At 65.9% G+C, this 121,896-nt stretch overlaps 9 protein-coding genes across 16 annotated transcripts; 3 read left to right on the top strand and 6 right to left on the bottom strand.

Moving 5' to 3' along the window:
* Positions 1-259: 259 nt before the first annotated feature.
* Positions 260-5,726, bottom strand: SNAI3 (snail family transcriptional repressor 3). Its single transcript, XM_069456551.1, has 4 exons — positions 5,651-5,726; positions 2,333-2,950; positions 470-672; positions 260-314 (listed from the first exon to the last, which is right to left on the bottom strand). Exons 1-3 carry the CDS (start codon positions 5,724-5,726, stop codon positions 491-493), a joined length of 876 nt encoding a protein of 291 aa, XP_069312652.1. The 3' UTR covers positions 260-314; positions 470-490.
* Positions 5,727-13,261: 7,535 nt separating this feature from the next.
* RNF166 (ring finger protein 166) lies at positions 13,262-22,568 on the bottom strand. Of its 2 annotated transcripts, XM_069497966.1 has the most exons (6): positions 22,355-22,568; positions 17,756-17,912; positions 15,951-16,063; positions 15,647-15,761; positions 15,227-15,334; positions 13,262-14,363 (listed from the first exon to the last, which is right to left on the bottom strand). In XM_069497966.1, the coding sequence occupies exons 1-6, from the start codon at positions 22,507-22,509 to the stop codon at positions 14,298-14,300; spliced, it is 714 nt and encodes a 237-aa protein (XP_069354067.1). In that variant the 5' UTR covers positions 22,510-22,568; the 3' UTR covers positions 13,262-14,297. The 2 variants fall into 2 exon arrangements, with proteins under 2 accessions (XP_069354067.1, XP_069354068.1); XM_069497967.1 differs by lacking the exon at positions 17,756-17,912 and having other exon boundaries at positions 15,951-16,018; positions 22,396-22,568.
* Positions 22,569-22,657: 89 nt separating this feature from the next.
* Positions 22,658-30,055, top strand: CTU2 (cytosolic thiouridylase subunit 2). Of its 4 annotated transcripts, none has more exons than XM_069497919.1 (15): positions 22,658-22,805; positions 23,351-23,425; positions 25,803-25,881; positions 26,087-26,146; positions 27,062-27,122; positions 27,637-27,746; positions 27,882-28,186; positions 28,291-28,426; positions 28,554-28,685; positions 29,025-29,116; positions 29,210-29,304; positions 29,401-29,518; positions 29,650-29,716; positions 29,792-29,850; positions 29,929-30,055. In XM_069497919.1, the coding sequence occupies exons 1-15, from the start codon at positions 22,738-22,740 to the stop codon at positions 29,996-29,998; spliced, it is 1,527 nt and encodes a 508-aa protein (XP_069354020.1). In that variant the 5' UTR covers positions 22,658-22,737; the 3' UTR covers positions 29,999-30,055. The 4 variants fall into 4 exon arrangements, with proteins under 4 accessions (XP_069354020.1, XP_069354019.1, XP_069354018.1 ...); XM_069497918.1 differs by having other exon boundaries at positions 29,632-29,716; XM_069497917.1 differs by having other exon boundaries at positions 29,611-29,716.
* Positions 30,056-30,093: 38 nt separating this feature from the next.
* Positions 30,094-76,135, bottom strand: PIEZO1 (piezo type mechanosensitive ion channel component 1 (Er blood group)). Its single transcript, XM_069456610.1, has 51 exons — positions 75,848-76,135; positions 54,702-54,797; positions 50,846-50,968; positions 50,098-50,140; positions 49,809-49,941; positions 46,906-47,065; positions 46,593-46,806; positions 46,321-46,492; positions 46,170-46,241; positions 46,004-46,097; positions 45,139-45,239; positions 44,376-44,636; positions 43,604-43,715; positions 43,326-43,504; positions 43,070-43,218; positions 42,805-42,987; positions 42,446-42,555; positions 42,157-42,317; positions 41,887-42,063; positions 41,273-41,398; positions 40,984-41,184; positions 40,416-40,620; positions 39,800-39,904; positions 39,191-39,344; positions 38,866-39,109; positions 38,678-38,774; positions 38,419-38,590; positions 37,838-37,927; positions 37,693-37,769; positions 37,298-37,369; positions 36,552-36,652; positions 36,244-36,355; positions 36,112-36,168; positions 35,858-36,030; positions 35,549-35,655; positions 35,136-35,333; positions 34,758-35,016; positions 34,497-34,685; positions 34,143-34,419; positions 33,681-33,810; positions 33,461-33,608; positions 33,160-33,374; positions 32,871-33,029; positions 32,623-32,770; positions 31,795-31,983; positions 31,563-31,655; positions 31,290-31,462; positions 31,089-31,211; positions 30,935-31,014; positions 30,659-30,848; positions 30,094-30,569 (listed from the first exon to the last, which is right to left on the bottom strand). Exons 1-51 carry the CDS (start codon positions 75,909-75,911, stop codon positions 30,320-30,322), a joined length of 7,518 nt encoding a protein of 2,505 aa, XP_069312711.1. The 5' UTR covers positions 75,912-76,135; the 3' UTR covers positions 30,094-30,319.
* A 7,981-nt stretch (positions 76,136-84,116) lies between these two features.
* CDT1 (chromatin licensing and DNA replication factor 1) lies at positions 84,117-88,412 on the top strand. Its single transcript, XM_069456716.1, has 10 exons — positions 84,117-84,308; positions 84,918-85,079; positions 85,168-85,307; positions 85,718-85,915; positions 86,001-86,146; positions 86,300-86,400; positions 86,790-86,978; positions 87,279-87,416; positions 87,498-87,699; positions 88,252-88,412. The coding sequence occupies exons 1-10, from the start codon at positions 84,117-84,119 to the stop codon at positions 88,410-88,412; spliced, it is 1,629 nt and encodes a 542-aa protein (XP_069312817.1).
* Positions 88,413-89,245: 833 nt separating this feature from the next.
* Positions 89,246-91,073, bottom strand: APRT (adenine phosphoribosyltransferase). The gene is made up of 5 exons (XM_069456361.1): positions 90,956-91,073; positions 90,766-90,872; positions 90,516-90,649; positions 90,089-90,167; positions 89,246-89,910 (listed from the first exon to the last, which is right to left on the bottom strand). The coding sequence occupies exons 1-5, from the start codon at positions 91,042-91,044 to the stop codon at positions 89,768-89,770; spliced, it is 552 nt and encodes a 183-aa protein (XP_069312462.1). The 5' UTR covers positions 91,045-91,073; the 3' UTR covers positions 89,246-89,767.
* Positions 91,074-91,909: 836 nt separating this feature from the next.
* On the bottom strand, positions 91,910-109,527 carry GALNS (galactosamine (N-acetyl)-6-sulfatase). The gene is made up of 14 exons (XM_069456341.1): positions 109,356-109,527; positions 103,596-103,719; positions 102,972-103,046; positions 102,193-102,295; positions 101,627-101,770; positions 100,965-101,031; positions 100,748-100,875; positions 100,260-100,399; positions 99,260-99,363; positions 97,986-98,122; positions 97,128-97,230; positions 95,792-95,913; positions 93,671-93,788; positions 91,910-92,127 (listed from the first exon to the last, which is right to left on the bottom strand). Exons 1-14 carry the CDS (start codon positions 109,473-109,475, stop codon positions 92,041-92,043), a joined length of 1,572 nt encoding a protein of 523 aa, XP_069312442.1. The 5' UTR covers positions 109,476-109,527; the 3' UTR covers positions 91,910-92,040.
* Positions 109,528-109,857: 330 nt separating this feature from the next.
* On the top strand, positions 109,858-114,458 carry TRAPPC2L (trafficking protein particle complex subunit 2L). Of its 3 annotated transcripts, none has more exons than XM_069456758.1 (5): positions 109,858-109,925; positions 111,208-111,380; positions 112,209-112,296; positions 112,439-112,518; positions 113,417-114,458. In XM_069456758.1, exons 1-5 carry the CDS (start codon positions 109,893-109,895, stop codon positions 113,460-113,462), a joined length of 420 nt encoding a protein of 139 aa, XP_069312859.1. In that variant the 5' UTR covers positions 109,858-109,892; the 3' UTR covers positions 113,463-114,458. The 3 variants fall into 3 exon arrangements, with proteins under 3 accessions (XP_069312859.1, XP_069312858.1, XP_069312860.1); XM_069456757.1 differs by having other exon boundaries at positions 112,439-112,527; positions 113,405-114,458; XM_069456759.1 differs by lacking the exon at positions 109,858-109,925 and adding an exon at positions 112,105-112,142 and having other exon boundaries at positions 111,216-111,378; positions 112,175-112,296.
* A 3,249-nt stretch (positions 114,459-117,707) lies between these two features.
* Positions 117,708-120,578, bottom strand: PABPN1L (PABPN1 like, cytoplasmic). 2 transcript variants are annotated; one of them, XM_069456388.1, is made up of 7 exons: positions 120,333-120,578; positions 119,928-120,060; positions 119,670-119,737; positions 119,103-119,209; positions 118,935-119,022; positions 118,295-118,437; positions 117,708-117,816 (listed from the first exon to the last, which is right to left on the bottom strand). In XM_069456388.1, exons 1-7 carry the CDS (start codon positions 120,576-120,578, stop codon positions 117,765-117,767), a joined length of 837 nt encoding a protein of 278 aa, XP_069312489.1. In that variant the 3' UTR covers positions 117,708-117,764. The 2 variants fall into 2 exon arrangements, with proteins under 2 accessions (XP_069312489.1, XP_069312488.1); XM_069456387.1 differs by lacking the exons at positions 117,708-117,816; positions 118,935-119,022 and having other exon boundaries at positions 117,830-118,437.
* Positions 120,579-121,896: the final 1,318 nt, after the last annotated feature.

The raw sequence follows: 121,896 nt of genomic DNA, 5'->3' as shown, positions 1-121,896 counted from the left end.
AGGTAGTCGTGCCTCTGAGGACAGAGCACACGGACCTGCTCACCACACGTCACGATGTCCATCTCGAGGTGCGAAGGGGCAGGTGGCCCAGCGTCGGCTCAGGGGCAGGGAATGTCCTGCGCCGGTGACCATCTCGCCACAGTCTTCAACTCTCGGGAGAAGAGAACCAGGCACCAGACCAAGTCGAAATGGGACCCTGTTCTCGTTTTGAGGAAAGTCTTCCCCGAGCAGAGTCTCCCCCGAAACGGGGCTCAGCAGGTGGGAGTCTGCATGCGAGTCCTCCGTCCTGATGGCCCCGAGGGACTTCTTGGGTACTGAAGGACACAGTGGGTGGGGGGGAAGCACCAAGCGTGAGGCTGGGCCGCTCCCTCCCGAGCCACCGGCTCCTCTGGGCGCACCAGGCCACACAGGGCTGCCAGCAGGACGGACCCCAGGCTCTGGCTCCCGGGGAAGGTCCCCTCCGTCCTACCTGCACCAGCCACGGTGCCTCTCAGGGGCCGGGGCAGCAGCTGGACTCCTCGTGCCGCACCAAGAGGGACATGCGGGAGAAGGTCCTGGCGCAGCCCTGGCACTGGTACTTCTTGGTGTCCGAGTGTGTCTGCAGGTGGGCCCGCAGGTTGGAGCGGTCGGCGAAGGCCCTGCTGCAGTGGGGGCAGGCGTAGGGCTTCTCACCTGCGGGAGGCACACGGAGGGCCAGCCCAGTGACCAGTGGGGGTCGGACAGGCCCGAGCAAGACCCCGGAAGGCAGCCCGAAGGTCAAGGTGCCCTGTATGTCCATAAGTAACCCCTTCCTCCCCCTCCCAGTGCTCACTCACAGCCCAAGTGCCCAAAGTCAAGCTGCCTGGGGACCGGTGGCGTGCCACCCCTGGGCGAGACGGTGCCATCAGGAGCCTTTCCCAAGAGCAAAGACGGCCACCGTGCTGGATCCGTCACTGACTCTGCTAGAGCCCCCCGGGCCTGGGCTGCTGGGATCTGGATGGGGGAGGCACGGGGGCTCTGGCGGCTGCTCCCGGCCACTGGCAGGCGAGGGTGAGGGCCGGGCCAGCACAGGCCAGGTAGAGGGCAGAGCCGAAGCCCTCGAGGACGTGGCATTTAGGAGCCACCTTGTCAGGGCGATGGCGGTCTGGGCAAAGTCCTTCTGTTGGGACCGTGGCCCCAGGACCCTGACGTGTGTAAAGGGATGGGTGACAAGTGCCCCAGGGGCCCAGAGCGCCTGCGTCCCTGCTGGCTGGACACTGGGCACGCTCCGGCCAGGCCGGCCTCCTGCCGCTCCCCTCACTCCCGGGCTTCGAGGACCAAGCCTGATGGGTCGGGCCAGGGTATGGGCCCAGGGCCCTCTGGAGACAGAAAGTGGGGTTCCCAGGGCATCCTCAACAAAGCATCGAGGAAAACCAGACTAGATGTCCTGGGGCCTGGAAAACGCCTCCTCTCCGCCCCCAGCTTCCCCAGGCCTGACCCAGAAGATCCAGTCTAAGCCGTGACTGGGGTGGGGGGGGCCGCAGTTACCAAAGTGCCTCAACCGCTGGGCCTGAGACGGAGGCCGGGTCTACACCGGGGCGCAGGCCCCTCCCGGGTCTCCACTTTTTGCACCTGGGATGGCGAGGCTGCCTGGGAGGGGGGCCTTCCTCATGGCCAGCCCCTCCATGCCCCGTTTCCTCTGTCCTCCTTGTCTCCCTCTGCAGCGTCCCCTGCCTCCCTTGCTCTGCCAGCCCCTCTCCCACAGCAGGGGCCCCCATTTCCCCAAATCTTTAGCCAGGCCATGGGGCCCACTGTGCTCCTCCCCACCCCCCACCCCCGGCTGCTCTGGGGTTCTGGAGGCCGTGGAATGTGACAGACAGTCCTCACCGGGGCCCGGCACGTCCTGTGCTTTGCCCAGTCCCCCCCAGAGACATGTCCATGCCCGAACCCGGTACCTGCGACGATGGCCTTATTTGGAAATAGGGTCTTTGCAACTATGATCAAGTTAAGATGAGGCCATTAGGGTGGTCCTAATTCAGTCTGGCTCACATTGGTGTCCTTATAACCAGAAGGGGGTTTGGACACAGACACGGGGGTGGGATGGCCACGGGAGGGCGTCGGCGGAGAAAAGAGCTAGCAGAAGCAGGAAGGATCCTCCCTAGAGCGCTCAGAGGTGCCAGGGCCTGCCGGCACCTGCGTTTCGGATCCTGGCCACAGAGAGGACAGACTGCTGGGGTTTGGACCCCCCAGTCTGTGGGACTTTGTACGGCAGCCCCGGGGACAGGCGTGCCAGGAAGCGGAGGTTGTGTGTGGACGTCGTCCTGTGCTCGTCAGTCAAGTCACCTCTCCTCCCGCCCCCAGACCCGTGGCCCACCTGTGTGGGTCCGGATGTGGCCCTGCAGCAGCCAGGGCCTGGAGAAGGCCTTGCCGCAGACCTTGCACACGCAGGGCAGCGTGTGGGTGCGGATGTGCATCTTGAGGGCGCCTAGGCTGGTGTACTCCTTGTCACAGTGCTTGCAGGTGAAGACGCGCCCGGCCTGCAGGTGGCAATGCAGCTGCCGGTGCCTGGCCAGCCCGGCCGGCGTGTGGTACGGCTTGTGGCAGTCGGAGCACTCGAAGCCGCCCGGGGCTTGGGGTGTCCGCTCAGCCCCGAGCAGTTTTTCGGGAGCTGGGTCCCCATCCGGGCCCAGGAGCGGGGGCCACCGTGTGGGCAGCGCCAGCAGCGGGGGCAGGTTGAGGTGGTTCAGGCTGTCTTTGAGGGGTACACTGGGGGCCCGGCCAGCCCGAGGGTCCGCCCAGCTGATTTCCAGGGGGTCTGGCCCAGAGGCCCCCAGAGTACTCTCGTGCCACGGCAGGAGGGGCAGGGAGATGCGGGCGATGGTGCCGGTGCGGTCCCAGGGCCGGGGAAGGTCGCAGGGTGCGGGAGGGGCCTCCTTGTCCGGGGGGAGGGGCACCACCCTCCCCCCGCAGGCAGAGCAGGCGCCGCTGACCTCTGGAAGGGCAGAGGAGAGAGAAAGTGTGAGGTGAGATGGGGTCCCCGCGCTTTGTGTTCTCAAACTCCCGCTTAGCTCACGGTCTGTCCCAGCCGGCAGCAGCGTGCAGGCAGGCGCCGCGAGGCAGCCACGTTCAGACCCGCCTCACAGGGGAGACAGAGGTGCCGGCGGGGAAGTGACAGCGGATGCCAGGAGTCGAGTAACACAGCTAGAACAAGACCCCGTGGTCTACAGAGTGAATCTCGGCTACTCTCCAAAAGCAAAGAAAGCACTATCTCACGGGACCCCTCGTGTCCAGTAGCATAACACAGGCCTCGCGGGGCAGACCCTGCCCTCGCGCCCTGCTCCAGGCCCTCTGACGCGCCTGCCCCACCTGCCCGGGCCAGCACCCTCCAGGCTCCCACGCAGCAGCGTCAGGACAGACGCTGGGCGGCAGGCGCTGCCCTGCGTGGAGCCAGCCCCCTGCCCTGGGAACTAACTAGCTTCCGGTCACCTGACAGTCACCCCTCAGCGTCTCCTTCATGGATAACGACATGGCTCACAAGCCTCTAGGCCACTGGGCAGCACAGCCAGCTGTGGGGTTTGGGGTTCCCTGCCCATCGCTCTCTTAGGTGGCGTCAGGCTTAGCCCTGGGCCTGGCTTGCCCTTGGGGCTGTGCTCCTGCGTTTCTGGGCTAGCACACCACGTTTGCTCTGGATAATGGCGTAGCCCCCGAATAAACAGGTTAGTCTGCAGGTGGAAGTTCAATTCTGCATCTCCCCAAAGCCCAAATCTCCAAACAGCTTTTAATCCATTTCTCATTCCATATGAGTTGAAACCACTCTCTGGTCCTGTTTCTACCTCCATGCCAAGGCTTTGGATAGAGAAAGATGGCCCAGGGAATGGGAAAAAATATTTGCAAATCAGATATCTGATCAGGAACTAGTATCCAGAATTCATAAAGAAGTTTGCAAGTCAGCAATAAGAAACAAACACCACGATTAAAAAGGTGGGCGAGGGATTCAAACAGATAGAAGATAAACAAATGGCCAATCAGGGCACGAAGAGAGGCTCAGCACCGTGAGCCGTCAGGGAACGCAAATCAGAGCGTAATGAGATATCGCTTCAGACCCACTGGGATGGCTGGAATTGCAAACAGAAAAGCAAAAACCCAGACAATAGCAAGTGCTGGCGCGAATGTGGAGCAATAAGAGAACCAGGGGAGGCCCCTCCCTCCCCGCTCTCCTGGCCTCGACTTCTCCCACCTGGTTTTCTAATTATAGAATCGGCACATCAGCTTTCTGTCCACCTCTGGGGCAGAGGGAGTGGCAGTGACAGGTTAAGAGACAAAATCCAAGAAAGTTCTGGAGAGACAGCCCTGGGGGCGCCCAGGGCACCCAGCCCCACCCCGCCCAGCTTTACTGGGGCCTCGCTATGGGAGACAGTCACCTTCTAAGACTCGGCCCCTCCCTGGCCCCTGGCTTTGCCACGGAGCCCTCTCTGCGGTGTGGCAGGGGAGAGAGCCACGCCAGGGGCCACTGACCACGTGTCCCTGCAGTGTTGTAAATGCCTCCCTGCCCTCCGTGGTGTGCTTGCTTTTTATTCATTCTGCAGCCCAAATCCCCAGGAAAGGAGACTTTTAAGCACCTTTCTGTCTTCCAGGGTTCCCTGGGGAGCCATCAGGAGGCAGTGGGGGCCCAACCCCCAGCACCACAGGTCCATCCTGGGGTAACACCCTGGCAGGAAGAGGGTCACCAGGGCCGTCTGGCTCTCAGAAAGCCAGGCAGCCGGGGCCACAGCGAGGACAGTGGCAAGGCTGCCCTCTGACAGCCGCCAGATGTGTACATGATGACTGGACCCTAAACAATGGTTTTTAAACGTAAAACTGTGGCCCATGTGAATTCAGTTTCCCGTATGTACACATCTCCATCTACGTAACAGCGGCAGAAGTGCGCTCTGCTGTGAGCGCCGCACTCTGATAGTTTCCGGTGGTGTTTACATTGGTTTCAAAACGCACGTTTGGAAATCACGGTCCTAGACAGCACGGCCCGGTGGCAGCCTGGGCCCCGGTATTGGTCCAGGTGGGATCCCACCCCCCCCCAGGTGTTGAGCAGGGATGGGTAAAGGTCTCCCAGTGAGTCTTGTCCCAGGAAGCTGCTGAGCTAGGCGGGGACTGCCCCAGCCACCGTGGGCAGGCTGTCTTCTGTGGGCAGTGGGAACCAGCAGCCCTTAGCCCGTCTGCCTGGGCAAGCCCACTGGGGTGGGCAGGAGAGTTTCTGGGGGGAGGGGAGGGACGGAGGCGTTGGAGCTTCAGCTGAGGCAGGTAGAGAACGCCCAGGGGTCAGCCTCTCGGCTCCTGTGCTCACCAGCCCTGCCGGATGCTCTGGGCAGCCCCAGGTGGCCACCCCTCCCAGACCCCTTGCTGCGGGAAGCCAACTCCGATCCCTTGCGGGGGCTGCAGTGGGGAGGACGGCAGCAGTTCCTCAGGGTGAGCTCCAGGGACACTGGGCCTGGGAAACTTCTCTAAGTGGGGACAGAGTCCCGCCCTCTGTCAGAGGCGGGCTGAGTTCCCTGTAGAGGCGGCGGCGCTGGTGGTCCCAGGGCCTCGGCCCGCAGGGGCGCCCCGGCCCCAGCTGTGCGGGCCGAGCTGGCTCCTTCTCAATCCACCTGGGACAGGTGTCCTCCCGCCCCGGGGGGCTCGGGAGCCGGGCAGCCCCTACCTCTCTGCGTCTCCAGCTGCCCGTAGTCGGGGGCCCTGTGGCTGGGGTGCGTCTTCACCAGGAAGGAGCGCGGCATGGTCCCCTCCGGGCGAGCGGGTCGCGGCTGCGGCGCCCGCGGGCGGCGCCGGGGGCAGGTGCGGGCAGGGGCCGGTCATTAGCATAGCGCGCCGCCTCCTCCAATCAGCGCGCGGCGCGGGTGGGGCGGGGCCTCGGGCGGGCGGGGCCGCGGGCGCCACGCCCAGGACAGGTGCGCGGGCGGGGCGCGGAGCGCATGGCCGTGTGTCCTCCCCACGGGACTGCTTGGCGCGCGCGTCCGAGTCACACACTGACCCTCTGGGCCTGGCCACCCACTCGTGGACGAAAGGGCAGAGTTCAGGCCGGTGGCTAATGAGCTGGGCACCAGGCCGCACGCGTGGGCGAGTTCGCTGGGCCGTCCTGGGAGAGCCCACGTAGGATTGACCAGCACAAGCCCCGAAAGTCCAAAGCTGTCCCACCTGGCCGGCCACAGTGGTGACCGCGGGGTCAGTGCCCTGGGACAGGCCAGCGGCTGGGAGAGTGTCCTTGCTAGGCAGGCTGAGTTCCCCGGGGCTCCCTCCCTGGAGACGATGCTCTAGGAGTTTGCCCCAGTCCTCCAGAAAGCTCATTTGGTTGGGACCAAGGACACAGCCTGGAATTCTGGATTTCGCAGGGGTGGAGACGTGTGGTCTGATAAAGGGGAGAGTCGAGAGCATTCTGCAGCCCCTGGGCAGACCGCGTCCCTCAGGTCTTGTGTTTGGGATCCTGCAGGGCAAAGAGCTGGGCGCGGCCGTGTCTGGTGTCCAGGTCCCCTTGATGTGGACATTTCACAACCCAGGGGGTCTGGTGTGGCCGCCCCGACGCCACAACCACCGGGCGCGTCTGTGGCTGGCAGTGGTTTCACCTGAGAGCCTGGTGCTCGCCACCGGAGGGCTGCTGGGCAAGGGGGAGACGGTGGGGTCTGTGCAGAGACAGAGAGGCTGTGTCTGTCACACCAGTGCTCCTTACGGGCATGAGTGGCTGGGGTAGTGTCATCCTCATTTTACAGATGAGAAAACCAAGGCTCTGAGACAGCAGGAAGCCGTGGGATGGGGACCCAACCCACATTTCCAGCCGGTCAGACGTGTCATGTGTGCGCCTGCCTGTTGCTTGGTGAGAGGGCACGGAAGGACTGGTGGGGGCACGCGTGGAAGAAGGCACATGTCTCTCCCGCGGTCATGGCCTGGCACCGCCCTGCCGAGAGTGTGGACGTCAGAGGACACAGGCCTGCCTTCTGCTCATTCACCTGTTCCTGGCCTGGCGAGGTTTCTATTTATAGCCTCTCTGCCTTCTCCCCCTCCCAGGCATGGCCAGCGCTGCCCTCCACCCACCTACCGAGCCTGGCAGGTGCATGTCCTAATCCCAGCGGGAGGCTCGGGTTATCCTCACTCCGGATGTGCCAGCACCTCTGTGGAGACCTGCCCAGCGCCCCCTGCGAGCTCCCCTGGGGTGGGGTCAGGGTGTTCAGGGTGCCTGGCCGGTGTAGCCCTGTCACAAACCACTACCCGGAAGGGAGACCTGAGATCCCGCCAACCTCGCAGATTCGTCCTCTGTGGGCTGCGTCCAAGCAGGACCCACAGAGCTGTTCCCCATGGGTGCAGCCCCCGGGAGGGAGGGTGACAGTCTCCATCTGCCCCGTGTCCTCTGTCCTCAATCAACTGCTCTGCTCTGGGATTAAACCCGCATGACCCTGCGGTGGGAAACACGCTTCCCAGGTCTCCTGGAACCACCCCCCTCTGAGCCGGAGCGGGACCTGCAGGTGACCAAGATCCTTGCTTTCTGTCCTTGATGCTAGGACCTTGGGGGTGACAACGTGCTGTGACCAGGTCCCGGCCTGTCCCATCTGTGTCGCCAGATGCCCAAAGAGTGGTTTTCAAGTGGGGCGCTGCCCCAGGAGCTGCAGGTGGGGTCACGGATCTGGGAAGAAACTGTTACAATTCTGTTTTTGTTGATATCTTTGTCCTCCTTAAGTGTATGTTTCTGGACTTTTTGGGTATTTTTTACAAGGAATGGTATGTTGGACAGTAGTGCTTGGAAGTGTCTCCACATGTATGTATTGTAGACACACGGACAGCTATGTCACCACTGACTGCTCAGTTTTTTACTGACAGGGTGTCATGACCCAAACCTGGAAACCCTCCCTCCCCATCAGACTGCAGCCCCGAGAGCTGGGCCGGGTGGGAACCTCCCTTGTTCTCTGCAGCACCCCCACCTGTGGTCAGGCCCACCGTGGGGTCCACGGAGCTTGCCGAACTCGATAGAAAAGTTTCTGTCCCCCAGCAGTGTGGCCTTCCATGCCGTGGGGCACGTGGAGCCCATCTGTGCTCCCGAGTGGAGACAGGTGGGTGACGGTGCAGGGCCGCGTAGGTGAGCCTGGCAGCTGGGTCCTGGCTGTCCGAGGACACGGGCAGACGGCCCCTCACACCAGGGCAGAGGCCGGCCGTTCATCGGGGGAAGGCAGGTGTGGTTGGGACGTAGCGACCTGGGGCGGGCCCACGGCCGTCAAGGTCATGGGCCGTGGAAACTGAAACGCGATGCTGGAAATCCCAGCATCCAGCCAGGCTTGGTCACTCGGTCACCCCAGGGAAGGGAGCTCACCCCTGCCGTGGCTGTCCTCGCCATTCGGGGTCCTGATGTCAGAGGTGACAGTGGTTCTGAAGCTGGGGCTCAGTGGACACTTCCTGTGTGGTGTGGGGGTCCTGGGAGGTGGACATGGCAGCCTGGGGAGCTGCGGCTATGCTGGGGTCCGGCGCAGAGCGTCTGGCGGCCTCCCCAGCGGGCCGTGGAGGGAGCGGACCCGGGTTCACAGAGCGCCTTTCACGGGGCTCTTTCCAACCGGGGAGGGGCGGCCTAAAGCCCCGTTGACCCATGACCAGGGTCCCTCACACGGGAACCTTGCTTATTCCGGCAGACGCCCTCGTGGCTCTTGTCTGGCCCGTGTCCAGGGGATGCCTGCCCGACCACCGCCCTGGCTCTGGGAGCCGGACCTGTGTCCCCCAGCGTCCCCAGGGAAACGCAGCCTGGACGGCCCCCAGTCCTTCAGACGAAGGCGCAAGTTTAATGCACCACTGCAGCAGGAAGCAAGCTCAGAGATTTGTCACTCGCAGGCCCTGAGCGGGGGGCCGGGTCGGGAGGCATCCTCCGCCCAGGCCACGCGAGGAGAAGTGAAGAGTCCAGAGAGAGAGAGAGAGGAGACGCCGCCAAGTTCTCAGCTCTGGGCTCGGGCCGGGAGGGTGTGGCGCTCTCCTTCCAGCGCCCGGCGGCTGCCTCTGCTGCGTCCCTCCTGTCACGGTGGTCCCGTCACATGGGACATGAGACACACGAGACAGGCAAGAGCAGATGCCCCCGGACACGCCAGAGAAAGCAATGGTGGATGCTGAGGAGGGGTCTCGGGCTGGGGCAGGGCCTGAGCGGCAAGGCCCCCTGTGCACGTGTTTGCAAGTGCACACACGCGTGTAGGTGGATGCATGTGTCCATGTGCACACATCTGTGTGCGTGTGTGCATGCGTGCATGCGTGTGCTTGTGGGAAGCTGCAGAGGCGGTTCCAACGTGACAGGGAGGTTGTGCACTGGTGGGAGAGCCCTGGGCTGCCGGGGGAGGAGTCCGCTGGGTCCACGGCACCTTCCGGCAGGGGGTGGGCCGCTGGCGCCGGGGGCCAGCTCTGCCCCCCACTCTCCGCAGCGGTGCTTGGAGCTTGTCTGTCCCACAAGGGAGCTGACGCCTAACTCCCGGCAGGTTGCTGGAGAGACCAAGGGGCCACACCGTGCAGTCACAGGGAGGGACGTCCCCACCAAAACCACGTGTGGCTCTCTGAGTGCACTGTGCTTCTCTCGTCCTGCCACGGGGGCACAAAGGGCAGCCCCTGGGGAGCTGGCAGGAGGGAGGCGTGTCCCCTGTGGCTTTGCCCCAGGGAGCCCGAGACCTGCCTGGGACACACCCAGGACCCAGCACGGGCACCCTGGTCCTGGGCTCTTTACTGTGAGGCTGGGCCGGGGCAGGCACCTATGGACACAGCCAGCAGCTGCCCCACAGTGCTAGAGCCCGCTGGGTCACCACGTTCAGCAGGACACCTCTGTCCCTGGGCCGGGTCAGGGCAGTGGGCCAAACTCACTGGTGGTCGTAGCAGCTCCGGTGCCAGGCGGTGGCTCCAGCGCCCTCCAGAAGCACCACCAGGCAGGCCACAGAGGCAGTGAGACCGCCGGCACCTGCCCCCAGTCCAGGAGCCCTGCTGGCATGGCCAGGTGGCACCCACTGCGGCTCCCACCCAGCTTGCTTGCGTGGTGGTGTGGAGTGCATCGCAAAGAGCTGACGGGAAGTGTCACCACTCCAGAGCTGTTGGGAGTCGCAACCCCATACCTGCGTGTGGCACCCTATTTGGAAACAGGTCTTTGCAGATGACCAAATCAAGATGAGGTCATTAGGGTGGGCCCAGTCCGATGACCAGTGTCCTTATAAAAAGGGAAACATGGGCTGGGCGTGGTGGCTCACGCCTGTAATCCTAGCACTCTGGGAGGTCGAGGTGGGAGGATCATTTGAGCTCAGGAGTTTGAGACCAGACTGAGCAAAAGCGAGACCCCCCCCATTTCTACTAAAAATAGAAAGAAATTATAAGGACAACTAAAATATATATAGAAAAAATTATCCGGGCATGGTGGCACATGCCTGTAGTCCCAGCTACTCGGGAGGCTGAGGTGGGAGTCCTTAGCCTGTTTTTGTTCAAGAGCCTCTGGACTTTGTGAGGCCTGTGAGTGAATTTAAGCCTGTTGCTCCTGGAGGTTTGGGGAGGGCAGAGAGGGCAGGCCCTGGCGACCTAGGAAGTTACAGAAGAAGGTGCGGCGGTGCCAACACCCGGGGGGCTCAGACAATGGGAAGGGCGGCCTTGCTCAAATAACAGGAAAACGTCTAAACCCCCGTCCCGGGGCGTCTGACTGGGGCCGGCTCTCCCCAGGTGTTTCGTGCCTCAGATCCTGGGGCAGAGGCGTCTGGGTCCCCGTGATGTCTCCGGGGTTTTCCAGGTGCTGCCGAGTGGGAGCACCAGCTGGGCCTGCGGCGGCTCTCGTACTGTTCTCGTGCTAGCGGGGATGGGGCAGGTGCTCCGAATCTCCATCCCTGGAAGGGGCGGTGCCTTCCACCTGGTTCCCTGGGCCTCTTGCGCCGAACACGAGGTGGTCCTGCCTCAGGTGAAAGCTAAGACGCCACCCAAACGCCCCCAAGGGGTCCCCGTAGGGGAGCGTAGCGGCTGGCACCCTGGGCCGGCTGTGGCTGGGAGGCCCCATGGTGGAGGTGGGCGCCCAGCGCACACCTGCAGCTCCAGACCACACCCTGCTGACGCCGGGGCGCCCCGAGCTCTGCTCCCTGCTCCTGAGGGGTAAGAATCATGGCAGTTTCTTAGGGGTGGGGTCCGTTCCCAGGGCGTCTGCCCGGACGCAGGCTGGCCTGGAGGTGCCGTCTAGGACGCGGGGTTCAGGCTCCCCATGCGGTGGCGTAAGGCGAGAGCATGTTCCCGCCTCTGACTGGACCTGGACCCGCGGGGCACAGGAGCCCGGCTCCTCCGGGATGAGGCCGCCTGGCTTTGAACTGCGCTGTCCAAGCGTCACGTACCGGGCAGGGGGGGTGCGGGGGAGACACAGGCTTCCGGGACTCCCAGCCCAGAGCGGTGGGTCGGCGTCCCGGCCACCCACAGCGCCAGCCCTTCTGGCCCCAGCCACTGTGCTGACTCGGGAGAGGCCTGGGTGGCTCGAGTGCCCTCCGTGTGGGTGACACCTGGCAGGGAGGACGGCCACAGGAGGGCTCCCGCCGCCGGTTCTCTGGGACAACTCCAGGGGAACATGGGTTTCCACCGTCGGCGTCACCCAGGGCTTCCTTGAAAACACGGGGGGCACGTGGGCCGCGTGTTCGAGCCCGAGGCTTCCTCACCCCACACGCGGGGCCTGCGGAGCTCTGGTTCACTTCTGGTTTGTTGGGGTTCACTCTGGTGTCCCCCCGGGGCAGATGCCCACAGATGCCACGTCACTGAGCGACACCGGGCCGCAGGGAAGGAGGGACGCTGTGTGGTGGCTCTCAGCTCCTCCCTTCCTCGGCCCCTGGGAGGGGCAGCAGGAGGGGGCCTGGGCCCAGACAGGGCGGAGGGGGCCGTGTTCAGCTTCATGGCCGGGGCAAATGAGGAGGGGTTTGGGGGCCGTGTGAGCCAGGCGGGCCCCTCCTCCAACACTCCTGCCTCCTCCCCTTTCACTCCACGCCGCCCCCCGCCAGTGTAGTAGTGTGATCAGGGGCCACGTCGCCGAGGACAGCGACCACCAGGTGGACCCTTCTCTCCCTCCTGCCCCCTGAGTCAGCTCCTGTCAACAGCAGGAGCGTCAGCGGGCCATGTGGGTTACAGCGCAGCCCCGAGGTGGTGGTCCCAGACCCACGTGAGCTGGGGCCTCCGCTGCAGCCGCCTTCCGATTCCCCCCAGGGGCTCTGGCTGGATGGGCAGGCGCAGGGGGCAGGGCCGATGGCCTGGGCCAGTCCCAGCCACAACCGTGCCCTTGGCCGGCGCAGACCACTGGTGCCCCCCCTCCCTTGGGGCGTGGCGGCTCTGGGCCCCCAGGGCCCTTCGGTGACTGACGGGGAAACCCAGGCGCCGTCTCCCGAGGTGCTGCTGAGGTCAGGGCGTGCCGAGGCAGGGCTTCCTGGGCACCGAGGGTCATGCCCTGTGATGGCTCCCTGTGTCACCGGCGGGCAGGCGAGGGGCAGGCCTGGGCCTGGAGTGCAGCACCCGTCTCTGTGCCACTGGGCAGCCCTGGGCCGCCCACGGGTGTCACGCGGCTTGGCTGGTGCCAGGCGTTGCGCACTGAGGCTGGGACCAGCCCCGCTGAGAGGGCTGCCGGCTGGACGGGCACCAGGTGCAGGCCCAGGCGGCACGGCTCCCCCGGGGCATGCTGAGCCGTCAGCCTCCTTCTGGAAGGCCATGGGGGTGGGGGGCAGCGCTGCTGTTCCCCAGAACCCGGCACTGCCCGCGAGGGCCTCCCAGACGTGGCACCGCATCGGCAAGGGTCAGTCCTCAGGGGAGGTGGGGACCCAGTGGCCCTCCACCAGGGCACGTGAAGGCAACTCTGTTTCTAAGGCAGGTGATTGTTGCCCAGATAACCAGTTTCCCCTCGAGGTGCAGCTTGTGGGCGTCCTGCCTGGCCCGAGCTCCGGCCTCAAAGCTCAGGAGACTCGGCCCCTGGAGGGAGTTAGGACAGACGCCTGGTACTGGAGGGCGGGGAGGCAGCAACGGTGCCCTGCCTGCGATGACAGCCACCCTGGGAGAGGCCCTTGGTGACTGTGGAGCAATGGGGACCCCACGGCCCTGACGGTGGCCCTCAGAGAGCCACTTGCAGCTGGTGTGACGGCCACGATGCCCAGAAACCAACCCGGGAGCCTGAGCCCCAGACCGGGAGGTGCAGGAGGGAGGCCGAGGCCAAGGGCGCACTCCGGCCGCAGACGCCTGCAGGCTGTGGCCGTGTGGGACCTCCTGGTGCCTCCACACTGGCGCAGAGTAAGACCCGCTGGCCGGGCTGGAGGTGCTCCAAAATGTTTTATTTAAACTGTTTTTAAAAGACAGCAATAATTAATGCCACAAACAGAACGAGAGTGCTGACGAGTGCTCCCCGGCCCACTCACCGCCAAGCAGGCCCCTGCCTGGGCTCTGCCGCTGCAGGGGGACGGGGCGCCTGCGGCAGGACGAGGTCAGCTTTGGCAGGTGACAGCGCTAGCCAAGGCCCGTGCCCTGGGCGGGAGGAGGCCCCTGCCCAGCCCCCCTGTGTCGGCCAGGAGTGGCCACAAGCAGCCGAGGTGTTGGGGTTTCTTCCTGGTTGTCGTCACAGAGAAACCAGCCACCCGCGGGAGCCCGGACGCACAGGGCCGCCCCCCACGCCCTGGCAGGATGCCGTGGCCCCCTGGCCCCCAGGGCCGCCCCGTCCCTCCTCCCCTCCTCGCGCTGATCCCACATTTATTTTTGATTGTTTTTTTAAAAAATATAATTTTGTAAATGTTCCATAAAAATACTATTATCCCTAGTCAAACACAGATATTGCAATATGAAGAGTAACTGCTTTGTCTTTGCCCTATAAAACTTGAAAAGATTATCACACCGGATAATATAGAAAAAGTGCCAGGATCTCCAAGTATCACAAAAGCCAGTACCGAGTGCGCACGGGGAAGCGTGGCCGGGCCGGGCGGGGCGTGGCCTGCACGGGGCAGCTCGGGGCGCCAGCCAGTCCCTTCTCCCCATGAGGAGGACGTCATGGCTGGGGAGAGACGGCCGGCTGCTCTACGTCCCAGGGACCGGCGCTGCCCCACGAGGCCGGCTGCTTGGCCCAAAGCACCGAATAGCCCAGCGACGCCGGCCAGGGCCGTGGTGGCCCCGCTCTGCCGGCAAAGGGACAGCTGGCCAGCCTCTGTCCCTCCAGGCCAGGGGCTCGCGGGCGGGCTCTCCGCGGGCAGGAGCGGAGCCTCCCGTGGTCCGGCGAGGCATGTTCCAGTGCAGTGTGGGAGCCGGGCGCGGCCCGGTCCCTGAAGGGCAGCGTCCTGGACCCCGGGTGCGGGCAGGAGGCTGCGCTGCCGCCTTCAGTTCTCCGAGAGAGACAGGGCCAGCGCGGCCTGGAAGGCGGCCTCCTCGTCAATGCTGTAGTCCTGCAAGACAGCAGCTGCGGTCGGGGGACGCAAGGGCCCCAGCAGCCAGGCCACCCCTCCGCTGTCCCCACACAGACATGGCCACCCCTTCCGGCCTCCCTCCGGCAGGGCAGCACCTGGCCCTGTGTCCCACAGGACAGGTCCTCTGGGGGAGTCAAAGCACCATTCGCACGTGTGACTGTCACCTGGCTCTGCCTGAGCTCCCTGAGGGCCCAGTGTCTGCAGACACGGTGCCCAGCGACTGTGCGCCAGGTGTGGGGTGGACGTGGGGCAGGGGAGAGCTGAGCTTCCAGCTCGGGCTCAGGGACCGGGGACTTGGGGTGAGGCCAGCCAGGGCTCCGTGACCCACCACAGTCTGGACCTGGGGCAGATGGGAGTGTGAGCCGGGTGGCTGGCACACGGGGTGGGGACGAAGCCGTCACCAAGGCTGTCAGACAGGCCCAGGAGTCCCCACAGCCAGGCGTGGTCTGCAGGCCTGGGGGCCCGGCACCTTCTGACCCGCCATGGGTGGGACGCCATGGGTGGGACGGGAGAATAGAGGTGGAATGTTCGGAGGGGGTGAAAGTGCCCCTGGATCTCTCTAGCAAGAAGCCTGGCTCATCCGAGGGGGGTCTGTGGGGTGGGCAGCCGGGAAGCCAAGGAAGAAACCAGCGGGCGGGACCTGCCCTGTGCGGAGCCCGTGCCCTCGGGGCCTGGTGCCCTGCCTGTCACACCCCCTATGGCACCCAGATGAGGGTGCAGCCCTCATGGCCAGCTTTTGTGTTTCCGGCTCTCCCTGAACACCAGGACCCCGAGGCTGGCAGGAGGGTGGGGAGGGGATGGGATGGGGGAGGCAGCCCCCTGCCGGAGGACAGGACACCCACCACGAAGGTGTCGTAGGAGAACTTGTGCCGGTGGAGCAGGTGCTGCAAGAAGTTGGCGCTCTTGTAGCTGGGGTCACCCCAGGGCATCGCCGAGCAGATGGGGCAGACCTGGAACGGGGCGCCGGGGACATGCTGAGCTGGGGGAAGGGCACAGGGCGGGGCAGCCCCACCCAGCGGGATGGGGGCGCTCCCAGGGTCCCTGCGCCCCGGTCAGCGCCGCCCAGCGTGGGAGGGTGTGCTGGACCGCGGTGCGGGCAGCTCGGCCTGGACTCTGCCGTGCGCCTGTCACCGCGACCCCACCTCACCCTGAGGACGCAACCGCTCACGGGCTCCCGCAGGTGATGCTGGGGCAGGGGGGGAGGAGGAGGAGGGCACCCCTGGGCTTGTGGGGAGCAGGTGCCCCGGCCGGCGCCCACTCACCACGCGGTTGGGGTCGCTGCGGTGGCTCTCCACGCAGTGCTTCAGCAGCTCCTGCTGGTCCAGGTTGCGGGCGCCGCAGTACGGGCAGGCGAAGGTGGACCTGTTGGGGATGTTGCTGGCGCCGCAGCAGGCGGGGTGAGTGGCGGCAGCGGCCCGGCCTGCACCCTCCTCCTGGCCCCCAGCACCCCCGGTGTCCCCAGCCCCAGGGCATGGCTTCCGCAGGCCCCTCCTGCAGTCTGGCAGGACCCCCGTGGGGACCTGGCCAGCCGAGGGCCCCGGCCTCCCCTCCCCCAGCGGCTCCTACCTGGGGATAGGCTGGGACGTGGGCACCACAGGGGCGAACTTGGGGCAGTTGGCCATCTGCTCCTGGACCTTCAGGCAGGAGGACACGTGCACTCTCATCTTGGCCAGGGTCACCTGGGGCAGGCAGGGGGGCAGGGCGGTCCTGAGGGCCCGGAAGGACAGTCCTGGGGAGGCTGAGCCTCAGGCGTCCAGGACAGACAAAAGCAAGCATTGGTGTCACCTGCAGTGAGGGGACCCCGTCCCTTCTCCTAAAACAAAGGCCCCGAGGAGCACCCTGCAAACGGGGCTTCCGGGAGAGACCTTGTGAGGGGCCAGGTGGGGAGCAGATGCTGAGGGGAGGAGCCAGAGACCCGCCGCTGAGCAGCGTGGTCACCGCCCTTGAGCTGGGCTGCTCAGACCACTGCCCGCGGAAGCGTCACGCAGGAAGGGGCGTTTTTTTAGGGAAAAACATACCTCCTAATGGGAGGAGCCACCAGGAAAAACTCTCTTGATGAAACTCCTAACCAGGTGTAACAAACACGACACGATAAACTACCCCCAGGCCAACCATGAGTCCTGGCAGCACGACCTGGCCAAGGGCAGAACCCGGCCCAGGGGACGTGGAAGGGGGCAAAGATGCTCTGGTGCCTGGCCACAGGTAACTCAGCACAGTTTAGATAAACGACGAAGAGGCCGTGGCCAGCCCTCCCTGGGGGGTGGAGGCCGCCAAGTCCTGCCACTTGGCGAAAGCCACGGCTCGGGAAAACCATCTCGCAGAGCGGAGGGGAAAGTGAGGGACACCTGCTTCCGTGAGCGCAGTGCACGTCCTCAGCAGACAGCACCCCTCGGGTGTCCGGGGAACAGGTCCTCCTGGGGTCACTGCCGAGGGCCCCTCTGGACGCCAGCCCGGCACCGAGCTCCACCCGGGGCTGCCGGACACTGAGAGGCCTGGCACAGGCCTGGTTGGAGAACGGAAACGCCACGGTGCAGGCAGGCTCCCGGGTGACACGGAGGATCCCGATCTCTGTCTCCCAGGGGACAGGAGCTTGGCCAGGGCGCAGCCTGGGAGGCGCCAGGACCTGGCTCAGCCTCACCACCGCCCGGGCCCAGGGCAGCCCCGGACACCTCGACCTTGGGACAGAGCACCAGGGGCCGCCCCCCGCTGGGATAGCACCGCGGATCTCATCGACCCGAGACACGGCAGAGGCGGGAGACGTAAATTCAACGCGAACCCCTGGCTGCTCAGTGCACGGGAGCCGCTGAGACAAGGGGACACTGGCCAGGGCCTCCCCCCAGAGGTGAGCAGCATGTGCGTCAGGCAGGGCGGTGGGTGCAGGTGGGCTCAGGGGCGGCAGCGCCCCATCAACTGGGCTTGGCGCTCCTGGGGCTGGAGGGTGCTCGGTGCCGGTGACACCTTCGACTCTGCCTGTGGCTCTGCCTCTGCCTCAGAGACCCCAAGAGCTGTCCCCACCCACCCCCCGCCTGTCACAGCCTGCAGTGGCGGCTGGCAGGGGAAGCACCGAGTGCTGAGGCTGCACCTGCGGGTTCAGCTCGGCCCTGGGCTCCCTGCATTGGCTGCGGTGCAGGTGCGCAGGGCCCACCGCGGGGCCCCCCCGGCTCGAGGCTGTCACAACGGGAAGCAAGAGATGGTGGTGGGGGACGGGGCCTGGGTGGGCCGCCTCGTGCAGGGCCAGAGCAGCTCCTTGCTCAACAGGAAAGGGAGGCGGCCGGCATCCCCGTCCCCTGCTGGAAAGCGGAACCTGTGGCCAGAGCTGCCCCATTCAAAGCCCCCTCCCTGGCCCCAGGGAGGCCTGAGTCGGCGGCTACCTTCTTGCTGCAGCCCCGGCAGGGCGCCTTGTAGGACGAGAGCTGCTTTTCCACGTGGGCAGCCTTGTCCACCTTCTTGGGGTCGAAGGGCAGGCGGCAGAGTGGGCACAGGGGCGAGGGCACCTGCAGGCAGGGCTGGAGGCACTCCCCGCAGAACCTGCAGGGGACACGGGCGTGAGGGCCAGCCGCTGGCTCGGGCCTCCCGAACCGCACCCCGTGCCTTGCTCAGGCCCCCCTCTGCCCTCGCACGCTCGGGACACGAGGGGACGGGTCCTCCACTGTTGTCAGTAACTCCTGTGCCCGAGGCCCGCCACCTGGACAGGCCCCTTGGGCTACGAGCTGACGTGGCTGCTGCCCAGCAGCAGGACGCTGCTGTTCTCTGGCACAGGCAGAGTCGTAGCTCTGGCCCCCAGCACGGCATCAGCCCAGGAAGAGCTCCCCTGGGCTGGGGCCTGGGCTCTGCCTCCCCAGACTCTCGGGGTGTGGGGACAGCCCAGGGGGACCCCGGGGACTCTACGAGTGCTGTGCTCTGAGGAGTGAAATCGCCGGTAGTCAGGGGAAAGGAAGCTGCCGGGCCCAGGGACAAGGCAGGGTCAGAGCCGGCCAGGAGGCAGCGCACCCTCAGGTCTGGGGACAGTCACCAGCCCTGGGACAGCTTCCAGGCAGGAGGGGCTCCGCCTCCGTCTGGGCAGAGGCTCAGCGGACGCAGCGCCCGCGGCGCAGGCCTGGCACACGCTTGGGTGCCCGAGGCTCTGCGGGCCCCGAGCTCCTGGCCCTGTGCCCTGGAGACACCGGCGCCGTGAGAACAGCGCCCTGTGTGCGCTTGGCTCCGGCAGCAGGAGTCTCCTGGCCGCGCAGGTCACGCTGTCCCACCAGCACTCACAGCGCCTCCCACTCCGCGACGCAGGCGCGGGAGGAAACCAGGCAGCAGGGACGCGGCACGAGGCCCCCTGGCGCAAAGAGGGGAAGGAGTTTGCGCAGGGCGGCCCGGTGCAGCCTGAGGAGTGGCGCCATGGGACACGCACACGGAGGCGGAGCCCCACAGCCCCCAGGCTGCATTGCAAACATTGATAAATTATGTTTCAAAATGAAAGGACTAGGAAGTTGGAGTGGGGCGGGCGAGGGGCACTGTCCCAGAACCCACAGAAAGACGCCACTTTGCAGACGGCTTCACTTCCCCCCGTACCCCGTGGGCAGGCTGGCCTGCGGGTGGGATGCAAGAATGTGCTGGACTCCCAGATGCTCCTCTGGACTCAGGGGCCACCAAGAAGTCTGCACACCCTCCTGAGGACAAGGCCACGCTGGCGAGGGGGAAGGGTGCGGGGGGAGCCCCTCTGCCCTCTCTCCCCAGAGCTGGCTTCCAGGGGAGCCACCGCCTGGCTGGCCACTCCTGCACCTGAGTGAAGGCAAGATTCACACTAAGACCTGAGCCCTGTCAGCGAAAGTTCCTGACACGCCTTTTCCCGCAGAGTACAGAGGCCTCACTCGTCACTTACCTCACCCGAGCGTGGCGAGGTGTCACCAGGCAGGTTTCCAAGGGAGACACCAGCCCCCCAGTGTCCCAGTGAGTGTTTCTAGAACTGTCCCTGTCCCTGTCCCTGCCTGACAGCTGGGCGGCCTCTCACCTCAGCCCAGCACTGAGCAAGGTGCTGGCGAGATGGTCCCCATGGGGGCAGGGAGACCTGCCCACAGGTGTTCTCAGCCCAGGTGTCCGTCAGCGCACGGACAGGTGAACCACTGTGCTGTTACAACCACAGCAGGTCACTCAGCCACGAAAAGGAGTGACGAGGCTCTGACACCACAACAGGCGGGGAGGCCGTGAGAACCGGATGTGGAGTAAACGCCGAACACGAAAGACGGGACCGTGTGGGGTCCCCCTCTACGAGATGCCCAGCATTCGTCCAGCAAGGACAAACCCAGAGACAGCGGGTCAGTGGCTGCTGGGGCTGTGGGGGGGCGGGATGGGCCCTGGTGTGTCTGGGGTGGTGGCTGTGAACACACGAGAAGCCACTGGGCAGTAGGTACGCTGTAAATGAGCGAGGTGTAGAGCATGTGGCTTCTATCTCCAGAAAGCTGTTAGGGCCAAGCGGAGGATGGGGCCACACAAGGTGGCCGGCTGACCACAGCCACCTGCTCAGCACAAAGCCTGGGAAGGGCGACCCTGGGAAGACACCCAGGAGCTTGGTTGGGGGACCAGCGCCCTCGTCCTCCCCCAGCAGGACACAGAGACACTCAAGAGGGAACACAGCCCCGCCTGCAGGGCAGCCCAGCTGGCCCCATGTCCCGGCCCTGAGGAGCAGGAGGCAGAACCAAGCATCCCCCATCCTGCGGCTGGTGGCCTAGTTTCCAGTGACTGCCACCCCGGTGTGCTGAGAGCCAGCAGCCGCGAGCAGCGCCCACTTCTCCCACAGGAAGTTCCTACCAGCGTCTGCCCAGGGGCTGGTGCTGAGCAGCTTCTCAGCCGGATGAATTGGCTGAGGCCAGTGGGTGTGGGGTGTCAACAGCCTCGCGGAGGCGACTGGGACTGGGACTGCGAGCGTGGACACAGGTCCACAGTTGCTCCTCTGATGTGTCGCTCCTGCCTGGGCCTCCTGCACACACCAGGAACCAGGACAAGCCAATGTCTCAGAGATGTACAAGGCCAGCAGGCCAGGCCCCCACCAAGACCTGTCATTGCCTGACCAGGTGGGGACTGCCTTACAAAGGCCTTCCAGGCAGTCTTGTGACCTGCAGATGTGGCTCACTGCTTGGGCTGTCCCCCAAGTGTGACAGCCAGCAGGTCCTGCTGGGCTCCAAAAAATTGCTGCGAGCTCCTCTGCACAGCTGCGCCAAGGGGCCTCCTGCCCTCCCTACAGCCCTTCTCCTGTCTGCGTGCTGGAGCAGGGTGCCTGCCGCCCACCGGGACACTGTCACCACAAGAAAACCTACTCTGGGGAAGGAAACTGCTTGTGGTCAGGGAGCTCTCGGAGGAAATCAGCCCATCAGCAAACTTTTTAAAGGAAATACGTGAGCCTTTATGCCTTCTGTGCCCATCTGCACACGCGCCATGGCGACACCTGACCAGAAATCGGGAGAGTTAGAGGCAGCAAGAGAAGACCCAGACAGCAAAGCTGGCAGGAGAGCCAGCAGGAACCTGAAGGCACAGGCTGCGTGGAGGGCTCCTGCAGCACCACGCGGCCGGAACTGTCAGCCCTGCCTCTACAGTTCTGTGTAGCCCTGTATTCTGAGAACTACGGCTCAAGAAAAGATACTTGGGGGGAAAGAGCAAACGCTGATCTGTGCAGATGAGGAAACCAGAATGCTGTGGTCCCTGTCAGGGTGAAGGGACCGAAGCCCATGAAAAACGCTTTCTAAAGTGAGACCAAGCCAAGCCTGACAGCTCTCAGCAACGGCCTCGAGACGCAGAGCAGAAGCACACACCCACCAGTACGTGCTCACAAGCAGTAAGTCCCGCTGGGAGGCTGCCCCACCAAACTGTCACAGCGGAGTGTGACTGAGCAGGAGCAGCACCCTTGGCGCCCTTACAAGAGAAGTCGGCAGAGCTCTGCTGGTGTGGGCAGGCGCCTGTGCCGCCTGACACTGGGGGCCGGGAAAGCAAGGCAGCTCTGGATCCTGGCTGTCCCTGCCGCCTCCCTGGGTGACTAGCACACACACCCCCGGCAATTCCAGCTCCCTCTTTGGATCAGGAGACTCTGAAGTCAGCTGCCTTTTTTTGCAAAATGTTCTGGGGCCTCCTACCTGCCTGGGTGCACTGGCCCAACCCCACCTCCTCAGCAGCCTGGTCTGCGGGGAAGCCCTCCTGTCCTCCAGCTCCACGCGCCAATTTTGCTCAAGAGCTGTATGCAGCACTTAGGGGAGAGGTCTTGGAGCAGCCACTGAGCCCCGCTCCTGCCCGACCCGAATGGCAGCTCCAGAAGACTTGAGCACAGGTCCCTGCATGAGGAGAGGCACGTCGTTCAAGTTTCTGTTCCTGAAACACCCAGGGGGCACTGGTGCAGCTGGGAACCCTTGCAAAGTGCTTGGTGTCTGGGCCCCTGCGGGCCAGCCTGGGACTCAGTGATCAGTGTGACTCGAGTTCTTCAAAACATAACAACACACCACCAGATTCCAAACCAGCCTGTCTCCTAACTTTAGGGAACTCCTGTAGTCAACACAAGCAGACAGTAGGTCTGAAAAAGAGTTGACAGCAAAAGCCACAAGTCATTTATTTACAACTATCCGCCCCACTCCACCAGACCGAACGGACAGCGACTGGCGCAGCGGTCGTGTCTGCGGCCATCTGAGTGTCCGGGCGGCCCGCTGTGGCCGTCAGCAGCCCCTGGGGGCCCCCGCGCCTGGGTAGCGCTGCAGGTAGTCCCCGTGTGCCCGCGGGGTGGTCGGATCGAGCGCCTGGAGCCGGCGGGCAGGAGCCTGGGCTGAGGACGCTCCCGCAGAGGGCAGGGACCGCGCCGCGCAGGGGAGCCCAGATCCCCGACGCGCCCCAAGTCCTCGCGCCCCCGAGTGTCCCCGCCGGGGCCGCACCCAGACGGCCGCCGGCCTCGGGACCCCTCCCGGAGCGGGTCACAGATCCCCGCCGCCCCCCGGGCCGGGCGCGCTCACGTGTGACCGCAGCTGCCGATGGCCACGGGCCGGTGGTAGACCTCCAGGCAGATGGGGCAGCTGTACTGCGCCTCCAGGCCGCTGTCGCCGCCCGCGGGCCCGGCCGGCGGCTGCCGCTGCTGAGCCGAAGCCACCAGGCTGCGGAACATCGCCATCCCGGGGCCAGGCCCGCGCCGCCGCCCGCCCCCTGTCCTGGCCCGGCCCGGTCCGGCCAGGCCCGCGCGTCACGGCCGCGACGGCGCCGCGCTGACGTCATCGGAGCGCGCGCGCCCCGCCCGGCGCGCGCCATAGCCGTGACGGCGCTGCGGTGGCGTCATCTGGGCGCGACCTGCGCCGGTGCCGCTGCCGCGAACGCCGCCGTCTGGGACCGGACTCCGGCGGCCATGTGCCAGGTGGGCGAGGACTACGGGGAGCCGGCGACCGAGGAGCCACCGCCGGCGCCGCGGCCTGGGTAAGCTGGCGGCCGTGAGCCCTGCCTGCGCTTCTGGGCGCCGCGCTCCGTGACCCTAGGGGGCTGTCGGTCCTCGCGCGTCAGCACCCGCGGGGTGGCCGTCAGGCCGGGGACGAACGCCCGGGGAGGGGGCTCGCCCTACTGGCTCGCACCTCTAATTCTAGCAGCCACTGGGACGGCCCTGCCGCTGACAATGCCATGGAGGCGAGGTCGGCTCGCCCTGCCGCTGCGACCCGCTGGTTCCATTTCTCCCCCAGGGCCACACAGAACGAGTTCTGTGTCTTCCCTCGGTGCCAGCCCCTGAGAGATTGAGAGGCGGTCTTTCTGGGCTAAACGTTCCCCTCAGAGCTTTTGTCTTTTGTCGGTAGTTTGGACAAAACCCGAGCCATGGTGTGTGTGTGTACCTGGGTGTCTTTACCTGACTCAGCTCAGGGTGAGAAACAGGAGCTGAGCCCCCAAAGCCTACTGGGAGTGGGGGGCACGTAATCTGTGTTCGTGTTCTCTCATGTTCTCCGTGTTTTCTCCTCCCCCTCACACCTCCAAAGCCGGGAGCAGAAGTGTGTGAAGTGCAAGGAAGGCCGGCCGGTGGTGGTGATCCGGGCAGGAGATGCCTTCTGCAGGTGAGGCCTGGAGATGGGCAAGAGACCGTGACAAGCGTGGTCTCGTTCAGCAGCCAGGATAGCCCCAGTTTCCGAGGCTTTATTTCTTCCTTTTAAAAGCATTTCGTTACTTTATTCCTACTTCTAATGTTGAATCCAATTACTCTGGTGTTGAAAAGGTGAGAGTGTTGATTTCCTGTTTGGGTAGCAATCTCCCGTGATCCAGCCACAGGTGGGGGCAGGAAAGGCTCTGATGGAGAGTTGAAAGTGGGGGGGGGCCTAGATTGGAGTAAAGTGTAGGAGGGACGGGGATTAGGGGGCAGCTGGGATACATCTAGGGGCAGATCAGAGCATCCTGGGAACCCTGGCAGGTGCTCTGGATGAAAGTTGTTTACTTCACAAGATGCCTTTTTTTTTTTTTTTCTTTTTTTTTGTGGGGGGGAGAGTGGGGGAGACAGGGGCTTGGAAGGAGAGCTCCAGGCTTCCCCAGGTCTGGGGGAAGCCTTTGGGCCAGAGCAGAGGCAAATTCCCAGAGAGGCCGGGGCATGAGGATATTCCATTTTATCCATAATTCTTCTGTGGTCTTGTCACTTCTTCCTTGGGGTCTGTTTTAATGTTTGATTGTTTCCATTAGATTCACAGCTCTCCAAGGGCAAGGCCCAGTTTCTCATCCTAGTCCTCTCAAGGACTAAGTTGTGTACTTTTTTTGCTTATCATGTGTCTGTTGAATGAGTGAGGACCTCACATTTTAAAATTGGTCCCCAAGAATCTTGGGCTCTGTTTTCTAAAATGTTCCAAAACTGGGGGGGAGGGTACTGAGTAGAGTGTTTTCCACAAACTTTCTCGTTCGTGACTGTCTTTTGGCAGCCTGGTGGGTTGGGAGATGAGGCGTGTGCCACCTGGGAATGCACGTTGGGCAAGGCGGGTCCTGCTCTAAACACCCAGGAGCGTCTGAAAACGATGACCGCTCAGTCTGCTGGAGACGTCACTGAGGAGAGGAGCTACGGTGGCTCCAGGCGAGGCTTTTGTGGCCACTGGGGCCCCTTCTCAGGCCCAGAGGTTTCCCCACCACGCCTGTGCGGGCCTGAGGATGGTTGGGAAGCCAACCCTCCAAGTGGAGGTTTTGGAATTCTAGGTTTTGAGCGAGGTTCCCCAGCAATTGTTAAGAACAGGCGTATGTAGGGAAACCCTGGCCTTGACTGACCCAGAGCGGGACAGTGTGGTTTCAGGAGTCCAGACACGATGTGTCCATGTGAACCACGCTTGGATCCCAGCTAGTGGTACAGAGAGCGGCAGGTGTTCCTCACCCACAATGGGCAGGTGAAGTGCAGCACCCATGTCCCCTCTCGGTGAGACTCGCTACACCCTGAGCTACTTCCTGGGGAGTCACCTCCGTTTCCCGTCGGCACTTGCTGGCCACCGGGAGTCCCTGGACCCGGTGTTTTGCTATTACACACGGAGTTGCCCATGGGGTGTTTGGTTGGCTTTGTGTTGGGGGCCCACTGGCAGGGATCGCTGTATCTGGCAGGGAGGAAGAGAGGACCTGGGCACGGCCCCGGGCGCAGTGTGGCCTCCTCGGCGACATTGCTCCCCTCTGTGCCAGGCGCTGCTCTCTGCTCTGACTGCCTACCAGGTTTGCAGGGGAGCGTTAATGCCGGTTCCTGGGTCCCGCCCCTAAATTCTGACTCAGTTGGCCTGGGTGATTCTGGCGTGCAGCCAAAGCTGAGAACCTCTGACCTGGTGACGAGAGTCAGCTGGAAAGTTTATTAAGAACACAACTTCCCAGGCCCTGTCTGGAGTTGTGATTCTGTGGGTTTGGGGGACGAGCCCAGGCCTGTGCATGTGTGTGAGCCTCCTGGCCACTTCCGGGCCAGGTGGGCCCAGCACACTGGAGAGCCAGCTAGCCGTGGAGCCCCAGGGCGCTGGGTCCTTGCTGCAGCCTCTCAGCGTCTCCCCACTTCACCCCAGGGAGGTGTTGCTTGAGAGCAGGTCAATGACTCATTTTCTTATGGGGGTCGGGAGTAGCCTTGCCCTGCATGTGGCTGAGTCTGTCCACTCTGCCAGCTGGGTCCTTCCTGAGCACCAGTGGGTGCAGGTGGTGCCTGGGCTCTGGCCCCCTTGGGCGTTAGATGCAGCCCCCACACCCCATGCAGCTCACATACGGTGGGGATTGTTGGGGGGACCCCAGTGAGCCTTGCACTTGCCCTGGGGAACCACAGCTGGGAGGACCCCTCAACCCCAGTCCCCTTTGCAGCTCTCTGGGCAGAGCCTCAATGTGACAAAGTTGCTTTTAGAGGTGAAAATTGCTAAGGGAAGGAAAATGTAACCGGGCAGGGCCCCGAGGTACTGCCGGCGGTGCGGGTGTAGAGCTGCCCCTCAACCCGGCGTCTGGTTGCAGGGACTGTTTCAAGACCTTCTACGTCCACAAGTTCAGGGCCATGCTGGGGAAGAACCGGCTCATCTTTCCGGGCGAGAAGGTAATGTCTGAGTCCCGGGGTCTGACTGAGCAGCCTGGCCCTGAGGCTCGAGGCTTCTGCTGTCCCTCCCACAGGTGGCCCGGATGCCACAGCCCTCCAGCCCCTCCCTGGGCTTTGGGGGTGGACTTGTCGTCTGGGGCTGTCCACGAGGTGGGGCAGACACGCGTGTGCTGGAGACGTGGGGTTCAGTGCTGTTCTCCCCCAGGTGCTCTTGGCGTGGTCCGGGGGGCCTTCGTCCAGTTCCATGGTCTGGCAGGTCCTTGAGGTAGGTCCGCACCACCCTCCGGGCCCAGGCTGCCGGGTGGAGCTTCAGGGTGAGGGGACTCCTGGGGCTCTCAGCAGTGCCCCAGTCGAGCACTGTCCATTTGCTTGACCTGCACAGCAGCGTAGTTGCCGGAAAACACTGGTCGCAGCTCAGCAGAGTATGAGCTGAGGGGGGAACGGAAGGGGGGTTGCAGGGTGGAACGGGGAGCAGCAGTGTAGGCTGAGGGTACGGCGCGTGGCAGGGGGAGGGGGACTCAAGCTGCACATGGGCGGGCGTGGCTGAGGGTGGTGGGGCTGTGCCCTGGGGCCAGCTCCGATGTCCAAGGCCAGTCTCTCCACACTGTCCGTGGTGGGTGCCTACTGGAGGAGGCTGTGGCCGTGGGAGGGCAGGCAGGATGAGAAGGCAGGGGTCGGTGGCCCAGGATGGCACCCTGTGTGGCACTTCTGTGGCTGGTTTTCTGCTCTCACCTTAAGGGCCCCTGCACCTGCCTGGGTGGTGTGTGAGGTCGGCCCCTGCCCCCACCACCTGTCCAGCGCCTGGCGCTGTTCTGTGCCCAGCCACACACTGCTCTCTGCAGCTTGTTACTCTCCTGAGTCCCAGGATGCTCTGAGTGGTCAGAGGTGCCTGGGCAGGTGGCACGCTGGCCCCTGCGGACCCAGTTTCCTCTCTGGGGCATCGCTGGGACCAGACGTCAGGGACAGGCTGGTGAGGAGGGGAGTGAAGACCCCGTCCGTCAGACTGTGCAACCTTGCCTTCGGGGCCTGCTTGGCACCAGGTCCCAACGGCCTGGTCTGCTAAGTGGGGGTCACTTTACCTTCTAGGAGGGCACGAAATCCCGATGAGAAACGTTCTCAGCCAGGAAAATGTCCCATGACTTGTGGCTGGGGACCATGTCTCTGACACTTCTCCCCCCAGGGCCTGAGTCAAGATTCTGCCAAAAGACTGCGTTTTGTACCGGGGGTCATCTACGTTGACGGTACGTGTGACTGTCACTCCCCCCAGAACCCAATTGCCTGGGGTGGGCCCTGCAGCCCGTCTGTCTGGTAGGACTTGTCGCTAACTGCCGGTGCCATCCCCACATTGAGGCCCTGGTGGGGACGTTTCTCTGACGGGGGCAATGGATGTGTCCACCATTGGACGAATCACTGTTCCTGGGTCTCAGCCCATCGTCAAGAGGTCTGGGGGGGAATGGCAGGCAGTCCCCGCCACGGGGCCTGGGGACTGAGCAGGCGCGTCTTGGTGACGAGGGCGGGGTGTGCAGGGCCCGCGCTGCCTCCCTAGCCCTGGTTGCGGCGGCACAGCCACAGGGGAGAGCCCCGTCCGCTCTGAGAACACACCCCTGGGAAACAGCATCCTGCAGTTTTTACAGAAACTGCCACACAGCGCCCAGCCTCAGAGGACGTGTCCCTGTGGTGGTGGCCCTTGGTCCCCCCACCTGGGCTCTTCTGCCGTAAGCCAGGTTATGCCACCTCATCCTGCCGGTTTTTCAGAGGGAGCAGCCTGTGGCCAGAGCGCAGAGGACAGAGCCAAGACGCTGGCTGAGGTGCAGCTGGTCCTGCAGACCTTCGGACTCCCATGGCACTTGGTCACCTTAGAGGAGGTGAGTTGGCCTGTCCCTGGAGGCGACCTCTGGGTGTGCACATGCCTGCTCACTGGGCCAGCCCTCCGTGTCCTCGTGTATCTGTGAGGGTAGGCGTGGGCCTTGGCCTCACCGCCCTCTCCCGCGTCCCGGAAGGTGTTTGGCCTGCCGCCGGCGGTGCTGTGCTGCTCTGTTGCGGAGCCGGCGGGGGCCGAGGGGGCCTACAAGGCGGCTGTGGACAGTTTCCTCCGGCAGCAGCATGTGCCTCAGGCTGAGGGCGCCCAGGACGGCTCCAGCCCGCCCCAGGTGCAGGGGCCACTGTGCCAGCCCCACATGCAGAAACCCCTGGGCCCTCCGAGCCCAGCAGGGTCGCCTGCAGCTGCCCAGACTGAGGCTCTGTCCAGACTGTTCCACTCGGTGAAGACGCTGACGGCCAAGGAGGAGCTTCTGCAGACCCTGCGGTGAGCACCGTCCCCTCCCTGTCCTGGCACCCCCCCCCATGGTCTCTAAGGACCCCACCTTGGGGTCCTGGCCCCCCAGGCCTCTGAGGCAGTCTACACTGCAGGAGCCACCTGATCCTGCACGTGGCCCGAGCCCACGGCTACTCCAAGGTGATGACCGGGGAGAGCTGCACCCGCCTGGCCGTCAAGCTCATGACCAACCTGGCGCTGGGGAGAGGGGCCTTCCTGGCCTGGGACACGGTAAGCAGGTGCCCGGGGGCCCAGAAGGCCTCCCCGCCCTCCTCCTCCAGTCCTGGGGTCTTCCGCACAGAGGTGGGGGGTGGGGAACACACTGGGACCTCAGCCACACCGGCCCCGCCTCCCCCAGGGCTTTTCGGACGAGCGGCACGGGGACGTGGTGGTGGTGCGGCCCATGCGGGACCACACCCTGAAGGAGGTGGCCTTCTACAACCGCCTGTTTGTCGTTCCCTCTGTCTTCACGCCGGCCATCGACACCAAGGTGAGCGGCATGGCCCAGGTGGGAGTGGTCTCCGCTCCACAGGGTCAGGGGTCACCAGTGCACCTCCAGGGACCAGAGCTACGTCCTCTGTCAGTGCCAGTAGGAGCGTTCCCCGGGGTGGGCTATGAGCCCACTCTGTGCCTTGGAGGGGCAACAGGCAGCCGGCCACTGGTGCTCCGTCCCTGAGAAGGATGAGGGGCTGTCATGATGCCCCTGTAGGCACACTGTGTGTGGGGGGGTCATCCGATTGTCCCTCCGGCCCTGATAAGGGCAGACGCGGGGCCCGGCTGCGTGGAGCCCCTCGCCTGGTGCCACACAGCCCCTTCTCGTCGTTCCTAGGCCCCCGAGAAGGCCAGCATCCACCGGCTGATGGAAGCCTTCCTGCTGCGGCTGCAGACCCAGTTCCCCTCCACTGTCAGCACTGTGTACAGGTGAGGGGTGGGGGCCGAGCCGCCACCTGCACTTGGGCCTGGGATGGAGCGAGGCTCTCCTGAGTGTGTGCCCTGCTCCCCTGCCCCCCACAGGACGAGCGAGAAGCTGGCCAAGGCACCCAGGGACAGCCGTGCTGCCGGCCCCCGCTGCCTCCTCTGCAAGTGCATGCTGGACGTCGACGATGCTGGTCTGTGCCGAGTCTTTGGGGTGACGTGGGGGGGCCAGGGAGCAGGTGTTGGGGTTCAGCAGCACCAGGGTCCCCTCGGCCTCTCTCTGCTTACAGATAGTGCCACAGCCTTTGGGGCTCAGACTGTGTCACACCTCTCCCAGATGCAGCCACCCACTGCCCTGGCTGAGGCTGGGACCCCCCCAGCACCCTGCTGCGGGGGCATCTGTGGGAGGTGAGTCCCTGTCCTACTCCAAGGCCAGCCCCGGGCAGCTGTACCAAAGGGCGGGGGAGGGGCTGCCCTCCCCTCACTGTGCCCGCACTGAGCAGCTGGGGTGGGGCACACAGCCAGCTCTGCTTCTGCAGGGAGAGCCCCCGCGTCTGCGTCATCGAGCAGCTGTGCTACGGCTGCCGTGTGAACATGAGGGACCTGGTGAGTGGGGCCCCAGAGCGGGCAGGGGCAGGTTCCATGGCCGCACGGCCCCTCACCACATTGGCTCTTCTGCAGCCCTCCCTGGACCCCTTGCCCTCCTACATCCTGGCCGAGGCCCAGCTCCGCAGCCAGAGGTACCAGTGCCCCTCCTGGGAGCCCCTTCGGGGTGGGAGCTCCGGGGGCTGGTTCCCACTGTGTGGCGTCCCCCGCAGAGCCCCGGTCCTGCAGGAGGTCCAGGAGTATCTGATCCTGGACAGCGACGGGGAGGCCGCTGAGAGCTGAGCCTCGAGGACTCGAGTGCAGGGACAGCGGGCACCTGCCCCAAGGAAGGCAAGGCGTGGGGGCTCCTGTGACTGTATAAATAAAAATGTTTTTAATTAGAAAACTCTACAGTACGTAAAGGGAGGGCCACCTGGGTGAGGGGACAGGGTGGCAGCACCACACGGCGGTGGGGACACAGTGTCCTTCTGGCAGCAGCAGCAGCAGCAGCAGGGCTCAGGTGGGCCGGGAGGAGAGGTCACAGCTGCTCCCCGGCCCTGGGAGTGCTGCGTGCCGTGTGGCCCCTGCCCCGTGGGCCGCCCCTTCGTCCTCAGGGCGCCTGCTCTACTCCTTCTCTCGGGTCCACTTGATCATGGTCTCCGGCGAGCGGTACAGGAAGATGAGCTTGGCGTACAGCTCCTCCTCCAGCTCCAGCTCGCGGGTCTCCCGCACCAGGAAGATGTCCTGGCACAGCTTGAGGATGCGGTCCACGCACGGCAGCTCCTCAAACATGATGGAGTGTGAGATCTCGCTGAAGAAGCCGCGCACAAACTTGCCGATGACCAGCACGATCGACACGTACAGCCCCATGATCCTGCCAGCAGGACGGGGGTGAGTCCTGGGGCTGCCGGGAGCCACCCGCCCCCTGCCAAGCCACAGGACGGCCCCGTGCTGCACACTCACCCGTAGCCGGCCAGGAAGCCGAGGCTGGGCGGGCTGACCTTGTCACTGAAGATGACCATGGGCAGCAGGTTGCAGGCAGCCTGGCAATCCTCCAGCTCAATGACCCACCACTCGAGGAAGCCGGCGGCCCCTGTGCCCACGCGCTCCCTCCGCAGCTGGAGACGCACGCCCAGGTAGTCGGCCTCCTCCTCTGTGTCAGAGCCAGGAAGCGGTTGGGGCCAGGGCTTCCCCTCCGGCCAGGGCCCAGGTTGCGTCCTGCCCCCACCCCACACTCACCGGGCTGCAGCTGCTTCACCGGGTTGGCTTCGGGCCCGTTGGGGGCACGGATGTACTTGGGGAAGAGGTTGGGGATGACCCTGTGGGGAAGAGCCCGCAGGTCAGGCCCAGCCGGCCCTCCTGCCCACGTGCTGCCCTGGCCCAGCCCACTCACACGGACTGGTCCGAGGTGCCCTCCAGCAGGCTGGCCAGCTGCAGCCTCGCGGTGCTGTTGGGGGCCAGGTCCAGGGTGTGCTTCTCGTTGGTGTACTCCACGGTGCCGCCCTTGGCCAGGTCCCTGCAGGGGGCACAGCGTGAGCCACTGGGGCCAGGGCCTGGCATACGCCCTGGGCCCCACCCCGAGTACGGGACCCACCTCTGGAAGTTCCAGGTGAAGCGCAAGGTGATGTCAGCAGTGCCGTTGTGCAGCTCCCGCTTCATCTGCGCCCGGCTCGGGGGGCTGATGCGCCACAGCGCCCCGGAGCTGCCCTCGATCTGCGCGGTGACGATGTCCTCGGGGCTGTACTGGCTGATGAACTGCATGGCCAGCTGGGTGCAGAGGGCCCTCGTCAGTGGGTGCCGCCGGCCACCTCCTCCCCCAACAAGCTGTCCCCTGCCCCCAGGCAGTGGCAGGGTGGAGGCCACTCACCGGGTCGAGGTCGAACTGCCCGGACAGCTCCTCATAGGTCTGGGCCGTGAAGGGGATGATGGACGGCTGCTGCGCGCTCATGGTGAACAGCGGCTGGGGCGGGGGACAGGGTGACTCGGGCTGGGAGCCTGCCAGGACCCGTGCAGGGCCCACCCGGGGCCCGCGAGGACAGGGGAGGGTGGTGCTGCGATGTTGGAGCCCCCAGTGGAGGGGGCTCAGCCCAGGTGCTCACCTCGTAGCCACCCAGCTTGAGGGTGACGGTGACATCGATGGGCTGGTTGACGACGCCGACCACGGAGCGCACCAGCGACATGAAGAGCAGGGGGAACCAGATGATGGCGATGAGGAAGAGGATGATGAGGCCACCCATGCCGTACTTGACGACCTTCTTCTTCTTCTGCCCCTTGGGCTGCGGGTATTTCTAAGGGGGTGACACAGGATGAGACAGGTCACCTGCTCAGCTCTGGCCTGGCTCGCCCGGCAGCCCACAGTCCAACCTCGACGCAGACTGCAAAGCCACCGTAGTCAGGACGGACGTGGGTCCAGAAATTAACCCTCACGTTAGGGTCAAGTGGCTTCAGACAAGGGTGTGGGTGGTCTTCCCCACACAGTGCCAGGGAGCCCTGGCCCCACACGTAACTGAGAGTGAAAACTACACCTCCTAGAAGGAAAAGGCGAGTATTCAAGACCTTGGATTTGGCAAAGGACTCTGCCCTAACAAAACGCAGCCAAGGAAAACGCGACATCATCAGCCGACACCACGAAGAGGCCAGGAGACGGCCCACGGCGTGCGAGTGACGTGTGATGGTTAGGGTATGTGACGAACGCTGGCAGTTAAGAAAAGTGTACACGGGTGTGAAGGTAGGGAGCTACCTCCCTCAGCTGTTGAGTTACAGATTGAACTTGGAGAGCTCTCTCAAGCAGGAACCGGGACCCAGGTCCGTCCCTGCTGCTCCGCGGACGGCCTGCCCCTGGCAGTGCCGAGTGCCCCCTGGCAGAGATGCCACAGGCCTGGCTCTTGCGCGGCAGCGCACTCGGCCCCCACCCTGGGCCCAGGTACCTTTTCTGTCTCGCGGCTGCACTTGATGATGAAGATGTTGGCGTAGATGTCCTCCACGCACATCCAGCTGGACAGTGACAGCGTGGTGTCTGTCCACACCCAGTCCATCACTGCCCGCAGCTCCACCAGGAACGGCACCAGCCGGAACCTGCCCACAGCCGGGGTTCCGTCAGGGCGTGTCCCACGCAGGCCTGGCCTCGGGCTGCGCCTCACTCCCCCAGACTCCCCCAGGCCAGACCCACACGCACCCCTGGAAGAGGAAGAGGTTGAGGTGATTGTACTTCTTGGTGAGGAAGTTGCCGAGGATGCGGGTGGGGTAGCCACAGCGGATCTGGTAGGCGGACAGCGCGAAGTAGATGCACTTGACGAAGTACCACAGCTGGGCCACTGCGTTCTGGTTGAACATCCTGGGTGGAGCGGGCAGGTGAAGGCTGGCTGGAACCAGGCTCCTGGAGGCCAGAGCCCCCACATCCCCAGCCCTGCCTGCACAGCAGGGGGCAGGGACCCCCGAGCACCCGCCCGGGACGCGGCACCCACCTCTCGGTGACGGCGGGCAGGATGAAGAACATCCAGAGGTGGATGGCCAGCACCAGGACCACCTGGAAGGCCAGCTTGCCCAGCACGGTCTTGCGCAGGTAGAGGGCGCGGTCGACGACCATGGTGCTGAACTGGATGAGCAGCATGACCAGGAAGGCCTCAGGCACCTGGTCATCTGACAGGGAGGACGTGATGTCTGTGGCCGCCGAGTGCTTCTGTGGCCAGGAGAGCACAGGTCAGTGGCGCCGCAGCCCGGGCCTGCCGGACTCCACCTTCTTGGGGGGGTCCCGACCCGGCTCACCCCAAAGGCCCAGAAGCCAAAGATGATGATGATGAAGTCAACGACGTCTGCCAAAAACATGAGGGCGTAAACATCGGTGGCCGCACGGTACTTGGTATGCAGAATGTCGTGGAAGAAACACCGCAGGGGCTGGTACACGCTCTGGGCCCTGTGGGCAGGTGGACTCAGCTGGGTGCTGCCCCCCACCCCACCCCCGCCACCCCCAGGCCAGGAGACTCACAGGGCCAGGCAGAAGCTCTGCAGCCGGAGCCCAGCTGCCCTCACTCTTTCCCGGGAGCGGCTGGGCTGCTTCTGTCTCACCGAGGCAGCCTCTGTCTCCGCCATCTCCTCCTCCTCCCCATCCTTAGCTTCTGTGGGGGAGAAGCCACCCCTTCCTGAGCCCACTGGGAACTGGGCCAGCCTAGGGCTCCTGCCCATCCCAGGAGGCCAGCAGGAACCACCCAGTGTTGGCAGCAGCAGGCAGCTGGGGCTGTGTCCCCTGTGGGGCCAGCCCCGTCAACAGACCCCACCCTGTGCCTGGGGGGCAGCCAGGGCCATCCTGGGAGCCGGGCAGGCCGTGCAGGGGGCCTGGTGGCCTCATCTGAAGGAGAGGCCCTCCCTACCCACCTCCCCAGAAGTGTGGGGGGCGGTGGCTCCCCGTGGACCACTTGGGGCCGGGGGGCTGTGATCTGAGCTACGGTACCGATGGCGGCTGGTCCTTCGGGCCCGGGGCTCTCTTTCTTCTTCCTCCTCAAACGCAGACTGATGTGCCTCGTGCTGCGGCGCTTCGGCTCCGTTTGGGGCTCTGGGGCCCCATCCTCGGCTCCGCCCCTCACTTCCACCTGCATGTGGTCCTTGGTGGTGGCCTCAGGGACCCCTGGATCCTCTTGGGGCCCCTTCTCAGCCCCCTGCTCCTTCCTGCTAGTCCTGTCGCGCTCCTTGGACAGCGGGTCATCCTCGTGGTCCCAGAGGCCGTAGCACTGCGGGAGAGGGCAGTGAGGAGGCTGGTGGGCGCTGGGTGAGCGAGCGCTGCCCACCTGGCAGGGCCGAGGCTCACCAGCAGCTGGGAGCGGTGGAAGAAGAGCGCCATGAGCTGCACCAGGTCGCACTGGACGTAGCCGTCCGTCTTCTCCAGCCCCAGGATGCGCGGCGGGAAGTAGGGCTTGTTCTCGTAGCGCCGCCGCACGGCCTGGCTGTTCCAGGGGAAGAAGCCGAACTGGAACAAGTACTTGGTGACGACTGTGACCTGTGGGGAGGGGGCTCAGCACGGGGAGGGGTGGGGGGTGGCTGCCCCACGCCCACCCGCCGGCCCACCCACCTCGGTGAAGATGATGGCGGTCATCCAGAAGCGCTTGCTGGGCCGTGGGATGGACAGCATGGCCCACAGGAAGACCAGCACGGGCAGCACCAGGGAGTTGGCCGAGGCCGTGACCATGTGGTTGAGGATGATGACGAAGTAGCAGAGCAGCTCCGAGTGGGCGGCCACGCACTGGTACGCGGCCCGCAGCAGCCGCAGCACCCGGCCCTGGCCCTCCGCGAACTGCTCCGCCTCCTCCAGCTCCGGGATGCGCAGGCACCTGCGGGAGACCACCGAGCTGGGGCCTGGCCGGCCGCCATGGGGATGGTGGGCTCCTGGCTCCAGGGTGGCTCCCCCAGATTCCCCCCACAGGGCCCGGCGAGGGCAGCGTGGCCACACCTGTCCAGCAGCAGCTCGCTGGCCGTGCGTGTGCGGATGTGAGCGCCGGCCGGAAGTTCCTGGGAGCCGCGCAGGGAAGCCTTGGCCTCCCCGGGTTCGGTGACGACCTCCTCACTACCGCTGCGCGTGTGGTAGCCGGTGCTCAGGGGGCTGCTGGCATCAGTCATGCTGCTCAGCTGCTCCTCGGCCCCCAGCCCACTGCGGGAGGGAAGCAGGTCAGAGCCGGCCCTGGGCTCTGGGCAGGGGAGAGAGGAGCCCATGGTGCTCTGGTGGACAAGGGGAAGTGAGATGGGTGGCTGGGCAGGGCCGTGCCCTTCAGTGGCCACAGCTCAGGCCTGGGCACTCGGTGCCAGCCTTGCTTGGGGCCACAGGGAAGATTCTGGCTCCCGAGCAGCCCCAGGGCCGGCACCCACCTGGATGCTGTGCTCGGTGCGTGGTGGGCCTCCAAGGGTCCTGGCAGCACAGCCCCGGCCTCGCTCGTGTACAGCTGGTCCAAGACGCCCAGGCTCACCTCTCCGTCCTGCAGGGCAGCGGGGGTCCCCAAATGTGGTGCAGCCCGGGGCAGGGCCTGCCAGGGGTGGGGGCACAGGAGGAGCAGGACAGGGGGTGTGGGGCCCTGGTGGGCATGACGTGGGCCCAGCTGACTAGCAGCTCGTGCGACGATGAGGATGGTGAAGGAGTGGAACGTGGGTGGGCGGGGAAGGGGCAGGGCCGGGGCTCACCCGGAGGAGCTGCTGCGTGAGGAGGTAGCGCTCCGCCAGCAGCACGTCACTCATGGTGCGGTGGTGCCTGGTGAAGTCGCGCAGCCAGTGTGTCAGCCCGTCCACCAGCGCCTGCCCCAGCACCCACAGGAACTGCGCCATGCTCAGCACCCGCTGCATCACGTGGCTGCGGCCTGCAGGGAGCGCAAGGGGTGCTGGAGAGGTGGGCGCGGGCCCTGAACACCCCCAGCCCCCAACCCCTCGGGCCCACGCACCTGCCACCTCCTCCTCGGGGTCCTCCTCCGGCTCCAGCTCCTGGTTCTGGCCACCTCCTGGGAACAGGGGTCTGGGTCAGTGTCTCGGGCCCTGCAGCTCCCGTGCCAGAGCCCCCACGCCCGCCAGCTCACCTGGGCGCGGCTGCCCCGCCTGCTCCTGCTGGGCCTGCTCCCGCTGGGCCTGTTCCCGCCGCCGCCGCCGCAGCACGGTCTGGGCGTTGGTCACCCACGCCTGGTACGCCATCTGCAGGCCCGGCCCTCGAGGTTAGGACTGGGGCCTCCCCAGGAAGAGGAGGACGAGCCCAGCTGGGATGGGACGGGCCTGGCCCCAGGTCCCCGCTGTCTGTGCCCCCTGGGGACCTTGGTAGTGGAGCTCCTTGAGGGGCTGTGGGGCAGACACCTGGCACGTGCAACGCACCTGGCCCATCACTGTCACTCACCTGGAAGGCGCTCTGTGCCGATGGCCTGGGGTCCTCAGGCAGGGCCTCCTCCTCCTCCTCACTGTCCGACTCAAACAGGAAGTAGTCCCCGGAGTGGATGACTGTAGGCAGGGAGGGGCTGAGAGCTGGCCTCCCCCTCACGGGGCGGCCCCCCAGCACCCAGTAAGACTACTTGGGTCCATTTCTTCAGTTGGGGGGGGCCAGTCCAGGCCCAGGTGTGCTGCTGGCACAGGCCCCCCGGCACCCACCACCCACAGGGCCGAGGCCCAGGTGCCACCCATCCCATGGGGAGAAGCCCGGGGCAGGCGGGGGAGGGCGGCACATGCACAGGACACAGGCCGGCGGGGTGGGCCGGTGCAGCGTGCTCGAGGGCAGGCACGGTGCACAGCATGGGGGTACAGAGAGGACAGACTGCAGATCACCAGCAAACACTCAGACGGCGCATCCAAGAGTTGCGAAAGCACAGGAGAAAAGGCAGGACTGTTCTGGGGCCCAGGTTAAGGCAGCACCCGGCCCATTACCAACGTGCGGCTCAGAGCAGGTTCTGAGGCTCCAATGGGGGAGGGGCTCACAGGGAAGGCAGGGGGAGGGGAATGTGCTCGGGCCAGAGGGGCTCCCCCCCACCCAGACAGGGCTGTGCGGGTCCCGACGCTCGGAGCCTGGGGGCCCAGGTGGGGTGGAGGCAAGGAGGGAAGCTGAGACAGCAGCTGAGGGAGGGGTGCCTGGGGCAGGCCCGTCGGGGGTACCTGTGGCGTGGTCCAGCCAGGGCCGCCACCACTGTCTCCGTGGCAGGGAGGAGCCCCCTGGACTGCCAGGCCCTGTGGAGGGGCAGGGTGAGCTTGAGCGGTGGGGTGTGGGGACAGCCCTGGAGGCTGCGAGAGCCACCACCTTGGGGACGGGGTGGACTTAGAGCTCCAAATGAGGGGGGTGTGGGGTTGTGGGGCTCGCCCTGGGGGAGCAGAAAGCCCACAGTGCAGACAGTTTTGGGGCAGCTGCTGGGCCTGCCAGACAGAGGTGACCACGTGGCACAGCACAGTGGGCTGGGAGCCCTGGGGCAGGGCACAGCACGGATGCAGGCAGACTGGGCACAGACATGCTGACACGGGGGCCCCCTGCGGTTCTGGGCTCCGTCCACACGCACCTGGCTCCTGGCCGGGGTCCTCTGGGCAGCCGCGGCCGGCCCGGTGCTTCTCCTGCTTGGTGCGGATGCGCTCCATCCTGCAGGGGAGGGGACTCAGCACGGCGGGGCAGGGAGCCCGGGCGTCCCCACCCCAGAGGGCACGTACTGTCTTTTGAGCTGGGCCAAGGACTTCTCCTCTGCCTTGCGGTGGAGGTCGATGCTTTTGAGGCTGGCAGCGTTGTAGAGGGCGAAGCCTCTGTGGGAGAGGACAGGGCATGGCCCCGGGGACTGGGCCCCGACTCCTCCCCGCGAGCCTGCCCTGCCCTCCCCGCTCACGCTGTGGGGAGGCGGCTGCACCACCCACACCCCGCCCCTCCATGTTGTGCAGTGAGACAGAGGAGACCCTCCTGCCCCCTCAGTCTCATGCAGTAGGAATCGTCCAAAGAGAGGCCGGTAGGTGTGACGCCCACCCACCTGGCGCCAGAGCTCAGCCTGGGGGAGGGAGGCCCTCTGCTGGGGAGTTTGAGACACTGCCACGGCCCTCCCGCTGCGGTACGCTCAGGGCTGAAACGCCAGCCGGCTGGACTGGGCCCGTGCCCGCCCCCCGAGGGTTCAACCCTGCTTTCCCTAACAGAGCCGGCGTCCCGGTTGGCGGGAGCAGAGTGGCAGTGCCAGCAGGTCTGTGTTCAGCCCTTCAGTTCCCCTGCAGGGACGAGCCAGCCTCATGCAGGGCCTAGCAGCGCCCACCTGGAGGCCTGCAGGGCCGTGGCCTGCAGGTCGGCCCTGACGTGCAGGAAGTAGCGGCTAAGGAAGACTCGGCGCTGCAGCAGCAGGAAGAAGAAGCAGATGCTGTCCCAGATGATGCCGGCCTCCTCCACGGGCAGCAGGCAGTCCTGGTCTCGGGCCATCATCTCCTTGGCTGGGGGACAGGTGCGGGTCAGGCTCAGGCTCGGCCCGGGCGAGTGGGCGTCCCAGGCAGCCCGAGCCCCACCGCCCACACACTCACGGTCGTAGTAGCCTTTGACGGTGCACACGAGGCTGAAGAGCTGGATGACCCAGCAGAAGCTCGTCTGCATCTGCTCCACGAACACGCAGGACAGGAGCTGGGGGGAGGAGCAGTCAGCCGGGCCCCTTCTGGCAGAGAGATGGGAACAGGGGACCAGGCTGGAGCTGAGAAGGGCGGGGCCGGCTCACCGAGAGCATGTTCTTGGAGATGATGACGGTGACGTTGTAGAGGATGAGGCAGTCCCACAGCACCAGCTGCGCCCGCGTGTCCTTCCGCAGCAGGCTGGTGCCGAACAGCAGCAGGTAGAAGCAGGCCAGCAGGTAGCCCAGCCCGAAGATGCTGATGCGCGTGGCCCCCGTGACAAACACCACCACCAGCACCAGCCAGAACAGGTAGCGGAACACGGCGACCTTCAGCATGTCGAGGTAGGACCTGCGGGCAGGGCTGTGACTGCGGGGCCCCTGCCACCCCCTCCCAGAAGGCCCCCTGGCGGTGGGCGGCCAGGCCCCCCACCTGCAGTGGATGAAGTTGGGCACGGGATTGGGCTCCCCCCGCAGCGGCTCCAGGCGGTCAGTGTTGGTGCCGGCCACACGCTGCCACTCCTCCGTGCGCTCGGCTGCGAACACCTGCCATTGCTGGGAGGCGCAGAGCAGCAGGAGGAAGTCACCTGCAGGACACGGGAGAGGTGGCCGCGCCGCACCCCAGCACGGCGCACACGGCGGGGTGGGGCGTGCGCTGGGCTGTGGGTGACACATGTCCACCCATCAGCACTGGCGCACGTGATGTCAGCGAGTGGGTGTCAGAGTCTGAGGGCAGGGCTCGGTGTACATGTGCGGCTTGTATGTGTGCCTGCGTGTCAGAGCACGTGGGCTGACGTGCGCCCAAGTGGCTCAACACGGAGCGTGGTGCTGACAGGTCCCGTGTGCACACACGAGTCGGCCCCTCAGTCCCCCGTGGAGGGGCCTGTGGGGAGGAGGGTCCGCCGTGGAAGGCCCCTAGCTGGGGAAACCCCGGACTTGGACCTTGCCGGCAGGGTCTGGAAAACCCGTCCCCTCGCCGGCCCACGGCACAGCCCTCGTGGCCCTGCAGGTGCCCCCCGGGGGTGGCGGGGGTGGCACTCACTGAAGAGGTTTGTGGAGTTGGGGGCCCGGAAGAAGTCAGGCAGGTACAGCCACTTGATGAGCGCGGAGTTCATGGGGATGGCCTGGCTCCAGCGCCACGGGTAGTCTGTGGGGGACGTCGGGGGCGTCAGGCCTGTGGGGCCCCAGACAACTGCCCCCCCGCCGGCACTCTCACGCCCACTCACACTTGAGTCGAGAACTTAGGGAGCCAGCGGTTCCAGATCATTCTTACAGTATGTGTTTCTCAATATAAACTGCACCGACCCCCCCCCCAGGGCGCGTTCGACTGGGGCCAACCAACACGTCCCAACCTCAGGGCGGCTCAAAACCACAGGCCGGACTCTCAGAACGTCAGGAGAGACAAAAGGGGCCGGGCAGCCTGGGCCGAAGGAGACGGAAGACTAAATGCGCATCGGACTGGCCCCGTGACACAGGGGGACAGCGGAACGGGCACCGCTGTGAGGGTGGGGCCCCCTGAGCGCAGAAGGCCGTGGAGAGCGTGACGGTGATCGGTGGGGGCTGGTGGGCTGTGGGGGGAGGGGAGGCCTGAGGGGAGCCCAGGAGGGCGGGCAGGAGCCGGGGCAGACGCCACGCCCGCCAGCCCGCAGTGCGCTCACCCATGCACAGGGCCGGGGGCACGCCCAGACACAGCAGGTACTGATAGAGCAGGAAGAGCGTGAGGAACAGGCAGTAGTTGGGCCAGAGGCGGGCGATGAGCCGGCGGTGCCGGCGGGTGAGGATGACCACCAGCCAGCAGCCGTGCAGGAGGACCATGAAGTTCATGCGCTGGCCGATCACGTTCACGGCCATCAGGAAGCAGATCTAGGAGGGGGGGGGTGAAGGGGAGGGGCTGAGCAGGTAGGAAGGGACCTTCCAGGCCCACCCTGCCCAGGCTCTGGCCCCAGGCAGCAGGCTCGGCCCTGCCACACGGGGTGGGGCACCATGGCCCCGGCCGCCTGCCTGTGGGCTGGAGAGACTCAGCACCCCTCCCCCACACGGGGGGAAACGGAGGCTCAGGGGGGCAGGCTGCACGGCAAAGTGAGACCCTAGCCCGGCCTCCCCTGCCTGTTCTCAGCACCCACACACCGCAGGGAGCCCGAGGGTGGGGAACCCCCCTCCCCCCTCCCCCCTCCCCCCCCCCCGTGGCTATTCCCTGGCCGTGGCTATTCCCTGCCCTAGCCTCACCTCCAGCCCGAACTTGTAGAAGAAAAAGTTGATGAAGTACTTGAGGCAGCTGAGCAGGTCGCGGTCGAGCCACTGGCGGGTGCCCTCGGCGCACACGGCCTGGGCGGGCAGCGGGGCCAGCTGGTGCTGCCGGCGGTGGTGCTCCTGGCGCCGGTACACCACGGCCTCGAAGATCAGCAGCAGGAGGATCTGCAGGTGGTTCTGCGGGGGGGCGGCTGGTCAGGGCAGTTGGGCCCGCCCGGCCCGCCCGCCCCGCCCGCCCCGCCCGCCCCGCCGGCCCCACACTCACCTGGATGTAGCCGAGGTTGGGGAAGCCCTTCCGCACCCCAAACCAGTTGGCAGGGTCCACGGGCCCCCGGTACAGCACGGACTGGTTGATTTCTGTCGCCAGCAGGTTGGTGCTGTTGGGGAAGGGCTGGCGGGGGGCTTGGCGTTAGCACCCGTGCCCAGGCCAGACCTGGCAGGTGGGGCAGGTCTAGGCCAGACAGCAGCTGCCCAGCCAGGGACGCAGGGCTCAGCCTCAGAGCCACCTTCATGGAGAAGGGTCTGGGGCTTGGGAATAAGAGCCATGGGGCCAGGAGAGGAAAGAGATGGCCAGGGGGAAGCGGGACAGCCCCCCCCCCCCCGAAGCAGGTGCCGCTGGCCTCGGCCAAGTCAGGACACGCCGCTAACCATGAGGACACCTTCGTGTTGGGGGGTGGGCCCTGGTCCTGCACACAACAGCTGGAAGGACACCTCCTCCAGGAAGCCCCCTCAGCCCCCCAGGGGACAGACCCTCTATGTCCGTTGCTGGCCCCCGCCCTGTGCTGAAGCAGCAGCCCCTGGTGGGGCTCGAGAGCTCGGAGCTGCCCGGACCCCTCAACTCCCACCCTGCCGCCGGGCGGGGGCCGGGTGCGGCCGTACCTCAGTGCAGTTGCTGGAGTAGCGGTGGGGGCTGACGACCTTGAGCTGGTACAGCATCTTGCACACGATGATGATGCAGGTCCACACGGTGGACAGGCAGGAGGCCATGGGCCGGAAGCGGGGGTAGGGCAGGGCGAAGGCCCACAGCGCCACCAGCAGGAGGTTCATCACCGACACCTGCGGAGAGGCCAGCAGGGCAGGCCGGGAGTGACCCCTCACGCGCCGGAAAACGGAGGCTTGGGGGACAACCAGTGTCTGCCACGCGCGCACCTCCTTCAGGGCCACCCAGACGGTGTACAGGGCCACCAGCTTGAAGACGTGCAGCTCCAGCAGACGCCGCACCAACACCTGCACGCGAGTGAGGACATCCGAGAAGCCGGCCGCCAGGTCCAGCAGCCGCTCAGCCACCAGGCCCCACTTGCTGGCTGTGCCTACGGCAGGGGTCGGTGAGCGGGAGGCCCAGTCTGTGCGCAGAAGGGCTCCCGAGGCTCCAAGGGGACCCGGCCATGCATCTGCCGGGTGGGGGCTGTGCTCCGCCCCACCCCCACTCCCGACTCACCCTCAGGCGCTTGCGTAGCCGGACAGAGGCCGGCCGAGCTCAGCCCCTCAGCCCCGGGTGCCTTCTCCTCCTGCTGCTGCAGCAGTGGGGTCCCGCTCGTGGGGTCCTGCCTGGGAGGGTCCCGGAGTGTCACTCCCCATGGGAGTCCCGCCCTCCCTCCCTGGGCTCCCGGGGCTAAAGTTAGCCCCGGCCTGCTCGCCCCTGGCCCAAGGACCCCTGCTCTGTGACTCCCCGCCATGCCTGCTGCAGGTACCTGTGGCCCGCCCAGGCCGACAGGGTCAGCTGAGGTCCTGTCCCCACAACCTCCACGCTGCCCCTGGCCCATCCCAACCCCACCCACCCCGGCGGGAGGGCCGCACCTGCGAGCCCAGCGTGGGCGGCGGGCGCGGGGCGGGGGCACATGCTCCAGGTCGGTGAGCCGCATGAAGGGCCGGTGGAAGTAGTGCAGCTGCAGGATGCAGGCCAGCAGGAAGAAGCCGGGGATGAGGATGCTGGAGAAGAGCTCGGACACGCTGAACTGCTCCAGGCCCAGGTCGCCCAGCCTGCGCGAGGGGCGGCGTCAGCGTCAGCCCCGGCCTGGGGCAGCCCCATCCCCACCCCACCCCCCACGCCCCTGGAACTCACTGCTCGTCTGTGAACCCCGTGAGGTTGCGCCAGTACGTGGGGAAGTCCTGGAACTGGAAGGTGTAGACGGCCACGAGCACCAGCATGGTGTAGGCCACCACCAGCCACCAGAACACCTTGAGCAGCTTCCGCCACAGGCTGTAGTAGACCTGCGGGCGGCGGGGGCACACGGTGAGGGCGCACGGCGGGGCCGAGGGGGGCAGCGTGCAGCGGCGGGGGACCCCCTGCCCCAGCCCTACCCTGTCCCCGGGGGCACCTGGAAGAGGGTGAGGCAGAGCAGGAAGAGGAACATGTAGACGATCTTGTAGACAACCAGGCGGCCAGCGAAGCTGACCACGATGAACATGCCGGCGCACACGTAGATCCAGTACTTGGCGTACACGCCCTGCACCAGCTTGCCCAGGCTCCGCAGCAGCGTCTGCACCCGCGTGGGCTCTGCGGGCCGAGCGGGAGGCAGGGCGACGTGTCGGCTGCAGGAGGGCACCTCCCCGCCCCTCAGCCTGTCCCCAGCCCGTCCCCAGCCCCGCCGCCCACCTGCGTCCGCCGTGGTGACCTCCGTCAGCTCGGCCGCGGCCTTGCGTCCCCGCAGCAGCTTCTCCTTCACGAACTGGCGCAGCAGGAGCCAGAAGGTCAGCGTGTAGAGCAACTGGGATGAGCAGGGCGTCACTGTGTCACTGCGGCTGGGGCCGGGCACCCCCCACGGCCAGGCCAGCCCTCCCGCCCCCGCCCCTGCCCCTCCAAGGCACGACCGCCCTCTCGCTCACACCCACACGGGGCACAGACGCATGGGTTTGCACGTCTGCATGGCCATAGGTCCACATGTACACGTGGCCATGTTGACACGTGGGCACACACATCTGCTCACACGCATGTACACACGAAAAGGTTCACCAATATCACATGAGATACAACCCAAGGGCCTCTAAACGCATGACAGATGCTCTGGCACACGCCTTCCCCGTACAGGGACACACGGAGCCCCGTGAACACACAAGCTGCATGAGTCGCTGAGGGGCAGGGGCTGGGGGTGCTAACGGGGTCTGCGCCAGGCAGACGGAGGACACCCCGACACAGCATCCAGGGACACGGGGACGGTGCCCGTGGCAACACAAGGTCATCCATTCATTCACTCAACAAACACTTGGGAGGGCGCCGGGGACCCCGTGGTGACAATCAGACCTGGGCCTGCTCTCCCGGAGCTTCCCGTGTGTTGGGCAGGTGACGCGGGCAGAATGGCATCCCCACGGTCACCAGGCAGAAACCCAACGCGCCGGCACACGCTCCCAGGCTGGCAGGGGACACTCACCATGGCGCCGAGGTCCAGGCAGGGGTAGCGCGTGTGCTCCAGCCCCAGCTGGCGCAGGCTGACCGGGCCCAGCGTGGTGGGCAGCTCGGGGCGCAGGTCCATGGCCCACACGTAGCGCAGGCCGCACAGCGCCAGCCCGTACAGCAGGATGCAGGGCGCGCACAGCACCGCCAGCTGCCGGCGGCTGCGCACCGTCCAGATGAGGCAGGCCCAGAGCAGCAGCACGAAGGTGAGCCAGCTGTGGTAGGTGATGCTCCACACCTGGGAACAGGGTGGCAGGGTCTGCACGGGGCCCACCCAGCCCCGGGCACGGCTGCCCAACCCCCAGAGCAGCAGCACGAAGGTGAGCCAGATGTGGCAGGTGATGCTCCACACCTGGGCGCAGGGTGGCAGGGTCTGCACGGGGCCCACCCAGCCCCGGGCACGGCTGCCCAACCCCCGGAGCAGCAGCACGAAGGTGAGCCAGCTGTGGTAGGTGATGCTCCACACCTGGGCGCAGGGCGGCAGGGTCTGCACGGGGCCCACCCAGCCCCGGGCACGGCTGCCCAACCCCCAGAGCAGCAGCACGAAGGTGAGCCAGCTGTGGTAGGTGATGCTCCACACCTGGGCGCAGGGCGGCAGGGTCTGCACGGGGCCCACCCAGCCCCGGGCACGGCTGCCCAACCCCCAGGGCGGCAGCACGGGACCCAACGCATGCACACGCGTGCATACCCACACACATGCACGCGACCTCCCAACGCTCACGGAGAGCCCAGCCCCTCACCATCATGGCGATGAGGGCGCACACGTAGCTCTGCTCCATGAGGAGGTGGCCCAGGCCGTGCAGTGGAGACGGCTCCCTCGGCTCAGCCAGCCTGGGGCGCGCTGCAGGGCAGGGGCAGAGGTCAACTTGACAGGGGACATGCCACAATCCCTTCCCACACCCGACTGTGCCCTGAAATTGGGTGGCGAGCAGGAGCAGGGCAGCAGGGAGCCGGGCCCAGCAGACGGCTGCGGTGGGCGCCAGGCAGAAAACACAGGACAAGCCCCAGCTGCTGGGCCTGACGCTGTTCCTGAAGGTGCCGTGTGACCTTGGCCAGTCCCTGAACCATGTCTGGGCCTCGGTTTCGGGGGCCCTGCAAGGACAGGATGCGCAAGGTGCCGTGACCCCCTTCCACTCTGCGCACGTGAAAACCCTTGGGGCGCCCACTCCCCAAGCTGGAGGCTGCATTTGCTTCACTTAGAAACAAATCACAAAATGGGAATCGAGGTTCAGGGTAAAGCAAACGCCCAGATAAAGTCCCCAGCGTGACATGGCCAACACCAAGGTCCCAGGCAGGAGCCTCCTTGGGCCGCTGGGCCATCTGCACCCACCTCTGAGGGACCAGCCCAAAGCTGAGCAGGTGAGTCCTCTGGGGAGGGGTTGGGAGACCCCAACAGCGCCCCGTGGGGTCTCAGGGGTCAGCGACGTGGCCACACGACGGCCCTGGACAGCCCAGCAGGGGCAGCGGGTGGACAGGCTGAGGGGACACGCCAGACCACCGGCGGCCGCCAGGGGGCAGCACTGGCCTCGCCCCAACACTGCCCATGCCATGTGTGTCCAAGGAAGCAAGTGGCCCTTGGTGGCCCTCGGTGCGCGTCATACTCACGGGGCCGCCGTCGAACAGGGGTCTGGCCGGTCAGGTCGTGCACGATGCAGCTGTCGGCATCGCTGTCGGGCGTCGTGGGTGTGGGTGCCGTGTGCTGTGAAGGACCCGTGCGTGAGCAGCCGTGGGGGACAGCCCCGGGGACCCCCACCCCCACCCGGCTCCTCACCTGCGCAGCCTCCCCGTCCTGGGGCCACGGGTCCAGGTCGGCCAGCTCCAGCTCCCGCTCCGCGTGCGCCGTCTGTGGAGACCAGAGTGGGAGCTCGGCCCTCGCCCCGGGAGACCCCGGCAGGCCAGAGGCGGTGCGGGCAGGGGCTCACCTGGGCAGAGGGGCGGGGCCCGCGCAGCTTCAGGAGAGAGGTCACCGTGTAGTACAGCAGCAGCAGGACCCCGGGGCTCACGTACACGGGCCAGTCGTGGCCGGCATTGAGGATCAGTGCGTTGGGGCTGGAGCAGTTGGTGGGGCCCACGAAGTCCTTGAGACCAAACACCCTGCCCGGAGAAGGCAGGTCACCGGCCGCTGGCCTCAGGCTTGGGCCTGGCCAGCCAGGTGGGACCAGGTAAGAGGACGGGGCTGCGTGGGTCACCTCACCTGGCCCAGATGCCTGCAGGCGGGAGCAGGGCCTGGGCGAAGGGCGTCTGGTAGCAGTAGAGGCAGATGAGGTGGCCGGCGCCAAAGCAGCCCACGATGACGCAGAGTGTGCTGAAGCCCAGAGGGCTGATGGGAAAGTGGCAGGCCCACCAGGTGCAGATGGCCAGGAAGACCAACAGGTAGATGCTGGAAAGGGCCGAGGGGTGGGCGATGCCTGCGCGCGGGCAGAGGGTGGTCAGGCCTGGCCGGCACCAGTGAGCCCGTCTCCCTGGCCGCTGGGGAGCTCCCCGCCCCGCCCTGCCTCGGCGGGTACCTGCCAGCGCGAGCAGCATTATGGCCAGGGTGCGCCCCACGGCCACCAGCAGCCAGTGGGCGGTGACCCGGAACCGGGCGGCCAGCCGTGACCTCTGCTTGGGGGCTGGTGCAGCGGCTCCCTGCAGCCCCGCTGGGGGGCCTGCGTCCACATCATCGTCCTGCAGAGGCCACGGGCAGGGTGAGGGAAGGTGCCGGGCACTGAGGCCGCCCCAGCCCCTCCCTGCCCAGCTGGGGGCCAGGGGAGGCCACACCCACAACTGCCCCCACGGCAGGGCCTGAGCTGTCCTCCAGCTGCCGCGACCTTCCTACTTCCTCGCTCGACTTCATGGGCCTCGCGGGGCTTCCTGGAGGCAGCCTCCACCCTGGCCCAGCCCTGGCACACGGACACTGACAGGTGGCGGCTGACCTCGGACCGCTGCAGAACACCTCACGTGTCTCTGTCTTTCCCCCCTGTAAACCACGCAGCCCCAGAGAGCAGACCCCACAGATTCCCACGTGGCTCCCCAAAGCCCCTTCCCGGTACAGTCTGGCCCCTGAGAGCTGGGTCCCAGAGGGACCAGCTGAGGATGCCCCACATCACACGGCCAGGGACAGCCGGACCCCGAGTGCACCTGTGGGGCCCGGAGGGGGGCCGCTGTGCTGGGGGCCGGGGGCTGCACTCCTGCCCTCCCCGGCCCCCTGGAGGGGACCAGGTGGCCGACCACCAGGAGGAAAGGGATGGTCCCTGCTTGGGGCGGGGAAGCCCCGTTTCCCCAGCCCTGACTAAAGGTTTCCCGGATGCCGGGAAAGCCAGGCCGTGGGGAGGAGCAGACTCTGTCATCAGGTGCCCGGCCCGGCTGCCAGCAGCCCGGCGTGCCAATCTGTGCCCGTGGCTTTCCAGGTGCCTGGGCTGAGAGCACAGGCCCTGGAGCCAGATGGCCAGTCCCACCCTAGCCCTGACAGTCGCCTCTCGCTGTGTGGCCTTAGGCAGGTGACTTAACCTCTCTGAGAGCCTGTTCCCTGTCAGACAGGGGATTGGACCAAACAGGAGAGGTGAACCCCACGGGTCCTACCCTCACGGGCTACCAGGACTGCAGGGGAGCCAGGGACCCAGGGATGTCCGAGCAGGAGGGGCCCAGGCCCCCTCTCCGAGACCAGCGCAGCAGCTGGAGGCTGGGTCGTGCCGCTCACCCCCAGGGTTCGCCCTTAGGCCCCCGTGCGAGTTGGGGGCAGGGGAGGCACCTGCCACTCCCTGCTGGCTGCGGGGCGGGGCGCCAGGCGGGGGCTGGGGCTGGAAGGCCTGAGCTCACCCCGCCCACAGCCTGGCCCCGGCCCTGGGAAATCTGGGAAGGCGTGAAAAATGAGTGAAAAATGAGCGTTTCTGGGAACGGAAAGAACAGAGGCAGCTGCTGGGGGAGGACAGGTGTGAGGCCCCCCTAGCAGCCACAGGCCCCCACACCGCGTGGGGTGCTGCAGAGCACTCCCCCAGGCCTGCTCGCCTCCCCCTGCAGCCGCCTGGCCCCTCGGAGCTGCGCACACACCTGCGCACGCACACACCTGCGCACACACCTGCGCACACACCTGCGCACGCACCCAGATCGGGCCACCGCGTGCACACTGAGGCTGCCCCGTGGCGTGTGGACATGGCCCTGCCAGGCAGTGGCAAGTGTGTGGCAGCCTCTGGGGGCTCCCAGTTCCCGGGGTCAGAGCCGTGGGTGCCCGGGTGGACCCCTCACCGCCTCGCCCTGGGTCGGTCCACACCGGCCACCTTGCCTGGCAGGATGCTGCGGTCCCCACCCCCCGAAAGTGGCCGTCCCAGGCTGCCCAGTGGCCACCAGGAGACCCTGTGCTCTAGGGAGGGGGCCAGCCCCTGGCCTTTCCTGGCAGGTATGTTCCAGGAAGCCCCAGTCACATGCCAGCTCCAGGCCCTGTGTCCTCATGAGGAGGGGGAGGGACCCCACAAATGCCTGGAAAGGCTGCTGGACGTCCGGGCCCCGTCTCCACCTCTGAAGTGGGGCACAGCCCCATCCTGTGGGAGGGGGACAGGGACAGGAGGGACAGCAGGACTGTCCTGCAGGCTGAGTCGCCCCACCTGACCTGCTGTGGGGCCTTGGGGAGTCCCTTCCCCTCTCTGGGCTCCTCTGGAACGCAGATCCATGTGCCTGGCAAGCATCAGCTGTTTGGCAAAGGGACACTGGTGCAGGGGTGGGGTGGGAGGAGCCTGTGTTCCTGGCACTTCTCGGGCAGGGCGTCTCTGTGCCAGGACACCAGGCAGTCTCACGTCCCGGCTGAACCCAGGGCAGCCGTGTCGGGCAGAGGCCAAGCTGGGGTGCGTGGGCAGAGTAGGCCCCGACTGGGCTCGTGACCTCTGCCCTCGTGCAGGGGCAGGGCGTGCCGAGAGGGCCCCGGCTCACGCCTGACCGTGACAAGCCGCCGGGGGCCCAGAGATCCCAGGGCTGGACCTTCCCGGTCTGGTGGCAGCTGAACGTGCCGCCGCCTCGCCCTCCAGGCCGGCCTCTGACCCGGGCCGTGGCTCCGGGGGCTGCGGACACTCACAGGGGCTCTGCCGCACCCCCGGCCTGTGAGGCGCCCGTGCCCAGGCGTCCTCTGACAGAGACTGTCTCCCGGCCCCAGGGTGCCGACTGTGTGGGCCCCATGAACCCCCCACGGGCCCTAAGAGCACAGACGCTGCCTTGGGGTCCGAGGACGTTTCCGACCCGAGATGCAGGCCCTGCAGGACCAGGTCTTACATGGCCGCGACCACCGCCGGGGCCGCGACCGTCTCAGCGCCTCGCGGTCAGCACATACGTACAACGAACGGGCCTACGTTCGTTTAGAATGAAAAGTCCTCAAAACAGCTGGGACCACAGCTCCCGAATGACCTCCCGACACCCAGGGACCCGGTGGCCCACAGCCCCTCACCAGTTCGTGCGGGCTCTGCCGGGTTTTCCGCGCCAGCCGCCCGCAGAGACCCAGGCAGACGGAGGAGACCACCAGGATGCCCAGGTCGGGGGCCACCAGCCGGATGGTGTTGGGAATGTCCCTCAGGTCCAGCCTGTGGGGGAGGTAGAGGGGGTCAGGCCAGGACAGCAGGTGCCGCGGGAGGGGGCGTGGAGGGGACCCCAGGCCAGGGGCCGAGAGCTGCTGTACGGCTCCGGGGCCTCCCTTGAGCCCCAGGAAACGCCCGAGGGAGGCTGTGACGGGGTCTTACCTCGTGACCCCCACGTGCCGCGTGAGGTTCTCCCACGGGCCACCTGCAGAGACACGCACGGGAGCCTGGATCAGGCGGGGAGCGCCGGGTGGCTCAGGTTCCTGGGCCACAGCCCCTGGGAACCGAGGAATCACAGGGCCCGGTGTCTGCAGGGCACCCACGACTGGTCTCAGATGCCGTTACTGACAGGGAAACTGAGGCCCGGCCAGGGAAACGGGGGCGGAGCAGGGAGACCGCGTCTTGGTCTCAGAACAGGCCCTGGCAGGGGCTGCCGGCCTCTGGCGCATCTCCTGGCTTTGGTTCTGAGCGCCAGGGGGACGCCTGGCACGGAATGAAGACGGGACACGGGGTGGCACCTGCCCGCCCGTGTGGCAGAGCGAGCTGCCGGGCTCCCACGTCTGAGGTCGGGTGCTGTCGACGGAGCCGGCAAGGCAGGTGCCACCTGGCGGCACGGTCTGCAGGGTGAGGGCCGCCAGCCAGGGCACCGCGGGAGGCCGATGGAGGGAGGGGCTCGGGGCCAGGGCTGCCCCCGGGCCTGGGGACGGCTGTCCACGGCCCGCATGGCCAGCCCAGGCCCGGGCGCCATCGGGGGCACTTGACTGGGTGCTCAGGGCCCCCCCATCCCGGCAGCCCGGGTGAGCGGGGCCTTCCGGGGGACCCGGGGTCGCCACCATCTAGCCCTGGAAGCACACCGGCTCCTGACCCCAGCGCTGCTGCCCCGCACCCGCCCCGCCGCGCGGCGACTCACAGCTGGGTCCCAGGAGCTGGTCCAGGCGGGGCACAGTGCGCAGACATATCTGGAAGGTGAGGTGGGCCACCAGGAAGAGGAGGCTGAGGCAGATCAGGGCCCGGAGGAGGCGGCCCGTGTGACCTGCGGGCAGAAGGGTTGGGGCTAGGCGGGTGTGCAGCCCGCCAAGGGCACGGGGAGGGGGCGCCCGCCCGAGGCCTCCACTTGCCACTCGGCCCCGGCTGGGCCACACCCACAGGGTCTCGGCAGGTAGGCCGGCCCCAGGCGCCCAGTGCAAAGGCCCTGCGGTAGGAGCAGGGGCAGTGGGCCTACAGGGGACATTCGGGCCACGGCCACCCTGGCTACTGTGGGGCCCGAGCAAGGCCAGAACCAGCGGGAGGGAGAAGAGGGCTCGGTGGCAGCAGGCCCGGCAGAGCCAATCCCGACCTGGGGACGGTGGGGTGGCTGCACGGGAAAGCCCCTCCCCTGGTGGCTGGCGGTGGGGGGTCCTGCTTGGCCCTCACACTGCGCCCGGGCCCCTCAGTCCCTACCGCAAACCCACGGGGCCATTATCACTCCATCTCAGGGAGGGGGAAACCGAGCTCAGAGCACTGCTCGCGGTCGGACAGCTGGAGACGCGTTTCCCTGCCCAGCCCCCCTCCCCGGGGCCCGGCCCCCGGGGGCTCCTGTCGGCCTCTGTGCACCAAACCCAGAGCTGGGGAAGCCCGGCAAGGCCAGGGGGCCGCAGGGCTGCGCTGCCACCTCCTCCCCGAGCCCCAGAGGGAGCAGCTCCCAGCGCATCCCCCGCCCCACCCGGCCCCTCCAGCCCGGCTCACAGTGGCTCCTCTGTCCTGGGAAGGGACAGAGCGGGGGCTCGGGCCGGGGACCCACCCATGGGCCCTTGTTCCTGGCCCACTCGCTGGCTGGTGGGAGGAGTCTGGACCGGGCTCCCTGCCCCCCACCAGGCCAGGCAACCCCACCCCCATCCGCGGCAGGGGAGGGGCCCAGCATGGCACCCACCCACCCCAAGGAGCAGGGCTCCCACTCTGGGGCCTCAGACTGGGCAGGGCTCTCGGGCAGTAGGAAGGGGGAAGCCCTGGGGTCCTTCCAGTTGAGGGGGCATCGCAGAGGGCGTGGTCCACACAGATCTGTGAGCCCCCCAAAACTGCTGCTCAGCCTGCAGAGGCCCAGGGCACCCCAGCCCTCAGCACTGGCCCGATTCCAGCTGCCCCACATCCGGATCCTTCCAAGCCCCCCACTTGCTGGACTCCCACCCTGCACCCACCCTCAGCTGGGGAGCCCCCTCGGCAGAGCTGCCGTGTCCTGATTAGCTGTTTGCAGACAGCAGGTGAGGGCGGAGCCTGGTTCCTGGGGTACACATGAGGGCCCCCGAGTCTGACTCATGGGGTGGGCGTGTGACCAGCCAAGGGACCCTGGGTGCCACCTGTGGAGAGAAGGGGCCTCCCCGCGTCTGAGGCCACACGCTGAGGGCGTCCAGGCAAGTGGGGGCCATACAGGGAAAGAGGGGACAAATGACAAGTCTGAGCCGTGAGCCCCAGCAACAGAGGAGCGGCTGGGAATTCTGGGACAGTCCTGGAGGCTTCCCAGGTCTGAGCTGGGCTGAGCTTGGGGCGGGGGGTGTCCGGGCTTTTGAGCTGGAGGACAGAGTCCGCGCCAGGCTGGCCGGGGACTAGTGAGGCTGGGGAGGGCGGCAGGGCCCCCCTGCAGGCCCGGAGGGGGCGGCCTCAGAAAGGGTTTTGTTCCCAGGCACAGAGGGAGCTTCCTCGAGCCTCGGCCTGACCAGCAGGGCTGGGAGCTGACCCCACGGGCCCACGCCAGCTGCCCAAGCCCCTGGCCGACCCCTGCCCCCCACTGAGCTCAATCCCTAGCCCCCGGGGTCAGGCTGGCGCCTACGTGGGGACCGGCGGGCAGCGTCAAACCTTCCCCCAGGGCCAGTGCCAGGGCTGGCAGCTGCACAGCCGTGAACCCGCACGGGCACCCACCACACTGAGGCCTCACATCTTCCTCCCTCCTGCCCAGAAACTCCAGGGAGCATCTCTGTCCCTGAAGGGCCTCTGAGGCCGGACGGAGGGGCAGGAGGAAGGACAGGAGGAGGGACAGGAGGAGGGACAGGAGGGCCGGGCAGGGAAGCTCCCCTCGGCTCCTTGCCTGGCCGGGCACCTGCGGGCCCCTCCTCTCACCAGGGGAAGCGTTTCCAGTCTCACCAGGGGGGAAGTATTTACGGGACAAGCAGCTAAAAGCTGAGGGCCTGGGACACACAGACCGGCTCTGTGAGCAGCAGATGGGGTGGGGGCGGCGGCACACACTGGCCACACTGGGAGGGGTCCCGGCCGTCCCAACGCGGTTCCCCGCCTGCTCTCCACACCCGAATTCCACGCGATCCCAACAGCGCCCAGCCAGGAGGGACCCTGAGGGTGCTCAGAGCAATGTTGGCGGTCCGGGAGGGCATGACCTTTCACCTGTGGCTGGCAGGATGAGGGACCCCAAAGACGTCCCCGACCTAATCCTTGGGCCCTGTGAATATGTGACCCCACCCAGCAAAGGGATTGGAGGTCACGGAGGGGACTGAGGCGCAACCCAGCTGATTGAGAAGCCGGCGTGGCCGCGGCGTGACGTGGCACAAGGCCACTGTCCGCAGGAGGAGGCGGGAGTGAGGGGCTTGAGGAAGACTCCGTGATGGCTGCTGGCTCTGGGGGTGCAGGGAGAGGCCACAACCCGGGGAGCCTCGAGCAGCTGGGAAGGGGAGGAGATGGACACCCCCCCCCCCCACCCCGCTGCCCTGGGACTCCCCAGTGTCTGACTCCGGCGCTGTGACAGGGTCCGTGTGTGGTTTCGGGCCGTTCGGCTGCAGCAGCAGGAAACTCGGACTCGCCCCAGGCCCCCAGCCAGCCAGGCCGCCCTGCCCAGCCCCCCAGGGGCAGTGCCCGTGAGCAGGGGGACCCTCGACGGGCCGGGCAGTCTGCCCAACCTGGACCCTCCTCGGCAACTTCCCACGCCCTCCTCTGCCAGGGCGGGTCTCTCGCTGGGGGCCGAGCTCCCCGAGGACCCTCCTTTAAGCCGCTGGCTATTCACCCTCCGAACCACAGGTCCCCAACACGGACGCCTGCTGTCACTAACAGCTGGCACAGGGGGACGCAGCACCCCTGGAGCAGGTGACAAAGGCCCGAGATGCAAGTCCCCTGTCACCTGGGCCGCAGGCCTGACTTGCAGCGTGGGGGCCCTGCCCCCGCCCCACGCACGGACCCCGAGAGCCTGACGGAGGCCTTCACTCCCGCTGTGCCGGGGCCTCAGGGGCTGTGGCCTCGGTCTCTGTGCCCCTGTGGACGAGGCCACCACGCCTGGCTTTCCTACCACCATTCAGAGGACAGAGAAGAGGGAGACAGAGTCCCGGCCCCAGCTCAGACCCTGAGATGGCCCACGCTGTGCCCGGCCACCCATACTGCCCGGCAGGAACAGCTGCCACGGTGACGGCCTTACGGGTCAGCCGGAGCCTGGCCAGGCAGGGGGGGTGTGCACAGAGCCTGCAGTGACACGGGGCCAGGCCACGGCGTGGGGACCTGCCTCCTGGGGGGACACCCGGGGCTGCTCACTCCCTCTGGCTTCCCAAGGGACACCCCTCCCTCGACGGGTGGAGAGCCGACCCCGTGACCCCAGCCTGTTACCTTCCACCTCGCCCTGTGACACTGAGCTCGGGAAAGATCCTGAACCTGGCCTTGGGTCTGTGCTGAAAAGAAGCCACCGCGGGACCCCGCCTGTCACCCACAGCCGTTAAAACCCAGTGAAGTTCGCTGCCCTGTGGGTTCTTGCCTCAAAATCTGCACCCCCTTAGGAACACGGGCCGGGGCGTCCCGCTTACCTCGGAGGCTGCGCCGGGTGGGGCCCGGGAACCAGGGCAGCAGCAGCAGGAACAGCAGGTAGACCAGCGACAGCGCGTTGACGCGGAACAGGCAGGCTGCGGAGGAGACGGGCGTTAGCTTGGGTCAGGTGGCCGGGGACAGCCAGCCTCGCCCCGGAGGACAGCGCTGCCCCGCGAGGCTGCACCCCTGCACGTGTGCGTCCCTCTCCCGGGACGCAAAGGCCCTCGCGCCGTGGCTCGCTGCCGCACACCCTCCGGCACCCTGCCTGCTCCCGGCCGGGGCTTCCGAGGTGCCTCCGTGCAGATGCGTGTGGCTCTGACGCTGTCACGCGTGTGCTCTCCCGCACGCCCAACAGCACAAGCACCTGCCCTCCCGCGGGGCACGGAGGCTGCGGCCAGTTTCCCACCTGGCAAGATTCTGTCAGTCCCGGGAGCTCTGACGCACGCGGGGCCAGCGGGTCACGGTGTGGCCTGTCACCCTAACGCCCCCGCCCACCGCAGCACCCACCGAGCGGGGCTCCGCGTCCACACTTGTGTCTGTCCCGGAGGGAACCCGACAGAATCACGCGGTACAGAGCTCCGCGCCCGCGCCGGGGCCTGGTCAATGGTCTCAAAGCCTGAGCCCCCACCTGGACCTCCCCTCGCGCCGGCCTGACGTGGGGTCCCGGGAGGCCGGGCCCGTCTCCTCCCAGGGGCGCAAGGCTTGTCAGGAGAGGTGGGGTGGGACCCGACGGGGGCTCGTGGCAGGGGGCCTGGGGGACCACTCAACCCCTCCTGCAGGCCGGGGAGGGAGCTGACTCGGGGACGGGAGGCGCCAGGAAGCCCGTCGGTCGTCCCCCTGCAGGGAGAGCACAGGCCGGGCAGGGCGTCTGCTAGGCACAGAAGGGACCAGGGCGGCAGAGCTGGGCTTCGGGGAAGGAGCCGAGATGCAGCCACGTTTGTCCGTGACAGTGTCTGGGTTAGGGCTTTGCACCTGCCCCGAGCTGCCCAAACACGGGGGGCCCACACGGCCCCTTCCCCAGGCCCCCCAGAGTGAGGGGCACACCCTGACTTCCGGGGGACACGGCTCACTCCGCCCTCCCGTGCGAGAAGGAAGGATCATCCTGTGGGTTCTGCCGGCCCTGGTTAGACCCCACTTGGCTGCCACCAGCTGGGAGGCCGAGGAGGAGGCGCCACGGCACAGCTCAGACCCCCGTCTAAGCAAGACCCCGGCTGCGGCTCCCCCCACCCCAACGCCCAGGCCCAGCGTGTGGCCAGCGGCCCCCTCCCCAGTCTGGCTCCACGCGTTGTCTGCCCCCATCCTGGGGCGAGAGCCCCCCTGGATGGCTCTGGGGGACCCAGGCCAGCTCACCATAGCCCCCAGCACCAAGTCCCTAACCCCAAACAGCCGCTCAGAGAACGCAGCTGGGAGGTGGCACAGCAGGGAGACCCTCGGCCTCCGCTGGCGGCTCCACTGGACCCCGTGGGAGGGTCGTCAGGAGGCCAGAGAGGAACGTGGCCTGAGGCGCTGGACAAACTCAGTAAGGGGGGCCCTTCCCCCATCCCCAGAAAGGAGGCGACACTGAGGAAGCCACCCACAAGAGGGGGACTCGGCTGCCACTTCTTTCTGGACACACAGCCGCCCCCACCACCCCACGAGTCTGCTCTAAAGTCGGGGGCCCCTCCCCTCCACCCCTACCCCCACCCTCAGAAAGGAGGCGACACTGAGGAAGCCACCCACAAGAGGGGACTCTCCCTGCCATTAACACACCAGCTATAGCGATCAGCTCAACTCTCCTAAATCTGAAGTCTTCCAACAATTATATGTTTTCATTAAAAAAAAATCAATCCGGCCCGAGAGGCGGGAGGAGAAGCATTTACGGCAAAGGCTTCCAAAGTTCCCTGTGTTTCCAGCCCCGCGCTTCTCCCCAGCCCCAGCCCCGTCCCCGGAGAGCGGGCACCTCCCGCCTCATGCCAGCCCCGGAGAGCCGCCCGTCCGTCCACCCGTCCCTCTGTCCGAGTGACTGTCCCTGAGGACTTTTCCGCAGGTCCTGCCTCGGGAGCTCGTGGTCCAGCCAGACACTGAACAAGTTCGAGTGCCCAGGGATGGCGCAGGACGGCCATGACAGGGCCCTGGTGTGTCCTGGAGCAGGGGGACAGGGGACAGTCTCGGAAGACCAATAAGGTCTGGAGAGGGATGGTGGTGACAGTTGTACAATAATGAGAACGTACTTACAGCCCCTGAGCGGCAGGGGCAATAGAGAAACAGCCGTGGACACGCGAGACACAGCGGCTGGCGCAGAGCAGGGAACGTGGGCACGGCCTTCACGGCCACCCCAGTGCGGGGCCACGGAGGACGTGGAACCCCGTGTGTCATGACACGAGTGCTGGCGTGTGCCCCGCAGAGCCACACCACCGGGCTCAGGCCCGATCCCGCCCGACTGTCAAGATGACCACAGACAAGCCCACGTCCTCCTCGGCCTCGGTTTCTGTGGCTGTGAAGGGGGGTCGCAGCTGTCCCGGCTGAGGTGGCTGCGGGGACGACAGTGCCCGGCACAGAGTGCGGCAGAGCGAACACGCACCGGCCTCTAAGGCGCCGCCGAGTGACACACACGCTCCGCAGGACCCCTTCGTGTAAAAACTGAAATTAAAACGAAAACAAGCCACACGTCTGCGTGTACGTAAACACGCAGCGCGGCCCAGGAAGAGCCACCCGAGCTGGGGTGTCACCTTTCCAGGACAACGTTTTCACGCATCGCGGCAGCTACTGACAAGTGAACTGACCAAAAAGAGCAGGCCTGGCGGGAGGGGACCAGCGAGAAGCCGGGGTCACCTGGCCCAGCCTTTCCTGCCACAGCAGGGGACAGAGCCTGGCGGGACGTGAGTCATCTGGGTCCCCCAGGACCTGGGCGGGCCAGCACCCCGCTGGACCTGCCTTCTGGGCCAGTCCACCGACCACACGAAGCGCGGAGGAGACCAGGAGGGGCAGCGGCTGGGGGCTGGGGTCCCGGTCCGAGCCCAGGCCACCCTCCCCCGCCCGCCGCAGCTCCCGGCGCTCCCTGCCTTATTTGGCTTGGACGAGAAACCCGTAAACACTTCTGCGCTAGCGCTTCTGCCAGCGGGTGGGGCCGGGCAGAGGGAGGAAGAGGAAGGGAGAGGACGTGGCACACGGGCCGGGCTGCCGCTGGCTCTTTCCTGCCCCTCACTGGAGCCGCGGGTGGGCCTGGCCCCACCTGCCCCCTGCCCCACCGAGGCAGAGCACAAACCCCAGACCCAGAGGGGATATGAGGCTCAGGCCACTCCCCCCTCTCTGCAGGGTGCTGGCCCGGCAGCCACGGGCAGGAGGAACCGGCCTGTCCCGGGTGTCCCCTGGGCTGCCTGATGAGGCCTGTGGCCAGGTCCAGGGGGACAGCGTGGCCCTTGGAGAGGGGGCAGGGGGAGCCGGGGGGCTACCCTGAGGCCCAGTCCCACCCTTGCCAGTCACACGGCAGCCGCACCAGGCCTGCCCTCTGCATCCCCCGAAACTGCTCGAACCCCACCCGCTCATCACCTCGAAGACCCCGGGCGGGCGCTGAGGCTGCGGCACCCTCCCTGGGCACAGTCCTGGCTGCAGGGCCCCCACCCCACCCCACCCCACCCCCACAGTGGCGGGGCCGTGTCCACGGGCTGGGCCTTCCCAGGGCGCTAGGCAGTCACTGAACTTCCCAGGGCCGTCTCCACCTGCCCCGTCCCGTCCCGTCCCGTCCGTGCTGAGGACGGGGAGGCCCCTCCTCTCCCCTCGTGGATGGAGCAGAGTTGAAAGAAACGGCAGGAAAAGCCGACCCCCGCCCGTCTTTACAGCCACGCTGCAGAGAACGGTTTCGGCCCTCACTGTTTACAGAGCCCGAGAAACCATCCCTTCCTTTCCAGGGAGACACGGGGTTTGGCTGAAGCCAACAGGGACGGCAGCCAAAGGGCGGGCACGCGGGCTGGGGGCACCCAGGGCGGGCGCAGGGGCGGCAGGAGGAGCGAAGGGAGCACTTGGTTCCCTACTTGGAGCCCGGCCGGCAGCCTGGGCCCCGAGGCACTTGCAGAGCATTTCATTAGCACAGTGTCAGGAAACGGGGAACGGGGTTCTGCAGCTTGTCTGACCTGTGCAGGGCCAGGCCACTGCCGGGCTCCCCCGACACGGGCCTTGTGGAGCCCCGGGTGTGGCCGCGTGGGCTGGGCACAGGGGCCCCAGACCGGTGGCTCCCGTCTGGAGAGCCGGGCCGACCCTCCCCTCCACACTCAGCCACAGCTGCTGGTGACCGTCAGAGGGGTTTGCAGGGTGGAGGGGCCGTCTACAAACCAGGTGACCACACAGGGACAAAGGGACAATAGACCCCAGCTGCCCACCACCGTGGGGGAGGGGACCAGGGCACGGTCCGAGCGTCCTGTGGGCACCAGCCTCTGAGACGCTCACGCAGCCCAGGGGGGTGACATCATCGTGCCCATTTCACAGATGAGCAGAGCGAGGCTGTGGGGAGTCTGCGCCCCGGGGCGGGCCGGCCGCTGCAGCACCTGGACCCACACTCCCCTGCCTGGGACGGTGCCGCCCACGGGTGCCAGGGAAGACTTGGTGGTGCTGACCAGAGCTGCTCCCGGGGCCATGGCAGTGGCCTGAGTCAGAGGTAGCCTCGGTGACCACTCACAGGCCTCCCGACGGACACAGCCTTCCCGTCCCTGTCCCCGCCCCGCGGCAGGCGTTCGCTAGCCAGGCTGGGACGGGCAGGGAGGTGCGTCCTGCGTCTTCCCCAAGGCTGCCCTGACCTCCCGCCCAGCCCTTCCCACTCGGGCCCAGTGGCCGCACACAGGGGCAGGGACGGGAACAACGCCCTGCCCAGCTGGGAAACGTCCCCTGGCTTTGGAGCCCAGGCGGTTCCACCCCTTCCTCCAGGGACCCCCCCATAGCCCGCCAGGCCCAGGGCATGTCCCTCCCCAGAAGACACCCCACGGCAACACCCACATGTGGAGCCTGCGCTCTCCGTCCGTGTCCCCCGACCGGGACCCCACACCCCTCCACAGTGGGCTGGGGCCTGGTTCCACCCTGCTGGGCCCGGCTCCCTGCGGTGGGGCTTCCTGTCCAGCACCCCACGTCCCCAGGGCCAGCGCGGGAGGAAGCCCCGCCTTCTCTGGCAGCCACCTCTGCAGAATGACCAGCCAGAGGTCAGGCGGAGCCAGCCCCGTGCCCCCACCGTGCCCTGGGTGGGAACTGGGCCCCGCAGAGCCCAGCTGAGGGAGGGGTAGCCCACAGCCAGCTGGTGACAGCAGGCTTGAGACCTGGCTTCCTCCCTGCAGCCACCATGGGACCCCGGGGCCAGTGACAGGCACCCTTGGGAATGTGGGGGGCTGGCACCCCCAGAGTGTCCAAGGTCAGCCCTGTCCACGGCCCTCACCTGGCCTGTGGCTCACTGCCCGCCAGGATCCCTCCCACTCAAGACCCCCGGGGACAGGCAGGACCACTCCAGTCTCAAGGACAGAATGTGCCCAAGGAGGGCAAGGGGCTCTCATTGCGCCACTTGTCAGTTGGGGAAACTGAGGCATCGTGGGCCCAGCCGGGGTGCCGGTGTGGACACTGTGACCTCTCATGGCTTCCTCTGTCCTCCTGGACTCCGAGCCCCCCGCGAGGCCTGGCGGGGAGAACAGGCTGCCGGACGCCGGCTCCTCAGCCCAGCAGCTCCCCTTTCCCAGAAAGACTCCTGTGAAGATGCTGAGCCTGGACGCCTCCCTGCCACGCACACGCCACGCACACGCCATGCACACGCCATGCACACGCCATGCACATGCCACACACATGCCACGCACATGCCACGTAACCCCACATGTGCCCCGCACACACCATGCACACACCCCACACATGCCCTGCACACACCACACAGATGCCCCCCACACACCATGCACACGCCACGCACACGCCATGCACACGCCACACACACCATGCACACACCCCACCCAGAGAGCACCCGCACGAGCAGCGCCAGGTCACAGGGCTCAGGCACCGCCTGAGGGAGCAGGCGCTAACGGCCAGGGCTCGGCCCACCCCGAGGGCGCAAACCCAGGCAGGCTGGGCCTCGGGCACCGGGACAGGCCTGGAGCTCCAGGTTATGATTCAGACCTGCCAGCGCCCAGCGGGTGAGCCGTGGGCTGCGCCCTCCCCTGGGACCAGCCGCCTCGAGGGCCACTGCCCGGGCAGCGGGGGGGACCTGGCTCCCCTGGAAGGGGCCGTGCTGGCTGCCCGGCGTGAGCAGCTCCTCGTGACGGGGGTGGTCACAGACAGAAGCTGGTGGTGAGCAGGGCGGCTCCAGACCAGCAGGCAGGCACTGCTTCTCCTCTAGGACCCTCTGTCTCTTCATCTAGAAGGTAGGGGTGGCAGTCTTGGCCCTGCCCTCTCCTGGGGTGACTGTGAGGATCTGAGGCAGGGATGGGGCGTTTCCTGAGCAGGCAGCGGGGGGGATGAGGTGAGAGGGGGTACACCGACCTCAGGAACCAGAGTTCACTTAAAACTGCAGAAGCTGCTGCCCACCGAGTGCCCTCGTCCCCCGGAACTGTGGCCAAGGTCTGGTTTTGGCCGACGGTGCGGTGAGGCCGGCTCAGGGCAGCCCTCGGGTCCCAGGCAGCAACTGTCCCTGACACCTTCTGGGAGGCCAGAGAGTGGACGGCACATTCCAGAAGCCTCTTGGACCACAACGATTAGCACCGAAGGGCTGATGCTGAACGCTGGGTAAACAAAGTCCCCGTGACCTGGAGCCACTCCCGCCCCCGGCATTCCAGGCCAACCGAGGCGGCGGATTCCTGCAGAGGCGGCCCCATTCCAGGGCACCTGAGGAAGGGTGTGGAGAGGTCTGCAAACCAGGGGACAGCTCTCGGGGCTCTGCGAGGCCCGTCACAGCCATCCTGACCCAGACACACACGTGACGAAGCCACACCACGAGGCTCTCCCCGAACCAGGGCACAGGGCCCACCCAGACTCCCACCTCGTCCTCTGAGGCTGTGGAGCAAGCCTGGGCGCCCCCGGACTGACCGCCAGACAGAGGGGACCCCCCCACCTCGGCAACAGCCCGACTCTGGGCTGCTCGGGCCCCGGGGGGGGGGGCAGCCACCTCCGTCCCTGCTCTCCCACTGGGGACACCTCCATGCCCAGGCTTTGGAGACGAAATGACGACCATAGAGTTCTGACCCCAAGTGACAGGCGGGGTGGCTGGTCTGCCGGGGTCGGGATGGCCATGAAGCCGGTGACGCAGAGAGGTCCCCAGGGTCCCTCCCTCGTCTCCTGGGGGCCAAGGTGGACGATAACCAGTGAGCACTAGAGAGTGAGTCCAGTGCTGAGGGACGTCTTCCCACGGGGGACACTGGCGCTGGGCCTGAGGTCAGGTGCCACCAAGGGCAGGGCACGAGGCATCATCCCAGCAGACAGGGTCCCCTCAAAGACCCTGTGAGCAGGCGGCAACGTTCCCCATCGCGCCCCTGATGTGCCCAGATCACACGGCCCCCCCTGCAGAGCTGAGGACCCGCCGTGAGCCCGCTGGGGACAGGTGGCCCTGCGCACTCCCAGGGAGAAGCCGCTGTCCCCTCCAGTGACTGCCTAGAGACCCGGGAGGGAACGGCGCGATTCCTCTGACTCAGAAGGAGCAGGTCACGTGACCACCCACCAACACCTCCTGCCTCGACCTGCCTCCGGGGCTCGACTTCGCGCCCACCCCCGCTGGGCAACCTGTGACCTCCCTAAGCTACGACTCTGCTCACAGCACACGAGGTTGGACAGCTGTCCCCCGGGCTCTCTGGGGGTCCTGTCTCCCCCACGGGGACGGACACTGGTGTCCACCAGGGGCCTCACGAGAGCTCTGGCTGCTGAAAACCTTCCGGCAGCTTCTCCAGGGCCAGCCCGGGCGCATCCGCTGCCCACGTCTCCTCGGCGGCTCTGGGCTCCGGACGGGAGGCCGGGCGCTGCCTCAGCCCCACCCCGAGACCCAGCCGCTGGCAGCAGCCTGTGTCTCGCAGCCTGTCCACCTGCCTTGTGTCCCAACCGGCGGCCCTCTGGGGGCCTTCCCTGGCACCTGCGGAGGAATGTGGCTTGGCCACCTGCTGCCTGTGGGCGGGGAGGGGGCAGGGCCCTCGGGAGGCAGCCGGGTCAGGTGGGGGAGGGGCGGGAGCCCTGGCCCGGGGCTGGCACAGGGCAGAGAGGGCAGCTGGGAGACATCTAGGTAGGCCACTGGGTCATCTCCGCGTATTTCAGCAGGAGGCTGGTGTCTGGTCCTAGCTCAGCCCCTCCAACCCCACGCCTTGGGTTCCCCTTTGGTGAAATGGGGACAATACTGGGGCACCTGCATGAGGACCATCTTGTCCCCCAGGGATGGCCACCCCAGCAGCACTGCCCGCATGTGTGACCAAGCCAGCACCTCGCCCACCTGCCATCTGCATTTCAGAGAAGGGGGCTGAGGTCCAAAGACCTGCCCAAAGGCTTGGAGCTGGGACGGCAGACGTCACAAGCGCGTCAGCACAGGGTCTGTGTTTTTACAGTGGGCAGCGTGGGTGCTCCGGTGACAGCCTTCGGGCGGGGCCTGAGGGCGGATTTCATGTCAGCCTGGCTGGGCTGTGGTTTGGTTAAACACCAATCACGACGTCGGTGTTTTTCAGATGAGATTTACACTAAAGCCGGGCGCGGTGGCTCATGCCTGGAATCCCAGCACTCTGGGAGGCCGAGGTGGGAGGATCGCGCGAGCCCAGGAGGTGGAGGCTGAGGGAGCTGTGATGACACCACTGCACTCCAGCCTGGGCGACAGAGCAAGATCCTGTCCCCTCCCCACCCCCACAAAAACACTCAAATCTGCAGACTGGGAGTGAAACCCTGTCACCCTCTGGAATGCAGGTGGGCTTGTCCGACCAGTTGGAGGCCTTGAGAGTGAAGTCCAAGGACTCTGGGGAAGGAGGAGTCCCCAGACTGCAGCAGAGGAACCCGGCCTGGCCCCAGCGCCTCGGAATGTGGATCTGAGCGACGTCAGCTCTCGCCTGGGTTCCCCGCACTCCCAGGGGCTCGCCAGTGTCCCCTTAGCACAAACGTGTTTCCCTCTGCACGTAGGCGAATAGACAGAGACACGAACACACGGCCAACGCCAGGCTGCACAGGCGCCCGGGCAGGCTGCGTGGGACTCGGCTCCGAGCAGCTGCGTCCACAGGGCCGGGCGGGCGGTGCCGGCCCCACGCGGACTCTGGGAATTCAACAAGCTCCTCAAGTGACCAAGGGAAAAATCAACACTGTCGGCTCACAACATCCAGCCGGCTCCACCCCCGGAAAACCCGGCCTAGAACAGGGTCCTGGCCCAGCCGCTCTGAACACCGTGGCCCGAGGGCAGGGGCCGCGCCAGGCCGGAGCCCTGGGCCCCAGCTTCCCGGAGAAAGTCACTGACCAGCTCACAGACAGGCACTTTCTTTTTCTCCATTTTCAAAAGTTTTTTTGTTTTTTTTTTTTGTGCTTTTTTTTTAGAGATGGGTCTCACTATGTTGCCCAGGCTGGTCTCAAGCTGGGCTCAAGAGATGATCGGGATGACAGGTGTGAGCCACTGCGCCTGGCCAGAAGTTTTAAAATGCAAAGACACACAGAAAGCAAACAACCCGCGTCCAGGGCCTCACAGCCAAGCGCTGACCCCCGCTCCTCCTGCTGGGCTGTGTCCCCCAAACTAACTTCCCTGATTGGGCTCGAGGTTCTGTGCTCACCCCCCCCCCGCCCCCCACCCCACGCCGAGAAGAGAACAGGCGTGGTTTTCCGGATACCCTTCCAGGAAAGGGCCATCTCCGAGCTCTGGAATTCCATCCGGGGTCCTCTCCAAGGGCGCCCTGGGCCTGGTGACAGTCTGCTTGGGGCGGAACCACCAGAGCAGCCGCAGAGTCCCCGGGCAAGGCCGGCCCAGAGCCCCCGGCGGCCCCGACTCCCGGAGACCAGATCGTGGCGGCCCCTGGCCGAGCCCGGAGGGAAGGAGGCCGCCCGTCCTCCTGCGCCAGCAGCCACGATCCCTCCCCAGTCTCGAAACGTCCCCTCAGTGGCTGCGCGACCCGGGTGGGAGACCCCAGCTCCCCCCCCACCAGGGGCCTCTCGGAGCCATCCCCCACGCTGCCCTCCTCTCTTGGCCACTGGGCCTGTGTCACCCTCAGCCACTTAGGAGGCCACTGCCGTGGCGCCACTGTCCTGGCCGCAGAGGAGCAGAGGTCCCCACAGGTCACAAGCCAAGGCCACATAGCCAGGGGGACAGAGCCAGGCCTCGGCTGCGGCACCCCCAGCCGCCCAGCGGCCAGGAAGCTGCAGCCACGCTGGAGGGAGGTGAGGGGCTGGGACGCGGCTCCCGCCACGGCAGGGCAGCCCCCGCTCCCGGCACAGCCCCCAGGCCTCCCCGATGCCAGCTGACAGCCACACTCTCCACTAAGACGGCCACGTGACATGGACACGCTGCCCGGAGCCCCCAACGGGTGGGCTTGGCCAGCATCGCTCCCCTCGGCAGCCCCCCAGGCCCTCGATTCAGCAGACCCCGTAGAGCAGGGGCTTGAACATGGGACTCCCGGGCCGCTGAAGCCGTGAGCCGTCGTGGGCGTGTTCTGGGCACAGGGGCCAGAGCCACCCCACGAGGTTCACAGGCCCCTCCCGCCCGGCCTGGCGTGGCGCCCGGCACTGTGGGCTTCTCAGGGCCCCCCAGCCCAGCCCGGCGGGGACCGCGGGCAGACACGTCCCCAGGGCCGTCCCCGCAGCGGCAGGCTGGCTCCGGGTGATGAATAAGCTCTCAGGCCGGGGCAGGAGCAGATTAAGCAGCCACTTAAGAGCAGAGAGCCGCTGCCCACACTGGGGGGGGGGCAGGCTGGGGACAGGGACAGTCCTGGCCAAAGGCTATATGTTCAGTTCCTGGAAAAAGAGGAGCGAGAAAAAGACCCGCGCTGCCCTCTCACCCTCACATCCTGTTTTTATGGAAAACTAATCTAATCCTGACAGCAAAGCAGGCAGTGGACATCCCCGGGGGTCCCCAGGGGCCGCGGTGGACGCCCCGTGGGCGAGGGCGCCCTTGGTCTCCGCGGCCGCAGTCAGCCCCCTCCCCGCCAGCCCCGACCCGAGGCGGGGAGCCTCCATCTGGGCCACTCCCCTGCCCCTGCCCGGGAAGAGGCCAGGGATCGATGGGGGCTTCCTGGCAGCGAGGGGGGCGCTGGCTCCACTCTGTCACCCCCAAACCTCCGCCGGGCCCTGCTCCCTCGAGGCCTGGGCCAGTCCGCCGGGGCGGGGGAAGCTGTCACAGTGGACGGGCTTCGGAGCCAGAGCGCCTTGGCTGGAGGCCTCGCTGGGCCTCAGTTTCCTCATCTGTAAAGTGGGGGCACCACCCTAGTTGCTGAGACTTTGAGGGCTCCTGCGATGCCCACGGAAGCTTCTGGCACGTTAGCAGCACTGGCGTGAACTCTTGCCACGTGGGTTGAGGACCCTTATCCAAACGCTCGGGACCAGAACTGTTCCCAGTTTCAGATGATTTTGGATTTGGGGACTTTGGCCTCCTGGAGCCCGCGGCTGTCTGCCCGTGGGCGGGGCTGGCAGTGGCGGCTGCCTCGGGAGGGCAGGTGGGTCCCGCGGCTCACCTGGTGGAGGCTCCGGGGCCTGCCACGCGCCGTGGCCAGCAGGGCCACAGATGGCTTGGGGTCTGTCCCTTCCATCAGCGACGCCCAAACCCCGACCACTCCCTTCCCCCTCAGCCAGACCGCGGTCCTGGGCTGCCCAGGACTTTCCCGTGACAGCCCACAGCCCCAGCCTGTCCCCACCTGAGTGGCTCAGCCGCAGGCTGGGCCTAAAGCTGGGTGTCCCTCGCTGGGCCCAGCTCCGCCCATCTCCACTGCAGGGTGTCATCAGCCACCGCTGAGGTCGCTGAGGATGAAGATGAGCATGAGGACCTCAGCCGCACCTGGGAGGCCAGGGAGGTGCCACGAGGGCCTCCTCGAAGGGCTCTGGCCGGGCGTCCCGCCCTCCGTGGCCCTGGGCCTCGCGTCACCTGGTCTGCAGCCTGTCACCCCTGCACATCAACCCTGTCACCGGGCAGGTCGTGCCGAGCGACCTGAGCAGGGCGCGCACGCAGGCGCCGGTCTCATGAGAGGAAAAGTGGGGTGCGAGGAGCCCCCAGACGGAGGGACAGCTACCGGCGCAGGTACCCCAGCCCCGCCGGGGACGCAGCACCCACGGCACAGCGGTGAGCACCGGCCCCACTCTTGCCAACAGGCACAAGCTCCTGGGCCACCCGGGCCAGGGCTGCCCTGCCCTCCAGGCAGCGACCAAACGGCCACTTCATCTCAAAGACCCGGCCCCGCACAGGCCTGCAACGCCCCCTGAGCAGTGAATGGACACACACGGCTTCCCAGACGGCCTCCCGGGGTGGCCGGAAGGTCTGGCACCCTCTGGAACGTGACGCAGCCCGTCCGGCCCAGAAGCTCCTGGGAGCTGCAATCAGCCTGCATCTGCCACGGCCACTCCCAGGCCGGTGTCTCCCCCGCTCTGGGCTCCTCGCCCCGGACCAAGCTGCCCTGTGACCACCCAAGAACGCCTGGTCTCGAGCCCTCGCCTTGCCCTCCAGGGCGGGGAGGGATGGGCCGGCCCTGTGGAGTGGACAGTCCGAGAGGGGGACCCTCAGTGGGACCCCCAGGAGATGGGGCTTGCCCGCCTAGCTGGGGGCCGGGAAGAGGGGCCTGGGGTCCGCGCCCAGACACAAGAAGTGGACGGCACAGAGGACCCGGCAGGAAGTGTGGCGTGGATTCCCGCCCTGGGGCCTGCGCAAGCCTGGCCTCACCCGGGGACGACCGAAGACGGTGGCCGGCACGTCCCAGCTGCAACCCCAGGGGCCGAAGGCCACCTGAGGGAGGACCAGAGGAGGGCCCGGCCAGGCTGTGCCATGTCCTCCGGGGCTGCCTTGGGACAAGGGTCCTGAGTGGTGCAGAACTCGACCCGGCCCAGCACCGCCCTCTGGAGACCAGGGCCCGCCCAGGGCTTCCTCCAGGGCTCTGCTGAGGCACCAGCTAATCTCGTCCGCAAGCACCGGGAGGAAGTCGCTGCCCGTTGGCCATGATGAGGATGTAGGCCATGACGAGGACGCAGGCAGGAGGGGCCCCTGCCGAGGTCACAGGACAGGCAGGCGGGGTTCACGCAGCCTGCTCCCAGCAGGGCTGCCCTGCCCGGGTCCCCTCCGCGATCACCCCCTCCCCACACACTGCTGACCTCCGGAGATTGGGGCCCATCCCGGCACCTTCTCCCGGCTGGGCAGCTCTGAGCCCCTGATAAGGGCGGGACGCGGCCCCCAGCGCAGCAGAGAGACACGTGGCCGGGCAGGGCTGGGCGAGCGTGACCCGAGCGGCCAGGGTGCGCCGCCTGCCCACGTCCTCCCGGCCCCGCCACTGTCCTTCCCACCCACGGGACGGTGACTGCCGCGCTGGCCCTGGCCGGCTGTGATAACATACGCTGGGGAGAGACACCGGCACGTGCTCCCGGGGAAGAGGTGCCACCCGTGACGGGCAAGACAGCTCTCGGTCGGGAAGACCCAGTCCCGGGCACCTGAGTCTCCGGGAAGCAGGTGCCAACGCGTCTGTGTAGCACACAGAGGAGAACAGGGAGGGGCGTCTGCTGGACCAGCCAGAGGTCCGAGCTGGGTCCCAGGGAGGCGGACAAGGAAGTAGGAAATGCCACACGACCCCAGGAGGAGTGGCCGTCCGGAGGAGGACAGGGCCCGGGGGCGAAGGGACCGCTCGCCTGCACCGCATGCCGCGGTGGCCAGGAGCTCCTCCCGGAGTGCACGGGGCTCCCCGAGATTCCACAAGACGCAAAGCACCCAGAGCGCCGTGTGCAGCAGGCAAGCGGCTCCCTCGCTCCACCAGGTGCCGGGCGCAGCCTCGCAGGGCCCAGAATGGTCCTGTCCTTCTGGCCCAGCGATCCGACCCTGGGAATCTCCCTGGGGACGGTCAGAAGAAGGAAAAGCGGGCTGTGCACAGTCAGTCCTGCAGTCTGGGAAACGGCAGCAGCGTGGGGTCACGAAGCCTGACTGTCACTTCTCAGTGGCTTAAAGGAGCAGGCTTCATCTGACAGACACCCACAGAGTCCCCGCCACACCCACAACACCCACTGTGTGAGGGGACAGTCCCTGCCAGCAGGACAGGGCAGGTTGGCAGGGAGGGAGGACGTCACGGCACAGGGTGGGGGGATGCAGTGGCCAGGCCACGACGGCCCACACAGGGAACACAGGTGGCTCCAGCGGGAAGGGAGCATCCCACGGATTGGACTTTGCATACGAGCACCTGCTCGCAGACAGCTTTGGGGAGACGACCGCGGTGGCCGGGGCAGGGAGGCCACCTCCAGTGCGGATCGCTGGGAAAAGCTTGGAGCTGGAATCCACGAGGTGCTGCCACACGTGGAAAATAAAAAGACAAATGTCCAATTTTTCTAAAAGGCTCAAAGAGCTGAGATACATCACGGAGACCACGCGGAGCGCCCGAGCCGGGGGCAGGGAGGGCAGAGGGAGGCCGTGGCCGTCCAGGCCGGCGGGGGGCGGGGGATGGGGCCGAGTTAGGAGCCCGGTCTGTGCCCCAGGGACCGGGCAGCTGGCGGAGGCCTGGCGCCCAGGGAGGGCGCAGCAGCCCTACCGCTGCTCCGTGACAGGCGGCCCCGCCCAGCCACGCCCACACGGCAAACCACGCGGGGGACACGGCCCACAGGGAGGCCCTGGGCAGCAGGGGACGCCCCTCTGGGAGGGGGCACAAGCCAGCACGGGCCTGGCAGGAGCCCTGGGGTCTCTCCCTGGCCCACAGACAGGAGGGGGGAACCAAACAGCTGCGGGGTCAGGGGCAGCAGGGAGGGCTTTGTTTCCCTTTAAAAGCTCCCTTGGGTGCCGCACTAATGCCGTGTTGTTTTAAACAGTGTTTTAACCACAATCAGAAATGGAGAAATGAGAGGGCAGAGGAGAGGCTCCAGGCGGTGGGAGACCAAGACCCGGGCCTAAGGCCCCATCAGGTACCTACCTGGCCGCACCTGGCCACACCTGGCCGCACCTGGCCGCACCTGGCTGTACTTGCTCTGCCCGCCCCCCCACGTCCTGCCACAGCCACAGGCCCGGGAACCTGTTTAAGCAGCAGTTTGGTGTCATTGTCCCTCCCTGGGGACCCACAGGGAAGGGTGGCCAGGGCAGGCGGCTTCAGACACACAGGAGGGGAGGGGAGAAGACTGGGGGGGCTGGACCTGACACACCGGGCACCGCGGGGGTCCGCGGGCGCCAGCCGGACAGGGCCTGAGGAAGCCAGTCCCCCTCTCTCGGTCTCGACTCCCCGCCCGGGGTGGCTGCTCTGCCCTCGGCCCCGTCCCCTGCTACCCTGGAGCCAGCCGACTCTTCCTGGGCCCATTTTAGCCACCGTCCATGGCAAAGGAAACCACAGGAGGTGGCTGAGGCGGCCACTGTCCCTCTTTAGCCAGAACCTGAGAAGCGGCCCCGGCTATATATACTCGCGGAGAAAACAGGGCCGACTGGGGCTGTAAACAGCGCTGGCCGAACCCCGCCGGCCCGTTAGAGGGACCTAAAAATACTCCCCATAATTATGCTACTAAAACACACCAGAAAAATCGACCCGCCCCACCCGGCAAAGCTCCAGAGACAGCGGCGGGAGAGCGGGAGCCTCGCACGTTGGCCCGAGGGGCCTTGGCATTGCGCGGGGGGCCGGGCTGGCCGGACGGCTGCCCACTGCCCACGGCTCCCCAACTCCCCCCTCCCCCGGGCAGTGGGGTCCCCAGGGCCTCAGGTCTACAGATGGGAACACCCGTGCCCGTGAGGCGGGACCAGAACCGCAATGCTGGGGGCGGCCACAACCCTGGGAGCGGCCGAGACATCCAAAGGCAGGGCACCAAGTCACCGTGGCTGACCGCCATGCACGACACCGTGGCCACCGTGGCCCACGTGGACGAGCCCATTCACACTGAGGCGCGAGAGACACGCCCAGACACGCACATCCGCCGCAGAGCCTCCTTCCAGAAACCAGGAGGACAGAGGCTTAAAGGGTTAAAAAGGGAATTTCATCTTATCTAACAGTTCATTTTTTTCACAAAGTACTTATGTGTTGCTTGTATAATTAAAACTAAATACAAATTAAAGCAGGGGGATCCAGCCTCTGCCGGCTGCCCCTGCCGCCCCCGCCCAGACTGCACCCTAGAGTCACCCCCAGAACACCCCTCCTGCGGCCCCCCACCCCCGGGCCACCAGCCAGGATCCTTCCAGAGGCTCAAGGGCCTAACGGGGTGCGGTGGGGCCATCCCTCCCCCTCCCTCCGGCTAGACTGGCCTCCCCACCCCTCTCCCCGCTCCGTGAGGGTCTCTGCCCACCCAGCGCACGGCACTGTACCCACCCCACCGGCCCTCCTCGCTGCACCGCTGCACCTGTGGGGGAGGGGGCCGTACCCCACTTTGGACGGTGGTGTTGGGGGACCCTATTTTGGGGGGCATCATTTGTTGCACTTTCTTTCTTTTCCTGCCTGTGCTCAGCAAGGCGCTCCCAGGACTGTGTCAGGCCCAGGCCTCCCTCTGCCCCCAGCGCCCACCCCGCTGGCCCTGGACCAGACCTTGGGCTCCACCCAGGGCCCTGTCCCCCAAGCCCCCGAGGAGAGCACGTGAATGGATTAGCGCACAGCAATCCGTGCGGGCGGGCGCGGTGCGCTGGAGCCGGGCTGCAGACACCCTTGGGGACAGCAGACAGCCCTGCCAGCCCCTCGGAGCCCCCCTTCCTGGGAACCGCCCTGTGTGCTCAGGGGACCGACGGTGGGTGGCCCAGTGCGCTCAGCTCCCCAGAGGCCCGGCCCAGCCGCTGCCGGCCTGCGCCCGGGTCCGCGTGCCGCACATCTGGGAAAGTGTTCTGGGGACTGTGCGAGGACGCGCTGCGGTGGGAGGGCTGCCCGCCCTGCTCCGCCCAGGCTGGGCCTGAGACCCAAACCCTGGGAGGCCGTGGGAGCAACTGTTACGACTTAATAAGCTTTTATAGCCTCATTAAAAGCCTCATTTACAGGGGACAAAACGGGGGCCCAGAGAGAGGGGTGAGGGCCCAGTGACCTCAAAGCAGGACAGCCGCTGTCTCCTCCTACACACCCCCCTCCAAGTCGCTAACCCTCGTCCTCCCCTCCCGGCCTCCTCCCTCTGTCCTCCCCACGACCTTCTACCCCAAGCTCCCAGGTTCAACACCTGCCAGAGTAGGTGCGGGCCCCACGCACCCACCCGGGCAGGGAAGAAACCTCATCCTGGGCTCTCACCTGTGATCCCAGGTGAGAGAGTTACCTTCCCTGCCCCAGATTCCTATCCATAAGATAGGCTAAAAATGCTGCTCTCTGAGGCTGGCGGGGGAGGTCAAAGGTAAAGCGTGGGACAGCAGATGGCCAGCGCGGTGGCTCCCGCCCATAATCCCAGCACTTTGGGAGGCCGAGTGGGGGGATCACTTGAGCCCAGGACTTGGAGTTTGCAGTGAGCTGTGACGACGCCGTTGCTCTCTACCTGGGAGGCAGAGCGAGACTCCATCTCAAAAAAAAAAAGAGTGGGACCTAGGACAGCAGGCGTGAGGGATGCAGGGGTCCCGTCCCCCACCTCCCCTCCAGGAGACTCAGGCCCCCAGGCCCGGAAGGGGCCGAGATGGGCCGGAGCTGCAGTCACGGCTCTCCTGAGGAAAACACAGGACCCAGCAGGTGAAGCTACTACAAGACACCTGCACCACCTTGTCACCTGCTTCTGCAATGCCTGGACTCCCTGTCACGAGGAAGTACAAAGTGCTTCAGTATCCAGAAGAAAAAATATGTACAAACAAGTGAATGTCTAATTACACACTTCTAAAACAGCCAAAGACCAACATCTTGTTGAATTGAAAAGGGGGTTTTCTGAGGCCCAGAGTGGGATCGCCCTGGGCCCTGGGGACAGAAGGGACAGAGAGGACACCCTCCACCCACCCCAGGAGCAGGCAGCGGGCAGAGGAGGCCTGTCAGCGTGGGGACGGGACCTCCTCGGCCTCCATGTTTCGGTACAGAAAGCAGAATTGAAGCCGCGTCAGCACAGGGGAGACGCCGCCCAGGAAGCAGCCCCGGGGCCAGGACGGGAGACCGGCCCCTCCGCCCACCCCCAGCGAGGACACTTCCCCTGTAGCTCCCCCCGCGCTGGGCCCAAGGCAACCCCTGCAGGACGACCACGCTCTGCCCCTGGGCAGGCCCCGGCCCTCCCAACGCGACACCCTCGCACACACGTGCACACTCGCACACGCGTGCACACTCGCACACGCAGCCCCCGCTACCGTGAGCCAGGCGCCCCGCGACTGCCGATGCCGGGTGCTCTTCCCCCCAAAGACACCAGCAGAGCGGGGCCCCCGAAGGCACAGACCCCAGCACGGGTCGCTTTCTAAGGGTGGCAAAGCTGGGCTCTCCCGAAATGCCTGTGACTCAGCCCACCGGGAGCAGCAGATGTGGCTGCTGAGTGACAGCTACCAAGTCCCTGCTCTCCCCAAGGCCGTGTTCTCACTGCTGAGGCAGAAGGCAGCCCTTCCTGTCTGCCTCCCGGGCGGGGGACAGTGACAGTGACCCGGGCTGAAGAGGAGGAAGTGGCCTCCACTCCAACCGGCAGGCTGCTCAGGCAGGCCGTCCAGCCCGGGGTGGTGGCGGGTGTGCCCTGCCAGGCCAGGCCGCGAGGCACCCTGAAAAGCAGAAGGCTGTCACACCGCATGTGTTCGCCACAGTTGGTGACACAGTTTCTGCTGCCCGCTACCTGCTATGCTGTCTGTGCTTCCGGCTGCCCCTGGAAGGTGTGGTCTTGTCCTACTGAAATCACAAAATGTCACAAAATGTCCTGCCTTGACATCTCTCTATAGGCTTCCAGCTCTGAGTCCTGATCCTCTAAGGCTCCAGGGACAGCCGGTGACACTGCCAAAGGTGAGACTGTTTGGCGGGGTGGGGACAGCCCTCTCCAGGCCTTTCGGGTAGCAGCCCTGCGCGGGGAGTGGGGCAGGGACAGCCCGGCATGACTCAAACCCTCCCCGCGGTGCCGCCTGCGCCAGCCCCGGCCCAGGCTGACTAACACCCTCTGAAGACCTGCTTTATTCATTTCCAAAACACCACAGAACCGACCACTTGGAGCCAACGCTCGCCGGGGAGAGGAGTCCAGAAGACAACAGATCGAGTGTTCTGCCTCTGGTCCCTCTGGAGCTGCCCAGGCCCCAGGGCCGGAGAGCCAGACACCAGAGTCCCAGGTGTCACCCAGGCAGGGCTCCTGGCTGGCTCCACGTCCACCTCCCCAGAAGCTCAACCAAAAATGCTGCAGTCCAAGCTCCCCGCCCAGGCACAGATTCAGCGTGGGGTGTGGCCTGGGCATCAGCAGTATTTTCACATTAATAGGCTTTATTTGGGTGCAGTTTTAGGTTTACGGAAAGTTTTATACAGAGAGTGAGTCATCAGTATTTTTTAAAAGCTTCCCAGGTGACCCCAGCGCGCAGCCTGGGGTGGGAACCCCGGAGCCAGCACAGGCTCTGCGTACCCCCCAGGGAGGTGGCGACAGAACGGGGAGCTCCAGGTCGCCTGTGTGGGCAGCCGCGGAACGGCCGGAAGAGCCCAGGCCCCCAGACCGGTTCCCAGGGGTCGGCAATCCGTGTCCTGCCTGTCGACTCTGGTCCAGCACCTGTGTTGGTGCAGCCCACAAGCTAAGAATGGTTTTTACATTTTTTAATGGCTGGAAAAAATATCAGAAGAAGAAGAATTCACGATGTGAAAATATTACCATCTGGCCCTTGAGAGGAAATCTTGGCCACTGTGCTCAAGGAGCACCGGCCTCGGAGAGGGGGGCGCTCCCAGGAAGGAACCCCACCCCACGCAGGGACTGGGAGGAGGAGGGAAGCTCACCTGTCCCGTTCTCACTTCCCAGCTCCAAATGCCGGAGGCTGAGGCTGCAGCGGCCTGCGGGGCACTCAGAGAAGCCCTGCACCTGCAGGACCGAACCTATTCCCCACTCTGAGGCTGCTGGGTTCTCAGCCCTGCCCTGCCCTGGGCTCTTCCACTTGTTTTTGCCCATCCAGCTCCCCGAGGTGCGGGGAAACCAGCCGCACTGTTACCGCCCAGACCCTGCTCTGTGCACAGGGCTGACGCAACACGAGAAAGTTTCTCAAAACCCTCCTTTCAGCCTCCCTGGCTCTGATTGATTCCCGTCTAGAACAATTCCCCAAGTTTCACCACCTTTCTGTGCTACAGATAAAACCGGGTCGTCTGGGAGCTGACGTGCGGGCCGTTCCCGGAGCCCTGCAGCCGGGTCCTGGGAGCCCAGTCCTGCCTCGAAGGGCCGCTGGCGCTGGCCGCGGCCGCCTACCTAGAGTGACGGCAAGGGCTCTGGAAAGGCCTTCAGGGTAAAAACACCCCCACCCACCGAGGGCTGATGGATTTCCACACAGCAGGCAGACTCATAATGCGAACTATTCCATCTTTCCGTGGAGTAATTCAATCAGACCGCCTGCCAGCTCCGTCACACATGGCAGGACAGAGTGAGCTCCGGGCCCTCTGCCCTGCGCAGGCGGAGGCAGGGAGGGGTGTGGGGGCGCCAGGCCCTGGAGCAGCCGGAGCCACAGGGACGTGCTTTGCGAAACGGGCGCCGACTACTCGGCAAGCAGGGCACGGACCGCAGGGCTGGGGATCCTCAGCTGACCCCAGGCCCCAGCTTCCCGGGGGCGGCCCCTCCCCGAGCCCCTCGGAAACGGAGCCCAGCAGGGCTGGGAAGAGCCGCGAGGCGCCCGAGCTACTTTTCCAAAGTGCGGGACTGCGCGGTCCGGCGCGGGGGTGGGGGACCCGGGCCCACCCGGGGCACAGACGTTAGTCTGCTCCGCAGGCTCCAAGTTAAACAGCTCCAGGCAGGAAGCCCGCCTGCGCCCAGATTGGTCAGGAAGCCACGCTGCAAGTTTGCGCTTTTTTTTTCAAACACCAAAGAGAAAAGGACATTCGCGCTCCCCTCAACACCGCTGGCCCTTCCCACAGGGGACAGCGAACCCCTCGCCGCGGCCCGTCCCGGGCGCTGCCCCGCCCGCCGCCGCCCTTCCTGCCCGCGCTCTCACGCGTCTGGAATGCGGGCGCCCAGGCCCGCGCGCCCCGGGACTCCCGCGCCCACTCACCGGCCAGGAGCGCGCAGGGCAGCAGCAGCCAGTAGAGCACGGCGCCCAGCACGTGCGGCTCCATGCCTGGCGGCCGGCGCGGGCCGTGCGGGGCGCTAAGGGGCGGTGCTGGGGCCCGGGGGCCGGCGCCCCATGGTGCTGGGGCGGGTCGCCGCACGTGCCGCGCGCCGGAGTCGCCAAGCCAGGACCCCGGGGACCGCGCCTCCTCCTCCTCCTCCTGCTCCTCGGGCCGGGCCGCGCTCGCTCGGGCTCAGCCTGCCACTCGGCGGAGCGCAGCGCGGCTGACCGAGGCCGAGCTGGGCCGGACGCTGCTCGTGGCTCCCGCCCTCCGCCCGCGGGCCTTTATAAGCTCGGCCCCCACATGCCCGCCCTCCCCGGCGTGCCCGCCCCCGCGCCTCCCCTGACGGCGCTGCGCGCCCGGGCAGCACCCCCAGCGTCCCGCGGTCCGCGCACCCCGCGCACCCCGCGCACCCCGGCCTGGGCTGGCTCGGCGGACGAGACCCCACCTCGCAGCCTGGCCCCGCCGCCTGGGTGTGCGTGGGGTGGGAGGGGGGCGCTGCGCCCCGCGCTGGCGGGGCAGGGGCCACATAAAGGCTTCCTGGGCCTGGGTCCCCAGGGAGCACCCCACTCGCAACTGCGCCCGCGTGGCCCGAGCAACTTTCGCTTTGCTCCTGGAGACGCGAGGACGCAGCGCCCTCTGGGGACCAAGGGGACGACGGCGCGACGGTGGGACGCGGGCTGCCAGACCTGCGAGGCGTGGGGCTGCTGGTCCTCACGCGGCCTGAACAGGGCTGGGGGGCTGGTTCCAGCCACGCCTGCCCTGAGCACCTGGCGTAAGACAGCAGTGACTGCAGCAAGCACCTGCTGTCGCCTTGGCGGGGAGGCTGGTCAGGGTCCAGGGTGTGCCAGGCACCTCACGCAGGCCCCTTGGTTTGGCCTTTGCCCTTGAAGGGGGCACAGAAATGAAGAGGGGCACTGTGGGTGGGCAGCATGGCCCAGGGGCGCCAGGGAGGGAACAGGTGGGGGACCCGAGGGCCAGGAGGGCCCCAGAGCTGACTGCTGTGAGCCCAAACACAAACTCAGGCCCGCCAACTTAGAACCAAAGAAAGCCAGAAATGCAGACTTTCATGGGAAGTGTGTGTTTAAATTCTGACTCACTTTCTCTCGCAGACCCACCCTCTGGTCTGGCCCCAACAGTCTCTGCATAAGACATGGGGAAGTCTCAGAATTCGCCCCACAGACACACTCGCAAAAGGGCCCAATGTGTGTGCCCAAGAATCGTTAAAGTAGCAAAAGAGGAGAGAACAAACTACCTGCCCGCAGGAGGGTTAAACAAATTACATGCACCTTGCAGTGGATTACTCTGTAGCCCTTAAACAAAATCAGGCGCTTTCTGTGTATCAATAGGGAACCTCTAAGATACAATGTTGCGACTGGGGAGAGCTTCTCCTTGGGCACAAGCCGGCAGGCTGCCCAGCTGGTGCCCCCCTCCCCCCGCGCGCCCACCTCGGGAGGGCGGGGCTGGCGGGTGGGAGGGAGACATGATCCTCTCTAGAATACTCTTTTGTGCTGTTTTAATGTTTTGCTGCATACATGTATCACCTATTCACAAAATAAAATTAGCAAAATGGGGATGGATCCTCAGAGAAGATCTGCCCGACTTGCCGGCTGGCCAGGCCGGGAGAGGCGGGAGCGGCGGGGGAGCCGGCCAGTCCGGCTACTCCTCCCCAGATGCCCAGCCCACGGCCCATTCGGGAATTCGGACCATGTTCTAATCCAACCGCTTTTGCGGAAAAGGACATCGGGGGCCAGAGTGGGACAGCGTCTGCCAAGGGGCGAAACAGGCCTTGAGCCCGGCCTTCCCGGCTCGGGGTCCAAGGCCACCTCTTCCACCAGCCCCCGGCTCCGGGTCCTTCTAAACGTGTCGCTGCTGTTATTTAAAACAGTAATTCAGTCTTGGAAGAGCAGCTGCGGTCAGAGGAGACTGAGCTGAACCACTTAGCTGCTAACTTGTCCCCGAGGATGATACTGACATCAGGACTTTACTTGTTTATACTTAAAAATTAATTTTAACGGGAAACAACCCAGTATCCATCAATGGATTAGTGTGGCAACAGAATGTGGTCTGTGTAATGGAATATTATTTGGCCATAAAAAGGAACGCAGTTCTGGTACGAGCTACAGCGTGCGTGGGCACGTGGCCAAGTGCCGGGGGCCAGACACAAAAGGAAAATACTGTACGATTCCACTGTTACAGAATCTCTCTCGTGGGCAAATTCACGGAGACCGAGGGCAGAAGGGAGGGTACGGGGTGGAGGAGGGGAGCGGAGTTAGTTTCATGGGGAGAGTTTTCTCTTTGGGATGATGAAAAAGTTCTGGAAATAGTACTCGTGGCTACACAACAATTGTGCACGTGATTAACGCCTCTAGATTATATACTTAAGAATGGCTAAAACGGTAAACTTACGTCTTCTTACTACAACAAACAATTTCAAGAAACATGTACATGGTTAAAATAATTTCAAGCAGTCGGCTCTGAGCCTCCCTCCCCGCCCAGGGTCCCTCCCCGAGGCAGCCACAGTCTCTGTTCCCTCAGCTGTTGTTTCCCTGACCCTTGGCCAGAGATTTCCCCAGGTTTGGGGAGCAGTTCGTTTCCCTGGCTACTTGCCCCCCAGTCTCCGCGCACCCTGCCCTGGGAGCAAAGAGCAGAACCGACTGGTAGAAACCAGTGTCTCCCTGCCCCTGCCAGCAGGCCCAGGGTCTTCCTTAGGGCCACCCGGGCACAGGGTGGGCTCTGCTGGAGACTTTTGAGCCCAGAGCCCTTTCCCCTTAGCAATGGAACCCCCACCCCCTTCCTCAGCCCCAGGTCAGCAGCAGAGCCCCGGGGCTGCGGGAGGAAGCCTGGAGCCACCTCGCTCTGCCCCAGCGCCGGAGCCAGCCCGGTCCTCGGCAGTCCCTGCCGCTGGACAGGGCAGGCCGTGACAGCTCGAGTCCTGGGGCTGCCCGGCTGCGCCTCTCCCTGCCTCAGCACTTGGACAAACTACTGGGGGACCTCAACCATCTTCTTGTCTGTAAAACGAGGGGCCTCCCAACCCCTCAGAGCTATGAGGGTCAGGTGAGTCGATTGCGTTAGGGGCCACACCTGAGAAGCAGCAGGTGCCGGCCTGCCTCCCGCAGGTGCACAACTAAGGCACTCAAAGACACCAAATGCGCCCCTGTGATGTGCGGTGACAGACACGCCCTCATCCTCAGCCTCCGGCCCGCGCTGGCCCTGAGTAACTGTCCTCTCGGCCCGCGCTGGCCCTGAGTAACTGTCCTCTCGCGCCCGCCTGGGATCCGCCTGCGGCTCCACTTGCTCCCGGCCAAGGCCGCATCCGGCTCTGTCGGTGCCCGGCGTGCGCTGGACCGAGGTAGCGCAGCCGGCCGAGAGTTGGGTCGGCGTCAGGGCCCTGCTATGGGGACATGCCCCCCCAGGGGCCTGTGGCCAGGAGCCTCTGACAGCCGGGGGTGAGGAAGCGGGGTGAAGACGGCTGACGGGTCGCTGGCACTTCCCAGATGAGCCCATGTTCTACGAGACTGTCAGCGGTTTCACCTTCCCCATCTTGGTCGTGAAATTGAGCCCAGCTGGAGGGACGCTGGGAGGGGCAGGTTGGAAACCGACAGAGGCTGGAGCCCCAGACGGAGCAGCTGCGGACGCCGTGGCCCCGACCACAGCGGCAGCCCGTGGGGTGAGTCCAGCGCGAGGGGCCGCAGACACAGACGGCGCAGACCGGAGGGTCTCGGCCCAGCCCCCGCGGCCGCGCCCTGCCCCGCCAGCATCTCTGAAGAGCAGCAGTGGCCGCGCAAGCCCTGCCCAGGAGGGAGCAGAGGGCGGACTGTCCCAGCAGGCGTGAGGACGCGGGGGCACCCTCTGGGTGGGGAGAAGGAAGTCCTGGAACCAGCCAACCGCCGGCCGTTCTCCGGGGCTCAGTGCCTTGCTGACTCACCCTCCACGGCCGGCCCTCCTGGGGGCTGCTCAGAGCCGAAAGGGCAGTGACCGGGCCTGAGCGCAGACCTGGCCTTTCCTGCCCACACTCCTGGGTTTGGGCCAGCTCGAGGGTGCAGCAGGTGACAGCACGCCACTGGCCTTTGTGACCTGTGGCTCTCCAGACCCCGCGGGATGCGGCCTCCCCACATCCCTCAACCCACTCCAGCCACGGGCATCACTGTCGTCTCTGCCGCAGGCCCTTTGCACATGCGGCTGTCCCCTCAGATCACCCCATGGCAGCTCCTTCTTGCCATTTCGGGTCTCAGCTCATGTCACCTCCTCTGAGAGGCCTCCCTGACCCCTCCGACATAAGCAGCTCCCCAGTCACTCAGTTGCATGTCGAGGTTTTTTTTTTTTTTTTTTTGACAGAGTCTCACTCTGTTGCCCGGGCTAGAGTGCCGTGGCATCAGGCTAGCTCACAGCAACCTCAAACTCCTGGGCTCAAGCAATCCTACTGCCTCAGCCTCCCGAGTAGTTGGGACTACAGGCATGCACCACCATGCCCGGCTAATTTTTTCTATATATATATTTTAGTTGGCCAGATAATTTCTTTCTATTTTTAGTAGAGACGGGGTCTCGCCCTTGCTCAGGCTGGTCTCGAACTCCTGACCTCCTGACCTCGAGCGATCCACCCGCCTCGGCCTCCCAGAGTGCTAGGATTACAGGCGTGAGCCACCACGCCCGGCCAAGCATGTCGAGGTTTTATTTTCTCATCTGAATTATCTTTTATTTACTAGTTTCCGTCTCTCTCTGCGAGACTGTGAGTTCCTGGAGCGCAGGGGCCTCGTCTGGCTGTGGGTGACCTGGTGCGCAGTGGGCCCCGGGCCCCGCAATGGGTCCTCAGCGGTCAGGCTCCTGGGGGGCGCTGTGGATACTGCTGACCTAGGGAGTGAAGGCACAGACCGGAGCTCCAGGCTTTTCCAAGGTGAACACCCACAGACAGGCGCCAGCCCCTTGGCCGTCTGGTCTCCGCTCCCTGAAGGCACTCCAGCCACGCCTCGTCCCCCTGGCATCCCACACCTACGAGCCAACATGACCCTTCAGGCGGAGCCGGGACAGGCCCCAGATGGACACTGGCGGAAGCAGGAAGCACCGAAACCGGGCCCTGACCGGTCACGGGGAGTGACCGCCGCCATACCTCGGCCTCCAAACTCCCCACGCTCCTAAAGCCAAGCCTCTGCCCCACACGGGGCCAGACAAATTCAGACTCATGCCCTGGACTCCGCAAGCCCCCAGCGAGCTGCCCACCCCAGAGCCACTCGGGGCTTGCGAGGCCCTGTCTCTGCCCCCAGGGCTGGCCAAAGTGACGGCAGCACTGTACACCCACTTTCCCTCCCAGGACTCCCGGGAGCCACCCCTGGGGTAGGTGGTGACACAAGCCACACAGTCGGGTGGTAGCCAGGTGGGAAGGGGGCCCCTCCCGAGGTGCCCCTGCAGTCTGGGGGCCAGCGCAGCACTGTGTGGCCCAGCGGAGGGTGGGCAGGCTGACGCCACCCGCAGCTCTGGCTCACGGGCAGGAGACCGAAGAGGAAATGCAGGCAGGGCAGGAGGCAGCCGCTGAGCAACCTGGCTGGCTGGAAACAAAGGGCCGGGGAACTTTCAAAGTGCAGAGGGCGGAAGTGCAACACCAGCAGGGCAATCGCTGCTCGCAGTTGTTTTCCTGGCAGCGGCCTATCCGAGATCATGCTTCTTCACACATCACGTGTCTCATTACCATGCTAAATCTCCACCCTTGGGTGTGATTTTTAGCATTAAAACGGGGGCGATGGTCCACCAGTGGTTAACTTGGGGCTTCATCTTGGCCGCAGCCAACTTGTGCTGGCTTTGGCTGGGGCTGGCGGCCCTGCTCCGTGGTCCCCACGTCCTGCGCTGCGCAGGAGAGCAGGGCCGCCTTCCCCCACCCCCTCCGAGGCTTCCCTTCAGTGCCGTGAGCAGACTTCAGCTTTGGCTCAAGACTCAGCCCAGTCCACTTCTGGTACCACCGCCGTGGCAAGGGAAGCGAAATGTGGGTGGGGCCAGCTCAGCACTGTGGGGACCCGGTGAGGCCCCCCGGCAGCATCCGGTCCCTCAGCTTATCTCTGGAGAGCAGGGACGGGACCCCATGGAGCGCCAGGGCCCCGATACTGAACAGTCGCTCACGGTTAGGTCCAGCTCCCTCTGCCTCTCTGGGAACTGGTGTCTCTATTTTCTAAATGTGAAGCGGACAGTGGACAGCACTGTGACACCAGGGGAGGAGGCAGCTCCCTCCACCTGGTGAACAGCTACGGCCCAAAGACTTAACAGGGCCTCTCACTGCAGCTGGTCTTAAGGAGAGGCTGGACCTGTAACTTACACTGCCATGAAGACCCTAAAATGTCACAAGCTTTCCCTCTTTACTGCATAGCAGGCTTACAACAGACGGTGTTCCACTCTGACACCCAGATCACTTTCTACTACCTTTGAGAAAAGCCGGGATTCCCACCCTAATTAGAATAGAACAGAATGCTACAGCTGAAGAGGTCCAGGTTAGGGGCCTGCCCCGGGGGTCTGCCCCGGGGGGTGGTGGGCTGAGACCCGGCCCCCACTCCTCAAGGCGTTTTTCGAGAGGGTGCCTTAAGGGCTAACTGCGCCCTGCTGCAGGTTGGGGCCCAGGACCTTTCAAACTTTCTTGTCCAAACTCCAGAATGAGAAATACATTGTTTCAAAACATTCTATTTTCAAATATTCCAAAGATACAGAGCAGCCGAGAGACTCTCACGGGCGGCGCTCACGTACTCGCCACTCAGACCGTCCCAGCGGTTCACACCGTTCTTGCCCTGTGTTCATCTACCCGCCTTCCACACGTCTCCAAGTCCCGCACACAGGTCCCTCCTGAGCGCCTGTGCGCGCATGCCACCTACCAGAGTCCAGTGTTTGTCTACAGTTCCATCTGCAGATACACGCTCAGATCTCAGGGCACCCTCAAGTTCTGACCGATTCCCGTGCCTGTGAAAGGCTGGGCCCGGCACGGCCGTGTCCGGCACCTGGGACGTCCCCTCCTGTTCCTTCCCAGTCAATTCCTGCCCCCACCCCCACCACTGCTTGACTTAAATACGTTTTACTCGCCCAGAGCACACACGCCAGAACTAAACTTCCACACAATGTAGCCTTAAAAATCCAGGTCTCAACCGTCTACACTGATTTCCTGACCGGCTGATAATCTGCGAAACTCAGGTCCAGGTGCCGTCCCCTAAGGTGCAGATGGGACTCAGGACTCAGGCGCCCCGATCCCAGCCACCCCCAACGTTCTCACACAGCACCAACCGCATCACCAAATGACCTTTAACTTTTTTTTTTGTTTTTTAAATAGGCACAATTCATGCTCTTTACAGAAAACTTGAAAACAGTGGAAAAGTGGAGCCCTCCCCGCATGCCGGCCCTGCCAGACCTCAGGCCCCGCCCAGGACCTGCCAGGCCGCGTTGTTCCGCAGCTGAGCCGTTCATCGGCATCACCTGGAAGGAGGGGCTCCAGCGTCGGGGTCTTAGGTTCCCCAGAAACCCGAAGCTGCAGGTCTGGCTCTCACACAATGAAAGCCTCAGGTTCTAAGGACTCACAGCGTCAACGTCTCCGCCACTTTGAAGGCAGTTTCTTTCTTTCGTGCTTCCCCCCTTTATAATTGAGACACAAGTCACATATCACAACGTTCACCCCTGAAACAGTGCGCAGGCCGGCGCGGCGGCCACGTCTACAACCCCGGCGCTCTGGGAGGCCGAGTAGAGAAGGTCGCTTGAGGCCTGGAGCATAAGACCAGCCTGGGCAACACAGCAAGACCCCGTCTCTACTAAACATAGAAAAATTAGCTGGAGCTGGGCCTGGTGGCGCACACCTGCAGTCCCAGCTACTGGGGAGGCTGAGGCAGGAGGTCGCTGGAGCCGGGAGTTGGAGGCTGAGTGAGCTGTGATGACGCCACTGCTCTCCCTCCGGGACAACCAGCGAGACCCCGTTCCTAAAACACAAAGTGCAGTCCGGTCCACAACCGCGGGGTCCTGCTGGGTCCGCCTCGGACGCGCAGCCGCGCCGGGGACGCGCAAGGACAGGTGCGGCGCGCGCACATGACCGCGCTAGGGCGCATGCGCGCCCCGCGGCGCGCACAGCCGTGCGCATGCGCCAGGGCGCGTCCATTTCCCGCCTCCCCCTACCAGTGGTCCGGCCCAGGGCGTGGGCGGGGCCGGGCGCGCGCGCGAAAGCTGGCGGGAAACGCGCCTCCCGCCGCCGCCGCCAACATGGAGCAGCGCCGTGTCACCGACTTCTTCGTGCGCCGCCGCCCCACGCCCCGCGCCGCGCTAAGGGCCAAGCCGCCTGGCTGCGCCCCGCACCCCAGCGAGCCCGCGCCTCGCGCCCCGGCCAAGCGCGCCCGCCCCGGGACCCCGCCGCCCGCGTGCAGGAGGCTGCGACTGTCGGCCTCCGCCGGAGGGGTGAGGGCCGGGGAAACTGAGGCCAGAGTGGTGGGGGGCCTGGGAAAGTGAGGCCGGAGTGCTGGGGGTGGGAGAAACTGAGGCTGGAGTGCTGGGGGCGGGGGAAACTGAGGCCGGAGTGGTGGGGGGAGGGGAGCCGGGGGAAACCGAGGCCAGGCTGGGGGTGGGGTGCAGGGGCAGCCGAGGCGGGGGCGGCGGTGTGGCTGCGGCACAGAGGAGGGTGCAGGAATCTGCAGGAGGGTCCGGGGGTCCCAGGGTCGGGGCGGGCGGGACCCGCCGGCTCCTGCAGCCGCTGCAGGAACCTGGGCTATGACTCTTGCGAGGAAGAAGCCACTGGCGGGTTTGACCCCGGAACGCACTAGCAGCGCTGGGAAACCCAGCTTACCTGCAAGGCTGGGAGAGGGTCAGCCCTCGTAGCTGCCCAGGAAGGTCCAGCGGAGGTGGACCCTGTCCCTCCCAGTTGACTTCAGCAAAGACCCCGAATAACGAGGCCCCTGAGCGTCCAGTTAACTGAAAGGCCAGCCCTGATCCCCCAAGCGAGTCCTCTTTCTGCAGAGCCAGGTGCACCCGGGTCTTGTCATGTGTTCACCTTTGAGTCTTTCCCACCAGGTGTCCAGCCCCAGTTCCCCAGCCGCCACTGGCTCCCCCGCCGGCCCTGGCTCCCCCGCCGGCCCTGGCTCCGCGGCCCGCACTCCTCGGGGCAGGAAGATACAGAAAAAAGATGCCCTCTCAGCTGGTCAGCCGTCCGGCCTGGCAGCCTTGCAGGACAAGGTGAGGAGCTGGACCAAGCGCAGGTGGGACCGGCCGTGGGGCAACTGTCTGGGCTGACAGCACCCTGTGTCCCCAGGTCCCCCAGAAGGACACCATCTCCGAGCTCCAGTCATGCCTGCAGCGGGCTCGGGCGCTGGAGGCGCGGGTCCAGGCGCTGAAGGCCAGTGCCCAGAAGGATGCTGAGAGCCCCAGCCCACTGGAGGCTGAGGGCCGTCCAGAGCAGCCATGGTGAGTCGGGTGGGCGGCCACGCAGGGGCAGGTGGGCAGGTGGGCAGGTGGGCAGGGGGAGAAGTTGGTGCCGTGGCAGAGCCCAGCCTGCTGCCCACGCACCCTGCCCCCGGTGTCCACCTGGGAGGGGTTGGTATCTGCCTCCTCGTGGGCTCTGGTGCACGTGGGGTGCTGCGGACAGCCCGTGGTCACAGGGCACTTGCTGTGCGTCCCCCCCTGTGCTCCTCAGAGCCGAGGACGCCGGGCTGGGGTTCCCCTGGGGCTTGAGTGTGCAGCCAGGGTCTGCTGTGGCGCCCATGCTACTTCCGGGACCGTAAACGGCCGTGTGGGGTCTCCCTGGCGTGGGGCCTGCTCTGGGCCCGGAGGGGTGTGTGGCTGGTCTTTTCCCGAGCCGGCTCTCTCCCCGACAGCGGCGAGCAGCTGCCCGCCTACCAGCGCTTCCATGCCCTGGCCCAGCCCGGCCCCCCGGGGCTGGTGCTGCCCTACAAGTACCAGGTGCTGGCCGAGATGTTCCGCAGCATGGACACCATCGTGGGCATGCTCTACAACCGCTCGGAGACCGCCACCTTCGCCAAGGTCAAGCGGGGCGTCCAGGACATGACGCGCAAGTGAGTGGCCGGCGGCTGGGCTGGCCCCCCGCCCCGGGTGCGCGGTCGCCCCGGCTGCCTCCTGACCTGGCGCCGCCTCCCGCAGGCGCTTCGAGGAGCGCAACGTGGGCCAGATCAAAGCCGTGTATCCCTCATCCTACTGCTTCCGCCAGGAGCGCAACGTCCCCACCTTCAAGGACGGTGTCAAGAGGTCTGATTACCAGCTCACCATCGAGCCGCTGCTGGACCCGGGTGAGCGTGCTGGGCCCAGGGCCTCAGTTTCCCCACCTGTGACCCCATGTGCGTTTGAGGATGGGTGTGAGGCACTGCATGCCGGGAACCGTGGTCACGGGGCCAGGCGGCTGGGGGGCCTGGCGGGGGCTCAAGCCTGGACTCTCCCCGCAGAGGCTGGCGGCGCGGCCCCCCAGCTCACGGCCTCGCGCCTCCTGCAGCGGCGGCAGGTCTTCAGCCAGAGGCTGCTCGAGCGAGCCAAGGAGCACCACAGGGTGAGTGGGCGGCAGGCAGGGGCGCAGCGAGCACCAGTCCCTGCCCCACGGAGGCGGCGGCACTGCGGGCGTCTGTGCCCGGTCACCTGTTCAGCGCACGCAGCAGCCCTGCCACAAGCTTTCCTGTCCCTGGCTCCCCACCACTGTCTCATGGGCGGGGGGCGCAGCCTGTTGACGCCCGGCGCATGGTGCACGCAGGCCTGCGCCCGGTCTGCCCTGAGCCGGGTGACGGCGCAGAGTGCGTGCTGACTCTGGGGCCTGTGCCTTCTCCTTCCCTGACCACCTGGGCACAGAGAGGTGTAGTGACATGCCCAAGGCGGCCCAGTCAGGACAGGAGCTCAGACAGCCCGTGTCTCCTATGTGACCCAGGGCACCCCCTTCTCCCACAGGCCTTCCTGGCCTCCCTGAGCCCCCCCATGGAGGTGCCCGATGACCAGCTGACCCGCTGGCACCCGCGCTTCAGCGTGGACGAGGTGCCTGACGTCGAGCCGGCCGCGTTGCCCCAGCCGCCCCCGACGGAGCAGCTCACCACGGCCCAGGAGGTGCTGGCCCGCGCCCGCGGCCTGGTGTCGCCCAAGGTGAGGCTGAGTGGGGCTGAGTCCTGACCCCACGGGGGATGTAATGGGCGGAGCCTCCTCAGGGGTACCCAACACTTGTCTGGCTTCGTGCTTGGCTGCGGGTCTAGAGAGGCCGGGGACGTGCCCCCCAGCAGGCCGCACTGCGGGCCGGGACCCCACGTCGCCCAGCACAGCCTTCCTCTTGGGCCTGGAGAGACTTGGGGACTCTGGGGCAGAGGGTCCAGGCAAGGGGCGAGGGGCTTCCTCTGGCGGGGCTGGGCACACTGCCTCTTGTGACCTCTCTCACCCATTGCCCCACAGATGGAGAAGGCCTTGAGTCAGCTGGCCGTGCGCTCAGCCGAGCCCAGCAGCCCCGCCCTGCCCGCCAGCCCACCGGCCACCCCGCCCACCACCCCCACCCACGCCCTGAAGGGGGTATCCCAGGACCTGCTGGAGCGGGTGAGCCAGTGATGGGCAGCCGGGTGCCGTGGGGGCCGGGGTGACCCGCTGCCCACAACCAACCTCCCGCACCCACCCCAGGTCCGGGCCAAGGAGGCACAGAAACAGTTGGCACAGATGACGCGGCGCCCGGAGCAGGAGCTGCGGCTGCAGCGGCTGGAGCGGCTGCCCGAGCTGGCCCGCGTGCTGCGCAGCGTCTTTGTGTCAGAGCGCAAGCCAGCGCTCACCATGGCGGTGGCCTGCGCCCGGTTGGTGGGCAGCTACTGTGCCAGCATGAGCCCTGGTAGGTGGGGCGGGGCCCGGGCTCACCCACTGGGGTCCTGCGACCGCCTCCCCGGCTTCCTGACGGGGGCGTCCACCCTGGATTCGTTTGTTCACCAGATGCGCACGGGTGCTGGGTGCTCCTGGGGGCCCCCCGAGCCTCTGCCCGGTGCCTCCACTGCGCCAGCCTCCTGAGGCCGCTCCCCCGGCCGGTTTCCCTGCGTTCCCGGTCAGAGCAGACTCCCAGCTCCCGGAGGCTCTGGGCCCCGTGTGAGGCGTGCACGCCTGGGCCCCTGGCCACCAGGACAGGGCTGTGGGTCCCGCAGCTGCTCGGGTCTCCTCCCGCGGGGCCTTGGCGGCAGGGTCCCCTACCTGGCTCCCTGCCACCACTTCACTCCTCCAGTCCTCAAGGGCACAGACAGTGACCCCAGGCTTGGCCTCTGCTCAGCCCCCTGGGCCCGAGGTCATAGACAGGGCGTAACACGCCGCCGTGGGGGCGAGTGCCTGGAGGTGGGGGGCTGGGCGGGGTCACACCAGAGCTGCCGCAGGGTGGCCTCACCGCCTCTCTCCACAGGGGAGATGGAGAAACACCTGCTGCTGCTGTCCGAGCTGCTGCCCGACTGGCTCAGCCTCCACCACGTTCGCGGCGACACCTACGTCAAACTGGACAAGGCTGCCGACCTGACCGGCGTCACCGCACGCCTGGCCCTCCACGCCCGCGCCGAGGGGCTGTGAGCCCAGGGCCTGCTGCAGAGCAGTGGGCTGGGGACACGCTGGGCTGGGCCACTGTGTGGTTTTACTCCTTGTATGAAGTCAACGCACTTTGCTTTTCTCTTCCCGGGGGTCTCCCGACGGTGGGTGGTGGGTCTGTCCTGGTCTCGGTACGGTGTGTTGATATTAAATGGGTTTCTGTCGGCGGTTCTGCCTCCGTTGCTGTTGATAGCACTCATCGGGGAGGTGGGGCCGGGGAGTGGGGTTGGCAGAGCGCCACCCCGAGACACGTCCCCGACCTAATCCTGGAATCTGTGAACACGTGACCTCACGGCAGAGGGACTGATCACGCCAGGAGTTTGGAGGTGAGGTCAGGGTGAGGCCCGGGGTGGGCCCAGTGTCACCACAGGGTCGTTGTTGGAGACCAGCAGCAGTCAGAGGGAGGGGCTGCCCTGCCAGGGCGTGCAGGCAGCCCTGGGAGACGAGGGAAGATGCCCTCTGGACCCTCCAGAAGGACCCAGCCTGCCAACGCCTTGACCTCCATACTTCTGAGCTTTGGGACTCTAAGATAATTAAGTTGTGCTTAAGTCATTAAGTTTGTGGCAACTGAAAGCCAGCGCAGGTAGCACCTGCCGCCTCAGGGCTGAGTTCTGCACACGGGCCCCAACCACCCACACAGCCTGTTCCCACCCGGGGAGGTCACAGCCCCTCGAGGTGAGAACCGCCGTGAGCGCTGCACACCTGCCCACTCCAGGTACTGCTGCCGCCCACTCCCTGTGAAGGCCGAGGCACTGAGCCCTGGGTGACAGGATGACAGGGGACAACGTGTGTGGCAGAGATGTTTACTTGTGTTCTTTTTTTTTTTTGAGACAGTCTCACTCTGTTGCCCTGGCTAGAGTGCCGTGGCGTCAGCCTAGCTCACAGCAGCCTCAAACTCCTGGGCTCAAGCAATCCTCCTGCCTCAGCCTCCTGAGTAGTTGGGACTACAGGCATGCGCCACCAGGCCCGGCTATTTTTTTTTAATATATATTTTTAGTTGGCCAGATAATTTCTATTTTTAGTAGAGACAGGGTGTCGCTCTTGCTCAGGCTGGTCTCAAAGTCCTGAGCTTGAGCAATCCTCCTATCTCAATCTCCCAGAGAGGTAGGATCACAGGCGTGAGCCTCCACGCCCGGCCTCTTCCTGAGTTTTTAATTGGACGCGGGTAGCACATGGGGCTCTGCCCCAGGCTGCCTGCTCTAGGCTTTGGCACTTCCAGGAGGGCCCCTGGGCACTGGGGTGTCACTTGGCAGCCAGTGGCCGTGATGCCCAGCAAAGGTCACTTCGGTAGCCCCAGGCTGACACCTTCCTGGCTGAAGAGGGGCTGGGAGGCCACGTGGTCACTCGTACTGCAGGAGGGAGAAGAAGGGCACCAGCCCCAGCCTTTCGCGGCCTCGCAGGGAGCTCAGCTCCACGAGGCTCACGCACTCCAGCACCTCGGCCTGCAGCCGGCCCAGCAGCTCACAGGCAGCTCGCATGGTTCCTGTGGGACGGGGAGGCCCTGGCTCTAGCTGGGCTGCAGGGGCTGGGCCCCAGGCCAGCCCCTGGTGAGGCTGTGACTGCAGAGACCCCGCCCCACGTGGCGAGGCACCTTCCCTCCCCCCCACACCCCGGGCCAGGCCCTCCCAGAGCCTCAGTTGTGTGCTGGGCGGGACCCTCACCGCCAGTGGCCAGCAGGTCGTCCACGACCACCACCTTCTTCCCTGGCTCCAGGGCGTCTGTCTGCATCTCCAGCTCAGCCTGCAGACAGGAGACAGGTGTGTGGCCTCAGTCTCCCACGGAGGGGACAGGAGACAGGTGTGTGGCCTCAGTCTCCCACGGAGGGGACAGGAGACAGGTGTGTGGCCTCAGTCTCCCACGGAGGGGACAGAAGGCAGGTATGTGGCCTCAGACTCACGGAGAGAGACCGACCTCGTGTGCAGAGCCTGGGAACTGACAAGGGGCCACCACCGCCTGGCGCCAACCCCACCTCGCCCCTTCCTGGCTGTGTGAGCTTAGTCGCGAGTCTGAACCCCCTGAGCTTCGCGTCCACTGTGACCGTGACCTCCCCGAGCTGCTTGGGAACGGAGGGACCCGCCCGCCGCTCACCTTCCCGTACTCCAGCGAGTACGAGGCCCTCACGGTGGGGCCCGGCAGCTTCCCGCTCTTGCGGATGAGCACGAAGCCCAGGCCCAGCTCCTGCGCCAGGCACGGCCCGAACAGGAAGCCTCGCGAGTCCAGGCCTGTGGGAGAGAGCAGAGGGCAGGTGGCCGCGGTGACAAGGGCCCGGGCGGTCGCCGAGCTGTCCCGAGGGGCACGGCCCCGCCGCCCCGTGCCCCATCCCGCCGCCCTCGCTCACCCGCCACGTAGTCGATGCGGTCGCCGTGTGCCGCCCGCAGGTGCCGTGCCAGCAGGTAGATGGAGGCGCGGAAGGCGGCGGGGTCCTTCAGCAGCGGCGACACGTCCCTGCGCGGGGACAGCGTGGTCAGCGCGCCGCGGGCGGACAGGGGCAGGGCAGGGGCAGGGAAGGGGCCAGGCCGCGCTCGCACCTGAACAGCACGCCCGGCGTGGGGAAGTCGGGGAAGCTGCGGATCCGCTGCGCCACCAGCTGCAGCTCGGACGGCTCGGGCTCAGCCATGGCCACGTGTGATGCGCCGGGGACGCGGATTTGAGAGCGCGGGCCGGGGGCGGGGCGGGGCGTCCGCGGGAAGGGGCGGGGCCGAGCGTCTGCGCGTGCCAGGGGCGGGGCGTCCGCGGGAAGGGCGGGGCGAGCAGGGAGGAGCGTCCACGGGGGCGGGGCGCGGGACCCACCAATTCCACCAGGAAGTATTACCGTATTTCGTCTAATTCTAGGTGCCCCGATTTTAAGGTGTGCTCGGATTCCCTGCACCGCTCAACAGATGCGTCCCCCCGCTCAGGGACAGGGAACCGGACAGAGGCGCGAATCGTGGCGCCTTCCTCGCTGCGGGCCGCGCGGTCGCGTCCACGCTGCCCAGGCGCGGGCCGGTTGGTGCAGGGGAAGGGAGGGTTATTGGGGGGAGGGACGAGGGCGGTTAGTCCTAGTCCTGACCCCAAGTCTTCCCCGCCCCAGCGCCGCCCTCCACCCGCGGCCCCAGAGGCCTCGTACCCCGGGGTCCCCCGAGGCACAGCTTCCCCAAAGAACAATCTCGCTTTTTAAAAAACCAAGACAATAGACCTAGACGCCCCATTCCTTTATTCCGCGGGAGCCCCACGGACGGAGACTCGCTCCACGCAGGGCGGGCAGCGCTGGAGGCCGTCCCCAGCTCTCCAAGGCCAGTGAGGGGCTGTCCTCAGGTCTGGACACGGCACGTGCTGAGGCAGCAGTGACAAGAGCGGTCCCCACCAGCGGGGAGCGTGTGGGCGGTGCCTCAGCTGTCCGGCTCCAGGTGCGGAGGCCTTCTCCACCCCCACCCCCTCCTGTCACAGCCCTGTCTCCGCGGAGCAGGGAGAAGGGGACCCTGGAAGTGTGGGGTGGGTGGTGGCCACGGTGCCGTCTGACGCAGGCAGGGACAAGGGCCCTGGAGACTTTCCCAACTCGGAGCCCCGTGGCCAGAGCCCTTCCTACCCCCGGGCACTTGCAGGGCCGACTGCAGATCCCTGGCTCCAAGCAGACCTAGTGGGGCCAGGAGCACTTCTCTGGGACAGACTCCGGTGGCGTCAGACACTTGCCCAACTTCTCACAGCCTGGGGGCGCCCAGTTCTGGGGAATGAGGATTGAGGACAGGAACATGCAGTTACTCCGAGCACTTCCAGACCCTTGCCCCGCCCAGGCCAGACCCCCGGCGGACTGGCCTCAGCGAGGAGGAGACCTCTGTGTCCACCTCGTCACTGGGAGTCTCGGGAACTTGGGGGGCGGCGCCTTCCTGTCCAGCCCGGCTGGGCCCTGAGGAGGCTGGGGCAGGCCAGGGCCAGTGGGAGGATCAGGGTGCGGGTGGCCACCGCGGGAACATGCCACAGCTGCCCTTGTTCCAGCCACGTGTCCAAGTACAGGAAACCAGTCAGGGACCTCCACACACCCCGCTGTGCTAGGGAAGGGCTGGCTGCGAGGGTTTCAGGCAGCGTCACGCACCGTCCGGCAGCCTGGGTTTCCCAGGAAGAGCAGCTGCAGCCCTCGGAGGGGCCCGGACCTGCTTTGCGTGAGCAAGTCTTCCTGGCATCTGCGAGGGAGACTCGTGCCCCGCAGAGGAGCCCTCCCGGGCTGCTGGGTCCTCACCCAGGTCCCAGCCGTGCCACGGAGGGAGACCCAGGTCGCCGAGGGGCACTTCCTTGGGACAGACCTCAGATTCTGGTGTCAGTGAATCGGAGCAGCGAGGACACTTTCTCACCCTACCCAGTCCTGAATGGTGCCCACAGGGCAGGCTGTCCCTGAGGCCTCAGACAAGGCCACTGCCCTCAGTGGTGCTCACTGCTGGGAGAACCCTTGTGACACCCTGTGCATGTCTCCCCTGGCCACCTGACGGGCACTCCGCGTGCTCAGAGCAACCAACTGCCTTCCCCCGGGCACCAGCCGTCTGGCGGCCACGCTCCACTTCCACAGCTGCCCAGGGAGCTGCGTGTCCTCAAAACTGGCCGCTAGAAGCAGGCAGCGACAGGTGCCCAGTGGCTCCTGCAGCTGCAGTCTGGTCTGAGCCTGACCCTGACCCTGGGACGGGATGTTAAGCCGAGGAAAGAGCCCACGTTTCACTCTCTGCAGACGGCCGAGACGGTGCCGTTCCCAGAGCGGGGCCGCGCAAGTGTGACCCGTCAGAGATGCCGTCAAGGCCTGTCCCTGTGCTGGGAGGTGGACGCCGGTGGCCACACCCCGGAGGCACAGTGGGACCGAGCCAGGCAGGCCCTGGGGCCACCACCACTCACAGGGGAGCACCACATACCTGCTTGGTGCCCACCTCCAACAGGACAGAGCCTGGGGGTGCAGGAGCCATCGTGGAGCCCGACGCCAGCAAGGAGATGCAACCCCACGTGTGGGCCACGGGTCAGGGCCACCCGACCCTCAGCTCCCTGTCCCGACCCTCCCTGGCTCCTCGGGGAGGAGGGCAGGGACACTCAACGGGACAGAGACTGGGGCTGCCCCCGTCTTGGGACCTGTGGGCCCCAGCACGGTGTCCTCTGGGCCTGGGTGACGCTTGGGGCGCTGGGCTGCAGCCCTAGACAGCTGCACGTTGTGGTTGTGGGTGGTGCTTGGGGACAGACGCCCAGCATGGTGGCCGCAGCCCAGACCTGGCTCCCGAGGACGAGCCACTCACCATGACTGCCCGATCGCACACGTTGAGCTGCGGCTGCCCAGGGACCAAGGCCGCCTGGTGCTGCCGGACGACGGGGCTGATCCTGCCAAGGGCGTCCAGGTACTCGGTGCTGTCAAAGCTGCGGGGAGAGAGCGCGAGCGCCTGGTCACACGGCTGCGGCCACTGTGGTGTCCTGGGCTGGCAGTGCAGGAGCGGGGGAGGGGCCGGGCCTGGAAGGGCCGAGGGACGAGCCGGTCACTGGGCGGCCGAGGGCCGTGGGCGGCACAACCTGCTCCTCACGTGCTGGGGACGCCGACTCCCCTGGAAGCGAGACGTGGCCTGCAGGACCCTCGTGGTGGCTGCGGCCGGGTGGCAGCCCTCCCCGATAGCGCCAGCACCGGCCCAGCCCAGCAGCCTCCTGGAGACAGCCCGGCCCCTCTGCCCTGATGCCCAGACTGAGAAGCGGCTTTTAACACCAGAACCTTCCTACAAATGGAGTTTGCCGTGGAAGCAACGTTTGGCGCGGACAGGAACGGGCCTCCTCATCCTCTCCTGCTCTGGCAGGCCCGGCCTGTTGAAGGGACTTCCGGGTGGGCCTGGGTGCACCCGGGGGTGGGGGGGCGGGGTTGGGCCCTGACCCGGCCCTCGCGGCTCCTGGCACTGCCGTGCAGGCCGCCTGGCTCGTGATGCACTTTTAATCCAAAGGGGGGTCTTGGGTGTGTCTGCTTCTGCAGGACCCTGTGGCCAAACGTGTCCGGCAGGGACACTTGCTGCAGCCCCACCCACCCCCTTGTCCTCCCGACAGCCGGGGCTCCCCCCAGAGCATACATGTGTCTGCGTCTGAGGAGCGGCCAAGGCAGGGGGCCACACCAGAGCGTCTGCCCTGGGACAGCTCTCTCCTCGTGCTGCTGGCCAGGATGCTCTGAAATAACCGCGAGTCTCCAGCTCCGCGGCGTCTGCGGGCAGGAGGGCGCCCGGCCGGGAGAGAGCAGGTGGGAGCAGCCCCAGAGTCCCCTGGGCACCAATGAGCCAACACCGGTGGGCGGCCCAAATCCACACTTTGACCTCGGGCTGGTCCCTGGGGGCCACAGGCCTGGGGGGGGGCGCAGTGGCTGCGTGTCCTGCGTGGTCGGGCTGCGGTCTGCTCTCGTGGCCAACAGCGTCTCAGAGCTGAGGCTATTGCTCCACAGTGACTTCCGAGGGTGGCACATCCAGGTTGTCTGTCCAGCCCCGAGGTTTGTGGTCACCCGGAGGTGTCCCCAGTGCCATGGGAAGGTCAGAGGCTGGGTGCCCTGGGGCTACTGCAACAATGACCACGCCCTGGGTGGTCCCACGCTCTGGGAATGGCCCTGCTCTGAAAACAGCTGCCATTTGTCCTCTCCAGGCCCGGAGGTCGAGATGGGGCAGAGCTCCGGTGGCCTCTCGCTGATGTGGCCGCTCACTCACGTGGCCTCTGCCTCTTCTCTGGACTTAGGGCTCTGCCATCGCACTTAGGCCCGTCCTGCCCCAGGGCGATCTCATCCTCACCCGTGTGTTAAATGTGCCGGCAAAGGGCCGGGTTCCAGTCAGCGCACGTGGTCAGGTGCCGGCAGCGCCTGGGCCTGGCGGACACTGCTCCGTCTGAGCCGACTCCGCACTGGCTCCTGAAGTCACCGTCCTGGGCTTCTGCGTCAGACGATGTTCCCGTGGGACAGGAGGGGCCCGAGGGGTCCCGGGTGGCGTGTCAGGAGCCACAGGGTGGGCCTTGGCGGCACCCGTGTCCCACAGGGGCCTCTGCTGCTCCCTCATCAGCTCCGTGAAAAGCAAGGCCATCCGGAGCAGGGCGGGGGGCCACGTGCCGACCCGAGGCCCGGCTTCCCCCTGGGTGGCCACACCCGAGGGCCTGGGTTTCCCCAGACCCCTCCTGACGCCCACCGGGTGAGCTGGAGGAGCCCCTGGGGGGAGAAGGGAGGTGGGGAGGGGACCCGGGGGCCGTGGGGTCTCTGTGTGGCTCCTAAGGAATTGCCGACGGGGATTTGGGTTTGGCGGAAAGTGCCAGAATCACTCCGAGATGAGAAAAATAACTGTGTGGGCAGCAGCCTGTGCCCAGCTGAGCCCACAGGCATGCCCCCCGCAGCCGGCAGGCCCCGCACCCTGACTCACCGCAGCGGGTACCTCTCCCCCGGGTCCCGGCCCAGGTGGAAGATCAGGGGCAGCTCCGTGTGCTCCTCCTGGGTGTGCGTTGTCACCCCGGAGACGTTCTGGCCGGGGCAGAAGTCCACGCCCTGACGGGAGGCAGGAGGGAAGGTGAGTGAGGCCCTGGGGACCCCAGAGCCAGCCCTGTGAGGCGTCCCCTGTGCTGGCACCCTGAAGGGTGCCGGGTGCTGCAGGAACAAGCACGTGTCAGGGGAAGGGGGGAGCACTCGGCCGCCTGGAGGGGCGGAGCCTCCCCACTGCCCACGGCCCCAGAGCAGCTCCCCAAGCTGCCCCTCACCGCGAATTTTTATGTGCCTGTCTCCTTGGGGGACAGGTGAGTGTCTTTAAGATATTTTAGCCAATCACGTATCTTGACGCCACTAGTTTCACGAGGAAAGTGCTGTCTGGCGAGGGGGAGAAGCGAGACCGCCTGGGGGCTCTGACTGACAGTGGGCTGGGGGTCACAGGAGGCCTGAGCTCTGTCCCAGGCTGCCCCGTGTCCCGCATGTCTTGGGGACCTCCATCCACTTATCTGCCCTGAGCCGTGGACTCCTGAGTCGTGGCTGCAGAGGAGAGGCTGTGTTCTGAGTGGCTCAGGGCAGCCAGCGGTGGGCACAAAGTGGTCCAAAGTGGGTGACCTTTTGGCCCTGGACAGTGGACCAGCTGGGGACCAACGTGAGCTGGGCGGCAGGGACACAACCACATTCAGGGTGGAAGCGCGGAGCAGTTAGCGGGGAAGGACGCAAGTCCAGACAGACGACCCAGACCACAGTTTGGATGCAAATCAAATGAGCTAATTAATTAAGATCCCACTAATTGGGACCGTGGGGCAGGGGTGAGGCAAGGCCAGGGCGAAGGCCCAGGTGCCCTGTACGCTTGTCATCGATGGGCATCACTGGGCATCGCGTGGCATCGCGGGGCATGGACAGCTAGACCCCGTGCAGGTGGTGTTCCCCCTCCAGTCCTCGGGGGCACCAGGGGTGGGGTGGGGGAAGGACACTGACGGCCCCACGTGGCCACAGCCCTGTCACCTCCAGCCCGGCAGGGCCATCTGACCTGCGCCTGGCTGGGCCCGCCCTGAGGGCTCCTTCCCTGAGGTCAGGGTGGCCTGAGGCAGAGGGGCCTCCCGGAGGGCGTGTTCAGCCCTGGGGCTGTCTCTGTCAACACGCTCGGGGGCACAGAGAGGGGCCTCCTCGTCCCCAGCCCTGGCCTGTGTCCACCTGCCCGGCTCCCCCAGGCCGCAGCTCCACGGGGCGTGTGTGGCGCTGCCCCCCCCCCCCCGCCTGCGCCCCGAGCCCCGCACCTGTCTGAACTCCTCCCAGGAGTTGGTCCACGTCCAGAAGTGAGCCTTGTACTGGCCGAGAGTGACCGCCATCAGCGTGTTGCCACGGTAATAGAATATCGGCCTGTCGGGGAGGGGGGGTCATGCGATGGCGGGAGAGTCATGCCCGCCCGCGTGCGGGACCTGGGCCGCGTGTGGGAGCTGCTCGCACTGCCAGCCGAGGTCTCAGTCGAGGTTTTATGGCTCCCGTCAGACTCACGCTGGGAGCAGATCACGCGAAGACGGGCGGGCTGAGAGGGGGCCGGGGGCCCGTGGGGTCCAGGTGGGCCTGTGGGACCCGCCGCAGCCGTGGGGGCCGGGACGGAGCCGGCACATCCTCTGCCCAGCAGTGACCCGTCTTGGGCCAGAGGGGACAAATGGCAAATCCTCCCCCAGCCGGGGCCACACGCAGACAGCGCCCCACGCTGCCCCCGCCTCCTGCTTTGCTGCGTAGCTTTTATAATCCGTACCCCTCAGAGCCGCCCAGGAAACGTGGTTTGTTTGAGCAAAATGGTGGCTGGTCTCAGGTGGAAAGAAACGGACTTTGGACACCAAGAATGAGGCACAAGGTGAGGGTCAGAGGGGCAGGGATTGGGGGACGGAGACACAGGCAGCGGGGTGGCCTGTCCTCCCTGCCCCGGCCTGCATGACGCCCTCCCGAGGGACAGGGCGCCCCTATGTCCAGACACCCCAGCCCCTCCCCACTAGCACGGCCCAGGGCCCCCGGCCACGAGCCCCCGTCTCCCTCTCAGCCCGTCCCGAGCGCGAGCCCCGCTGTGTCCCAGCGGCTCCGTCGCTCGGAGCGGGGAGGGCCGGGGTGGGGCGTCCGTCCACACCAACCTGTCGGTCAGCCGGCCCTGCAGCATGGCGGGGAGGAGGTCGAGCCCGTCGATGGCCCTGTCGCTGGGTGGCTTCAGGCCCGCGAGGGACAGGCTGGTGGTGAAGAGGTCCATGACACTGCCCAGCTGGTAGCTCACCTGGAAGGGACGGGGCCGTGACCCACGTGGGGGCGAAGTCCCCAGGGTGAGAGCACCGGCTGCCCGCCTGGGTCTGCAGCCGTGTGCACACGCTCAGGCGCACACCCCCGGCTCTCACGGGGACTCGAGCCAGGCCCAGGCCACACCACACTCTGTGGCCCTCTCCTGCCATGGCCAGAGTCTGGGACGGACACAAGAAGAAAAGCCAGCACAGTCCCCCTCCCAAGGAGACGCCAGGACGCCTCTTGAGGCCCACCCGTCGGGGTCAGATGGCCAACGTCATTTCACACTTGACTCCCAAAAGCCACCGTGCACTTTGCAAACCAGGTCGTGGGTGAAGACGAGAAGAGCCCCCCCTGCCCCCGGCGCCGTCACGGGCACCACGTTCGGGTGGTTTGTTTCCCGGCCCCGGGAAGCTCGGCCATGTGCCGCGCGGTTGTGCGGAGCCCGGGAGTTGCTCTCATCGGGAGGAAGACGAAGGAGGATGGTGGCAGGCTCGGCACAACGTTGGTCTTGGTGCCCATTTGTCTACGGGGGTCTGAACCAAGCACCCAAGTTACAGAAGACCCCACAGTGTGGACTCTCAGCCGAGGAGCGGCCTGCCCAGGGCTGCACGGCCGGCTGGGGACAGCAGCGGGACACACCTCGCCTTCCCCGCAGCACCATGGACAGACGTCACCGACACTGTCAGGCTGCTGTTCTCTGACAGCGTGTCCACTGAACACTGGCCTGAGGAGAGGTATTAACACTTTGGGAAAAAAGAAAGATTCTATGGCTCAAAAAGTTTTAAAAAAACTGAGCTTGCTCTAGGTCCCTTCGGGAAGTTCATGGTACCCGTTAGCACACTGAAGGCCCTGACAAGTCCTGCAGGGAAGAAGCCACAGATTGGACCACAGCAGCCGCTGGCCCTCATAGTAGTGTCAACACCTGTGTGGCAGCCCACGGGAGATGCTGTTCCACAGCCTGACGGACGGGGCAGCACAGCAAGCCCCACGCACCCCGGGAGGCCGGGTTTTGAGGACAGCGGTGAGGGGCCGCAGTGCTTCAAGGCAGGGCCACGGGAGCAGAGGAGGGGACCGTGAGGGGGGCCGCAGGCCTGGACTGGGCCTCGCAGAGACATGGCCAACCCCGACCCACCTGGGCTGCAGGGACGTGCCCCGGCCACCACGCGATCGCAGGCTCCCTCATCCCGCCTTCGAACGTGGTCTGCTTCCCACACAGAAAGGGGCCGTTACTGCCACCTGGGGGGAGAGTCACATCCCGTGAGAACACTGCAGGCAGTGCCACACTGCGCCCTCAGTGACGTGGCCCGGCCCGGCCTCCTTCTGAGACCCGCTGGGGAGACACGGCCAGGTCGGGAGCTCACACCTGGCGAGCAAGGCCAGGACGCGGGAGGACGGCTGTGCCAGGCACGTGGCTCAGACGCCCTGGCTGTGGGGCCTCCAGAGAGCGGACGTCGTGCCCCGGGGAGGACCCACCGCTCAGAGACAGGAAACCCGGCCGTTCGCCGTCGGCAACCCAGAAGCCTCAGGCAAAGCCACAAAACATACTCCAGGTGGGGCGGGGCTCGCGCCTGTGTCCCCAGCAGTGTGGGAGGCTGAGGCGGGAGGACCACTGAGGCAGGAGTTGGAGGCTGCAGTGAGCTGTGATGGCGCCACTGCACTCCCGGCTTGGGGACAGAGCGAGACCCCGTCTCTAACAACAACTCCCGCAACGGAGGTTGCTGGGCTCCCGGGTGCTCGGCCAGTGTTTGCAGCCCCCGTGTGCCTGGGGAAGGGGCTTCAGGTAAAACGCAGCCCCCTGCCCTGCGTGTCCCACCGTGGGTCGGGACGGACGCGCCCGGCCGCGTTCTGAAGCAGGCGGACCCAGTCCCTGCGGCTGGCGGGGACTTACGCCAGGTGACAGACGCTGCCCCTGCTGCCGTAGATGAGCCAAGGTGAAAAATGGGGAAAAAAGACACAAAACAGGGTTTCTCCGGCAGTGAGAAAGTGAGCGCCCTAACTGTACCCCGGGAAGGGTAAATCGCCACGGTTCGTTCCCGTCGGCTCCCTGAACCGGCAGACTCAGCCGGGCCTCACCCGGCCCAGCGTCCCGAGACGCAGCGTTTGTGGACGAGGACGGGGACGCGGCCACTCGCCTTGCCGGGGCGCAGACACCAGGGCCGCGCCGTTGTCGGAGGTGAAGAAGACGAACGTGCTCTCCCGGATGCTCAGGTCGCCCAGCAGGCTCAGAATTCTCCCGACGCTGTCATCGATCTCCCGGACGGCGTCCCCGTACCTGGGGGAAGGTGCCGGGCTCACCAGGCGGCCAGCGGCGTTAGTGTGACTCAGAGAGCGTGTCACATCGTGACTTCACAGAGGACCAATGGAACGGGCCGGCCTGCTTCCCAGGAGAGGGAAAAAGCTCGAGTCCGAGTTCACGTGGTTTCTCGGGGACAGGACGGACACCGCGCTGCCGTCCTGCTCACGCTGCACGGCAGACAGTTTCAAAGAGGCCGAGGTGCGTCAGTGTTTCTCTGCGATTGGCAATTCAGTATCATGGTACTGAGCGTCCCGTCCCTGGAGGTAATCAAGCACAGCTGAAGCCCCCCAGGTGTGGTCCCCGTTTCCCTGACTAGGGACTCACCGCCCTCGCCGACTGGTACCCAGGAAAGGTTTAGAAGCATAAACAGGCGCGTGCGTGGCGTCGATGGCCCAGTAGAGGAAGAAGGGCCGTCTCCTAGCGTGCTGTGTCTTGATGAAGTCCAGGGCCTCCTGCGGGGAAGGCCGCACGGTCCCCCCGGCCCTGCAGCCCGACCTCCCCCTCCCCGGGGAGCCGCCCCGCCGAACGTGCGCGTCCTCACTTGTAAGTAGATCTGTGTGAGGTTGGCCTCCCCAGTCTTCAGGTTAATCGGAAATTCTTCATAGAACCTGAAGGTAACCAGACCCAGATGTCAGAATTTGGGCCGAGATTGCTCCCTGTCCCCCAATCGCACTGGCAGAGTCACGGGCCTCCGGTGACAGAGGGCCGGCCGGTTCCATCTGCGGAACAAGTCAAGCCGCCCATGTGCACGGCCCCTAAGGTGCAGGGCCTCGTCTTGGACTGGGTCCCGTGACAGCGCCAGCATTTGGGAAGATGGGGACTGGCCGAGGACAGTGTGGAGGGTGAGTAGGCAGGGGCTGGAGTAGTGACAGGCACAGGCGGGGTATGGCTGACAAGCCGGCCTGGCCGCGGCAGACGGCCCCTCACCAATGGGCGCCAAGGGGCCCTGGCCCCCGACAGCGCGAGCAAAGCTGGCTGTGCAGGGTCTTTCACGCCCATGACGTTTCTAATGGCCCCGTGACCCTGGGACGGCCGGCAGTGACCCAGGTGGGGTGTGGCAGGCTCTGGCCGAGCCCGTGGGGAGCCGGCCGGGCACCGAGAGCCGGCGGCCAGGACTGTCCGTCTTGCGCCCAGGGCAGCGTCAGAGCAGAGGGAGGGGCCAGGCACCGCTGTCGGGGACGGGAAGGGGGGACGTCCCGTTACCTGCCGACCATCTCCCGGTCCCGGTACACGGGGATGTTGGGCCTGGCCCTGTTGTTGTAGGGTCCGAAGTGGCAGTTGGGGGATCCGAACCACTCGTCAAATCCGTGCTTCAGCGGGTGGAACTGCGGCCTGTGGCCCAGGTGCCTGGGAACAGGAGCCCAGGGCACTTCAGGAACCCAGGAACACGCCAGAGTCCGTCACGGGACGCTTAGTGAAACCAAACAGGCACCCCCAGCGCCAGTGTGTGCTCGGCCCGGCACAGCGAGGTGCGGAAGGGCCCCCCAGAGCACTGGGTCCGCTCCCCCCCGGGAAAGCGCTGGCCCCGCTGTGGCCGGGAGCATCTGGGCGCGGCTGAGGGGGGCGCACGCTGGGGCACAGCTGGGGGCTGGGCTCCTGCCGGGGTGTGGGAGGCCCAGGGACGCACGTTTTGGGAAGTGTCCCGCTGCCTAGAGGCTGCCCGGCCCCAGGTGCTGGCGGCTCCGGGGCTGTGTCCCCCACACCCGGGCCTCCCTGGTGGAGGACAGTCGCTGCCGCAGGACACCCAGGCGGGCCGGCGGGGGGCTCACCACTTGCCCACGATCTTGCTGGCGTAGCCGGCCTCCTTCAGCAGCTCCGGCAGGAGGAGCTCCGAGTCCGGGATGCCGCCCACGATCTCCTGCGGCGTGTACCCTGGCAGAGCGACGCCGCGTGAGCCCACGGCGGGCGTCGCACACACGCCTCGCTGACCCACGCTCCAGCAGGACCCTGCCCGCCAGCATCAGCGGGCAAAGCTGTGCTCGGGGCTGGCACGTCCACACGGCACTTCCCAGGAACCCCTCAAAGGCAGCACCATCACCAGGGGTGGGGACGGGACAGACTGTCCCCCCCCCGACCCCTCCCCCGGTACCCGCCACCCTGGTCAGCCGGGGTCTCCGGAACGTGCCGTGTGACCCTGCGCCTCCCCATCCGCCCTTTCTTCAAAGGCCACTTGAAACCCTGCCCAGTGTGGGGGACGCCCTGGGGGGCCCCCCAGACGCCTCCCACACTGTTTCCAGAGCATCCACTGCCGCTGTCCCCTGGCCCGGCCTCCTCAGGGCCCACTGTGGGGTGCAACTGGCCCGACCACGAGTCGGGGCCTCTGCAGGGAAGAGCGGGCCCGCTCCTCAGGCCGGGCCTTACCCTGGTCTCCACCTGCCTGGCGTGCGTTGTCTGGACGGGGGTGCTGCTGTCTTAAAGTCACACGTGTGACAGAAATACAGCACCTGACCCCATGTAGCCAGCACCACACCGCAGAACCAAGGCCGCCGTGAAGACGGCTGACCCACGCCCCGCCCCACCCGGTGTCCCTGCAGGGAGGGGACCCTACCGTTCCTGGCGTGGGCATTGGTGGTGTAGAAGCCGTTGCGGATGGGCAGCCGGCCCGTGAGCAGAGCTGCCCTGGCTGCACGGAGGTGACAGAAACAATTGTGGTGAGAAGGGTGTCGGGTCAGACCCTGCGTGGCTCCACGGTGTGGCCCTTGTGCACGACCCCTGCTGGGTCACAGCAGCTGCGGACACTGGGACGAGCTGGGACAAGCGTCAGGCCTCCAGGGGCTGCCATGGTCTCCCACCCCCGCTGGCCCCGACCGCCCGCTGCGGAGAGAGGCGTGGACCCCTGCACTGCAGCTCCGCGGCCACCCAAGGCCCCTGCCCTGCCCGCCGGGCTCCGGGACAGACACTGGACGGGGGGCGCACACGGCCCCTGCCTTCTCCTCACGTGACTCCCCACGGAGGGTCAGGATGCCCCCGCCCCACCCCCGCCCCACAGGACTGAGACCCCCACGCTCTGCTCCCAGAGCCGGGCACAGCCCCTCAGCCCCGGGAGGCAGAGGCAGCACCTTCGACCTTGACTCCCGGGGGGACCCGGTGGGACAGGCCCCACCCCACCTGCCAGCCCCCTCGGGCACCTCAGGAGAGAGATGCTCCCCCTCCCGGGGCCCCCCTGACTTACACGGTGAACACAGGGGGTTGGCAGAATAGAAGTTCGGGAACAGCATCCCTTCTGCGGCCATCCGGTCCAAATTCGGCGTCTCTCTGGAAGGTTCTCCGTACACCCCCAGGTCGCCCCACCCCATCTGCAGGGAGGAGCGAGGAGAAATGGGTGAGCGCCTCTCGTCTCGGGAGCCTCTGCGGGGCGACGAGAGTGTCGTGGACCACGGGAGCCAGCCCCCCTCGTGCCCCAGCTGGGTTTGAATTCAAGCCCGTGGCTCCCGCGAGGGCCGGCGGCCGAGCTGCTCCAGGGTCACCCCGAGCTGCGTGGTTTTCACCCCAGTGGGCAGAGCTGCCTTCCTGCCCGCCTGGCTCCGCCGTGTGCTCACAGGGCACCGGCACCTCAGAACATGCACCTAGTTCCCACACCAACACGCGAGCCCTCACAGTCTGCCTCGCAAGTTTACAGTCGGAAACACGCTGCGTGGGGCCGCGCATGCCCACAGTCCCAGCGACTCGGGAGGCCGAGGCAGGAGGATCGCTGGAGCCCAGGAGCTGGAGGCTGCGGTGAGCTGTGATCGCACCAACGCGCTCCAGCCTGGGTGACAGAGCGGAACCCTGTCTCTAAAAAAAAAAGGGATCTGGTTCCCCCAAAAGCTAAGCCTAGCGTCACTATATGACCAGCAACTGCCCTCCTAGGTACACGCCTAAGAGAACCGAAACCTCCCGTCCACACAGACCCCGTGTGAGCACCACGGCAGCACGGCGGCCCTCAGCGGCCGAGGGGATGAAGAAGGCGTGGTCTACACCGGGTGGGGCCTTTATTCGGAAATAGGGTCTTTGCGGGTGTAATAAGCTAAGGTCACGCTGGAGTAGGGAGCCCCCACGTCCAACGTGACTGGTGTCCTCAGCAGCAGGAGACCGACACAGACGCGCAGGGGACGGCCGTGCACAGGCAGAGGGCAGAGGGCAGAGTGACGTGGCCGCGGGCCGAGGACCCTCCCCAGAGCCTCAGGGAGGGACCGGCCCTGCCGACCCCGTGTTTCTGTTGTCCCAGGCCGCTCAGCCTGCGGTCAGGACACGCATCCACGGGCTGTGCACCACCACTCAGCCACGCCTGCCGCGACACGGGAGGACCTCGGAAACGTGATGCCGCGTGACAGAGCCAGACACGAAGGGCCACAGTGTGTGACACCATTGCCACGGAACGCCCAGGACAGGCAGCTGCACACAGAGAGCGGATTAGTGGCTGTCGGGGGCCGGGGGACGATCGGGGGCCACGGTTGGTGGGTGTGGGTTTCCTTTCGGAACGACAGTGTCCTGGAAGCGGACGGGTGAGGGACGCACCGCACTGCGAATGTGGTCGGTGTCACTGAATTGCACCCTCAACGTGGACACAAGGGCAAGTCTCGGGGTATCTTACCACAGTAGCCCCCAAGTGGGAAGGTGGTTAACACGCGGCAGGAAGGGGGACAGCAAGGACAAGCGCCGATGGCAGGACGGGGGTGGGGGACAGGTGTTCACTGTAAAATTCTTCAAATTTTGCTGTGTGGACTATTGAAAAAACTACTTTTAAACAAGCCGTGGGCCGTGAGCTTGCTCTAGAGCCGGAGGAGGGGAGGCCAGTGCTGGCAGGGACCTCGTGTGGCCCGGGGACTTCGCGTGTCCCCTGCACCCCTCCGTGGACAGGGCCCTGCCAGCTGGGTCTCCTGCCACGTCCACCCCAGCGTGCGCCCAGCAGGGACAGGGCTCCACCAACACCCCCAGGAGAAGGGGTCTAGGCCAGGGTCACGGGGTCGGGGGGCGAGGAGCCTCGGGAGCCAAAGCTGCTCTGGCCACGGCCACGGCCGAGGGCTCCTTCCCCTGAGGCCACCTCCTTCAGGTGACATTGGCCCTCCTGCGAGAGGTGCCCTGAGCACCCCATGAGGTGACGCCAGTGACGAGGCTGGGCCTGCCTGGGCCCCATCCCTTGGGGGCTCCCCAACACCCGGCCACGACGGAACTCCGAATGCAACTACCCACTTTGCGAGACCCAGTTGAATCCAGTGTTTTTGTTATTTCTGAGCTTACTTCCCCCGCACTGAGCTGACCAGGGAGCGCATGGGTGACGGTTCCCGGTGTCCTCACTGAGGGCCGGTCGTGTGGGCCCCTCTGCCCGGGATGCACCCAGAGCCCGGACGCCCAGGAGGGAAGCAGGTGTTCGCACAAACCACACCGTCCGCACCGACCGGTCGGCCCAGGGAGCCGTTCTCACGGGGGAGTGGTGGGAGCCCTCCCGGACCCCGTCCAGACGCCAGCGGAGGGGCTCTGAGGACGCAGGCCTGCGGTTAACGCCTGCACTCAATCCCCAGGCTTTTATTACTTATTGTTTAGCTTTCTTGGCCGTGGAAACGAGGTGTTCCTTGCAGGGTTAGCAGGGGTTACTGAATTAACCATCTGAAATACCCTGCAGGGTCATGTGACGTATCTTCCCTCCCCCAGCCCCCCAATGGCTGTCCATGTTCACAGGCAGCGAGCGCCAGCCGTAACCACGACTTCAGTCTCGTCCGTGCCCTGGGCCCCTCCTCCTTCACTGAGACAAGTTCCGAGTTCTGAGAAACACAAAGTGCCGATTCCTACTGGGTGCTAAGACACCATGCAGACAAGCAGGCCACGCGCTTTTCTGTTTCAAACGTGCATCCGGGGACACCCAGCAGTCTGCGCATCGGCTCTGGCGGTTTTGGGTTGGGGGCACCATGGGCCCAGGCTGCCGTGGTGACAGGTGCTCCCCTCCGCGTGGCCTGACTCAGCCTCCACCGCAGGCGGGGCCGAAGCTCCCTCATCCTCCTCACCGCTAAGGACCAGACCACGGAGCTTCCTGGCCCCTGGGAGGCAGGAATGGTCTGCGGCCTGAGCGAGAAGGCGCAGTTGTCACTGGGCCACTTCTGTTTTCAAGGCCCCAACCCCCATCCGCCGTGGCCAGTGGAGCTGGTTCCGCGTGCTCTCAGCTCCCTCAGTGAGCTCCCTCGGGGCCAGGCCGAGGGCTCGCGAGACCCGCAGTCCTGAGGAGTCCAAGACGGACGCTGCTGTGCCCTGAGGCTCAGCTTGGGGAGGGGGTTCTGTGAGCTGCAGCCTAACTGCCCGACCTGATCCCAGACTGGCCTCCACCCCGGCCCTGACCTGGGTGGGACGAGGGCAGTGGTCCTGTAACAGGTGTGACTGGCTGGGGAGGGGGCTTCTGGCCATGCATGGGCAGGACGCTAGCTTGGAGGATGCTCATTTTCTGGAACTGCACCCCCTCTTGTGCATGGGCAGGTCCGGCACCCCGATGGCGGGGCATGGCAGTGAGCGGGGCTCCCCTGGGAATCTGAACTCAGGATACGGGCTCGCCCTCCGGCTTCTGGGGCTCCTGCCGGCGGCCCTGCCCCTCTCTGGTAGCTGCATGGTGGGGCCCTTTGGGGCAGCCCCTCCCTGCTCAGCCTGGGTGGATCCCGCGGGCCCAGGAGGCCTCCTCGCCCCGGGGGGCGGCCCAAGGCCCCAGCTGACAGGCCCAGTGTGCGTAGCCCAGGGGCAGGAGCCAGGCCAGGCTGACAGGCGGGCTCTGGGTCTGCTGACTGTGGGGTGAGCCTGGAGGTGCCTGGGGCTGTCACGGGGTGCTGTGGGGCCAGAGGCTGAGTGAGGACGTGGCCGGCTCAGACAGCAGAGCAGTGGGAGGGGAAACCCTGGGCCTTGCCTATAGGAAGCCAGAGCCGCCCTGGTCCGACCAGCCAGGAGGCCCAGGGATTCTCCATTCTCGCTCGTCACTAAGTTCATTTTTCTATCACTTGCATCAAAAAGTCCTAATACGGGTTTGCTGACTAGGACAGAGGCCTCCCACAGTTCTCTGGGTTTTATTGCTAAAGGTCCCTCAAGAGCCGCAGGAAGTACTACTCAGGAAAGAGCCCGCGGCCCCAGGGTGCACTGGGGCTTCCTGGGCAACGTCCTCAAGCGCAAACTGTCAAGGGCACAGGTCATGCTCCACCACTCAAAACCCCACGATCTGAAATTGCACCGTCCCACGGAAGTATGAGGTGAGCCCTGTGGGCAATTTTACAATTCCTAGGAGCCACACAAGAAAAGTAAAATTAGGTGAAATGAAAGCTTTTTGTTTAACCCAATATATCCAAAATATTATCATTTCAACAAGTCTTCCAATATAAAAAGCGCATTCACGACCTGCCAGGAGGGGTCCTAGCCCACTTCCCACTCCCGTCTGTCACCGGAGAGTCGGGAAGGGGCAGGAATCGGCAGAGAGAGTCTTGGCTGGCAGAGACGCTCGGCGGGAGAAACTGAGCCAGCCGCTAGCCGGGGGAGGCTCTGAAACTGCTACACACGCGACTAGTATTGAAACGGGAAGTAACATTAATACTGAGAACTGCTCATCCCAGAGCACGGCCTCTGGGACAGGTGCGGGAGGACCCGCGAGGGGCAGCAGTCATTGGATAAATCGATAGGACCACAAACAAGTCAGTCCAGCGTCACCAGCAGTCCCCTCTGAGCAGGTGACTCAGGTGGACTCATGGATGGTGTCTACTATCTTTGCAGGCGTATCTGAATGTTGTTAATTTGTTTATACCAAAAAATCATTAATTTAACAATAAAAAGTTACTAAACAATATATTTTACATTCTTTTTTCTTCCCAAGTCTTCGCAATCTGTGTATTTCACACATACAGCACCCATGTGGGGCTCATGGCCGCTGAGCCGGTCAGCACAGCCGTGGTCTATGGGCCCTGCCGGGGCGTCTGCTGCTCTGACAGGCACTGAGTGGCCACGATGGCCCAAGCTGTCCCATACTCAGGGTCCTCTCAGGCCTCCCAACAGCACCAGGCGCACAGCCGGACCCATGTGACCTCACAGGGGAGGCAGCTGAGGCTGGAGGAGCTCAAGTGACTTCCTGCAGCTCAGGACCAGCGGGCCGTGGGCCAGGTGTGCCTGAGTCCCCAACCCGCCCCTCAGGACCAGCGGGGTGTGGGCCAGGTGTGCCTGAGTCCCCAACCCGCCCCTCAGGACCAGCGGGCTGTGGGCCAGGTGTGCCTGAGTCCCCAACCCGCCCCTCAGGACCAGCGGGCTGTGGGACAGGTGTGCCTGAGTTCCCAACCCGACCCTCAGGACCAGCAGGGTGTGGGCCAGGTGTGCCTGAGTCCCCAGTCCAACCAGTGCGCTTGCCGAGTGATTTTGGTACAGCTGCAAACGGCTGGACAGAACACACTTAGGGACTCCTCAGGTGAGGGCCACCGGGACGAAGGGACAACTCCACGGCTCAGTCCTGTCACCAGCACCTGGCCCACCACTCTGGGCCGCACACCTGCCCAACAGGTGACACTCCCACCCCCCAGTTCTTCCGGGCCTCAGAGCCCTGACCCTTGGGTCAGCGCCCAGGTGAGACAGGGCCTGGGGCTAAGGTGTGCAGGAAGCCCAGGGCAGACGTGGGGGTCGGTCAGTTCTGCCCCTCCCCAGACACGGGAGACCCCCCTTCCCTGGGGTGGCCACACTGGCATCCCCTCCCCAGACACCGGGGCCCCCACGTTCCCTGGGGCGGGCTACACCGGCAGCCCCTCCCCAGTGGGGACAGGAAAGGGACAGCACAGCCGCGGAGCCCCCTCAGGGCAGGGAGACCGCTGCCCGCCTCCGGCTGCCCCACCTGCGGTCCTCGGGCAAGGACACCACCTGGGCGGCCGGCGCGCAGGGTCACCCCAGCGGCCAGGTCAGAGACGGGTCACCCGCCCGGACCCCGCGCCCCTCCCCCCGCACCCGCGCTCACGTCGTCCATGAGCAGCAGCAGGATGTTGGGGGGCTGTGGGGCGCTCGCAGCCCCAAGTCTCAGAGCGCTTAGCACCAGCAGCAGCAGCCGCCACCTCGTCGCCCTGGCAACTGCCACCATGGCAACCACGCGTGGGTCCGCAGAGCCGGGCCAGCGGGCGGACTGAGACAGCCCCCGGCGCGCGCGGCCTCCCCGGCCCGCTGCGGGGCGGGGCCTGAGAGGGCACGTGACGGGGCGGGGCCTCCGCTGACAGGAGAGGCGGGGCCTGGGCCCGCTGAGTGACGGGGCGAGGAGCCTGCGCAGACAGGAGAGGCGGGACCAAGGGGCAGGGCGGGGCCTGGGGCCCGCTGAGTGACGGGGCAAGGAGCCTGCGCAGACAGGAGAGGCGGGACCAAGGGGCAGGGCGGGGCCTGGGGCCCGCTGAGTGACGGGGGCGGGGCTCGGGGCGGGGCGGGGCCTGAGCGGTCGCGTGACCAGCCAGGGGGCGCGTGACTAGCAGCGGGTCACGTGACGCGGCGCCCGGCGGGGCTTCCCAAGATGGCGGTGTGCGTCGCGGTGATCGCCAAGGAGGTGCGTTCCCGGCCGCCGGGCGTCCGGCTCTCCCGCTGCGGGTCCGCGGGACCCCGCCCGGTGCTCGCCGCTCCGCCTTCCGCAGCCCCGCGAGGTTGCTTAAGGATGGCGCCCGGGGAGGCCCTCCCAGCTGCGCCCGCGGCCCCCGCCGGCTAGTGTCGTCCCGGCGCCTCCGGGCCGCCGGCCGCCTCCCGCCCCAGCAGCCTCTGTTGGTTCCTCTGAGCGCGGCGCGGGCCTTCCGCGCAGCTCCGTCCTCTCGCCGCCCCTCGCCCGGGCAGCCACCGTGCTCTGTTAAAAACATGGGATGTCACGCCTCTGCCTAAAATCTCTCCAACGGCTTCTCCTTGCCTTGGGATGATGTCTGAATCCCCAGGTTCAGGGGCCTCCCATACTCCTTGCACTCTCCATTCCAACCAAATGGAATTGCTTGCAGCTCCCCGGACGGTCTCTGGTCTCCGGGCCTTTGCACTTGGAACCCTTCTCCCAGCCCCGACCCGGTTTGCTGGCCAACTATTTCATTTCCTCTGGCGAGCGTTTTCTGAATGCTAAGACAGCCGGGTGGCTGTCCAAATGCTGCGACTGCACCAAGCCTTAGTTTCCTATCCAGGGCCTCTCCTCAGATCAGCGCTGTGGCCGCAGTGAAGCTCCTCCTGGGCTTCCCTTTTAGCACATGTCACAACTTACCATTTGCTTGGGGTAGAGGCAGCTTTACCCTGATGAACAATGTCTTGTTCACCATCTTGGCAGCAGCCAGTGCCAAGTAGAACTGTAGCGTGTGGGAGCCCAGGAAGGCAGCTGCAAACTCTGGCTTAGGCTGGTCAGAAATGCAGAGATGAAGGCAGTTTGAGCTGAGCCTGGAAGGGTCTAGGAAAAGGGCCATTGTCAAGATGAGGAAATTGCAGTGGGTGGCAGTTTAGGAAATAGCCAGTGTTTATGGTGCAGTGCTAGGATCACCGCACAGCGAGAGGTGGGCTGAGGCAGAGTGGACTCCGGGAAGGTGAGTGACCCGCCCAGGCTGTGCTCAAACCCGGTTTTCTAAGTTGTTCTCTCTCTTCTGCCCACCCTACTGCTGCCCCTTTGCAAACATGCCAACCTGCTTAGATGAGGGCACTGGTCACAGAGGTGTGCAGAATGAAGCAGTGGGTTTAGACAGGGAGCACGGATGCCATGGGCGGCTGGCAGGTCACCCGCCCGCCCTCCAGAGCATGCGCTGGCACTGCTCAGAGCTGGCACGAACTGGGTGGGTTCTCGTCCTTGCAGTAGCCATCATCCTTTCTTGCAGAATTACCCTCTCTACATCCGCAGCGCTCCCACGGAGAACGAGCTGAAGTTCCACTACATGGTGCACACCTCCCTGGATGTGGTGGACGAGAAGATCTCCGCGATGGGGAAGGCGCTGGTCGACCAGAGGGAGCTCTACCTGGGCCTGCTCTACCCTACGGAGGACTACAAGGTGTATCCTTCAGTGCCGGGCGGGGTTTGTGTTGCACCTGCGATTGCGGGGTGTGCTTTAGGATCAGATAACCTTGGAATACTTGAAAGGAAAAAAAAAGGTGAGGGTTTTGAGCCAGCCAGGGAGTTAGGGAAGCTTTGGGTTAATGAAGGCCTCTAACTCTCCTCTCTCTGTAAGTGGAAGAATCATTTGGGAAAAGCGAGGCTTGCATTCCCTGGAGAATGTGGTGGTTTACTCCTGTCCTTTGTCTGGGTTTGTAGAGGACCAGGGTCTCCCCTGCTTTGCCCCTGCAAAGCTTTCTTTCCGTGCTTTTCAGGGGAGCCACGGCCTCCTTTACTTCGTTATCAGGTCCTGCCTTTAAGTCACTAGAAGCTCTTGACTAGTTCCTTGGAACAAATTGCTTTGAGACCATGGAGTTCAAAGGTGGTTCCGCGAGCGGTGACGTAGCTTGTCCACAGTGACATTTGCCACTGTTGTACAAAACAACGTGTCTTCTGTGGCCGGCGGTGGGGGATGGATTCACTTTATTCCTGAAATTTCTGGTTTTACGGTTAACTTTCTGGGCCAGGCGTTGATCCAGACGGAGAGTGTGACGTCCCAGGCGCCCAGACAGACCCAGGGCCCCCGAGTGTGCGCTGGGTGGGGGTGGCTGGCTGCTCCTCCAGGAAATCCCAGACACGGCTCAGGCTTGGTGTGGTCGCTGCGCTGCACTTCCCGAGATTCGAGGTTGTCTTGTTTCTCCAAAGTGAGGGCACACAGGGCCCGTGGCTCACACGTGCCTCGGTTGCTAGCCCAGCCTCCTTGAGTACGTTCCCTAACCAGCTGTGCAGGTACGGCTACGTGACCAACTCCAAAGTGAAGTTCGTCATGGTGGTGGACTCCTCCAACACAGCCCTTCGAGACAACGAAATCCGCAGCGTAAGTGCTGGGGATTAGAAGACCACACTTCAGGGAGTCGGTTGGTTTGATTTGTTTTCTCTTTGTTTTGAAATGCTGAGAAGCCAGACGTCATCAGGAGCTGTGCGTACGTGTTAATTTAAAATGCTGGGTTTTGTTTCAGATGTTCCGGAAGCTGCATAACTCCTACACAGACGTGATGTGCAACCCCTTCTACAACCCCGGGGACCGTATCCAGTCGAGGTGGGCCCTCTCTGCGGTTTGCGCCCTCTTTCTGCAGGGCCTGCCTTGCTGAAATGCAGCCGTCCGGGAAGTAAGGGAGGGAAGGTCTGAGTCACGCACACTGTGTCCCTGAGGCAGCGATTTTCCAAAAAGCTCCGACACAAACCTTTGAAGTGTAAAGCAGATAAAAGGTGGGGGAGGGGTGTGCAGGGGTTGCATGTTTGGTTTCCCAGATGAGGCCGGTAGGTACCCAGGAAGCTCAGTAAGGAAAGGGCCCAAGTGCACAGACAGTAGCCTTCAGGGAGAGAATGTCCTTGTGTCACTGCCCTAATCTGTCTTTGTGTTGAACTTGGATTGAAGGCATCTTCCAAACAGCCTTCAAAGCAAACAGGCTTAACGTTTGAACGTCGTGAAGATGCTTTTACAGGAACGTGGGGCCCGTGTGCACATGTTCCACACCTGCCAGGAGTTCCCGTGTCCCAGGACGACTCCTCGTGCAATGTGCTTGTGTCCGCTGTAGTTGGCAGGGGAGGGGACACTGTGACCCATGCCGGGTCCCTCCCTCACTCAGGACACTGTGTGTCTTGGGTCATCCCCCATCTCACGTAAGAGCAACCAAGTGAACGCTCGCTGCTCGCTGCGCCCCTGCCTGGGACCCGTCAGGCCTTGACGCTGGGAGACCCAGCCAGCGACCTCAGGGAGCCACGCGGGGAGCTGGGGGCGGGAGACAGGTTCTCACTGCCCGGTGTGGCAGGGCTGCCCGGTGTGCCTCTCAGCCAGGCTCACCCGTTTACTCTCTGAGCCCAAGAGGAGGCCCCGTGCGTCCTGTGGCCAGGGCGATGGCGGTGCCTGTCTGTGCCCTCCACTGAGGGGTGGAGGGGCCACGTCTGTGCCCTGCACTGGTCTGTTCTCTTTGCAGGGCCTTTGATAACATGGTGACGTCCATGATGATACAAGTCTGTTGAGCAGGAACCGCGCCGCCAGCCGTCCCGGCGGAGCACCTGTGCGCAGCTGTACTGAGGAGACGTCTGTCTGTTCCCGTTGCCTCTTCCCAAACGTGAGCCCCGCTGCCCGGGGGCAAGATCTTGTGCATGATGCATGTCAACTAAACGTCTTATGAGATGAAATTTGGCTTTTCTCTTCTGTGTCTGCAGAGGATTCAACTAAGGAGAGTTCAGCCAAGGACCTTCTAGGCATGTGGGCAGAGGTTAGGGACCAAAGCCAGCAGGCAGCCTGTCCCGACTCAGCAGGAAGGGTCAGGGCAGCGTGGACCCCAGAGAGCTCAGGGCCTGCGGGTGCTGTGACGCGCCAGGGCGTGTGGCCAGCGTCTGCTCCTCCCTTGTCCATAGGGGTCGGCCTCTGGATCCCAGAGCCGGCCTAGGATGTAGGGACAGACCGTGCCCGCCGTGGGGTAAGGGCCCTCCTGTTTCTGGACTTGGCACCCACTGTTGGCACCTGGCCCACGGTCTGGCCTCAGCCTCGACCTCAGCAGGAGCCCTCGTGAGGCCTGGGAAGCCTCGTGGACCCGCAGCGCCTGTTCAACTGCTGCCTGGATGCCGCAGTGAGCAACCTTGACGCGGCTCCCCACTGCCCCGGGGGCCCAGACTGTCACTGGATCTCTGCATTCTGCCCCCAGGAGACCTGTGCAGCCAAGTCCAGATGACGACCAGGACTGAGGTGTGACAGCTCCTTCCCAGGATCCAGTGGCCCGGGGCTAGCTCCCCTGTCCTTGGACAACCTGGGGACCACCCAGGGGGTGGCAGAGGTGATGAGGACCGCTGCGGGGCTGAGCCTGACTCCTGTGTCCTCAGTGCCGTGGGCTTCCCAGAGTGGAGCATCCCAAGACTCGGCCGGCCGGGGAGACTCCCCCATCGCCCCTCCCTCACCCTCGGCACTGGTCTGGAACTGGGGGGTTTCTCCGGGACCTTCCAGGGCCCGAGAGTGCCCCTGGGAACAGGGAAGGCCGGTAACACGGGTGGGCTGGGGCTGGGCCCGGGGAGGTGAAGTTGTCTCTACGCAGTGTTGCACTCTCACCCTTCCGACGGCTCGGTGCTGCTCTCACCAGTTACAGAAGGAAAAGCAAGTCAGGGAGGCGGGTGTGTTAAACACGCCTGTCCCGGGCGCTGGGTTGACTGGGAAGGCCTGGAGTAGGCGAGGAAGGCCAGGCGGCTGATTCTGATGCAGTGGCCCAGGCCACACTCCAGGGGTCCAGAACCTTCTTTCACAAGCCTGTTGAGAGGAGGCCGGGACTCCAGCCCAGCACCTCCCCCACAGCCCGGCGCGGAAGCTTTGGCTCGTGGGGACCTCTGCGAGTAAGGGCCATGGTGGGGACTGCGTGTTGCCAAGCCAATGTCCCTCTCTCCCTTCCTTGCTAACAGCCCGAGTGTTACTCAAGGAAGTGGGTAGGCCAGGGCCATTTCCTGCCCTCCCTGGACCCCCGCGGGGTTAGTTATAGCCTGTAAGCCGCGTCAGGAAAGGCTTGCAGGAAAGATCTTTAACCTAGGGGTTCAGCAGGCATCTGGAGGCCCTTCCCTTTTTGTCTTTCTGCCTGGAACGTGGATGCGGTGGCTGGAGCTCAGGCAGCCATCCTGAGAGCCTGAGGACGGGCAGGCAGCGGGCAGGGAGGGTCCTGGGGCTTTGCTGATGCACCAGTTCTTGACTCATGTTGGGATTTGTTTCTTTATGTGAGAAAATTAAATACACTCTTGTCTTGCTTAGTATTTGGGTTTTCTGTTAGGTGTGGCCAGAGCAATCCCTCAGTGCTTTTCCCGTTATGGGGTTTCCCCAGCGGTGCTGGGCGGCTCCCCCAGCCTGAGCCTGAGCACCGTCTGCTCCACCTTCGTTCCCACAGCAGAACTGTCATGTGGCAGCTCCGCGTCAGTTCCACCCCGAGGCTGGCTTCTCACGGAGGGCCACAGCCCTGCCACCTGCCTGTGCCCCACCTCCCCAGGCCTGTGCCCAAGTCACTTCTGCCGGGCTTTGCGGGCAGCCCCCGTCTCTCCCCCGGGGCATCAGCGATATGACCTCCTGCCCCAGACGGGGGTGGGAGGGTAGGGGCGGGGGGGAGTGAGGGGAGCCTGTTCCTTTGTTAGTTGCCGGGTCACGACGGCCAGACGGGCTCTGCTTTCTCTGGACACAGCAGAGACCTCAGGCACGCACAGCTCAGGGCCTCACTGTGTGGAGGCCACACCGAGGGCTCCTCTCGGTCTCCCGCCACTGGCCTGCTCGGGCCCCGATTCCCCGGGAAAGGAGGCCTCCCGGGCTCACTCCATTGTCTCCTCGAGTGGCCACGCAGGAGGCCCAAGACGGACAGGAACGGACTTACCACAAGGGCTGGAGCACCGCCGTGGGCGTGAGAGACCCACGGGCACAACCGTGTCCAGATCACCAACCCCTCACCGAGGTCAGGACGCTTCGGCCCAGCGAGCCGCGCAGGCAGGAGTTTTCACCTGCAAGTGCCTCCCGCACGGCCTGCGGCGTCCCAGCTGCGAGTGGCCGGGGCCAGGCCCCAACCTCGGCCTCTCGCTCCCCACCTTCTCTGGCGGCCTGGGCTGTCCCGGCCACTCTGACGCTGGGGCTCCGTGGCCCCCGCCCGCCCCCCCTGCAGTCAGACTTGCCAGCTGCCGCCGCCGTTTTCCCTCCAGGGCAAACCCGAGGCCTGGGCAGCCGCCACCGGCGTTCTGGAGCAGACCTCGGGCGCCACCTGGGTGCATCTTGGAGGGCGGTGGCAGCTCCTCCGTCGGGGGACCCTGACAGTGTTGCCAGAGACACGGGGCCCAGCCAGGGGTGCTGGGTTTCCTGGGACTTCCCTGGTGAAGCACCGTAGACTGGGGACCTTAGAACAACAGAAACTGGTTGTCGTGCTGGAGGCGGAGTCCGAGTGAAGGTGGGGGCAGGGCTGGCTCCCCCCGGCCCGAGGGAGCCCCTGCCCCAGCCGCTCGCCAGCTCCGGGGGCTCGGCGGTCCGTGGCCTGCAGCCAGTAGCCCGCAGCCTCCGTCCTCACCTGGGCTTCTCAGGTGTGTCTCGTGTGTCCGCTGTGTGTCTGGGTTGGGCTGCCCAGGTGGTGCGTGTCTGGAGGCCATTAAGCTATTGCACCTGCGAGACCTTTCTCCCAACGGTCACATTCCCGGGTTCTGGAGATGAGGACGTGGGCGCATTTTGGGAGCACCATTCACCCCACTCAAAGGCCAACACGGACCCAAGACCCCGAGGCGGGGTGTGAGGCTTGGGGGAGGCCGGAGACCCGTGTGGTGGAGAACCAGGTGCCAGGCCATCTCCGCCTGGTGCTGGAGGCGGGAGGTGGCTGGGGACCTGGGGGCACCTGAGGGGCACGGGGGGAGGCACCTGGGGAGGGCACCAGGCAACGGTGAGGAGAAGCCCAGAGCAACTTCAGGAATTAATGGGACGGGGCGTAGGGCAAGAGCCGCCTCAGACTCCCAGGAGGGACGCCGTGAGCAGTGTCAGGCCGGAACCGGGGCAGGACCTTGGCCGGGGCCTCCTCGGCTTCCTCTCCTGGTTCTGAACAGTCGGGGCACCGACAGGCCCCGTCTTCAGGGAGAAACCTGAGTGCTCTAGAGGGGACAGGGGGCAGAGCGCCCGTCCTGCACGGAGACCTCCACGCTGCTTCCTGAATTCTCTCACGGGCCGGGCAGGGCCGGCCGGGCCGGGTGTCCCTGTCACCTGCGGTCGTGTGCCCCGAGGCCGCCGGGCCTGGTGTGAGGGCCAGTTACGGGGTGTGGGAGCCACGGCCCCCCAGGGCTGGCGGTGACATCGGAAACACCGACACACCCCCTCAGCTGCCTTCCCCGTAGAGTCCGCCCCGAGAAAGATGCGAAGTGAACCCATGTTCAAGAATGAAAAGAGGTCTGTCGTCATGTGCTTTTAAAAAATATTCAAATTTAATAATTTATGCATTAAGACACACACATTTCTATTTTTCTTTAAAACAAGTTAGTGGAAGAGCTGGGTTCGCCACCCTGAGCCAGCCCTGTGCGGCCGGGCCCGTGACCCCATCCCTACCGCCCAGGGCCCTTGGGGCAGAGCCAGGCCCACCCGCCAGGCCTGGCTGGAGCCGGGGGCCAGTCGGGGCCAGGCCTGGGGCTCCTCCAGCCTACGTGGAGCCCCCTCCGCACGCACCTCGCCTCTGGTCTCCGCCCCTTCCCCCCCCCCGTCCCCACCCCTCCGGCAGCACCAGACCCTGCCCTGCTGGACGAAGTGGCCCCCGCAGGACACAGACGTGCACTCCTGGCCGGCCTCCGGCCCTCCCTTCAGTATGGCGAGAACCACGGTGGGAACCACAGCGACAGCCTTCCTCGGCCCCTGCACAGAGAACGCAAGGTGAGCGGCGGTCTGGGTGGGGGAGGGTCTCGGCCTAGAGACCTCCCAGAACAGCAGGTGAGGACTAAAGGCAGGTCCCCGAGAGCCCAGGAACGCCCCGGGGGGCCTTTCTGGCAGCTCCCAGCCCCCTCTCTTAGGCCCCACACGCCGCCTCACCTGCCCTTGTCAGAGATGCAGCCGGCCAGGGCTGTCCCGGGAGCAAGAGGTGGCCCTTCCAGGCAGAGAAGGTACAGAAGAGCCCCCCAAGCTGATGCAGCCCCCCAGCCCCAGCTCAGGCCCCTCGGCTGAGCGCACGAAGGCAGCCGTGTCCACGCTTGGCCCAGTCCTTGGTTACAGCAACACCGGGAAGGCCCCCTGCCGGCCCCCAGCCCAGACCCGTCAGGACCCAGCTCAGGAGCCCCCTCCTGCCCTGGACACCCCCATAGCCCTCGCCCTGGGCTGCCCCAGAGCCCACACTCACCGGTTCTGCCCGTGGGGTCTGGACCGGGGCCTGCCCTGGAGGCTGCTGTGGGGGAAGGGCGCCCCCCTGGAGCCTGGGTGCCGCCGCAGGCCCCCGCGGTCCGTGGAGCTGATCCCCGGGAAGTTGGTCCTTTTGGGCAGCACCTGGAACCGGAAGGCTGTTCTGGCGTCCCCCTCGCCCTGCTGCCCACACCCAGCCCTGGCCAAGCCTGGGCGACCGCTGCCACCAGGAAGCCTTCCTAGGTTTCTCTGCTTGCGGCTCATAGGCAGGTGTGCACAGACCCCAGCGCCCACCTGGCTTGGAACCTGCAACCCAAAGCCGCCTCTGCTAAGCCCGTGGCCACCCCAGGGGACGGGGTCCCTGACCTTCTCAGGGAACATTTAGGCCTGAACTGTCCCTCCACCTGGACGCAGCATGGTCACGTGACATGCCCGGTCACTGCCAACACCCCCTTGGGTCGAGAGGGGAGCCCCTGATGCCACACCCAGCCCAGCTGCCTGGGACACGCAGGGCGCAGAGGAGTTGGCGGAGGCAGCCGTGTGTCCTGGGGCGTGTCCAGCCTCTGCACCTGTGTGCCGGGACTCAGGGGTTCGCTCCGCACCCGGCGGGAGGCGCAGATTCACGGCGACTCCGGACGCACCTTGATCACCCGGCCCCGGAAGACGCTGTCGTCCAGCTGCACGGCCGCGCGGGCAGAGCGCTCGGTGGCAAACTCTATGTAGGCGTAGCTGTGGGCGGGGCGCGAGAGGGGCCCCGTGAGCCGTGGCCGCGTGGGGGGACCCCACCCCTGCCCGCGGCCCACACTAACCCCTTGGGGTGTCCGGAGAACTTGTCACACAGGATGGTGATGCGTTGGATCCTCCCGCAGTGGTTGAAGTGGGCCTCCAGCTCCTCCGCGGTCCCCCCGTAGTCCACCTGGGCACAGGCGCGCGGGTTTCCTCGGTGGAGCGGCCGGAGAGGCCCGAGACCGGGCGCCTGGCCGGGAGGGCCCCAAGGCCGAGGCCAGATGGGAGGGGAACACGCCACCCCGAGCCCCCCACGCTGTGTGGCCTGGGCAGGGCGTGTGCGGCTTTTTGACTGGGGAATCGTCTGCCGGCGACTAGCCCAGCGGGAGAGGGGTCACGTCCAAAACCTGCAACATCCCACGGACTACAAGGCCCCGTTTCCTCGCGGGGACGGTCTGGCTGCCCCCAGTGTCTGGGCTCCTGCTCCCCCTCGAGGCTTTGGGGCCCTGGAGGCATCTGAGTTTGCAACCCAGGGGCACCCCCTCCCTCGGCCCTGCACAGCCGGGCTGCCCCGTGGCCGCCCAGCCGGGCACCACCCCAGGTGCTGGGCCCCGTGGGAGGGACAGGACCCCTCGCTACCCGCCACTCACGTTGCCCACGTAGACAGATCTGTGGTCGGCCTCCACCTTCTCCTTGTGGGTCCCAGGGAAGGGGCGGCCTGCGGAGGGCGCGGCCTCAGGACTGGCAGCTGCCCCGTCTGCGGCCCCGTCCTTCCGCCTCTCAGGGGGGCTCACGCCTCAGAGCCCGCCCCACCCCAGCCTCGCGGAAACACGGGCTCTTCCCAGCCCCCCGTTCGCAGGGAGGGGGCTGCGTCCAGGGAGGGGTGGGCCTGGCCCCCCAGCTCCTACCTGGTATCTCGGGGCTCAGCAGCTGCCCGCCCCCTGTGCCCTCCTCCTCTCGGGCCCTGGCCTGCGCTCCGGGCGGCGGTGGCCACGCAGCCTGCTCCATGGTGCACAGCTTCAGCCTGATGGCCTCCAGCTCCTGCCAACGCGGCCCTGAGCCCGGCGGACGCCTGCCGCTCCCCTCGGGGCAGGAGTGCGTCCCGCCAGCCCGGGCGCGACCCCTTCCCTGAACGGACACTCACTGTCCTTCCTGAGGCTGCCGGCTGGGGCAGTGCCCTCGGCCCCACAGGGCAAGGCCCCTCCCAGCCTGCAGGAGCGGCCCCAGGGCCACCCCCTCCCCTCCCCTCCTTAGCCCCATCCCGGGGTCCCTGAGGCCGCCAGGCCCCCGCAGGGCCCTCTACGCGCTGCTACCTGGTCAGGCACCGGACACTCGGCCAGGTGCTCCCAGTTCAGCAGGGACAGCAGGAAGCCTGCGTCTTCACCCTGGTCTTCCTCGGCTTCCTCTTCCTTCTTCTCACCCCCATCCCCTGGCTCCAGAGGGGTCTTCTTGGTGCCCTCCCAGGCCCCCCAGCCCTGGGCCTCGGGGTCCGAGGAGACCGTCTGGAGCCAGGCCTCCGTGGGGGGCGGGAAGAGAGCCCGGCTGAGGAAGGGCCACATGAGCCGGCAGATCCCTGCACTCACCTGCCTCCCCGCCCGGCCCTCCCGCAGTTTTAAGCCCTCCCCCCACCCAGCTGCTCCCACTAGAGCTCAAAAGGCCTCCAGCAGGTCTGAGCTGCCCCCAGTGCAGCCCCGGCCCGGCCCCCTCGGCAGCGGAGGGAAGGAGTCGCTCAGTGGGGGTCTTGGCCCGTCCGCCCACGCCCTGCGCTCAGCGCACCAACAGCAGGTGCACTCGGCCCCCCACGGGCTCGAGTGGAGGCGGGAAGGCTGGTGTCGGACACACAGGGTCAGAGCAGGCTGCCAACGAGGTGTGATTGGTGAGAGCAGAGGCCCCCCTGACCTGCGACCTCTGACCCCCTCCACACCCCCAAGCTGTGGGCCCCTCCCCCCACCCTTTCCTGGGGAGCCACTTAAGTCACGCAGGCCCTGGCGCGGTGGCTCACGCCTATAATCCTAGCACTCTGGGAGGCCGAGGCAGGTGGATCGCTCGAGGTCAGGAGTTCGAGACCAGCCTGAGCAAGAGCGAGACCCCGTCTCTACTAAAAAAAAATAGAAAGAAATGATCTGGCCAACTAAAAATATATATATAGAAAAAATTAGCCGGGCCTGGTGGCGCATGCCTGTAGTCCCAGCTACTCGGGAGGCTGAGGCAGGAGGATCGCTTGAGCCCAGGAGTGTGAGGTTGCTGTGAGCGAGGCTGGGGCCATGGCACTCTAGCCCGGGGGACAGACTGAGACTCTGTCTCAAAAAAAAAAAAAAAAGTCACGCGGGTTCCTTCTTTTTTTTTTTTTTTTTGCCCGGGAGGAACGGCCTGTGGGGCGGAATCTGGCGGTCTGGGAGCAGCGGGCCTGACTGCACCCTGCCTCCTGGGCAGACGCCCCTTTTCTCCGGCTCCTCTCAGCACACCTGCCCCCAGGTGTGGAGCTGGGGCTGGTCCCGCCGTGCTCCGGGCTGCAGCTGCCAGGAGGCCACCCAGGCTGCCCCCTCCCTGAGCGGCTGCCGCACCCGGTGTCTCCGACTGTCCCGTGTCACTGCCCGACTCAGCCTCCCCTGAAAACCAGGGCAGGGGCAGCGTCCCCGTCTGCACCGAGGACGGCCTGGCTGGCCAGGGCCCCACCCGTCTGTGGCCCCGCTGTGGGTCCTGCCTGCACGGTGGCCGCCCGCTCCACGCAGGCCAGCCCCGCTCTGCACTCAGACCCCGGCAATGGAAAAACCGCATCATGCCCCTGCCATCCTGAGAAGGTGACACCAGGCCCAGCCGGAGCTCCCGCCAGCCGCCTGGCACGGGGACAGGCGCGCCCTGCGCTGACTTTTCCAG

Source organism: Eulemur rufifrons, chromosome 23 (assembly GCF_041146395.1).
Source record: "Eulemur rufifrons isolate Redbay chromosome 23, OSU_ERuf_1, whole genome shotgun sequence".
NCBI classification, from domain to species: Eukaryota; Metazoa; Chordata; class Mammalia; order Primates; family Lemuridae; genus Eulemur; species Eulemur rufifrons.
The sequence above is the reverse complement of the archived record's forward strand: the minus strand, read 5'-3'. Positions and strand labels throughout refer to the sequence as shown.

What these genes read in the sequence shown, in the direction of transcription:
- GALNS (XM_069456341.1), bottom strand. Translation starts at nt 109,475, where the DNA reads ATGGTGGCAGTTGCCAGGGCGACGAGGTGGCGGCTGCTGCTGCTGGTG. An exon ending in TCACACAGATCTACTTACAA is followed by an intron (nt 100,876 to 100,964) that starts GTGAGGACGCGC and finishes CCTTCCCCGCAG; the next exon opens with GAGGCCCTGGACTTCATCAA. An exon ending in TGTGCGATCGGGCAGTCATG is followed by an intron (nt 92,128 to 93,670) that starts GTGAGTGGCTCG and finishes CTCATTCCCCAG; the next exon opens with AACTGGGCGCCCCCAGGCTG.
- TRAPPC2L (XM_069456757.1), top strand. Translation starts at nt 109,893, where the DNA reads ATGGCGGTGTGCGTCGCGGTGATCGCCAAGGAG. An exon ending in TCGCGGTGATCGCCAAGGAG is followed by an intron (nt 109,926 to 111,207) that starts GTGCGTTCCCGG and finishes CCTTTCTTGCAG; the next exon opens with AATTACCCTCTCTACATCCG. An exon ending in CCTACGGAGGACTACAAGGT is followed by an intron (nt 111,381 to 112,208) that starts GTATCCTTCAGT and finishes CCAGCTGTGCAG; the next exon opens with GTACGGCTACGTGACCAACT.
- CDT1 (XM_069456716.1), top strand. Translation starts at nt 84,117, where the DNA reads ATGGAGCAGCGCCGTGTCACCGACTTCTTCGTGCGCCGCCGCCCCACG. An exon ending in TGTCGGCCTCCGCCGGAGGG is followed by an intron (nt 84,309 to 84,917) that starts GTGAGGGCCGGG and finishes CTTTCCCACCAG; the next exon opens with GTGTCCAGCCCCAGTTCCCC. An exon ending in CCCAGGACCTGCTGGAGCGG is followed by an intron (nt 87,417 to 87,497) that starts GTGAGCCAGTGA and finishes CACCCACCCCAG; the next exon opens with GTCCGGGCCAAGGAGGCACA.
- SNAI3 (XM_069456551.1), bottom strand. Translation starts at nt 5,726, where the DNA reads ATGCCGCGCTCCTTCCTGGTGAAGACGCACCCCAGCCACAGGGCCCCC. An exon ending in GCAGCTGGAGACGCAGAGAG is followed by an intron (nt 2,951 to 5,650) that starts GTAGGGGCTGCC and finishes CTGCCCTTCCAG; the next exon opens with AGGTCAGCGGCGCCTGCTCT. An exon ending in CCACATCCGGACCCACACAG is followed by an intron (nt 673 to 2,332) that starts GTGGGCCACGGG and finishes TGCCTCCCGCAG; the next exon opens with GTGAGAAGCCCTACGCCTGC.
- PIEZO1 (XM_069456610.1), bottom strand. Translation starts at nt 75,911, where the DNA reads ATGGAGCCGCACGTGCTGGGCGCCGTGCTCTACTGGCTGCTGCTGCCC. An exon ending in GCCCTGCGCGCTCCTGGCCG is followed by an intron (nt 54,798 to 75,847) that starts GTGAGTGGGCGC and finishes TCTCCTCCGCAG; the next exon opens with CCTGCCTGTTCCGCGTCAAC. An exon ending in TCTACAAGTTCGGGCTGGAG is followed by an intron (nt 40,621 to 40,983) that starts GTGAGGCTAGGG and finishes CCCCCCTCCTAG; the next exon opens with ATCTGCTTCCTGATGGCCGT.
- PABPN1L (XM_069456387.1), bottom strand. Translation starts at nt 120,578, where the DNA reads ATGTGGCCCTTCCTCAGCCGGGCTCTCTTCCCGCCCCCCACGGAGGCC. An exon ending in GATCTGTCTACGTGGGCAAC is followed by an intron (nt 119,210 to 119,669) that starts GTGAGTGGCGGG and finishes GCCTGTGCCCAG; the next exon opens with GTGGACTACGGGGGGACCGC. An exon ending in TTCTCCGGACACCCCAAGGG is followed by an intron (nt 118,438 to 119,102) that starts GTTAGTGTGGGC and finishes TTCCGGTTCCAG; the next exon opens with GTGCTGCCCAAAAGGACCAA.
- RNF166 (XM_069497966.1), bottom strand. Translation starts at nt 22,509, where the DNA reads ATGGCGATGTTCCGCAGCCTGGTGGCTTCGGCTCAGCAGCGGCAGCCG. An exon ending in GCAGCGACCCCAACCGCGTG is followed by an intron (nt 15,335 to 15,646) that starts GTGAGTGGGCGC and finishes GCCCCGTTCCAG; the next exon opens with GTCTGCCCCATCTGCTCGGC. An exon ending in TCTCCTACGACACCTTCGTG is followed by an intron (nt 14,364 to 15,226) that starts GTGGGTGTCCTG and finishes GCTGTCTTGCAG; the next exon opens with GACTACAGCATTGACGAGGA.
- APRT (XM_069456361.1), bottom strand. Translation starts at nt 91,044, where the DNA reads ATGGCTGAGCCCGAGCCGTCCGAGCTGCAGCTGGTGGCGCAGCGGATC. An exon ending in ACGCCGGGCGTGCTGTTCAG is followed by an intron (nt 90,873 to 90,955) that starts GTGCGAGCGCGG and finishes GTCCCCGCGCAG; the next exon opens with GGACGTGTCGCCGCTGCTGA. An exon ending in CCGCATCGACTACGTGGCGG is followed by an intron (nt 90,650 to 90,765) that starts GTGAGCGAGGGC and finishes TCTCTCCCACAG; the next exon opens with GCCTGGACTCGCGAGGCTTC.
- CTU2 (XM_069497917.1), top strand. Translation starts at nt 22,738, where the DNA reads ATGTGCCAGGTGGGCGAGGACTACGGGGAGCCGGCGACCGAGGAGCCA. An exon ending in GCAGGAGATGCCTTCTGCAG is followed by an intron (nt 23,426 to 25,802) that starts GTGAGGCCTGGA and finishes GTCTGGTTGCAG; the next exon opens with GGACTGTTTCAAGACCTTCT. An exon ending in GCCCAGCTCCGCAGCCAGAG is followed by an intron (nt 29,851 to 29,928) that starts GTACCAGTGCCC and finishes CGTCCCCCGCAG; the next exon opens with AGCCCCGGTCCTGCAGGAGG.